The 107,915-nt window shown below is 30.5% G+C and overlaps 8 protein-coding genes, 1 long non-coding RNA gene and 1 pseudogene across 16 annotated transcripts; 3 read left to right on the top strand and 7 right to left on the bottom strand.

Moving 5' to 3' along the window:
* Positions 1 to 2,588: 2,588 nt before the first annotated feature.
* Positions 2,589 to 5,021, bottom strand: LOC114165819 (large ribosomal subunit protein uL18-like). The gene is made up of 9 exons (XM_028050405.2): positions 4,879 to 5,021; positions 4,335 to 4,404; positions 4,155 to 4,246; positions 3,872 to 3,998; positions 3,705 to 3,784; positions 3,514 to 3,630; positions 3,296 to 3,430; positions 3,050 to 3,219; positions 2,589 to 2,862 (listed from the first exon to the last, which is right to left on the bottom strand). The coding sequence occupies exons 1-9, from the start codon at positions 4,879 to 4,881 to the stop codon at positions 2,751 to 2,753; spliced, it is 906 nt and encodes a 301-aa protein (XP_027906206.1). The 5' UTR covers positions 4,882 to 5,021; the 3' UTR covers positions 2,589 to 2,750.
* A 2,725-nt stretch (positions 5,022 to 7,746) lies between these two features.
* Positions 7,747 to 12,292, bottom strand: LOC114167385 (common plant regulatory factor 1-like). Of its 5 annotated transcripts, XM_028052471.2 has the most exons (14): positions 12,075 to 12,288; positions 11,095 to 11,229; positions 10,944 to 11,006; positions 10,575 to 10,667; positions 10,371 to 10,451; positions 10,117 to 10,158; positions 9,853 to 10,013; positions 9,662 to 9,710; positions 9,491 to 9,539; positions 9,106 to 9,231; positions 8,996 to 9,021; positions 8,771 to 8,848; positions 8,432 to 8,557; positions 7,747 to 8,348 (listed from the first exon to the last, which is right to left on the bottom strand). In XM_028052471.2, exons 2-14 carry the CDS (start codon positions 11,218 to 11,220, stop codon positions 8,109 to 8,111), a joined length of 1,260 nt encoding a protein of 419 aa, XP_027908272.1. In that variant the 5' UTR covers positions 11,221 to 11,229; positions 12,075 to 12,288; the 3' UTR covers positions 7,747 to 8,108. The 5 variants fall into 5 exon arrangements, with proteins under 5 accessions (XP_027908272.1, XP_027908270.1, XP_027908271.1 ...); XM_028052469.2 differs by having other exon boundaries at positions 8,996 to 9,231; positions 11,095 to 11,214; positions 12,075 to 12,292; XM_028052470.2 differs by having other exon boundaries at positions 8,996 to 9,231; positions 10,944 to 11,000; positions 11,095 to 11,214; positions 12,075 to 12,292.
* Positions 12,293 to 28,136: 15,844 nt separating this feature from the next.
* Positions 28,137 to 30,899, top strand: LOC114166598 (GDSL esterase/lipase At4g01130-like). Its single transcript, XM_028051345.2, has 5 exons — positions 28,137 to 28,429; positions 29,270 to 29,479; positions 29,571 to 29,740; positions 30,002 to 30,272; positions 30,443 to 30,899. The coding sequence occupies exons 1-5, from the start codon at positions 28,174 to 28,176 to the stop codon at positions 30,685 to 30,687; spliced, it is 1,152 nt and encodes a 383-aa protein (XP_027907146.1). The 5' UTR covers positions 28,137 to 28,173; the 3' UTR covers positions 30,688 to 30,899.
* Positions 30,900 to 31,259: 360 nt separating this feature from the next.
* LOC114166600 (uncharacterized) lies at positions 31,260 to 32,879 on the bottom strand. Its single transcript, XM_028051348.2, has one exon. The coding sequence runs from the start codon at positions 32,195 to 32,197 to the stop codon at positions 31,325 to 31,327; it is 873 nt and encodes a 290-aa protein (XP_027907149.2). The 5' UTR covers positions 32,198 to 32,879; the 3' UTR covers positions 31,260 to 31,324.
* Positions 32,880 to 39,754: 6,875 nt separating this feature from the next.
* On the bottom strand, positions 39,755 to 42,871 carry LOC114166603 (uncharacterized). Of its 3 annotated transcripts, none has more exons than XR_014985385.1 (3): positions 42,147 to 42,871; positions 40,893 to 41,996; positions 39,755 to 40,764 (listed from the first exon to the last, which is right to left on the bottom strand). It is a non-coding gene; the product is annotated as an uncharacterized LOC114166603 (long non-coding RNA). The 3 variants fall into 3 exon arrangements; XR_014985384.1 differs by having other exon boundaries at positions 39,755 to 41,573; positions 41,719 to 41,996; positions 42,147 to 42,862; XR_014985383.1 differs by having other exon boundaries at positions 39,755 to 41,996.
* Positions 42,872 to 43,057: 186 nt separating this feature from the next.
* Positions 43,058 to 45,581, bottom strand: LOC114166601 (CURVATURE THYLAKOID 1A-like protein). Its single transcript, XM_028051349.2, has 5 exons — positions 45,293 to 45,581; positions 44,183 to 44,277; positions 43,900 to 44,007; positions 43,694 to 43,765; positions 43,058 to 43,395 (listed from the first exon to the last, which is right to left on the bottom strand). Exons 1-5 carry the CDS (start codon positions 45,441 to 45,443, stop codon positions 43,330 to 43,332), a joined length of 492 nt encoding a protein of 163 aa, XP_027907150.1. The 5' UTR covers positions 45,444 to 45,581; the 3' UTR covers positions 43,058 to 43,329.
* Positions 45,582 to 46,042: 461 nt separating this feature from the next.
* LOC114166599 (copper ion binding protein) lies at positions 46,043 to 47,026 on the top strand. Its single transcript, XM_028051347.2, has one exon. The coding sequence runs from the start codon at positions 46,147 to 46,149 to the stop codon at positions 46,870 to 46,872; it is 726 nt and encodes a 241-aa protein (XP_027907148.1). The 5' UTR covers positions 46,043 to 46,146; the 3' UTR covers positions 46,873 to 47,026.
* A 4,062-nt stretch (positions 47,027 to 51,088) lies between these two features.
* Positions 51,089 to 51,877, bottom strand: LOC114166602 (eukaryotic translation initiation factor 1A pseudogene; annotated as a pseudogene). Its single transcript, XR_014985091.1, has one exon. The product of XR_014985091.1 is annotated as a eukaryotic translation initiation factor 1A pseudogene (transcript).
* A 2,438-nt stretch (positions 51,878 to 54,315) lies between these two features.
* LOC114166597 (BTB/POZ domain-containing protein POB1-like) lies at positions 54,316 to 58,010 on the bottom strand. The gene is made up of 6 exons (XM_028051344.2): positions 57,551 to 58,010; positions 57,118 to 57,234; positions 56,397 to 56,524; positions 56,240 to 56,303; positions 55,862 to 56,141; positions 54,316 to 55,283 (listed from the first exon to the last, which is right to left on the bottom strand). Exons 1-6 carry the CDS (start codon positions 57,798 to 57,800, stop codon positions 54,470 to 54,472), a joined length of 1,653 nt encoding a protein of 550 aa, XP_027907145.1. The 5' UTR covers positions 57,801 to 58,010; the 3' UTR covers positions 54,316 to 54,469.
* Positions 58,011 to 102,031: 44,021 nt separating this feature from the next.
* On the top strand, positions 102,032 to 105,546 carry LOC146883389 (BTB/POZ domain-containing protein POB1-like). The gene is made up of 6 exons (XM_085667622.1): positions 102,032 to 102,408; positions 102,727 to 102,843; positions 103,310 to 103,437; positions 103,524 to 103,587; positions 103,687 to 103,966; positions 104,609 to 105,546. The coding sequence occupies exons 1-6, from the start codon at positions 102,159 to 102,161 to the stop codon at positions 105,420 to 105,422; spliced, it is 1,653 nt and encodes a 550-aa protein (XP_085523748.1). The 5' UTR covers positions 102,032 to 102,158; the 3' UTR covers positions 105,423 to 105,546.
* The last annotated feature ends 2,369 nt before the right edge of the window (positions 105,547 to 107,915 follow it).

The following is a 107,915-nucleotide window of genomic DNA, read 5'->3' as shown; positions in this document are numbered from 1 at the left end:
AAATTTGTCTACCTTTACGTTTGAAACCCAATATTTATTTTATACGTTATTTTTCTTTTCATTCCATGATTTGCAAGTTTTTTATTTTGAAAGCTTTTCATAGATAATGGTTAAACATTCACTTAAACAATTTTCTAGTGCTTTAACTTTAATATTGTCCTCTTTGTGGTGAGTATATGCTAGGGGTTCCGATGCTAAAATCAATTTAAGTTCGATCGGTCAAAGCACTTCATGATGTAATAAATGTGTAATGAATGTATCAATAATCATACATTTGACCTATATTTATAGTTTTTTTCTATGAACTTTTGATTAAGAACGACCTAACTTCCTTTGAACTTGTTTACCAACTTGTTTAGGCTAGTTGTGTATTTAGCTGATTTTAACAATGACGGTCTATTTTCTCTACAACCATTCAATAAGTTATATCAACTTCATCCGACTTGCTGTGCATATGTGCCAAAATATAAACATAAATTACATGTTCCATTTAGATAAACAAGACCAAAGCATTAATCATACAAAATGTAATGTTCCTTAATTGCACCGGTGATACCCATAATTTTATTTTATATCAGTATAAATTAACATCATGTTGTATAGAAGCAAAAGATAACACAAATGACCTAACTTATGCTTATTATTAAGTGCCATGTCTACAAACATATGAAAATAAAACATGTGAACTTAAAAAAACACTTGCCAAACCATACACATGAAATTCACTTTTGAGACAACAAATTAAGAAAATTTAACATAAATAGTTAAAACTATTTTTGCTCTTCATTATTTGTTTGTTACTTTAATACTTAACATGATCTTGACCAACATGCAAATTTGTTTCTTTGTAAAACTAGACTGAACATATTTTTTTTAATCTTAAATAATTTTATTTTATGTTTAATAACTTTTTTATAGAAATTTCATGACTTACTAGAGTTTTATAAGCTTTCTCAAATTATATTAAAGTTTAACGTTAAAATTAAAAATAATTCGATAAAACCCATGTTTAAAATATATTAAAAAATAATTTTGTAATGATGACCTAATATTAAAATTAACATTTAAAAATAAACTATAAAACATAATGATTTTAAGTAAAAATACATTTCTAAAAATAGACTATTGAATTAAAAAGTACAAATAACATAATATTTTAAGTTATTCATGTTTAATATATTACATAGGTTTTTTTTTATATTCAAGTGGTCGAAGTATATTATAAATATTAATTGTGAAACTTTAAATTTATATATCATTATATCTTTAGAGATCAAGTATCTGTTCATAATGTATTAAAATATTATTTTATAATGGTCCAACATTACTTTAATATACCTAAAATATAGAGACAAAAATCAAATTTTAAACCGTAAATAAAATATACCTATTTTCAATAAAACCCAAATTTTAAAATACGTTATTGAGTGCAATAATACTCACTTAAAGAATTATCTTATTTTTATTAAATAAAGAATAAGTATATCAAATTAAATTATGCATTTAAAGAATAAAATTAACTTAAATTAATTTTTTTATCTACTTAATTACATTAATTAATAATTTTCTGTTTTACAAAAATAAGGAGAAAAAGAACATTTAAGGAAATCTCATTGATTTAAAATTTGCACATATTATTTTCAAATAAACCAAATATATTCCTACTGACTAAATACGCATGTAGTACTAATTTAAAATTACTTGAGCAAATACTTGGTAATTATAAATATATTTCATTTTATTTTTACTTGGTAATTATAAGTATATCAAATTAAATTATGCATTTAAAGAATAAAATTAACTTCAATTAATTTTTTTGTCTACTTAATTACATTAATTAATAATTTTCTGTTTTACAAGAATAAGGAGAAAAAGAACATTTAAGAAAATCTCATTGATTTAAAATTTGCACATATTATTTCAAAAAAACCAAATATATTCCTACCGACTAAATACGCATGTAGTACTAATTTAAAATTACTTGAGCAAATACTTGGTAATTATAAATATATTTCATTTTATTTTGAATATTGATGGCTATATTTAAAGCTTACGTGCCTTAAGATTAATTGTTAAATTATTTTCATACACTGCATCACACTATCTATATAGTACTTTTGCTAACAACTGAATTCAAATTAAAATGAAATAAACGTACAAATTAAGAAAAAAAAACAGCTATGAAATGAATTCAAATTAAAATAAAACAAACGTACAAATCAAATTAAAATAAAATAAACGAACAAATGAAGAATAGAAATTTCATTGGAAAACAATTGAAAGATAGGAACGTAATATTTACACGAAATTTCATCTGACATCCGTAGTGATTAACAGAATAATTAAACCCCTCAAAATATATTTCCTTACTGATTAACAAAATAATTAAACATTTCGAAATCTCGTAAATTTTTTTCTTAAAATCTACCACCGTTACTATGAATATTTATATTATAGAATAATTTTGCTATTCATTATAACAAACTTTGAAAACAATGAATGCACATTATCTTTACGCAATTTCTAAACTCACGTTGAGAAGGCCGAAAAATAGTACAGTCTAGGTTTAGAAAATTGTAAACAGCTGATTATACTGCTAAAGAAAATACCTTGGATAAACCATGAAAATTAAATGTTAACACAAAAATACAGGCTGAAAACGAAATTGGGCATAAATAAGGATAACTCCACTCCAAAAATATCCAAAATTTGTGATCTAGATGCATGTTAAAACACCTATTAATGAAGTTTCACTCATCATCATCGTCGTCTTCATCGTTATCAGCAGCAGAGTTGAGAGCCTGCAAGCGTGCAACCAACTTGGCCTTCCTCTCTTCATAAGTAAGCTTCTTCAGGTTGTACCTACGCAAAGATGGAAATATTTTCAGAAACATTCTCCAGACCAGACATTTCCAATGTCAAAGCAAATAATAAAGCACAAATTAGATTAAAAACGTACGATTACTAAATATACTGCTAATCCTGAAACTTTAGCAAATCCAAAAAATTGATTGAATATACATATTTCATTATTTGTAGAGTATATTACCTCTTGTGCTCCTTTGGTGGCTCTTTCTCAGATTTCTTGAAAGTAGGATCTGCACGAATGGCAGCATGAACCTTCTTATAGAGCTCCTCCAGACCATCAGCCTCTATTCCACGCTTGATATACTCACTGAAGTGTGTCTGGTATTTTTCTGGCTCATCTTCCATCAAGCTCTGCAAAAAAAATAAAAAATAAAATATTGCGCCAAAACATTGCACAAGCACGATGCTAAATAAAATCTGTCTATACCTTCATATAAGAAGCAACATGTCCACCAAAGACATATTTGCGATGAACATCGGCATCAAGCTCCTTCTTATCCTTGTCAAATCCAGCAAACCTTTTGTCACTGTGAGGAATATCCAAACCCCCATCCAAAGCTCCCTGTAAACGATTACAATTATTCAATTTGTCAACTAATAAATCAGAAATCAAACCAAGCAGCATTGCATATAAATATAGGTCACCTTAAGGGCACCAAAAACACGATTTCCTGTTGTAGTCCTGATAAGACCAACATCAAGGAGAGCACGGAATGGTCTCCTGGTATCAGCTGGTTCAACTGAATAATCCTCGCCAGTGGCCTAAAGAGTAAAACAAATCAACTAAATAAGATGTAAAAACAAATATAAACACAAATCATAACAAACTCCTATACCTCAACATTCCCTTCATACTCCTCGTCCATTTCAAGCTTTTTAAGCACTCGACGGGCCAATAAGAGCCCAGTGCAATAAGCTGATCACAAACCCAAAAGAATGAGATATATGCACAAAACACTCGAATGATAAGAGGGTTGGGGAGATAAAGTATTGCAGAAAATACCTGCGGCATAGTTTGTAAGGCCTACTTCAAGACCATAACGTGGCAGCTCATGTGCATATGCTGCAGCAAGGACAATATCGCCAGCAATGCTAGCAGATGTTATTTGGGCTATGACGTCCTTGTTGGTCTAATAAAAAGGTCAAGTTTTATACAAATAACAAAACATATACCAGTAAAATAACTTATTCACATGATATGCCCTAATATGTCTCACTATAAAAACTATAAAAATACGACGATTAATAAATTCTAAACGCGTAAAACCATCTCGAAAGTAGGATACAAATCGAACCACAAAGCGATACTTTGGGGTGTTGTACTTGTTCTTATCCTGGTTAATCAACCGAATCCTGGCACGGTAATCGGTTTTTCCCTCTGCGAAAAATAAGATCACAATTATAAAAAAATGTATGGAAGAAACAATATAGACATTAAAAACAAAGAAGCAAAACAAGCAACACACCTCTTCTTCTCTTAAACTTCACTTGATATCTCTTGAAGTAGGCCCTTGATTTCTGAGCCTTAACAAACGCCTTTGATACACACACAAATGTAGTTAAAAATTAGGTCAGAAAAGAGGCATAGGATAATCCACACACTTTGCAGAGCTTGGTTTGAAACAGATCCGTTATTTTACCAACCGCATAAAACATAAAAACTCAGAAAAAATCAGAAACAATGGAAAACGGTGCAAAACCCCATCATAATTGAAAACTTAAGAAGAGAGGACGTAAACGCATTCATTGAATTGGAACTCAGTTCCACGACCTACTTCTTTGAAGTCTTGTTCTGGGACTAGAGACCTATGGGATTGATGCCGAGACTAAATTCAAAACTAGAGATTGCTCATCTAATTCAGAAAAATGTAATCAGAATTACCCAAAAACCCTATCTATAACAAACAATAAAAGCAAATCACAAACTAAAACATGTATAACTGAAGTTCATATTCTGCACGGAATAACATGGTATCTGAGGAGATGAAAGAAGAAGGATCCAATACGCACCATTGCTCTGAAGCAGGATCTCTTCCCACGACTGTGACTGATGGAAGGGTGAAACCAATCTAAGGTTTGTCAACGTTTTGCTTACAAGACTTGTGGGTAAGGTTTGTTGTGGGCTTAGGGTTTTGTAGGCCCAAATGGGTTTATGGTTTTGGACTTCGTCATCTACTGTAATCTAGTATTTTAGAATGTTATTATACTAAGAAAATTAATTACGGAAAACTCAAAAATACCCCTATTTAGTTATGCCACAACTCTTTTGTGGTTAAATTTACCATGCTGCCCTTTATTCTTATTCACATTCCCCATCTTTTTTGTTGGTTTTGTTGTAGTTTTATTTTTTCTTGTCAGCTAATGCTTTGAACGCTTTTGCTTCTTTTTTTTTTCTGAATTTTTTTATTGATAGTTAGTTGCTATTATTATTGGATTTAACATATTTCTATGTTTTTTGTTGCAAGTTTTATTGCATTATTTTTTTAGTTGATGGGTATTTTTGTAAGGTGAATTGTTTTTGAATCTGGGATCATTTTCAACGTTTTTGTTTCCTTTTATCTAGAGCCGTTAAAATGGATCGGCCGGCCTGTTTGATTCGACTCACCCCGGGTTGGCCACTTAGTGGGTCAACCTAATCCAACTTATTTATAAGTGAGCTAAAAAATTTTGAACCTGGTCTGACCCACCACGGATTGGTGGGTTAAACGGGTTTGCTCACTAGTCCACTTAATTAAATAATATAATTTTTTTCTTAAGTCATAAATTATAATTCAGATTAAAATTTAAATAAACTTCAATACAATCTGAATACAATCCAAAATGATGTTAAACTTCAATACGAACCAAAATTAAAACAAAAAAAAACAAATTACTATCTAAGATCAAAGCATTCTTGTCACTTGTCCAACTATAATATTAGAGTCTTAAATGGATAAATTCACAACATTTCATCTCTTGAAGCATCTTTTTTATTGCTATCTATTTGGAATTGAAGCTAGGTTTCCATTTGTCAACCCACTATTGTGTTTGGTTAAAAAAACAACCCAACATAATGTGTGTGACCATATGGGTTGGTGGGCCAATTCAGCTCACCACGGGTTCAACTCGGATGAGTCGAATTCTTGGTGAATCGGGTCAAAAATTGACCCATATTGACATTTGTAACAAAATTTCAACCCAATTCGGTATAAACCTATGGTGGGCCAGATTGACCCACAAGTTCTAACCCACTTTGATAACTCTATTTTTATCATGTATTTTTTTATCACGCTGCTCGGTATGGTTATGTATTTTTTTGAGTGAAAAAATAATATGGAAATTGTTAGTAGATGAAATTTATGTCCCATCTTTGTTGGTGGACAAATATACGTATATCTATATTCGTTTATCCACTCTTTTCAAATATTAATTAATTTTTTTTATAGAAAATAAAAATTACAGATAAAAGAATGATATTATTAAATATTTAAGGTATAAATATATCTATTTTTTCAATGTTAGACATCATGAAATTCAAATAATATAAATATTAAATAAAAGCATTAAATAACAGATAGATAGAATATTGTATAAAAGAATAAAATTAATCAAATATATTTTGAAAATAACTTGAAACTATAAAAAGAATAAATTATTTAATAAATTTAAATATTTTAGTAATTTAAAATAAATATAAATACATAATATTCATGTAAAGATTTAACGTGAAAATCAAGATAGGTTAAAATATTGACCGTGGATAGAGTTTATTTCCGTGTCATTCTAAAAACATTATTTCATATATTTGTTCTTTTTTAATTTTTAAAAGAAAATAATAACAATCCCAATCATAAGGCGATCCTAGAAGAAAATATCAGAAATGTAGAACGTTCCATGAGGGCTTTCTCCAATCATTCAACGACATTTACAGTAGCCACACGTGACGTGTACTCACTATCATCCAAGTGTGAATACTAGATAAAAGATTATCTTAAATAAATATAACTTAGATTAAATTGGTACACATCTTTTAAACATAGTCTTAAGTTCGATATTTGTAGATAGAAAAACAAAACAGTGCATGAAGAGAAAAAGAAAAAAACACCCAAGTATTCTACGTAATTGTAATAATTAATCAAATCAAATAAAACACGTTTAAATATGTAATTAAAGCAACCTATTTCGTTTGATTTATTTAAAATAACTATTTTCATAATATAATTAAAACCATAAATTTATACCATTCTGTATTTAAGTTAATAACAGAATGAATTGGTTTGTTTGGACAGTAAGTCATATCCTTAATTATAACCAAATTAATTTTAAATAAATTTAGATTTTTTGAACGTAAAGAAATCATGTATTACCTAAGCGAAAAAGTAATACGAAACTGCAAAAAAAAATGTTGAATAATCATGCACCGCATAATTTCGAATTTCATATAGAGTCTAATAAAACAAGTTAATTAGCTAATCTACTACTTTATTTCTTATAGAGAAACATTTCCTCTGTGAAGATTATAATCTTCTATGATTATTCAAATTACATAAACCAAATAAAGTCGGCCTGCAAGGTTAAAATTATTACTATATACACTTATTAATATTTTAATAATACTTTTTTATTTTTAAATTAAGTATTAATATATATTATTATATTACTAAAGCTTTATGATTAAAATGATTTATAAAGTGAAATTTTTAAGGGTGTCAGTATATTTTTGTTATTTATATAATAACATTCAATGGTTTTTTATCATTCAGATTATAATCTCTAAAATTAATTCAATCCAAATAAATGTACACTGGGTAGTTTAGTTTAGTTGCAAAGACATGTCAAAAGGTAATTATTATAGCCACACAACATGAGAAATTGCTTGCAAAAGTATAGAAATCAAAATAAAGAAAAGGTGAGAATACCTCAACTCAGATACCATTGGAAAGTTCACACCAATATAGTTAATACACAACCAATTATACAGAGTGTGACAACCCTATCTTTAAAGTCTAAGCTAGTTCCCTAATACTCATCAATTTACAAACTTCTTTAAAATTGTCATCCATTTCTGTCAATTCTAATAAAATACAGAGTTTATGTCCTAAGAAACTGACAAGCAAAGAATTAGTTCTGGTCTATATAGATGGATTTAGGTTGTAAAACTCAGCTGATCCATCCCTCTGAAAACTGTTGTTAGCACCAAGCTGTAATTTTGGACTTGTAATATGCCAAAATTACAAAATAAGCCAGTGCAATTACTGGTTTCACCCAGCAGCAACAGCATCAGCTCTAGGATTTGTATCCAGTAGTTGATGCAGCTTTGCACCAGAATTTGGTTTGTTCTCACAGAAATCACTCTCAGTGTCTGCACTTCTATCGTTAGAACTGGAATTATTAACTCTTGATAGCAAGTTCTCAGTACTCACAGGTGTAGACCTCTTGCTGTCAATGCTGTCCAAAATTATCTCTTCCCTTTGTCCCAGTTGAGTATTTATCAGTTTTTCCTGAGTCAAAATCAAAGAAGTATTCAATATACAGAATAACTATGAAATGTCACAATAATATGAAGGAAATATTATAGTAATACCCTCAATGCAGAATTTTCCATCCTCATCTGCTCAGAACCTTCAGTCAATTTAGTTATTTCTGACTTCAGTGAAACATTTTCAGCAGTTAACATCTCAACTTTTCGTGCCAATTCTTCAGTCTCGGCCTAAACAGAGAAAATATGAGCATTATTCATCAACTTTTCTCTTGTCAGATCAACCCTTTTCCTATTTAGTTTTTCAATTTCAATTTTTGAGGGCTACATGCAGGGAACTGATTAAGCATGTGATAGGAAAGAAACCAAGCAATTCATGTCTTTTACCAGGCAACAATAAAAAACTATGGAAGATTTGCAAGTCAACAAAAGAATAATTCATACCTGCTTCCTCAGCCTGGACCTTCTAGCAGATTCACGGTTAGATTGTTTCCTCCTCTCCCGTTTCAACTCACGCTCATTCTAAGATATCCAAACATACACACAGGAGATAATTTGCCATCAGTAAAAGATTGAGGGTGAAACATAATTATTCTAGTATGTTTCACAAGCATCTCTATGTACTAAACATCATATGAAACATTAGAATGAACCATTATCTGACCAGACCTGTAACCAAGCTTCAGGAGGCACAGCTGCACAAGGTTGTGGGGCACTCGTGAGATTTTCCTTAGAATGAACAGTCAAAGAGTTCCTAAGCTCCAGTGCTGTGGTCATACCTGAAGAAATTACAGGACCAACAAACTTTCCTGCAATACTAGCTGGGGTAGCAGGCATAATCATTTTCGAAGATGCAGTCTCTTTGGAAATCGGGCCATCTTGTGTCTCAGTTTTCCCTTCTCCATCTGCTTGTACAGTGTGATAAAATATAACCATCAAAACACATATTAAGTAAACAACTTAACTCCTCAAATTAATAGTTTAAGATGTTTAAATATCATGCAAGTGTGCCATTTTCTTCTCAATTTCTTACAAAAGGACCTCAAAAGCTTGACTGTATTTAGACTGAAATCCCGGTAAAAGGCCATCCAAGTATAATTGTGATCCAAGACAACTAAATCATTCATCAAGATGCAACAGTGAATAGGACTGTTAGAGTCATACCAGTGGTTGATGTTTCCTCTCGGCTTCTTTTCATTTTTGTTTGATTAGCCTGAACATACAATTATCAAATAGCATAAAAATTAACTCTTCAATTTGTAGAATCATTCTAAATGAAACACTGTTATTGCACAAGGACAAGAAAAAATATGTTAATAGTGAGAGTTTTCTCACCCCTGCAGTGTTGCCATCACTTCCATCGCTAGAACCCTCAGTATCCACACTGTTCATATAATCATAAAATTATTCAGTTACTCATCAACTAACTAGTATAAGTCCTGGACCAAAATTCTCTTACACGGGAGAAGAGGGAAGTAGAGTTCATTATGGTAATAATCATATAGAAGGAATTTGGATCAACAAACCTCTGTGACAGCCTGTTTTCAGCTCCAAGCTCAGCACTCTCTGCATTGCAATTGCCTATTGACATTGCAAGCCCATCAAATCCTTTCAATTTCTTCATTAATCCCTGATCAGTATTTCCAGATAATTTTGTCGGTGAATCTACACTTGAAGGAGTCCCAGCCTGCATCATTTTTCCATGTAAAAATCATCATAATTCATAGTATTCGGGGAATCATCATAAGATTAGGAACTAAGAAGACAGTTAAGAGACAATCAAAACTTACAGCAGGTGGAGATGGAACTCCCTGGCCGTGTGAATGTGTCCCCTACATTATACCAATATAATTTATGAGTACATAGAAAATTTTCCAATCACGAAGGTTTGTTATTACATTAAGAAGATCAAAGAATCAAAAGGTCAATAACAGCTGAAATGCACCCACATGTAAATAACATGAAAATATCAAGGAAAAAAGGAGTCACGTCTTCACATATTCCTAACCCTTAAAAGTAAAGATTTATAAATAAGTACACTTACAATAGCAACTGCAGGGTGAGTATAGACCCCTCCAGGAGGATAAAATGCTGCATAAGGGGGCCCATAAGGTGGCATCATAGGCTGGAAGAAACAATAAGTTGGCAAATTATTCATCCCTTCCATCTAGGATATATAACAGGAACATCCAAAAAAGCATAGAAATGGTAATGGTAAAACAAAATAAATGTTTCTTGGGGGCACTACCTGTGGCGGACCCCACATGAATGGGTGTGGAGCATGACCAGAAGCCACAGTCGAGTTGAAGTATGGAGGAATGTTGACTCTTGGCCCATAATACTAATATATGGCAAAAATGGTTAGCAATTCGCAAGTGGGAAAAAAATAATAGGTTTCATCAGATCATTGATTTAAGAATAGCTAAAAATAGAAATACATGGACTAAAAGTGTTGATTGATCAAGTGAGTTTACACTGCTACAATCTTCTATTGGGACAAAACTTAAACTACTAAATTTTTGAGATTACATTAAAGCTATTTAGCTAAAACAATGAGTTTGACATGAAGACTTGTGTAATTAAGGCACAAAGGAAATGATGGCAAGAGGTAGGTAACCTGCATGGCAGCCCAATCAGGATAGACATGAATGTTAGGCTGATTTGTCTGATTGGTCTGATCCTGTCAACAAGGTTAGAAATAAGGATTTAGGAAGACGCTTTACAAAATGTGTCCTCACACATAGTACATAAACCAGTTCTCAGCTTACCGTTGTTGCTGGTGAAGAAGGACTTCCAGTTTTAACAGATTTCCCTTCCTCACTGTTTCCCATGAGGCAATCACCAGAAGAAAAGCACCGAGTCAAATATGTCCCAACAAGTTTATTCAGCTGCATTCAAAGAAGCTATGTTGTTGTCAGTAAGAAAATGTTGCAAAAAAGACTCAAATATCATATAACAGGTTCTATCTAGCAACAGTATAATATCAGTGAAAATGTTGGTTTACTCTATTAATGACTTTGTTAGCATTCAGACAACATATACTACAAAATTAACCACTGCAGTTTGACATTATGCCGGTGTAAATATTATACAGATAGCATCAAACAAATACTGCACTTTTCTTGCAAAAAATACCACGGACAAAATGAATACTCAGTCAATAAGAGAATGGTAGAGGGTCAACTATGTCTTTTTGTACCCCACAGTGGATAGAAAGCGATGAACACAAACTACCAACGCATTACATAACAAATAAAACCCAAAAGGACAATCTGAGAACACAATGACAAAAAAGCCCTCCAAATCAAAAATATTTTTCCACTCTCATGGTGAGAGAGGACTATTGAGACTCCAGAATTTGCTACCGGAACCTCCATACTTTACAATTTACAGGCTTAACCCCTGATCCAAAATACCACCACTTCTTCCCTTGTTATTTTTTCCAGCTATTTCATAGAAGAAAACTAAATTCACACAAAAAAAAAAAAAATTCAAAACAAGAATCAAAACACAGAAGGCACCAAATTCAAATAATTTAGCTCATACAACACGAGATCCAGGGCATTCAAAACTCTAATCCTTTTGCTCCATTAAGCAGAACATATATTTGGAAAAAACAAAAATCACGCTATGCTTCCGTTTCTTGTTTCTATAAATTTTCTACCACCTTTTCCCTAATCATAAAACTTCAAACCCAAAAATAAAAATCAAATCTTTCTGAGCTAGAATCACAGCAAATTCCACGTACCTGATACCTGAAGGGATTAAGATATCAAACTCTTAACCAAAACAACGAAAACGTAAATCCCAGAATGAAAAAGCGAAAAACGAACAACAATTGGCTCTGGGGGTTGAAAATATCCTGAAATTAAGGTTTGGAGAAACAATTCCGGTGGTTCTCTATCTACTTTCTCTCTCTTAAAAAACGAGGGAAAGAGCTTGCTTGGGTTTCAGAGAGAGAATGAAGGGGTGGTGAAAAAGAAAGAGAGGAGAGAGAAGGGGCTATGTCCACGTCACCATACACGTGTCGTACACAGAAGCTTGCGTATGCCTACGCCGTATATACGATAGGTTGGGCGAGTGTGGTGGTTGTTGAGGTGGCCATTAATTTATTCCAGTGTCATCGCCATCGTACACGTGGTCATCTCTTGTGGGGCCCACACCAGTTTATCCGTCATGTGAGCTTACGTGTCTTTTGGATTTTAACACTTTCTTTATTAATTAATTAATCAGAAGATATTTAGTATTGCTAAAATTAATAAATATAGTACTTGATTGCAATTATCTTTCTTTCGAAAATGTTATTAAAATCAATGCTGATGTAATTGTACTGTTAATATTTTCTAAATAACAACTAACTGTTTATATTTATCCAGTGCAGGTATAGAAAAAGAAGTTGCAAAAAAAAAGTAGTATCAAGATATATTGAATAACAAACAAATATTTAGAAAATATAATTTTAATCAATTTGCTTGCATTTAAAATCTATATGCTATAGATTCTTTTAACATTTGAAAAGTGTTTCTTAATTCATTCTTTGAAACATGTGTTTTACTGTTTGTTAAAATATACTTTTATATTTCTTTCTTTTTATTTAACAAGTGTTTTTGCGATTTAATAATCTTTAATACATAGTGAGACATATAAGGATGTGAATTAAAAAAATTATTAGAAAATATTTTTTCATTAACAAACCTTCTAAATGTATTGCTTTTATATTGATTGAATATTTTTACCATAATGTTGTTACGTATTATTTGTTCTCAATATTTGGTTAATTTGTATTTTTACAAATTTTAATCAATATAAAAAATATGTTAAAGAGTGAGATTCTAAAACCTGCTAAAAATTGCATAGATTTAAGTGAAAGAATAATAACTAATTAAGTCTTTTGGTAAAATAAATAATTATGAATAATAGTTATATACATTTTTTAATTGACACATAGGACCATGCTAAATAAAACGTGCTGGAGTGGAAAAGAAATCTCTGTAGATACTTAACTTTAATTTTTGGGTGTATTTTAGTTAAGATTTGATTTTAATAATCTACTATAATAAATATGTCATTTAATTTTATATTAATAATCTTTAAATAATATTTTTTATATTTGATTTTATTTTTAATGAAACTGATTGGTGTTTTCTTGAAAGAAAGTCTATGAAGTAGAAATCTGATTAAACAAAATTTAATGAATCTTTCAAATCCACGAACAGCTGTTCACCCTTTACCCTGCTGACGCGGCATGTTTCAAAACCCTAACTTACTTAATATATATATATATATATATATATATATATTATAAAATATGTTTTTAACTAAAAGAAACAACCATATGCTTTTTTTTTTTCCTTAAATTTTATTGTGCAGGACTCGTCCGATTATAATTAGTATAAGATAAAGGGTTATTTAAGTCAATTAAAATAATATTTAAAATGCAAAATTATCAAATAGTTTGTATATAAGTAATTTAGAATTCAGTTTTAGCTAATCATATTTATTCTTCTCTATTTTTTTTATAGCCTAAGCCTAATCTTTGGTTTGCTAAGTGGCCTATGAAATATGTTTCAAAAATTGTTTCATTAATTGGATATGAAAAATAGCGTAGAATGAAATATGAATGAAAAAATGCAATGTGTTGAATAATTTGAGTATATAAGCATACGAGTTTGTTAGCTCCACTTTTTTTTTATCCAGTTATATTTCTAACTAAAATTACAAATATATTTGCCGTCAACAATATGACTCGTTTGTTGAGAGAGATTGTATTTGATGTAATTTTATCTATTTTTTGTATCATCTGGAAATTAAATTATTTTATCGATAAGTGGTCTAAAATATAAACTTTGGAATTGATTTATTCAAATAAAGTAATAAATAAAAGTATTTTAAAATTTTAGCATTTCACAGATTTTAAATTTAGTCTGAATGAATCTGATGTAGACATGAATACTGGGTACTCAATGAAGTACATTGTATAAATATGTTTTTGTCCAATAAATTTTAGAATTAGTTTAATTTTTAATTTTGGATTAATTTAGTCATTCATCTTTCGAACAGTATGAACAATTTAAACATAATCTTGAAATGCGTATCAAACATCAAATAAACCTAACAAAAGTTGATTAAAAAGACTAAATTCACTTATTTTAAAAGATGAAAGATTAAATTAGTCTAAAATTTTGAAATTGACCAAAAACATTATTAACTCTTATCACATTAGTCTTCAAATGAAAATACTACACGCAAAATAATTGTGACATTCTATATTAATATTCAAATAAAAATGAATGTCAATTTTAAAAAATAAATAAACATTAAAATCAATCATTTTAAATAAATAGAAAGATTAACTCTGTGTTTGGATCCAGACCCAGACTGTCGAAGATGGAAAGTTTAGGAAAAAAAGTTAGAAAAATGATAATTAAAATATTAATAAAATATGAAAAATGAAAAGAAAATTGTGTCACACTTACTTTTCAAAGATGAAGAAATTTGCATGAAAAGTAAAAAATAATATATTATAGGTAATAGTTAATAATTTATTTATAATTTTAAATATAAAGAATAAAGTAATATAAATAATAAATTGTAATTTTTAAATAATAATAATAAATTTATAATTTTTTATTTATTTAAATTAATTTATAATATTCTTTTCAAATTTATTATATCAATTAAATCAATCACATTATTCACAAACTTTCATACACTTTTTTTTTATTTTCCTTCATTTCTTATTATCATCTCCTCAGTCCAAAAAATCTCATCTTCACCTTTATTTCTTCTTAAATCTTCTTATTTTCACTCCTTTAAATCTATCATCTAATCCAAACCTGAATATATTTATTTTAATAATACGTTTTATAGGATATTAGCTCACTGAAATGTCAAAATTTACAGTGATATTTATTATGAATTTTATAAAAGAAATAATTAAAAAATAACTGTTATATAAGTATTTATCTGTATTCAAGAACCAAACACAGTAAAAAAGTGCAGTGGCAGGCACATCTTGCTTTCAGATGTGGAGAGCACTGAATGTATGATGCACGCAGCTGCAGCTTTCATTTCGTCTTTTAGGCACCAATTTCACCTTACATTTCTCATGTCACATCCTTCATCATCCCACTTTTTTTTTATTATGGAATTTTATTTATTTATGCAATATATATAATAAATATTTTCATGAAATATGTTTTAGTGTATATTTTTAATATTTGAATTAATATGAATTGGTTTATTAATAAAAAAACATTTTTTCACATAACTTATATTTTTTATTTAAAGCAAAAAAATTTAAATGTTGGTTTTATGGTGTAATTTCTCTAAAAGATTTCTTTGGTCATTTGATTTCTTATTTATTTTTTAAATTATGTAGTATTCATAATTTTTAATACATGTATCTTATTGAGTAATTTACTGGATAGATAATTAATGAGATGAGATGTTTAAATTTCAAACATTGAGTTTGTATATATTTTTGAAATATTTATGAGAGTCGAAGGAAAATTCACTTATAAATGATGTTTTGGAATCCATATTGTATTGTAGGAAGAAAGAAAATAATAATAATTTAATATTAATATAATAATAGGAGTAAAAAGTACAAAGTGAATAAAAGAGAGTGAGAGAGACCGTCTTTCATTGTTATCTTCCATTATTCTCCTCTTGTATACACAAGTCTCTTGTCCTCTTCTCTTTTTTTTCAAATTTTTTCTTTTATTATCTTTCGTTTAAGAAAATGATACATTGTTGAGTAGGTAGAGTTTGGAGGAATAATTTTGCGACAATTGAATTTTTAAATAGAATAAATTTCTATTTATTCTATTTAATTGTTTATTTTTATTTTTATAGTGTTTTAATCATATATTTTAGAAGGGATATTCGATAATAGTGATCTATCAATTCAATTTATCTTATATTAATTTTTTTATCTTATTTAGATACTTTGAAATATGTTTATAGTTGGGAGTAGCTCAATCTTAAGTTTGGAATTTAGTTTGTAACAAGTTGTTTGGAAGACTTTCATATTCAATGTAAATGTTTGTATATTAGTATTCTAATTATAATGTATGTTACTAGTTATGTAATGATGAAATTAATAGTACAATATCTACTAATTAGGGTCGCTACACATATCATTAAAAAAATAACAAAAAAAAAAGCATAATATAATATATAAGAGTGAATACAATTTTTATGAGATTCTATCTTGATGTAGGAGAGATGGTGTTTTTTTTTTAAGTAGAAGTTAAAATTGTATTTAATGTTAATATATAAATTAAGATTTCATTGTTTAATTATTTATTTCTTAACTTCGTTATCTTTCTAAATTATTTTTCTCAAATCCTCTTTTACTTCTCTTTAGTTTTTCTTTAGTTAATTATCGTATATTTGTTGATCCAAGAGTAACAATGAGACCTTAGTCAGATGCCGATCAATTTTGATCAATCAAGAAAAGTAAGAGCAAGTTTTTCTCTTTCCTCAAATCGCAAAGTCCTTTTTTCTTGTTTGTATATATGAATCTATGCTAGACTAAGTTCATAGATTGGGTTCATATTAATATATTTGATATATGAATAATATATCCTAGGTACAAGTTAAGACTTTTCTAGATTTTTTAGTTCTTCGAATAATTTCTTAAACAACACGATAATTAAGATAAGGGACTAATACATTGATTATATTTTAGTTAACATCGGAGTTTATCTGAATTTGTATCTTAAGTTGATGTTGAATGTTTTAAAATGAGTTGAAAGTTCAAATTTATTTAAAATGTGAGGTTTGTAGTGGTCATTTTTAATTAAGAGTTACCTTTGATTCGTCTGCATATGAGATAGTTCTATTTTGATGTTGTAAACATCTCAGAATAAATGTTTCAATTAAATTGATTAAAAATTGAATGAACATGATGAAATATTATATATTAAATTATTTATGGTATTTATTTCATAGAATGTCAAGTTATGATGATATCAAATTTGATGTGATGAAGTAATAACAGTTCTTATGCAATCACAAGATATTTTATAGATTTTGAAACATATTACCGGGTAAAATTAGAAAAATTTAATGATTAGATTCTTTCATTTTATTTATATTTTCTCTTTAAGTCGATGATTTTCACTTTAGTGAAAGTGAGGCTGAGATTAGACTTTTCTTGTTGGTGTATTTTGTTTAAGCAATAGTTAGTCATTCAAAACATGGTGATTTTTATTAAGCAACAACTAGTTTTTTTCTTTATATATATATATATATATATATATATATATATATATATATATATATATATATATATATTATGAATAAAGTTACAAATGTTTTATGATGAAAATGTAAGATATGAGGATCATAATGTTTATATTATTGATCAAAGTATTTTGTGTACATATTTAATTTTTTTTTTAGAACACTAAAGTTAAGAGCTTAAGTTGATTTTAGACAAACCAACCATAAAAAATAATTGAAATTGTGATGATTTTAAGAAAATATTATATTTTGATTTTGATTTTTTGACTTTTATTCTTCAGAGACTTTTAATTTAGTGTGAATTATTGACTTGTTTAAAAAAAATATATACATTAATTAATAATTCATAATTCATAATAAACTACATAAAAAATAAAGAAAAGAATGAAAGTAAAAAAAAAAAATGGAAGTGATATTATTATTATTCTGAATTTTATAATATCTTAGAGCACATTAAGGTATATGCAATTATTGATGTAATTTGTATTATGACATAAGATATAAGATGTAATTACCGAATTGATATTTACACACTTAACGAGAAAAAATATGATAAGAAATATTTGGTTATAAAAACTAAATTATAGTATGAATATCATTAAAAATATGTAACTAGTCATATCTAACTTCAATAATTAAAAATAACATTTATTAATCTTAAAGTAGAATAAAATAACATATTTTAATTGGAGGACCAAAATAAACATTACCCTAATTTAAACTGGGAAAAATATACTTAATTTAAATATAAATTATTCAACTTATTTGTAAAAAGAAAATTATTGAAGGATTATCTTAAAGATTGATATAAAAAATAAGATAGATTTGAAAATGATATGCAAGGTGGTGGGACCTAGTGTGTGGTGTGGCACATTATCTTGCTCTGATGCATCTCATCTCAATATATATAATAGAAAAGGATAATGAGTGAAGGCACACTCACACCTGTCACAAAATCTCTTGTGCGAAAAAGGTAAGGCAGGTGTCAAAAATTATGTTAATTTTTTATGATAATTTAAAGAAAAAAAACGTATTTAATCTTATAATAGTTTTTAATAATTATATATTCAGTACTTGTTCCGACAGCGACAAATTAAAAACAAATCTTTCTATCATGTTAAAAAAAAAATAGAATTCATTTTTTAAATGACATTTTTATTTTTTTAGAGATAAATGAATAAAGATTTATTTTTATAAAAAAATTTACTTTTACCTGTAATATTAATGTTTTAATTTCAAATTAATTAGATTAAGAGATAATATTGTATAATAAAAGTCGACATTCTGAGAGCATATTATTCTTAAAATTGTATTAAGATCATTCACAAGTTACAAAAAGAAAAGTAGAAAAAAAAAATGTTATTGTGCTGAAAGATGAAAAATAGAATACTTATTTAAAATCTGGTGATAAAACTGTTATCTTTAAAAATAAAAATGATATCTTTAATGCCTTGAAAAAAATTCCTTTAAGAAAAATATAATTAAAATCTTTTTTATTCTCGCTTTATCATATAAAATTAAAAATACTATAATTTAAAATTTTACAACCTGTGCTATTAAAATAAAGTAAATAATATAAATTAGATAAAAAACGTTTTTTTTTTATCAGAAAAGAAAACGTAAGGGCTTGCTTTTCGCGTGTGAATAAAATAGTGCATGAAATATAATGTAAGTGATAATTTAATTTGGTTTTATGTTTAAACTTTAAACCCATTAATTATATTTTCCTTCCTCCACCCCAGAGAGATTAAAATCTCTTCCTCCTTCTTCGAATCCTCCCTTCAAGATATATGTGCATATGGATTGAGTTTTTTCGCATGAGTTTATATACGGAGTTTATTGGTAGTTAGATTTTATTACTCAAGCGATTAACGAATTTAAAAAATATTTTATTTCATTCTAAATTTTAAATCAAATTATGATTAGACGAGTGATTTTAGGTTGTAGAAATTAGCTTGCATACTTATGATATTTGGTTACCAATTTATAATTGTTGAACAAACGAAATTAAGAATTTTTGTGGTAATAGTGTGAAGTTATATATAAAATCCTAGAATTTTGGTATTGGTGTAGATTTAGTTGATTTTTTGTGTAATATAAATTATGTTAATTAAATGGTATAATAGATTAATAATGATACTTCTTAATATGGCTATACATTATTCCATGTCAATATATGTGAATATGATTTCGGTATACCATTATATCTTTATATATGACCATATTAAATTGTAAATGGATTTAGAAGAGTGTAATACCTCAAATAAATTGATCAATACATTTTAAAATATGATTATATTTGTATATTATTTTAAGTTGTGGAATTGTAAATTTCTCAAGTTGTGGAATTGCTCGTTGCTTAGGATAAAAACAGTCTACAAGTCAAAAAAATTGAGTTAGGTTAAGCAAAAGGTCAAGATGATTAGGTTTGGACGAAGGTCGAGCTGAGTTGGTTGGACGGTCCGAGAGTAAGGTCAAGTCGGGCCAACATAGGAAGAAGGTCTAGCTAGGCCGACCTAGGAGGAAGGTTGAGCCCAACCAACCTGATATATTAGGGCCAACCAAGGACGAAGCTTGAGTAGGGTTGTCCCGGAATGAATGTCGAGCCAGATCGACCCGTGATGGAAGTTGAGCTTTGTCGGCCCGGGCCGAAGGTCGAGCAAATAAGTTTGATCTGAAGGTCGACCTTAGTTGGGTCGGTCTAATATAAAGGTTGAGTCGGGCCGAGTTGAGATGGTTCAAGCGAAAGGTCTAGTCGAACAGGGCCGGATTGAAGGCCACCTGGGTCGAAGGTCCAACTGGGTCGGCTTAGGTCGAAAGGCGATGTAGGGCTGACTTGGACCGGCTCAAGACAAAAGTCGAGTCGTGTCGGACTAGGCTGAAGGTTGGGTCGGGTCAATCAGGGCTGAAGGTTGAGTTCGGTTGGACCAGGTCGAAAGTCGAGTTTACCTAGTCGAAGGTCCAAAGGTCAAGTTTACTTGGCCGAAGGTTGAGGATTGAGCGGAGGTTGGTCCTGTCCAAAGGTGTGGTTGAGCCTATCTACGTCAAATCGATCGAGGTCAAATATGCTCAGGTCGAACCAACTGAGGTCAAATAGACTCGAGTTGACTTGAACCAAAAGTCGAGACGAATTGTTCCGAATTGAAGTTCAAGTTAAGTTAAATTAGACTCAAAGGTAGAGTTGAGTTCACATTAAATATAAATTAAATTGATTTATCCAAAAAAAAATTAAAATCTAAGATATTAAAAAAATTTCATTGAAACAAATTATTTAATTAATCAAAAGAATTCAAGTAATTCAACTACTAAATATTTCAATTTATTAAAATTTGTTAAAATCCCTCGTCAAAAACAATGTAAACGAAATCAATTTTACACACAAAACATAAAATTCACCAAGCATGATCAATTTAAGAAAAAAAAAATTATAATGTTAAAAAGTTGTATTTCTTGACTTTATATTAAATTATTAATATTTATATAAATACTATTTCGAATATATCTTGCAAATTGTTGTTGAATTTTATTAGCAAAATTGTTGATGTTATTGAATGAAAGGTGGACAGTGAGGAAGGCATAATATAACCTTGTATGAGTATAATGTGTATTGAATTATGAAATGAATGGATAATATATATCCAAACTTTTATTGATGACCAAATCACATTGAAGGTAGTCTTAAGTGGTGAAAAGTGGATGAAGACTCTTATCACTTATCATATAGTGAAAGGGACACTAAAAACTAAATGAGTGTGTAAGGAGCTACCTTCATGGAGACTTTGAAGTGCAACAAAATAGAAAATCAAATTCAATGATTAAGTATACAATAATATATTATTAATATTGGTCTTATATATTCAAATTCAATACAATCTTTCAAAATTCATATATAATAATGTCTTATTTGTTTTATGGTGCTTTTGGTAAATAAGTATGATAACCTTATTAAATGAGTAGTAAAATTTTCCTTAATAATAATAAAACTGTAAGACTTTTATTATTATTATTTTTTTGTGTATGTGTTATCTTTGAATAGTGATCATATTTTTTACATGGGAGAAGATAATAGTTAAGATATTGGACCATGGTCATAATAATTGATGAGGATATATGTTTCAAATTTGTTTTTATTTTAAATAATTTTATATTTAAACTAATTTTATATCTTCTAAATATTAATAAAGAGTTGAAACCATCATTTCTTTTTCAATTTTTACGGTCAATCTTATAACTTCAAAGTAGCAGAGTTAAACACAAATTTAATTACTTCAACAACATGTTAATTTTTTATGTTATTTTTCCAGTTTTAAAATTATAAAACAAAAGAATCCAAGCCAGTTAAAAACGCATTGGAATGAGCCATGAGGATTTGAAATTAAATTTTATTTTAACTAATTTGACGATATTTTAAAATAAAAAGATAAAATTGTTAAATTATTTATATGTAAGTGGGATGTCGGTGAAGGTGGTCCAGTCAAAAAGAGAGTGGTGACGTATGTCTAATGCGTTGTGAATGAATGATTGATACGATGGAAGTTGTTTGTTGCGTACCCAACTCAACACATTTTTTCTTCGTAAACATTCTTTTCACACCAAATCTGTTTTCTACCACCAATATCAATATATCAAAATAAGTTTACTAATTTTCCTCAAATCCTTACATTTTAATTTTAAAAGATAAAACAAGAGAATTAAACGAGCAAAAGATAAGTAAATGATTAAAAATTAAACTTTAAACATAACACAATTTAATAAAATATGTTTATAAAATCAGGTTTGTATTTTATATATATATATATATATATATATATATTTATATATATAAAAGAATGACAAAAAGACTTGTGATCCCGGATATTCGCTGTGGCAAATAGTTAGTATCCGCAGGTAGTGGGTAGCGGATATTTTAATATCCGCTTATAAACGGGTCGGGTGCAGATATCATATTATCCATACCTGCGAATATCGTTATCCGCAAAAAAATTAAAATTAAAATTTAATTTATATTTTCTTAAGTTAAATTTAATTAAAATTAAAATTAACCGTATATTTTATTATGTTAAATTTAATTATAATTAAAATTTAATTATAATTAAAATTTAATTTAATTTTTTATAATTTTTTATTAAAAAATTTTATAAAATATATATTTTTTAAAATATTTGTGGGTATCGGATATCTATATGTACCCACAAATTTTAAAAATATCCGCATGTATTTTTAAGCAGATATCCGACAGATAAATGGACTAGTAGCGGGCGTTTTTTCTTTTGCAAGTCGGATTGCGGGTAGGCACTATCCATATCCAACCCAACTCGTTGCCATCCTTATATATATATATATATATATATATATATATATATATATATATATATATATATATATATATATATATATATCACAAGTTTTAATTGATGTAAGAATTTTAATACATTCTTCTCGTTCTGAAATATATAGATTTTGAAAACTAGACATAATGAGATTTTAAGTTAATTTTATATCAGAAATCTTACATCGATTAGAAATAAAACAATTCTATAATATATAAAGAGTGAAGAGTACAAATCAAAACTTATAAACTTATATTATAAAATTAAGTTAAACTTAAAATTTATTTTTTATCATAAATAATTAATAAAGAAGCTTTCGTATGAAATTATAAACTAAAATCTTATTTTGTCATGGTTTTAAAAGGAAAGTATAGAGTAATTTTGATATTCGTGTGTTTGTCGGAGAAAACGAAAATATAAAATATGGTCATTTTGTTTTTGGTTCAGAATAAATAATGAGAACTTTATTATATTAATTTCTTTAAACACTTGACGATAAAATATATAATTTTCTTAATTTTAAAAGATTTTAATTGTTTGTAATGAAACCAGTAACATCCAGTTTTTTCTTTATTTATTATAGAGAGATGATTTACAAAAAATAAAAGTAAAATTTTTAATTTATATTTAATGTTGAACTAATTTTGTGGACAAAATCTAGTGACAATTTTAAATTTTGTTCTCTTAAACTCTTGAGAGTTTTTTTTTTATTCAGAAGTTCCAATTTACGTGACAACAAAATTTAAAACAATATAATTTAATCAAATTTTTGCTTTTAATAAATTTTCTTTTACCTCATGTTGCATTTTTTTTTCTAGTGATGCTTGCATGTACAATTTTTATTAATTACTGATAAGATTTAGACGGAATATATTTACTTTTGTTAGTCTTCATATTTAGTAATTAGTTTGATTTTTTAATCATATTTTATGGGAATAAATTAGTCTTCATACATAAATGATTTAATTATGCATGTTTATTTAGTTATGTATGTTTATGTTTTGTAAGTGAGTTTTAGGTTACTTTAATTAACAATTGTTTTGAATTCTATGTAGTAGAAACATAAAATTTATATTTGAATTGAATTAGGTAAAAATTGTTTGTTTATTTGATATATAGTGTATGGAGTTTGACTTAAGCACCATAGTATCTATCAAAGAATTGGACTCTCAATTAACATTAAGTGAATGTATTTAAATTTCTTCAAAAATATAAAATTCTTATATGTGTTACGTAAATAACCAATATTTACACATGCACGTGCCTTGCACATGTTAGGTTTCCTTTATAAAATACACACGCTAAGTTTCTGTATGCAAGTATCAGTGTAATATGAATTGAGGTTCGGTTTACAAACTAATGATGAATATATAGGTTTTACGATGGTTAAAAACTTTTAAACTATTTTACGATATTATTAAATGAAAAATTCTCTTATAGGATATGATATTAGAGTGATAAAAAAGAGACTAGAGTTTGAAGAATAGATATTTTAACTTTTTGTTTTTATTAACTACTATATTCCTATTGCAACATTTAAAGTAGTTTTTTTAATTAATTAATTTTATGACATGTTTAAAATTTAAAGAAATCGAGTGTTTGATACAAAAGATATTTATTGAAAATGGAGAATTTAATTTGTCATCTTAACTATATATTTTTTTGAATTGTCTTAAAATAAAAAAATGATATTTATGACAATTAACATTAATTAAAAAAATCTAAATATGACGCTACTTTGTTAAAGCTAAGATCACATAAAATTTTAATAAAATTATGGCTCAACTCATTCTATTGAGTTAAAACAATTATTTCTACAAACGAGATATTTTACTTTGGAATGAGAAATTAAGAATTAAAAGAAGTGAGAAATTGAAATGATATTTTAATTTTAATAATATGAAACCAGAAATGATGCTGCGTTGCATGTGAGTGGGCCTAGTGGGGTGTGACGCGTGCATTAAAGGAAACACGTCGATAGAAACGCTGACCGTTGATTCTGTGTGGAGATGCGATTTTTGCGGTGGATTTGCGCTGTGACGTGTTTTTCTTTTCTCTTCCAATGCCTTCCTTTTTCGCTACCGACAAAATGACGTGTCCCCACATTCACATGCCCTTTTCTTTACTACCTACATACGGTGGGGCCCAATCCATCTTTTATGGACCATTTTACCCTTTTGTTTTTCCATGTCCACATTTTCAAATATGAATGTGGTAGCATAGTAATATTGTCTGTTACTCTACCGTACAAGAGTACATTTTCTGTGCTGAGTTTTTTTTTTTCTAATACTGAATATTAAAATTTATTATTTTAATATTTTAAAAATAATTGTAATATATTTTAAAATTTTAAAATTAATTATCATTAATATATTTTAAAAACACTACAGGAACAACATAAAAAAAATCAATAAAAAATTTAAACTCGTCGAACAGTCATCCAACAAACATGACTCTTATATCGACTCCTTCAAGAAAGTAATTTCACATATTTAATTTGAACAATGATAACGATTTTAAAATAATTTTATTAAAATTAGTGTACCTAAATTTAAGGCTGATTTTAAGATTGACTTTGACAATTCACTAAATTAAATTTGCCTTTTCTAGTCTAACTCATTCATTTTTTTTAATCAGGTTTTGATCAGTTAACTCACGGTATTAGTAAAACAAGAATTAAGGTTAAGCCTAGGTTGCATTTTTTTTTTTAAATAATAAGGTGGATGTTTTTCGCTTGAGTTGTGATAGTTCTTGGAGTTCATTTTTTTATTCAATGGAGATAGTGTGTGAACTATTAGAATTAAAAAGTTATCTGTGTTCACGGAACGTTATTTTTACTGATCAAGCATTATTTTAAGGAAAATAGATCGAAGTAAATGTTTTTGTCATTTTTTTTACCTAAAAATATCATAAGAATGTGTAGATTCTTGTTAGAAAGAGAAGAGCGAAAAAATATAACAAATTTCTATGAAAAAGATTTTACATTAATCAAATACATTATAATAAACTAAATTTATTCTATTGTATTTAATACAAATACTCACTAAAAACTGAAAGTCAAGTTTGTTGATAAAGTTAGATCACACCTTAGATAGGTGCTGGAATTTATTATTAGGATTAGTAGTACCACATTTTCTTTCAATGTTTCAATTTTTTATTTTTAGAAAATATTATTTTTATCATTTATATTAACAATGTTTCATTTGCTTGTAGAGATGTAACTATTGAGATTCATGTTAACAATAACACATGTAATTAAAATAAAAATTTTATTATCAGAAAATCTCTTATTAATGATTAATTTTAATAAAAAAAATAATTTTAAATATTAATTTATAAATTAAAATAATTTCTAAATTGGTCATTAGAATGAATTAATTTATAATTTGATTATTACATGTGAAAGTTTATTTTCTATTTTTTCTATAATATCTTTTTAACACCTTAAATTAAGTAAACTTTTATTTTATTCCTCTAAATTTTAAGAACAATCTTTTAATCTCTCAAATTTTAAAAATAAATTTTTAGTCCCTTCAATATAAAACTGATTTTTTTTTTTTAGTTTTAAATATAAAACTGATATGTACTTTTACTTTTACAGTGAAAAAGGTGAACTAAAAACTCTAATTGATCCTTTACGTCAATATTGACCCATGACATCTATGATGATTTTTTTTCTTTTTAAATTTTATGAATAGATTTAAGTAATGAACGACATGATTCCCAGAAAAACTAAAAGTAACGTATTGAATAATATTTTAAAATAAAATTGGATGCCATTTTAAACCCCGAAATCTAATGAAAAAAATTAAATAAAACGGTTAAAATTTGTTCAACAACGTTAACTTTAAAAACAAAAATAAATTATTTCCAAAATAAAAGACTTAAATTTCTAAAATGTTATTTTATTAAATTAAATTATAGAGAGCCAATTGACCCAATTCTCCACGTAGAATGAAATGGACGAACTGTCTTCTCCTCAAGAAAAGAAAGTCTCACTTATGGAGTTTTTCCATTGGGCTAGCTCGGCCCATCTATTCATGGTAAGTAGATAAAACTACTTTTGTCACTCTACCAAACAAACGTAATCATCACTCCAAATATAAATTAAAAATTACCTCAAAATACTGAATATATATATATATATATATATATATATATATATATATATATATATATATATATATATATATATATAAAATCGAGATGATCTCAGATTAGATAAAACAACATCGCATAAAATAAATTAACATGTCATTAAATAAATTAATGAAAGTAATTATGAATATTCATTACAACTTTCATCACGCACATATCTATCTTGAATGTTGAAGTGTTTTTTCAGACACACCACCCTCAGATTAAGACTACACCTGAATAAATACAAAAGATAAACAATATTGATAATACAAAAAAAATTCTTATTTAATTGATTAATATATATATATATATATATATATATATATAGTGAGAGAGAAAATTTTGATTCATAATAATAATAATAATAATAATAAAAAAAAAAAAGATAAATTTCCAGAATCTTCTTAGAGTTTTTGGATGTAAACTTAATATATGTTACTAATATCACTTTTTTTTTTCAAATTAGTGAATGAACATTTATCATTCTCAGAATTTATATATATGAGATCATAAAATCGTGATGAGAAGTTATTTAGTAAACAAATATGTTAAGTGAAATCCAAATGAAACATAAAAAATAATAATAAAGCTAAAATCGTGTCAATTTATATTTATGTGTTTGGTTGAATTTGTAAAATAACAATAACTTTCCCAATAGAGAAGTAGGTTGAAGTGTTGCTACATGCATGCAATAGCATATGATAGGAAATCAACCTATTTTAAATTCTAAAGCATTTATTGTGTTTGTTAATTAGTTAACATTAGTTTACTTAATTGAATGTTTTAGCATCGAATACATAGAAAAGAAAATGACCCTATGCTCCTATAGTTTTATAAATGTCCTTATCCTTAGCTCCTTTCAGCAGAATTAGATTTTGCGACAACTTTAAAGCTCATAGTAAAAAATGAGTTATTTCTAGAATCATATGAATTTGTATGTCGAAAGCTTTTAGCCTTTTATATGCTTTGTAGGCAAGTTCATCTTCCATAGGTTTGTTAAGTAGTCACTGTTCTAATAACCTATTCAATGTTTTGGCTTTATCTTCAGAAGCATTCAGTTCCTATAATATGGGTCTCCCTTTGCTACCTTTATCAAAGTGAAGAAAAAAAAAAAGAAAAAGAAAAATGGGTACCCTTAAGGTGTCCAAAAGTTCATGCACATTTTCAAAATTCTTAGTAATTTGCATGGTGGCATTTTCTTTGGTTGATTCAAGTTATTGTAAGTGTGATTTTGGGGGCATCTTCAATTTTGGGGATTCAAATTCGGATACGGGTGGGTTTCATTCGGCCTTTCCTGCACAACCTGGTCCCTATGGAATGACTTTTTTCGAAAAACCAGTTGGTCGTGCTTCTGATGGAAGACTCATTCTTGATTTTCTTGGTAATGAATCAATTCTTATATTAATATTTTGCATCGTGTTTTTCTGTTTTTTATCATTGATATGTTATCGGTTATAAATTAATATACCTTTTATTTATATATATATATATATATATATATATATATATATATATATATATATATATATATATCAGAGTGGTTTTATATACAATGATTTCAGCTTAAAAATCTTAAAATCATAAATTTATGATTCCCGGTACAAATCTCTCGTGCTGAAGATATAAGATAAATTTATTATTTTGGGTATAAAAGGATAATTTGATAGTAGTCCGATATCGAATGATATTATAGGTTTTAGATGACTTTAATCGATTTAATTACTCGGATAATATTATCGATTTTAAAAATGTATCCAGTATCAATTTTTGTAAACATATTTCAATTAGGTCTTAGTAAAAAAAAATTATTAATGTTGTTAATTTTATTTATGATTTTTATCATTAAATTTTAATATATATATATATATATATATATATATATATATTTGTAAGTTATTTTAAATATCAATACAGTTAACCGTGTTAATAATTCTTTTTTATTCTGAAAGGGACCTAACTGAGACATCTTTTTAAAAGCTGTGACTCAATTGATATTTTTTTTAGAAAAATACCAAACTGACGCATTCAAATGAAAGGATGAAAGTGGATACCATTCGACTAATTAAATTACTCTAATACTATCTTAACACATCACTGTAAAGATTTACAACTATTTATAAAGTATAAATTTATTTTATCTTTAAACGACGTAAAATCTCCACCGTAACGAATTTCTAAGAAGGCCAATTCTACGGAATAATATTTGATATTGAACATGCAGCTCAAGGTCTAGGACTTCCATTTTTGAGCCCATATCTTGAGTCAATTGGATCAGACTATAGCCATGGAGCTAACTTTGCATCTTCAGCTTCCACTGTGATTCCTCCCATTGCTTCCTTCTCTCATAGTGGGCTCAGTCCCTTTTCCCTTTCCATTCAACTCAACCAAATGAAGCAATTCAAAGCCAGAGTTGATGAATTTCATCAAATAGGTACACACAAAACTGTTACTATAAATTTATATTTATTTTATCTAATAATGATACACTCACCTATGAACCTTGCTTTGCATGCACCACACAGGAACTACATCATCATCTGGTATTCCTTCACCAGATATATTCAAAAAGGCCATTTACATGTTAAATATTGGCCAAAATGATCTCACTTCCAAAATAGCAGGCACTGGTACTATTGATGGAGTCATGGACACCTTTCCTCAAATTGTTTCACAAATTAATGATGCCGTCAAGGTTTGAAGTACATTCTCCATTTTATGCAGTAACTTTTTAGAAGACTTTCGTGTGTAATTTTGATTCATGTTAACAATTTCAAAGCTGAGTCTAAATCCCACATTAATATGAGTTGATTGAGAAAACTTTCAAAATTGAATTTGGAAGAGATTTTCTACATTGATTTTTCTTTCATTTTCTTTCATCTTATCAATACTTTGCTCTGTTTTCTGTAACATTATTTGTATAAATTTTTTGTACTCATAAAGTTTGTGTTTTTAGGAGCTTTATGCACAAGGGGCACGCACAATTATGGTATTCAATCTTGGTCCTGTGGGATGTTATCCGGGATATTTGGTGCAGCTTCCTCATGCTGTTACTGATTTTGATGAGTTTGGATGCATGGCTTCATACCAGAATGTTGTAAATTATTACAACAAATTGTTGAAGGATACATTGAGCCAAACCAGACAAAGTTTACCAGATGTTTCCCTCATTCATGTAGACACTTACTCTGCTTTGTCGGAGCTCTTTCACCATCCCACACTTTATGGTACAAACACATTCCCTTCATTTATTTATCTCTGCAGTTCTTCTAACTGGGGATTTCAAATGGTTGAATAGCATTACCAAGTTTTATATGCTGCAATTATACACCATACATGCTGATTTAACATGTGCAACTTTGGTTTATGGTTCAAGTTTGTCTTTTTCTTTGAACAGGGTTTAAGTATGGTACCAAAACATGTTGTGGACATGGAGGGGGTGACCACAATTATAACCCTAAAATTTTGTGTGGTAATATGCTAGCAAGTGCTTGTGCTGAACCTCGAGAATATGTGAGTTGGGATGGGATCCATTTCACAGAAGCAGCAAACAAGATTGTTGCAAATGCTATTCTAAATGGTTCTCTTTTTGACCCCCCTTTCCCTCTCCATGAACTTTGTGATCTACAACCTATTGCTTGATCCAGTGCTTGCAACCAAAGCTCTTTCTTATGTAGCAGTTTAACTATTTTTCAATACTCAGCTGTCAAATTGTTAAATAATGTTTCGATTTATGGGGTGTTGTTACTTTCATCCTTGTGTGTTGCAGTTCAATAAAAAACATGGTACTTATTGGTAGCATTACTGTTTGGAGAAAAAAAACATGTTATCATATAAAGGTTGGACTTTGGTTATATATGGTATCTGATATGAACTACTCTGCTTCATGTTATGCAGAAAATGATTAACATCCAGAGTTTATATGAGTGTGCTGTAGTGCTTTGATTTGAGTTCCAATAAAAATTTCTTAAGGTTTGAGTTTTAATGATTCTCACTTTTATTGATTTAAGAAAAACTAAAGGGTGTAAGACAGAAATCAAGCTACACAATGTACTTCGTGTTCAAATATAGACAACAGAAGAGAATACATATTCCTAAAAAGAAACTGAAGTGAAAAGAAAACATGAAATAGAAGTGCTATTAACAGCTATGGTGGTAACTACATGAATATAGGATAGTTTCTGTTGTTGTTGACTAAACAATTGTTTTGTTGATAAAGGATAACATTTATGTACTCATCCGTTTGCACAAAGTATCACAAGTGATATTAATGCACATTTTAATTCTCAAGGATTGGTTTGGTTCTGAGCGATGAAGCTAATGGTAATTTAGTTTCTCCAATCCAGAATGTGTCAAAAAGCTCTTCCCCAGCTGAATTTTTCTCCATTTTTCTTATTTTTCTCCTCTTGATCTCCATAACCAAAGCTAACAAGATCAAAGCCAAAACAACCAACCCAATGAAACCTATTACAAACCCCAACACCCACCATGTGGCAAATCTCTTGCCATGAGTGTGAAGTTCATTTGGAAAAGGAATTACAAGAGTGTAATGTCCTTGTCTGTGTACTTCACAAACATATGGCTTAGTCATGTTCTTGAATTTCACCAACCCATTATCAGAAAACTTAGCACAAAGAGGAGTGTGATTTCTCCCACGTTCATCAGCAAGAGGAAACCAAATTTTGATGGGATCACCATGAATGGCAAAGTTAATCTTCTGATCCACCAATGCTGACTCTGAAGAACTGTAAGCCATGACACCAAAAACTGGAGCCACCATTGTGTGGTTAGGCACATCGTAGTAATGAGAAGAACAATTACCTAAGTTTTGATACAAAATGGCTATTCTTTTGTGGCTTGGCCGAGACATGATCCGTGGCGGAAGGTTGAAGAAACTGTAGTTGGTTCCTCTTGACCATAAAGAAAAACTGCGCAATCTAACGACTGAAACTTCCATACCTGTTAAGTTTGAAGGAAGGGAAACATTGTAGAGAACACCTGTTCTAGGATTTTTTATCCCTTCATTTGCTTGCATGCGAAGAAAGGAATCCAGTGATTTACGATCAGAATAAGTGTTCAAGCCTTCAACAAGAGATGATGAAAACAAACACACAATTACCAATGCAACTTGCCACCATCTATGAGGCCCCATGAATGTCACCCCAGAAGCCTTCTTTTGTCTCTAATGTTCAATTCTTGAATGATTTTCAAGGAAATCCATGCATGCACTAAACCCATTGAGGCTCTTACGATGCAGTAGTAATTTCACTGCTCATCAATGGAAAAGGATGAGTTTTCTCACTACCAACTTTCTTTTCCTCTAATTTTGTTAAAGATATAACTAAATGTAACTCACAATCAGAATCCTTCCCTAACCAAGTATTATGCCAAACTTTGGTTGAGAAGCTACATATAATATAACAGACCAGAATCTGTTTACAACAAGACTTGGTTTTCTTCTATTAACACATAAGAAAACATGTACAAGGTTCTTTGATGATGTGATGAAAGACACACTATGGATTTGGTTGAGAAGTTACATCTATACCATGTTATGAAAATGATTAGGTTCCAAAGTGAAACAAGAACACAAGTCTGAATTTTTCAACTCTTGTTATATGTATGTGGAGATCTATTGGAGTTTGTTGTGCCTAGAAATGAGAGGTGTATGTGGAAGAATGCGGGTGTAGGGAAATTAATGAGGCGATGAAATATGAGTGAAAATGTTGTGTTGTGATGACATTGGTCAAAGAGAGAAAAGGGAAAGAATGAGTTGGTGAACACATGTGCCAACCAGGACTTGGGTGTAACAGTCTGATACAATACATGGGGCGGAAGCTATGCAACTCCAATGCCTATTTTAGGTAACAAATTAGTTTGAGTTTTAAATTACTACTATTATTCTCATTGATCTAGTGAGGTTAAACATATTGTTAATTAATTACTGAGATGACATTCTTTAGGTAAAATTTCAGGTTTTAATTTCCTGATAGATAGAAAAGAAAATGGTTAAAAAGAGGTTTTCTCTTAACACATTAAAATTAATCATTACCAAAACAGTGGATGTTTATAAAAAATGTTTTTTTTAACAAATTCTATAACTAAATCTTGTTCAAAATATAAGTATTACTAGTATTTCTATCGAATTTTAAAGTTAAAAATTATAGTATATTTATTAAATTAATTTAAAATTATAAAAGTATAATTAAATTTAATATAAATTTTATTTTATAAAATTCAATAATAATATTTTAATTGATTTTATAATAAAAATGTATTTAAGTTATTTATATGTATTTTTAATAAAATGTATTATATATAACTATTTTAAATAATATATTAAGATTTAGTTAATTAAAATTAAGAAATCAAATTTAATTTTGAATGAAATATTGAGTAAAAAATATAGAAAAATATAATAGTTGTTTCTCTAATAATAAAAATGATGGACGATATAGAAATTGTTGAGTAGACTTAATAAAGATACAAACATTAGTCAGATAGTACTCACTTTCTTCAGATGTGTGTCAGTTTGGTACTCACTTTTCAAAATTTGTCAATCGAATCCCAACTTTTGAAAAAATGTCTCAATTAGGTTCCTTTCACTCTTGTAAGTCATTTTAAAATCGATACCATTAATGACGTTAATACTTTTTTTCTCAAAGGGACCTGATTGAGACATCTTTTCCAAAATTAGGACTCAATTGACATCTTTTTAAAAGTGGGTATGAAACTGACATATCCAAACAAAAGTGAGTATTATCCGACTAATTACACCTAAATCAGTGGCGGATCTTGACCAACATTGTTGAGGGAGCCAAAATAATACATCCAAAATTTATACATTTAATTATTAGCATTAATACCGTAAAAATGAATATATAACTTAGTATAACAATAAGCTATATCATTAGCGGGGAATCAAACCACACCTAAAATCCAAAAGAAAAATCGATGATAACCAAACCACACTTAAAATCCAATTATAAAAAACACATAGTACAATCTATTTTCTTCTATGTTCATAAAATAAAAAATTAATATACAATAGACTCATTAAATAAATTATTAAACTAATATTTCACTATCAAGTGAGACAAAAGATAATTACATTTTTCTTTATTTCTTCAAGAATAGAAGAGAACAACTAAGATACGAGAGCAAAAATAATAGATCTTTTTCTCTTAGAGAAACAAAAGAAAATAGACATATAATGGAACCACAATTAAAATCTGATTATAAAAAACACAAAGTACAATACTTTTTCTTCTATGTTCATAAAATAAAAAAATAATATAAAAGAGGTTCATTAAATAAATTATTAAACTAATATTTCACTATCAAGTGAGACGAAAGAATTACCTTCTTCTTTACTTCCTCAAGAATGGAAGAGAACAAAGGAAAAATAAGAGCAAAAATAAAATATTTTTTTCTTTTCAAATACAAAAAAAAAACGAAAACAGGTAAGAATGAAAGATGAGAACAATTTGTGAGAAACTCAAACTATAATGAAAAAAATAATAAAAATATCTTGATAAATCTTTTTATTCTTTATTATGTATGGTTTTATATTTTATTATTTATTACCATTAATTATTATTTTTATAAAAGAAAAGAATATTTGATTTAATATTTATAATAAAAAAAAATCAAAATACATAATATCTATTACAAAAAATAAATAAAATACCTATCATAAAAAAAAATTCTAATTTTTTGGGGGGGCCATGGCCCTCCCCTGCTACCATTATCCTCCGCCACTGACCTAAATATAAATAGTAGATTCTTGAAAGATATAAATGTTAGACTGCAAACAAAATATAAATAGTAAACAATCAAAACTTACAAAATGTAGACTATGTAGACAAATATAAATAGTACACTATGCAAAAATACAAAGGTTAGACGTTTGATAAACTCTTCTATTGGAGTCCTTTTTTTACAATTTTTTTGGATTTTAAATTTCAAATTTTAACTTTGCTCCCATATTTCATAGCTTTTAAAATTTAGAATTTAAATTCAAACTTTATTACTATATATTTTGAATTTCAAATTTGACAATATATATCCTAATTTAGAAAAAAAATATTGAAATCGAGATTATTAGTGATTTTTATATCTTTAAAAATTTTAAGAATGTATAATTTTAACTTGTAATGATATACCAATGTCTATGTTATAAAAATTATTTTTTAAATTATTGTTTAAGGTTGTGTAAAATGTAAAAATATGTGAAAATTATTTAAAAATATTTAAAAATTCATATTTAAATTTTACAATTATTTATTTATTATTTTACACCATATTTTAATTATTTTTACTATTAATATTATATTAGGACTAATATGTTAATATATTATTATATTATTAAGAACGAGCTTTTGTTCCTAAATATTATATTACTTGTTTATTTTCTATATCATATTTTTAACTTTTATTGTTTTTAATTGTGAATATTAAGGTATTTCCATTAAAAAAATTTAATTTATCATTTTTCAGATTTTGATAATATATAAAATACGAACCTTTCTTATAAGTTAAAAATATTTGAAAGTTGTTTAAAGACATTATAAGAATCTATTGAAAAACCTACACTATTCTACAATTTCCTTTTAATGTTAAAATTTAAATTTTATTGGTATAATTTTTGTTTAATTAGTCAAATAGTATCACTTTCATTCTAAAGTTTCAGTTTGGTAATTGCTTTTAGAGAAAATGTTACTGTATATATTTTGAATTCCAATTTTCACAATATATGAATCTTAATCTTGCAATAATATTGAAATTGAAATAGTTAATTATTTCTGTATCTTTAAAAGTTTAAAAAATTTATAATTTTTATTTTTTACCTTATATTTTAATTATATTAATATTATTATATTTTATATTTACATTATTACATATTATTATATTTTATAATATATTATTATATCATTATGGGTCATCAAATTTTTTAATATTTGAATTTATATATTTTTATCAGAAATATTAAAGTATTTATTACAAAAATTAACTTTTTGTATATATTTTTCATTTTAAATGTTAAATTTAATTTTTTTTATCACATTCTCTTTCTTTTACTGTCTGTTACGATTTCAAATTTGAATCCAAAATTTATTAATATTATTATATGTATTATGATTAATTTTTCACAACATAAAAATGATATTATTTTCAATGAATTAATTTTGAAATTTATTCTAAAAACACATAGAAGGAATATATTTAGGGATGGCAAAAATACCCGTGCCCGCAGATATCCACGGATAAAATCCACGACGGATAGTTACTATCTGCGGATATTTATTACCCGCGGGTAGCGGATAGCGGATATTTTAATACCCGGTTATAAACGGGTCGGGTACGGGTATCATACTATCCGTACCCGCGGGTTCCCGTTACCCGCAAAAAATTAAAATTAAAATTTAATTTATATTTTATTAAGTTAAATTTAATTAAAATTAAAATTAAAAGTAACAGTATATTTTGTTATGTCAATTTTAATTATAATTATAATTATAATTTAATTTATATTTTATTTTTATAATCTTATATTAAAAAATTTATAAAATACATATTTTTTTAAATATTTGCGGGTATCGGGTATCCACGGGTACCCGCGAGTTTTAAAAATATTCGCATGTATTTTTTAAGCGGATACCCGGCGGGTAAACGGGCGGGTAACGGGCGGATTTTTTTTTAGCGGGTCGAGTACGGGTATCATACTATCCGTGCCTGACCCGACCCGTTGTCATCCCTAAATATATTACCTAATATTATCTACTGCTTGATGTTTACAAAAATCAACTATAAGAAAAGTTCAGTTTCGAAGGACATTAAATGAAAAAAAATAGTTTCCAATGTAAATTCAATGTAATGTAATATTATATAAAAATATAAAATGATAATATTACATTAATCCTACATAAATATAAATTTATTCTTAAATTAATATTTAAATTTAATCATAAATTAATATAAAGTTAAGAATACAACCATAATCAGTACTATTAGATCAATCAGTTTTCAAACACAGTGATAGAAGAAGATTTTGGTTTCCAATGCAATATTTTAAAACCATAATTGATATAAAGTTAAGAATACAACCATAATAAGTAATATTAGATCAATCGGATTTCAAGCACATTAATAGAAGAAGATTTTGCATTTTGCATTAATCATTAGCGATAAATAAAGAAGCATATAACATCTCAAAAAACAACATGATGATATTTTATATTTTTTATATACTTAAAATTGATAAATAATACTTTTCGTGAATGTCTTAAACTCTAATTATGTGTTTGATTGATACTTCATGATTCATTGAGTCCCACAAATCATGATTGTTGTTGTTCATAATAAATAGTCATAATTCAAAATACAAAATTCTTGGAAGACGAAAAGTTTTCCATTTATTCTTTATATTTTTCACATTTATATTGAAAGATGTAAGTGTTGATTTATAAAGTTTATTCAATAAGCTACATTGAAATTTAAGAAGATTTTTGAAAACTGTATAAAACTCTCTTAAAAAGGTAGGTAGATTTTTAAAATATTTTCCATTTAAAATTTTAATACAATAAATTCATATATAACATTTCAATGAGAAACACAAAAAGTTGTTGGTTTCTAATATTTAATGTTATTTAATGACAAAGACATTCATCTTTGAGAAGCCGTAAAAATATATCTTGGAAGTGGGTTGGAAGAAACTGAAAAGTTCTTTGAGAATTTGAAAAAATATACCTTGGAAGTAGTGTTGGAAAAAACTGGAAAATTGTTTTAATTCTTCTTAACATCTTTATATTTTTGGAAGATGAAAAAGTAAATTTTGAAAAATATAAATATACTTTTCAGTAAGCTAGGTAAAAAAAAACAAAGTCTTAATTTTTAATTTGGTAATTAAATATATTTAAGGTAAGTAATTTTATTTGCATTTATTAATATTGTTATTAATTATTAAGAAACTATTAAGTTATCAGATTTTAAGAAAAGTGTAATATGTAATGACTATTTTTAAAATAAATTAATAAATACATAATTTTTTTGTAGAAGAGAAGAAAATATTAATACTTATATAAAAAATATTTGTTAGTTATAAATCTTTCTTCTAATTTGAACTTTTTAAAAGCCTATGTTATCATTAATGAGACAAATTCATGGAGTCAGAACTTTATTTTAATTTTGTTTGTTCAAAAATTTAAAAACTTGGATTATGCCTTTATAATTTGTATTTATTATAAAAATAAAATGTAGTTTATGATTTGCATTTACTTCACCATAAAAATTCTGAAATAGTAAATATTATCTTATCAAATAAGATTTAATATTATATTTTAAAGTATTCACTCTCGATTCTACAAAACATTTCAGTCAAGTAATATCCGTAAATTCCATACAAAATCCTAATTAATTTATTATATTACAATTTTTAATTAGATTTATTTTATAAAAATTAGCTACCTTCTCCAAGAAACTTTGTAAAAGTTTCTAAAGTTGTTATTTTATCATATTTACTTCAAAATATTAATTATGAAGACCACCAATTATGTATATTTTGGGACAATGCACATTAGAACTCAAAACAGTATTGTTAGCTTTGCAATTGTATATAATTATATATTAGATTAGATACTATTAGAGATTTTGGTCATTCAAAATGACTTTTACTCTATGGGAATGTGAGAAGATTTTTGGATCCCATATAAAACTTTTTCAAGAAGGTATGTAGATTTTTTAAAATATTTTCCATTTAAAATTATAATACAATAAATTCAAATATAACATTGTATTGAGACACTAAAAAGGTTGTTGGTTTCTTCATAATTAATGCTAATTAATTATAAAGATGTGTTGGAATAGACAAATTTTTATCTGTGTTGAAAGAAACTGAAAAATTATTTTTATTCTCCTCAACATCATTTAATTTTTCGAAGATGAAAAGTATTTTTTGAAAAGTATAAAAAACATATCTAGCAAGCCAAGTAAAAAAAAGTTTTAATTTTTAATTTGGTAAATAAATGTATTTAAAGTAAATAATTTTATTTGCATTTTTTATTAATAAGATATTATTAATTAATCAGATTCAAAAAAAGTGTAATATGTAATATTATTTTTAAAACAAAAATTAAAAAAATAACTAATATTGTCTATAAAAAAGGGAGAAACTATTAATATTTATATAAAAATATTTGGTAGTTATCATTATGTATTCTTTTAATTTTAAATTATAAATCTTTTTTGTACTCTGAAATTTTTAAGACGTGGGACAAAGTACTGGAACGAGGAAGCAAACGAATATATTTCATTCATGGATAACTTATTAAACTTTAATAAATATTTATTGAAGCATGAACTTTATTTCAATTTTGTTTGTTGAAAAATTTAGATTTTACCTCAATTTGTATTTATTTTAAAATAAATTGTAACTTATGATTTCCATTTACTTCACTATTATAATTCTTAAACAATAAATATTATTGTATCAAATAATATGAAAATTATATTTGAAAGTATTCACTCTCAAAATTACAAAACATTTCAGTAAATATCATGTAATATTTTGTAAATTCCACACCAAATCCTAATTAATTTATTGTATTACCATTTTTAGTTTAATTTATTTTAAAAACAATAGTTACTTTCTCTAAAAAACTTTGTAAAGGTTTCTAAAATGTCATGTTATGATACTTACTGCTCCAAAACATTAATTATGAAGACCACTTATTATGTTTTTTTGGGACATGACACTCTCTTACTATAATAAATGAATGTTGTATATACATGTCTTCTCCAACACATCATTTCCAACCTTTGTCACCATAATTGTTTTGCTCAAAGATTAAATTTTCCGCATTGGTTTGTGTGCTTTTATGACATCTGCCAAACATAAATGTTCTACCAATATTAAATTTTCCCACATAGGTCTATGTGCTCTTATGTTCTTAGCAATTGTATAAATGTTTGCATCTTCAACAAACACCTTTGGGCTCCCTCATTCTTCTCAAACACTCACCATATTCATCCATCCAAAAAAATATTGCAAGTGTGGTAAGTGAAGAGACAAAAGAAATAGAAATCATAGAAGATGTACACATAAAGCATAACCCAAAACAAAAAGAAAAACAAATAAATAAAAAAAGTAAAAACCACGAAAAAAACATTGAAGCAAAGAAAACCCCTAATAATAAAAAACAAAACTTTAATGGGTTAAACAAAAAGTAAAAAAAAAAACATATTCGAAGATGAAAAAAAAAACAAAAACTTAACTTAAACAAATCGTAGTTGAAAAAAAAAAGATTGGAGAACATCATAAAAAAATAGTAAGTTGATTTTTAATGCAAAGAAAAAACCTTAATAATGAAAAACTTCAACTTTGACAAATCAATGAAGAAAAACACAAAAACAGTGAGTTGAGTATGATCAAAATGGATTAAACAAAAATGAATAAAAAAACCAAACTGAAAATCAAAAATCAATCTGGAAAGTACAGAAGACATGGATGTGAAAAGAAGAAGAGGTCAACTGAAGACACATCCTGATAAAATCTTACCTGTGAAGAAAAAAAGATGGTAGAAAAAACAATAAGTTTTGAAACTGAGATCTAAAAAATAAAAATGAAGAAAAATAAACCTTTTAAAAACGTTATTCGTGCTTGATAGCTTTGCCTTTGGCTTTGAAAAGATCTTTCGTTTTCTCCTTGAAGATTTCATTCATCTCGAAAACAAAAATAAAGTTAAAGTTAATATGTGAGAAAAAAAACCCACATAAAAAACACAACACATAAATGAAAAAAAAAAACTTAAAAAAAAAGGAGAATGATTTTAGTCCAGTAAAAATCAAACCTTTTACAAATGATCTTCATGAAGGTCATCAAGAATCTCATAGCAAAAAATAAACCAAAAGAAAATAAGATATGAGAATAAAATATCCATCGAACAACAAATCTGAGAAAAAAAAAACACTCGATCAAACCAATATCGTCAACAAAGAAAAGTAGATCTGAAAGCTAAATATTCATCAAAGAAAATAATATAGAACAAAAATAGGTAGATCTAACAGAAAAATAACAATCAAAAACAAAAATGATAGAAGAAAATAGATATGAGAAGATGGTAGAACAACGAAAACAAATGAGAAAAGATGATATGAGAAGATGGTAGAAGAACGTAAAAAAATAAGAATTTGTTACCTTCTTTTATTCGTGAAGGTCATGAAGAAGTCAGAACAAAAAATAACCCAAAAGAAAAGTAGATATGAGTAAAAAATATCCATCCAACAACAGATCTGAGAAAAAAAGCTTGATCCAACCAATGTCGGCAACAAAGAAGAGTAGATCTGTAAGCAAAAGATTCATCAAACAAAATAAGAATTTGTTACCTTCTTTTATTCGTGAAGGTCATGAAGAAGTCAGAACAAAAAATAACCCAAAAGAAAAGTAGATATGAGTAAAAAATATCCATCCAACAACAGATCTGAGAAAAAAAGCTTGATCCAACCAATGTCGGCAACAAAGAAGAGTAGATCTGTAAGCAAAAGATTCATCAAACAAAATATTAGAACAAAAATAAGTAGATCTAAGAGAAAAATAACCATCAAACACAAAAATGATAGAAAAAAAGTAGATATGAGAAGATGGTAGAAGAACGAAAACAAATGGGAACTTGTTACCTGTTTCTTATTCGTGAAGGTGATGAAGAAGCTTTGAGACAAAAAATAGTGATCCAACATCTCGTCAAAAATAGATATGAGAAAATGGTAAAAAAATGAAAATAATGAAAATGAGAAGTTGTTACCTTCGTTGTATTTATAAAGGTGCTGAAAAATCTCACAGCAAAACATCAACCAAACCAAAAGAAAAGAACATATGAAAACAAAATATACATTGAACACTAGATGTGAGAAAAAATCTTCGATCCAACCAATCTCGTCATATAACAAAAGTAGATCTGTAAGCAAAACATTCATCAAACAAAAAAATATAACAAAAATAAGTAGCTCTCAGAAAAAAATATCCACCAAACACAAAAATGATAGAAAAAAAAAAGATCTAAGAAATGGTAGAAGAACGAAAACAAATGGAAATGAAAAGTTGTTACCTTTTTCTTGTTGGTCACGATGGTCATGAATCTGAGAATAAAAAACTGAGAGGAAAAGATCCATGCAATAGAGACGAAGAGAGAAGACGGAAAGTGATGGAGTAAGAGAGAAAATGAAAAGTTGGAGAGAATGAGATGAAGAGAGGAAGAGAGGAAGAGAGAAGACAGAGAGATGAAGAGAGAGAAGAGGAAGGTTGAGAAGAAGCTGAAGAGTCTAGAGTGTGTGTGAGTGAGAAAGACCGAAAAAGAAAAGAGAGAGAGATACAGAAAAAAAAAGGTGAGATAACTTTCGGATTTTGAATTATTTTTTGAAAGCTGAAAATTTTCTTTGATTGATACGTTAGCACTTTTTTCTATTGTAGAATGAAAATTTTGAATTGAATTGGATCAGATATATTATTTAATAGAAAAACTTTTCATTTGTTAGTTTAGAATTGTATATAGTATTAGATTAGAAGATGAAATACTAGTTTGTAGTTAACTTTTTTAACAAAAAAACCATTTGCATGGAAGAGATAATTCTATTCATCACCTCAAACATGTGTCAAATAAAATTAACTTCGACAAAAGAAATTGCCTGTAAACAATGCATACACACACAAAAATTATTTCCATCCACATGTTAAAAAATATCTAAATTAGTATTTCTCATTATTAACTTATGAAAACGATTATAGTATATACTTAAATAAGAATATATTTTTTTATATGGACAGTGGTTAAAAATAACAAAAAAAAAATGCTAAATTTCCAAATTAATTTGTAAATTCCCCATTTACTTTACGCTTGCTATAACATTTATACATCATTGAATTAAAGTTTAATTTTTAGCAAATTATCTGCTTTAAAAACTACAAGTGATTATCTTAAATCTATCATGGTCTAAACACAGAAAAAACTGGTCCCATATATGATATAATTCCTCCTTCTATACTCATATATCACTCAAATTTCTTACACAGGGAAGAAGTGAAGAGATAATGGTTCCATTCAGAGCCATATACATAAAATTTGCTACATTATTTTAACAATGAAATGGGTTCATTACAGGGGCAATAGAGGTTGAGAGGAATTCTATTCTACTTCAAGGGATACATACCACTCTTATACAGCAGATAAGAGCAAACAAAAACAAATGGTGCTCACACATGATAAACTTCACTTGGTATTTGCTAACACCATTCTATTCAGTTCCGGTAATTTTCTTCTTCAGTCCCTCAATGTCTGTAGCTAGCTCCTTCCTGCTAGACTGTATAGAAAATACACATAAATAATCACTTGTAAGATGTACACTGAACAAGACATGTGTTGTTGCAGAGGTATAAAAGTGTAAGCATGTGTCTTGGTAAAAAAGTTATCATTCAATCACTTTTGAATTCATTCAATAGCTCATTTATCCTATGCAGAAACATCATAGCACTCAAAAGGAAAAAATTTGAAAACAAAACGTACAAGTGTATCAAAACCAGCCGAAAACTCAGCAGAGAATCCAAATTCCTAAGCCATGGTAAAATAAAATAGTGAAGTATTCATGATGTGTTACTTACCTTGAACAGAAGGTATCGGTAGACAAACCATCCAGTGTATCCTAGACCTACCAACTCCATAATCTTTGGAAGCTGAAACATAAATAGTACTATTTCAGAACGGTTCACCAAGGTTTTATATAGATGATGTACTCAGAAATATATAACCAGAAGTGATAATACAATAAGGGAAAAGTGAATTATATTCATAAAGAGTGAAGGCTTACCAAGGGAACTGAGTTGATTGCACTCACGAGAATGGAAGATAGCCAAACAGCAACTAAAGCCCCACCACCATAGATAAGCACTGTGGACTTGTTTTCAACAGCATCCCACTGATTATGATAAATGGAGGATATTATTTCCACTTGGTTAAAAAATGAGTTTTTACCAAACATTGTGTAAAATAAGGGTTGGCAAGGAGGAGAAAGCGCATGCTTGTGGATTTGTTAAAAGGAAGTTCAGGACAAAACCAAATTGCTGAAATCAGCCAAGTAGTAAACTTCTTGCCTTTTCCTTCAAATCTGTGAATAACTCATTGGCATCTACTGATGATGATTCCTCTGAAGAAGCTCTGGTCTGAAGCAGAAAAGATTTTCGGGACACTGAAAAAGGAAAAGAGACATACCTTAGAATTATTATAAGATAAATGAACAAAAAAAATATGAAGAAATAACATTAACATTGAATAGGCAAATTACTAGTCCTAAAGGTTAGTAAAATTACAGACACAGAAGGCTTAACCAACTACAGTAATCAAGTGTTAAGACTCTTGGACAAGTATTAATTGGTGGTGGCATGAATTACCCCATTCACATTGCAGAAACTACTTAACTTTCTGGATTAGACTTTGATTTGGCCAAGTGTAAGCACTCAATACTACAAGATGTTTACTACCCTCATCAATTTCAAAATGCAGAAGTGTTTCGTTACATAATGAACATCACCTTGGACAGGGATGATCAAACATGGAATAAGTTCAAACTAGATACTTACATAACACTCCTACGTAATCAGTTAATAAGGATTAAAATACATCAAAGAGGAAGTGAGATAAATTATTTCAGGAGAGGACAAGATAAAAGAATTGGAAAACAGCTTATTAGCGCTGACAGGCGTCAAATTAAAGATATAACAATGTAAAAATACAAACATACTATATATGACAATAGTTCATGAGTTTATGCAAATGAAACCCTGTTTCCTTATCCATTTCCTACTAAAACCAATCTTCGATGGTCGGAAACTAAACATTGGCCATCACCCAGAAGGAATTTGAACGTGGTTCGTCACTTCATTGAAGTCTAACCAACCCCATTAGTAAATCAAATCAATCCAATTAAAAAATTTCTACCCAATTGTTTGGAGCCACCAAAGTTTACATCTTTTTGTACATTAACTTAGGAGGAAACAAGATTTCCAAATTAAGACTAACATGGAGAATGACACACCAAATAGAAAACGAGAGAAAAAGTAAAATGCATATCAAATGTAAAAAGAAAGGCCGTTTTTTTTTTCTTTTTCTTTGTTACAAATTCTAAAAACAAGTAATTAGAAAAACGCAATATTCCTGAAGATTAAAAGTTTTGAGACGAACAAGGAAAAAGAGGAAAAGGGAACCTGAAAAGTGGTTGAGGGAAGGTGAGAACAAGGTGGTGCTGGTGCTGGTTACACGTGGAGGCAGATAAGGCAAAGCAGAACAGCGGGTAACGTTGGTGGTGGTCGGAATCCTAGGTGGGAGTAGCACCGTCACTGCCGCCGCCGCTGCCATTATTGTTATTAATTAATATGAGAAATATGAACAGTGTGATGGGTATCACTCTATCTATCCCCAAACCGAGAAATTGGCACTCTGGTTGGTCTCACTTTCTTCTTTCTATTCAAATTCAATAGATATTTACTTTTATAAAAAAAAAATGAAAACAAAATAGAGAAGAACATGTTGCTTACACTGACTTGTTATCCACTACCTTAATTCAATATTCCAACATCTTGACACGTGGACTAACCTCGCTCTCTCATTGGCTACTTCCCTATCTTCTAAATCCACATCTCGATCAAAATTTCAACTCCTCCCAAAATCAACCCTACACAGTTATACCTACTAAAAACAATTTTTTGGCTATTACTTCAAGAAAACTTATTTTTAAAATTTTCTAAAACACGTGGTGGTTCAGAAATTACTTTTAGTAAGAGTAAAATTATTATTTTGAAATTTTGGAATGTGTGAAGAAATTGAGGGGGTGCAGGAAGTAAAAGACTAATTTCTTCCCCATCAATACTCCAAGAAAGCTGGGTCCTTTATGCTGTGCCAGCCCATTGAAATTTTCTTTCTGGGCCGGCCCATTATCCGCCCCCTCTCTCTCTCTGTTGCTCTTTCTTGCCCTAACTCTGCTACCCACACTTACCTTGCTTCAAACCACCACCTTCCTCGTCCGTATAGAACAAACCACCACCGACCCATCGCCGGAATTATGCTCCGCCTCGCAAAGCCGAACCCTTTTCTCTCCGGGCACCACCTCATCCAGCGCTGCTCCGTGAGCGGCACGGCGAAGGGCAAGGCGAAGATCAAAGCGGGCCAAGCCCTGAAACGCTCCCGCATCACCACCAAGAAATCAGGATCCGCATCCCAAACCGGAGCCCCACCCATGTCGCGCGAACGCCAAGAGCGTGAGAATCTATACGAGCGGTGCCTCCAGGCCCCCACCCCGCTCCGGTACCTTACCCCGCGGCAGCGCGAGCGCGAAGCGGAGCGCGAGAAGATGGGGCTCATCAGCAAGGAACGGAAGCGAGAAATCGAGATGATGAGAAGGAAAGACGACAAATTTAAGGTTTCGGAGAAACCCACAATAATTGGGACACCCGGGTTGGATTATGTCTCTCTGGGGTTAGTGGATGTGGAGAAGTTGCCGAAGTATGAGTTAACGGTTGAAGATGGGAGGAGGTTGGCGAAGGAGTATAGTAGGGTTTTGATGAGGAAGCATAGGGCTAGACAAGCTGCGGAATCGAATCTTTTGAGAATGAAAAAGGAGGCAATTGAGGCTTTGCCTGAAGGGTTGAGAGAAGCTGCTTTGGTTCCTGATTTGAGTCCTTTTCCTGTTAATAGGTTTATGGCTACTCTCACTCCTCCTATTGAGGGTTACATTGAGCAGGTTAGGGAAGCTGCTAGTAAGATCAGTGGAACGGAGAAGATTAGGTGACTTTGTATTGTGAATGGAATTCGTTTTGTTTGTGAATTTTGTCCACTGTTTGGTGGAATGGCATGGAATAGCAAATAATGTTGGTTGGTTTTTTGACTGATGAAATAGGATGTAATGTCATGAGAATGAAATATATTTAGTCTGATGTTTTCTATTGTTGTTGTTGTTGTTGTTTAGAGGTATGCCATGAAATGATGTTAGCAGGCTTAGATGGTTTGAAGTTGGATGAAATGAAACAGGCTGAAATTGAAACTAGCTGATTTACATTGTTTGAAATTGAATGAAATGAAATGTGTTGTAATGATCACTTTGATTTGTTTTCTGTCATTTTGAGGTATTGGATGAAACTTACTTGTTTTCTAATTTATGCTTGGGTTCAGTTGTTTTTCTAAATATTGGAATGGGATGAAATACCTACTAATGGTATCATGGTTTTATTTCAATTCATGAAAATTGTTGTATGATTCTATCTCATTTCACCTTGTTTTTAGATGAACAATTTGAAAGTAGGTTTTGAATTGTATTAGTGAATTGACCTTAGTGTGTTGTATTGTCATTGTTATAGTTGAACTGGTTTCCTTTTTTTGTGAGATAGTACAGTGTGAAAAACAAATGGAAGAAGGGATAGATCAGTGAGCATATTGAATGGCTGGTATTAGCATTGGTATTAAACGTTTGAGACAACAACTTGAAATCAAATTCATTGCATTAAAATTAATTGTTAAAGGAATTCAACATTCAAATGTCAAATTAGTGAATTGTGCAAGTGATTCAGTTGTTGTTGAGTGAAAGAGTGATCCTACTGAGAACATGTCACTAAATTCATCTATAGAGTAGAAGTAATTCTTTGTTTGTCAGTTTCTTGGACATGAATTCTGTATTTTATTAGATTTGACAGAAATGGTTGAAAACATCATATAAGTTTGTAATTGAAGAGTATATGAGAGGGTGGTTAACCTTAGTATAATTGGTTGTGTATTAGATATGTAGGTGTGAACTTTCTAAGGGTATCTGTGTTAAGGTTTATAATCTTTTGGTAGTTTTGGTTTATACTCTTGCAATAATTTTTTCGCAGAGATTGCTTTTTAACGTCTATCTGTACATTTGGATGGAATGAATTTTAGAGATTATCATCTGAATGATATAAAAAAGCATAGATAATACTTCTCACCTAATATTCTAAAGCTCTTATCTCTAAGTCGTCAACTTTAATTTGAATAATAGTTAAATATCATAATCTTCATAAAGGAAATGTTATGTTATTCTATGATAAATAAATTTTTGGACAATACATAAAAAGCTAAGAAATTGTTTCTACAATTAATTTAAATGCTATAAAATTATGAATTCCAAAGTTTTTAATTGTATTAAGAGTTTTTTTAAATAATTTAGTGCAAATAAAATATTTCAAAATTATTTCATTTAAGTTATTAAGATGAATTTATTCTTCTGATTTATTATAACAATAATTTGAAATATCTTAGTTAGGGTCTTTTTTTGGTAAGATATGTTTCGATAAATTTATTTATAAACATTTTTTTATGAGAGAAAATAAGAAAAAAATGAATTTCTTTATAAATTAAATTTAGTTCATATATAAAATAATTTTGTAAAATTTCTTCTATATATCTTCATCTAAAATTTTATTTTTGATTTGTCAATAAATTAATCTTAATTTATAAAAATTTTTATTCTAATTCATAAAAAAATCATTTTGTTTTGTTATTTCTACTCTTAAATTTTGTTCATACTACCTTAATGTTAAGAGTCATTAAGTCTTATTTTTTTTAGTAAATTTCATGTCATGAGTTTTATAAAACATTTCTTATTTATATTTTATCCTTTCAAAACTTAAGCTTTTATTTAATTATTACAATTACTTTACATTTTGAACTTGAAAGTAGAAATATTTTTTAAGATTATAATTGGAGGACTTAAGATCCAAAATTTTAAATTTTATACCATATTAATATTTTTAATAGGAAATAATTTTACAATTCAAATCTTAAATGGTTAATCTAAATATGTCTTATATTTAAATTTTACCCAAGATGATAATGGAGGGAAAATGCGCAAAAATCATGATAGTGGAAGGAGAATGCAAAATCATTTGAAAAAACATTACAAAAGGGAATGGAAACAAATTTCATGGTGTTTTGGAAAGTTACAAAAAGCAATTGTATTATCTTTCAAAAATTTGAATAACGGTATAACAATTTTAAGATCCATGTTTCTAGTGAGTCATATGTTTCCTATTGTTGATGTCGTCGAATGACTAGGAAAAAGCCTTCATGCAAGTTCTAGATTTCAAACATTTTCCTGTTTGATGGATATGCAATTAGTACTTGTTTGGTGGGGTTGTACCGTATTTTGAAACATGTACATATATAATCATATCACGTAACTAATTTATTTTCGAACAGACCCGAAATTCAGGAAATTCAGTAAATTGAATGTAGATAATGCATATTGCACCAACAGGATCATTGCTGAGGGAAGTGAATGAGTAAAATCTTGGGCCTCGCTGGGTCAAATCCTGAAACCATTCTCAGTGTCGAAGCAGCCACAACTTCGTATTTTAAACAAATGAAGCATAATCTTCAGCTTCAGGACGAGGCAAAATCATATTATTTACACGGGATAACATTTGAAAAGTAGATTTAGTACTTGACATTTAAAAGCTGTTCATTCTTTATATCTTCATCACACTGCAGTAGCTGCTAGTAATAAGCTTAACAATATGGTGTTCTTAAAATCCTTGCTTATTATGAAGGGGGTTCCTCCTATATAGCTACTGCAGTCTGATCTGGATTAAGTATCATATAATCTCTATTTATATTTCCATAACAGGAGGAAGCTCTATATTTTGGATGGTATCCCAGTTCCACAACATTAATCACCACAAAAATACATTTCATAATTTACACCCACACCAAAACAGAACCAAGCAGAAAATTAGACAGACAAATAGTCCATAATACGATTATAATGAGTATTAAGTCTAGGGACTAATTTGAAGGGTTTTACAAAATTTAAGCGACTATGTATTAGTACTTTTATGACTGCTTAAATGAATATACCTTGAAGAGGGAGTTATCCTAATAATATCAAATTGGTCGTTTACTTAAAATCAACCACTCCAACAAACAACTGCCTATGAAATAAAATCTCATCACATATCTAACAGGTAGAATAAGAGTAGTCTGCCGCAGGACTACGTTCATAACGGATTGAGCCATGTTTGCTCAAATTGGCATGACATACAGAAGGATCCGTGAAACATTATAATTGAAACAGAACAGTTAAAGTTCCTTGCTAACATTCTATACAGGACAATGTCCTAAATGAACTAGCCTATGAAAAACTAGCTCCAAGGACAGAAAAATACACTAACAACTAACTATGAAAGACTACAAAAACTGAAAACTCCTATCGCTAATTTTGCACAACAACAAAATGATTTCACATATCAAACTATAGCCACCAACACAAACGTAACTCCTTCAAAACCCTAACAAGAATTACAACCAAACCAAACTTCATGTGTGGAGAAACAAAGACAAATGGACCAGGAGAACAGATCCAAACACCCTTTACATCTTCAATAAAAAAAGAAAATAAACGCCTCAAATAAGACAAAGGCATTTTCATCCCATTTCAAAACTAAATCAAAGACATTTTCAAAACTAAACCAAAACCAAGGTTTTGAAAAATAATCCTCAAATTGTAACTACAGCCACATCGGTCACTCATGTTCGCAATCTCCTGTGAAACCATGAAATTAAAAACCTTAACCAAAAGTACTCCCAACAGCTTGTTCGTTTCAAGTGTTAGATGTGAATTTTAGTTTCAAACTTCATTTTCAAAAGTAAATGGTTATAAATCTCCCGTTCCGTACATGACTTTCAAGAATTAATGGTTATAACTTTTATATGCCAAACGTAATGCTTCCATCCTCTAGACAAGTTCACAAATTGAGTACTTTTTGGATAACCCTGTGCTAGAGGTGAATCCAAACATATCAAAACACAAAAAGAAGTACATGCTTAGATAACCCTTCCAAAAGTACGGGCAGAATAAAAGATACAATAAACAACCTTCTCCCAAAAGCACGTTCGAAATCGTCATCCAAGCATGTACTAATCCGTCTCATTCACAATCAGATCAACAAAAAAAGAACAAAGGAATCAATCAAGCAACACAGAACAGAACAATATAAGTATACCACCGTATAACAGGCTATCTTATTTCATTAACACTCACCATCCATATCTGGCAAAGTACACAGACAGACAACACCTTAACACCACCTACATCCAATTCCATCAGCACCACATCATAAAAATTATATAATCTCAATTAAAAAAAAAAAAAAGAAAGCCAAAAACCGTTACCGAAACCCTAATATTTCAAATCTTATCGATATCCTCATCCTCGAACTCGATATAATCATTGCCAGCGCCATCGTCCTCCTCGTCGAGGCCAGCGCCGATACCCTCGTTGAGCCTGGTGCTATCAGGAAGCTCACCGTAGGCCTTGAGGAGACGAGCCTCGTCCGGCATGTACTTCAGGATGACGTCAGCCTTGTCGTCCTGGTAGTCGCGAAGGCCGACGAGGATGATGTCGCCGGCGGCGATCCAGACCTTCTTGTGCATCTTGCCTCGGATGTGGCAGAGCCGCTTGGTTCCGTCGATGCACATGGCCTCGCAGCGGCCGTTTCCGAGCATCCGGAGCACCTGCGCGTACTCCTGGCCGTCCTCCTTGAAGACGAGCTCACGCTTCTCGTCGTCCGCCTCGTTCTTCCCACGCTTCCGGTTCTTTCCTCCCTTTCCCTTGTTCTTCGGCATCCTCGATTCGAAACCCTAACAATTGATCCTCACGCGCCGCCGAGACTGCTTTTCTTTTCCTCTTTCCGTTTCTGGTTCACGAATGAAGAATTTGCGTTGCCTTGCGTTGAGACGCAGGGAAATTGGGGTATGCGTGGGGAATACGAATTGAGGGTGAGTTCGAATTGACACTATTGCCCCGGGTGTAACGTCACTCTTAATAATTGATAATATTATTATATACTTAATTATCAAAGTAAGAAAAGTAGTTAACGCTTGAGAACTTAACGAATAAATTAAAAATTTCAAAACAATTTACTGTATTTTTTTTAAGGACTAATGCTATAACAAATTAATGATTTATGCAATTTTTTTTAAATATTTGTAGGAATAAAATTATGATCGATTTAGTTTATCAAATTGCAATCCATTTTATTGAATCTGGATATCAGACCTACATTTTATATATTTTATGGATTGTAAATCCATACTCTAAATCTAGATTTTCAAAATGGATAATCTAAAATATTCGATCCAAATTTCCAGTTTATATTTTTGGTTAGGTTAGGCTAAAGGTTGAGAAGGACTAGCCCAAATTTAGTCGTATTTGATTGAGTTGGCGTGACCCTATACAAAAGTTGGCTAAATTAGGCCGAATTCTGTCAAGTCAGTCCCGGTTGAAATTTGGCCCAGTTGGTCCTGGACAAAATTTGGAAGTATTCGGTTGAGTTCACCCCGACCCAAATTTGACTGCATTGGGCTGAGTTGACCTAGACAAAATTTGACCGTATTCGGCCGAGACAACCGCGACCAAAATTTGGCTGTATTTAGCCTAGTTGGCTCCAGTCAAAATTCGGTCGAATTCAATCGAGTTGGCCCCGATTGAGATTTGGTTGAGTCGGTCCTGGCCCAAATTTGGTCGTATTCGGCTGAGACGACCTAGGATGAAATTTGACCGTATTCAAATGAGTCGGTCACGATCGAAATTTGGCCGTATTCAACTGAGTCGGTCATGACCGAAATTCGGCCGAATGGCTCCGGTCAAAATTCGGTCGTGTTAGGCTCAACCAAAATTTGACTGAGTTGGTCCTAATATAAATTTGGTCGTATTCGGCAGAGTATATCACAACCGAAATTTGGTCAATTTAGGCGAGTCGGTCCTGACTGAAATTTGGCCAAATTCAGTGGAGTTGATCATGACCAAAATTTGGTCGAGTCGGCACTAGCCCAAATTTAGCTGTATTCGATCGAGTAAGTCCCGAACAAAATCTGACTATATTCAACTTAGTCGGCTGTGATCGAAAATTGGCCATATTCAGTCAAGTCGGTCCCGGCCGACGAAATTTGACTGATCAGGCCCTGGCCCAAATGTGGCCATATTTGGCTAAGTCGGGTCTGGACAAAATTTGGTCGTATTAGGCAAAATCGCCTGGCCGAAATTCAGTCGAATCCAGTTAAGTCGATCTCGACTGAAATTTTGTCAAGTCGACCTATGCCCAAATTTGGTCACGTCGTCTCCGACCGAAATTCGTTCGAAAGTCATTCAAGTTCATCTCATGCTGAAATTTGGCCTCGTTGGTCCCGACAAAAAATCTGGCAAATTCTATGGTGTCAGCCCTATGGAACAAGTTTTAAAAAATTTAATTTGAATTTATTTTATGAAAAATGGATTTTAGATTTTGAACTTGATCCAAATATTTAGATCTGGATTTAAACTTGATCTAAATATTTGGATCTGAATTTTTAAAAAATCCAATCTACTTTATTTGAAAAAAATGGATTTGGATCGAAAATCTAATCCAATTATTTGGATCCAAAATGAATGTGGATTGGATCATTAAAAGTCCAATCCATGATCACCCCTATCAAATTGGAACAAATTTTAAAAAATATAACCCAATTAGAACAACTAGAGGACCCAATTGAGATTTTTTAACAAATCAACGACATTTCGTGAGATTAAACTATAGATAATAAATATGAATTATTTATTTTCATTAAGATAAAAACATAATATTTAAAGGGAAAACTATAATTTACCAAATATAATATAAAATAATTTATTACTAATAATTTAGTTAAAATTAAGCACATATTTAAGTTATACACAAATAAGAATAATATAAATATGTAAACATGAAATGATTTAATACATATCAATATTAAAAAAATATTTGTGTATTTTTTTACTCATTGAAATAAATTTCATTTTGAATAAATAAACATAATTGATGTGTTCCTATAAACAGTTTATGAGTTCAATTATTTTAATCAATGTAACTTTTTTAATAGAAATTATTTTTCCATTAACATCCTTACCATTTTTATAGAAAAAATGTGTAATGATTAATTATTTTATCAATATTGGTGTTATAATTACTCTTTAATCAAAGTCACTAGTATTATTTGACGGTGATTTTCGTTTTTTTTTATATATATTTTGTGATACTTAATTTTTTTTTATCCAAATAAAAAAATGAATAATATAAATTATACCTACTAGTGCAAATTAATTTGTAAAAGGCACCCGTGCAAATAGAAAAAATGGAGTTATAATATGTTAGGGTGTGATTTAAATTCCGACAGTTAGAAAGTGATTTTTTCGAGCGAACAGGAATGAAGGCAAGTTCACTTCTCATATATATCTTCTGAATCTAGTGCACATGCCTGTATATTTAAGCTTTTGAAAGATTACATGATAATTGGAGATCTAAAAAGAGGTCAGTGCTACTACCAATTGGAATAGAAAAGTTCAGAACTAGAAATGGGGGTCAGTGCCTGATGGTGAGCTCAGCTCTAAGATGGAGGACACCATTGATGAAGTAAAGACTATCCTCAGCCATGAAAGAGGTCCATGGAATAGCAAACAAGTTTCTATACCCAACGGCCTTTCCCCCTGTGAACATGTAGTTGCCTTTGTACTTGCTAACGAATTCCTCTGTTGGCCTAGACCTTGCAGCAAACTCATAGTCAACAGCAAAGCTAACTGACCCCTTCTCCTGCATTCCCAAAAACAGCCCAAAGCAATGGAAAGAGCTTTGTTGATCCATGTTGCAATGTGCTGATAGGAAAAAACCTTGACCACCCAAATGGAATGCCTGAGAATATACCCGCCCAGATGGGAATAGATTGGCGCACTCCTCCCTCTTCAGATCCAAGTACACCACACACTGCTGCCGGGGAAGTTCGAATTCAACCACCTTCACCGGCCGGTACTTGTATGCCCTCTCCACAAATCGACGGTTTGAGGAAGCAGAGTCTTCTGCTGCCAGTGCCCGTTGGCGGTGTGGAGCCTCAGCCTTGAAAAATAGGCCCTCCAGTACGAGTTTGGATGCAACATCATGGTCGAAGTCAGAACAGGTTAATACCTTCTTCAGCTTTCGGCAGGTCATGTAAGGGAAGCGAATTAAACGAGCAAGATGGGCACCCAAGACTTCTCGCCTTTCTTCCAGTTTAGGGTACTGCTGTCGAGACCACTTCAACACAAAATCATATACAGCATCTTCTGATGCAACCTGGAGATCATCGCTGGACAGTATTGCCTCTACTCCAGCTAGGGGCAAGGCCATGACCTCTTCCTGGAACCTGGTCACGTGCAAGATTTATTAGCATTCATAAATAAATATGATAATAAGATGAAAACAATGAAAAATGGCAACAAAATAAACAGGTGTTCTACAAAGAAGGGGCATTTATAAATAATTCCATAAAAAGAGAAGCATTTTCCAAAGACGTTTTTGTCATGGGATTCTATAATAGAAAAAGCCTCTAAATTACTATAACCTATTAATAACTTGTTTGGACAAGTTATTCAAAATAAGGAACTAAATACACCATAGTTGATCAACCATAAGTAGAACAGATATATTACCATAAAGGTACCAATTATTAGACACATTAGAGTCACTTCTAAAAACATACATTTTCTTCCCCGACTCTTTTCAGTTTCTAACAAAAAATGGAAAGAAATTTAAAGAAAATACAGTAAACCAGCTACAACTGAAATCAATTTTAATAACAGCAGCTAACAAGAGAGACAAAATGAAGAGGGAGTAGTAAATGCCACTTGATATAAGTAAACACCAGGTCTACACAACAGTTTATTTGTAATCACTGTGTATCAGATAATGACTGAAATTAAAATAAAAAACTGAAACACTTGCTTGGTTATATCCTTGTATCGACCAGCCAGATACTGCTTTGCTGCATCCGTCAATGGTTGGACTGCATCGGCCATCAAGACACTAGAAGGAAGCTCCAGATAAAGCAAAGCAGAGTCAGGTGTCATAGGCATGTTCCGCAATAACCGGCTACAGTATCTCATGCACGAAGCAACTTCAAATTTGTCAGCAGCCATCAACACGTCCAGCAAAGCAGGTGCTGTAGTAGTTGTCAAGGTATTACTGTACATAAAGTTCAGCAGCTCCATGAGAGCAGCTTCCTCTGCAACATAAAAAGTATGGCATTTATAATGTAACCATTAGAGGGAAAAGAGGCAAAACTGTGCAAAGAATCTACAAAGTACATTCCTACATTCCTACCTGAGGCATTAATTCTGAGGGAGACATGTCTCTGCTCAGACTCCCTCATCCCATTTGAGAAAAGCTGCATAAAGTAAATACATTCTAGTAAGCAAATAATTTTTGGTAAAAAATAAAAATCAAATGTACCCTATAAAGAAGACAGATCTTCCTCAACCTTATAAAAGAAAGGACTTTTAGCAGCCAAGATAGGAGAACTTATGTGCAACGTTTTAACTCTAACAACGGCACCTGCAGAGCAGTCCATGCTCCAGTCCGAATCATGACTATTTGTAGCTTCATCACCTGAATTAACCACGCCAGACTCAAGAGTATTCACAGAGCAGAAATGATAACTTTATACTGAAAAGGAAGGAACCAAAAGATATCCATATCCGTTCCTTGTTTAAAAGCAAATGATTGTGTCATATTTTCTGATAACACATAAACTTCTCTAAACAATCACACTCGTGTTTAAATCGTACTATCCATTTACAGTTAAATTAGAGGATATTTTATGCAAAAGATGAAGATTCCTAAAGATAATTGGTAAACAAGGGCATGTTTCATTCCCTTCTCATTTTCAGATTTAAAATAATTTTTCCAAAACAATTTCACACCTAATCAGCAATATATTTCTCATCCAAAAATTTTAAAATGATTTCCGGAATAATTACTTCAAAAAATCAATATACAAAAGCATATTTTGTCATCTTCTTCTGTTTTGATCTTGTTTGAGCTCTACCTCAATTCCACACTCTACTCTCGCCTTACAATACCTTCCACTAACTGTCTGGACAACATTATTTAATTACATTTTGAAAACAAAGAACGGTTATTGAAAATACTAATCGAGCACGCCATATGTATAACACTTTAAAGGTATTCAATTCAAATACCAGAATGAGGTTCTTCAACCATTGCAACAGCCTCCTCATCTTGGTTTTCACGCTCATCCACATCAGGTTGATTCCCGTTCAAAATTTGCTCGTCTGGCACAGCAGCAGGTTCCGTGCCTGAACCCAAAAGAGCACACATATTGGCTACACAATGAGAAAACACTCGCTTCTACGTAATCAATGTCTAACATTCCATTTTAAAGAAAAACAAAATCTATCAAATTTATACAAAATAACACACTTAATCTGTATTTCCAGTTTCAACACTTCAATAATCCTTTTTTTTTTTCCTAATTTTGTAAAAAACACGTTGTACGTGCAAATCACAACCATTTCTACTTCTACCAGTGAACAATTCTAGAAACCCTAGAAATTATCTTTCCAAAAACAACAGAAACAGGTAGAGAGAGAGGAAGTGAGAGAAAGAGAGGACCTGTGTCCTTTCTGATATCCTCACGGCGACGCTTGCGGTGGCGCGCCCAATCGGCAATGGTGGCGCAGCCGTCGGAATCGGGTCCGGCGTCGGCAGGGTCAGCCATGATCTCGATCCGAAGAACCCTGTCAGAGAAATTACTGTCGTTGAAGGCGAAGGCGAAATCGGCGTCGGAAGTGGAACCAGCGCGAGACCAGTCGGATTCCATGGCCACAACCGGGTCAAATAGATCCGAATTCGAATCTTTCATGCGTCTAACGAAGAATCGAACCTATGATAAGGTCGAAATCGAAAAACCGATAAAAGGTTATAGTTTAGAAGGGTTTAGAGAGAGATGAGTGTGTTTGACAGAGAAAGAACTCATGATAATGAGAAGAAGGAGCAAAAGCCATGACCCTCAATATACTGCATACATTTCTGAAGTTCATCACCAGAGTAAAATTGTTTTCTTTTTCTTCTGGCTCTCAGATTTTATTCTAATAATAATTATTATTCAACTAATTTATAGAAACAAAGTGTCTTTCTACTTGTTATTAGGCTGTCAACAAAATTAAATTAACTTTAAAAACTTAGCTTAATTATATTTAAGTGTACTATAGATTTAGGAATTTTTAATTAAATTTGTATTAATTAAACTCAAATTAAGTATTATTATTTTTTAAGGCACATTAATTATTTGCTATCATATAATATATATATATATATATATATATATATATATATATATATATATATATATATATATATTATTAAAAAAAAAATAATAATAGAAAAACATGGGACCAAACTAAATTCATATAAAAAAATACATACCAAACATTCTTAAATAATTAGACAACTCTATTATGAAAATAATTAATAGTAATCCTACGTGTCACTGTAAGCCCCTTTTCAGTGTTATAGAGTTTTGGACCTGGCCTTTTCGGAGGCCCAAGGCCAGTCCTTCAGTAGAACCCTATACCCCCTGTTCAGCTCATTTGATGCCTTGTACCCTTTTCAGAAGTTGGTTCCCCCTCCCTCAAACGCTCTGAAATCCAGAAGAGAAGCCTCCTCCTCCTTGGCTAGCTACTTCCACCCCGTCTCTAGGTAAGTTAAAACTCGAGATCTTTAGTCAGTTTTCCTCCTTCCCACTGTCTTGTACGTTGGTCTTGGTAGGGTTTAACTCTGTGCTCGTGTTTCTGTCCTGGTTTCCATGTTTCTAGCTCACTTCCTTGGTTCTGGAGCTGTTATTTTCGTAGATTGCGGGTCTGTTGTCTTTTGGTACTCAAACAGAGGTAAGGGAAGCTAGATTCATCGGTCTTAAATTATTCTTGGCTGTTTTTGGTCGTTGTATGTTTATATGCGTGCATAGTGTGCTTTTGTTGGATGAAATGGAGTTGCATGTGTGTTTGGGAGTGGATCTGGGCGGTTTCCGCCATTGCATGTGGGTTGACAGTGGTGAACTCTGCTATTCTCGCCCAAGCGAGCTCGTCTCGCCTAGGCGAGAGTATCAGAATGTCCACCCTGGTTCTGCCTCGAGCACTCGCCCAGGCGAGAGGCTGCGTTTTGAGCGACAGGCCAACTCGCTCAGGCGAGACAGCGTCGCCTGAGCGAGAGATCGTGAATCTTTCAATGACCCACTATTGTAGGCTCGCCTAAGCGAGAGCCAGTCGCCTGAGCGAGACAACTTCTCTCGCCTGGGCGACGACTCCTAGCTTGAGCGAGGCTACTACAGCGGGTGGTTCCAATTCTGTTTTCCTCTTTGTTTGATGGGTGAATTGTGTGACTTATTTAATTACCCCTTTCTTTCAAAACCTAAAGCATGTGATATATATATATATATATATATATATATATATATATATATATATATATATGGTTGCTTGAATCTTATTAATAAAAAGTTAGTGTTGGCATGAATAACACATGGATTATGTTTAGTTGGTTGGTTGAGAACTTGCATGAGAATTGGATGTTTCGAGATAAAGGTGGTGGATATGGTATGAAATATGAATTTGGTGTGATAGGCGTAATTCCATGAGTCCCATGGGGAGACTTCATGGTGGCGTGTAGTGTATATATTAAGATAAGGATTCAAGTAAGGACTGCATCCCGAAGCTCTAAAGGGTCAGTGAGTCTCAGGTAGAGCAAACTGACCCAAGTGGTGAGAGTAGCGGGAGGCCCTAGTCTTTGGCAGGATAATGGCCTTAGACGCTTAAAGGCTAACCTTGTGTGTGGTAGGGTGAAACCCATTGGCAATGGCTCTGCAGAGCAGTAGAGGCCGCCACAAGTGCAAGCGTCCGGTGAATCCGATCTTAATATACGTATCCGGATAATAGAGTCATAGTGTCTTGCTTGTTTGCCATAACATGATCTATGTGCCTCTGTGTTGTATGCCTGTGAATGTTTAGGTACTTGTTCTTTTACACTATGATAAGTTTCATATTATACTAGCTTACCCTTGCGTTTTGTGTATGTTCCTGTTGTGTTTTCCCTTTTGCGATGATCACCATTGGTGGGAGCAGATGTGAATGCTTCTGGAGGTAGGCCTGATGGCAGTAGCAGTGCAGCCTAGTGGGCCCGTTGTTATGGCTTTCGCAGAAGTTCTATGGCCCTAGTGCCTTGTAATTCCATGCTCCTAGAGCATTTCTTTTGCATAACTGTTTAACTTTAGAATTGTTTTTGTTTATGGCATGGTTGTATGCCCAAGTTTCCCTCTAAGTACTTCTATGGATGACTGTTAAAGTACATTCTTTGACTCTAGTTTCTTTCGTCAGCGTTGCTCTTAAATATTATGATCTTGTGACGTTTTATTTAGTAGTTTAATCTTTCTAAAATGGGATGTCACACTTTTATGGTATCAGAGCCTTCGTTCCTAAGTGTCTGTGGGTTATGTGTTTGCTTAGCTTTTGTTGTGCCTTCCTTGTCGTGTTTAGATGAGTTTCCAGTCTAACCCAGTTTCTAATGGTGCTTTATGTGTGTCCAGTGTTATGGCACCCCCGCGTATCGCTCCTCCTCCACCCCCTCAGGGCGACTGACAAGATCTGGCTAGGGCGATTGAGGCCATGGCTGCGGCTTTGACCCAGCAAAGCAATGCTATGATGCAACAACATGAGGCGGCGATGCAGCGCCAGGAAGCCTCTCTTGAGCAGCAGAACTTCATGATGCAGCAGATGGAAGCTGCTAGGCAGGCTGCAGAGGACGCTCAGAGGCAGCACGTGGATGCTCTCCGTCAGTTAGGGGAGAATGCTGCTGGTGCTCAGATGTATGGTCCTCATCCCCAACCTCCACCCCTTGAATGGAGTTTGGAAGACTTCTTGAAGCACCAACCTGCCAAGTTTGATGGCAAGAAGAGTCCTGATCAGGCGGACCAATGGATGAAGGACATGGAGCGCATCTATGGTGCCAAGAGGTGCTCGGATGAGAGCAGGCTTGCTTTCACTGTCTACATGCTCACTGGAGAGGCTGAGCATTGGTGGGCCAGCATGAAGCTGGTGATGGAAGAGAAGCACGAGGATATCACATGGAGAGCCTTCAAGAGGAGGTTCTTGTCGGAGTATTTCCCTGATAGCGTGAGGTACGCTAAGGAGGTAGAGTTCCTCCAGCTGACACAGGGGAACAAGTCAGTGGCCGAGTATGCCGAGCAGTTCAAGCATCTGGGGCGTTTCTATACCATGCCACTAGATGAGGAGTGGCGTTGCAGGAAGTTTGAGAACGGTCTCAGAGGAGACATCCGCTTGATGGTAGCTCCACTGTCCATCAAGGACTTTGCGGCCTTGGTGGAAAAGGCCAGGGTCATGGAGCGTATGAAGGTAGAGGTGGAAGCCCAATAGCAGTCACAGCAGAGAGTTAGCGGACCATCTGGGTCCAAGCCACGAGTTGAAGAGAAGAGGAAGCCATATGCTAGACCTCACCCACAGCCACAGGGGTCTAGAGGTTTTTCTTCCCCACCCAGCAGGATCCAGTGCCACCACTGCGGAGGACCGCACGTGAAGAGTTTTGCCCGCAGCTATCGGGTTTCCGCAGGTGCAACCATTGTGGCAGAGAGGGCCACTTTGGTAGGGATTGTCCTACTCTGAGGAGGACGGTGGCACGACCCTCACCGCAGACTCCGAGCCAGACTTCGGGTCAAACTCAGCAGAGAAGGGGAGGCAGCAGGCCTCAGGCTACAGGCAGGGTTTTTGCTATGACCGGGTCAGAGGCAGCAGGTTCAGGTAACCTTGTGATTGGTTGTTGTTTGATATCTGGCAAATCATGTTGCGTGCTTTTTGATTCTGGAGCGACACACTCATTTGTGTCAGAGTCTTGTGTGCAGGAGTTGAGTCTGCCGGTGTGTGAACTACAATTTGATCTCGTGGTATCAACTCCAGCATCTGGGTTGGTTAGGACTTCTTCAGTATGTTCTAGATGTTCAGTTGAGGTAGAGGGGCGCGTATACAAAGTCAATCTTATATGCCTCCCTCTGCAAGGGCTAGATGTGATCTTGGGAATGGATTGGCTCTCTGTCAATCATGTTCTCATCGACTGTCGGGAGAAGAAGTTGTTGTTCTCCAACTCAGCGGAGCCTGAGTTGTTGTCTTCTCATGGGGTTATGAAGGAAATTCAGAGCGGCGCACAGTGCTATATGATCTTTGCCAGGATAGAGGTTGAGAAAGAGGAAAAGATAACAGTAATACCAGTGGTCAGAGAATTTGAGGATGTGTTCCCTGAAGAGGTACCGGGTTTGCCCCCGAGAAGAGAGGTTGAGTTCTCCATAGACTTGGTACCAGGAGCCGGTCCTGTATCGATAGCTCCTTACCGCATGGCGCCAGCAGAGTTGGTAGAGTTAAAGAAGTAGATAGAGGAATTGCTTGAGAAACAGTTTATACGGCCGAGTGCTTCGCCGTGGGGAGCGCCTGTCTTGTTGGTAAAAAAGAAGGATGGCGGCTCAAGGTTGTGTGTGGATTATAGGCAGCTGAACAAGCTGACTATCAAGAATAAGTACCCCTTGCCGAGGATAGATGATTTGATGGATCAGCTACATGGGGCGTCGGTGTTCTCCAAGATTGATCTCCGGTCAGGTTATCATCAGATTCTGGTGAAGGCAGAAGATGTTGAGAAGACTGCTTTCAGATCCAGATACGGGCATTACGAGTATGTTGTCATGCCATTCGGTGTGACTAATGCCCTGGCTTTGTTCATGGATTACATGAACCGGATCTTCCGCCCGTTTCTAGATAAGTTTGTCGTGGTCTTCATAGACGACATTCTCATCTACTCCAGGACGCATGAGGAACATGCCGAGCATCTGAGGATAATGCTTGGTATCTTGAGGGAGAAACAACTGTTTGCCAAGTTGTCAAAGTGCGACTTCTGGATGAGAGAGGTGCAGTTATTGGGGCACATTATATCAGCTCAGGGAATAGCCGTGGATCCAGCTAAGGTAGAGGCCGTGATACAGTGGGAGTGTCCCAAGTCAGTGATTGAGATTCGGAGCTTCGTGGGTTTAGCTGGCTATTACAGAAGGTTTATAGAGGGATTCTCCAAGATAGTGGCACCCTTGACACAGCTAACCAGGAAGGACCAGCCGTTTGCATGGACTGATAGATGTGATGAGAGCTTCAGAGAACTTAAGCAGAGATTGACGAGTGCTCCAGTGTTGGTAATCCCGGATGTGAGTAAACCCTTTGAGGTTTATTGTGATGCCTCTCTTCAGGGCCTTGGGTGTGTCTTGATGCAGGAGAGGAAGGTGGTGGCTTATGCTTCAAGGCAGTTGAAGGTTCATGAGAAGAACTACCCCACTCATGACCTAGAGTTAGCAGCGGTGGTTTTTGCTTTGAAGATATGGAGGCACTACTTGTATGGTGCACAGTTCCGTGTGTTTAGTGACCACAAGAGTTTGAAGTACCTCTTCGATCAGAAAGAGTTAAATATGAGGCAGAGGCGGTGGATAGAGTTTTTGAAGGACTACGACTTCGAGCTTCTCTATCATCCAGGGAAGGCGAATGTGGTGGCAGACACATTAAGTAGGAAGATAGTGCATGTGGCACACTTGATGATGAAAGAGTTAGAGTTGCTTGAGAGTTTCAGAGACATGAAGCTACAGTTTGAGTTGGAACCGAAATTCATCAGGTGTAGCACCTTGGTTATATCTAGTGACTTCTTGGACTTAATCAGGGAGAGGCAAGCAAGGGATGTTAGCCTACAGAAGGTAAAAGAGTTACTGGGATCGGATCAGGCCAAGGAGTTTGCCTTGGGCAGTGATGGTGTGTTGAGGTTCAGAGGCAGGATTTGTGTACCAGAGGATGTTGAGTTGAGGAAGTTGATCCTTGAGGAGGGACACAAGAGTCGTCTTAGTCTGCACCCTGGCATGACTAAGATGTACCAAGACCTCAAGGAGAACTTTTGGTGGCAGGGCATGAAAAAGGAAGTTGCACAGTTTGTATCAGCCTGTTTGACTTGTCAAAAGGCTAAGGTGGAGCATCAGAAACCCGGTGGGATGCTTCAACCCTTAGATATTCCGGTGTGGAAGTGGGATAGCATAGCCATGGATTTTGTTACCCACTTGCCTCGCACCGTGAGAGGACATGATGCTATATGGGTAGTGGTGGATCGTTTGACAATGAGTGCTCACTTTTTGGCAGTGAATCTCAGAATGTCAATGGCCAAGTTGGCCCAGCTCTACATCCGTGAGATAGTGAGACTTCATGGAGTGCCTAGTAGCATAGTGTCTGACAGAGACCCCCGGTTCACTTCCAGATTCTGGCAGGCACTGCAGGAGGCTATGGGTAGCAGGTTGAGGATGAGTTCTGCTTATCATCCTCAGACGGATGGCCAGTCAGAGAGGGTGATTCAGTCCTTGGAGGACTTGTTGAGGACATGTATCTTGGACCACCTTGGCAGTTGGGATGAAGTGTTACCACTGGTGGTGTTTACCTACAACAACAGTTACCAAGCAAGTATAGGGATGGCACCTTATGAAGCTTTGTATGGGAGGAGATGTAGGACTCCTTTATGTTGGTACCAGGACGGTGAGTCAGTTTTGGTTGGACCAGAGTTGTTGCAACAGACCACAGAGAAGGTGCAGTTAGTGAGAGACAGGTTGCAAGCATCTCAGAGTCGGCAGAAAGCTTATGCAGACAGGAGGAGAAGACCCCTAGAGTTTGAGGCTGGGGAGCATGTGTTCTTGAGGGTGACCCGAACCACTGGTGTGGGGAGGGCTATCCGCTCGAGGAAGCTGTCTCCTAAGTTTTTGGGTCCGTATCAGATCTTGAGGAGGATAGGACCAGTGGCTTATGAGATTGCATTGCCACCCCAGTTGGCTAATCTACATCCAGTCTTTCATGTTTCACAGCTACGGAAGTATGTTTTTGACCCATCACATGTGTTGGAGGCGGAGGATGTGGAAGTCAGGGAGAATCTCCAGGTAGTGGTACAGCCTGTGGCCATAGAGGATCGCCAAGTGAAGGAGCGCAAGAGAAGAACCACTAGTCTTGTGAAGGTCATCTGGGACCGGAGGACAGGTGACGCTACTTGGGAGCTAGAGGAGGACATGAGGAGTTCATATCCGCATCTATTCTGGTAAGTCTAATTTTTCGAGGACGAAAAATTTTTGTTGTTGGGGAGATACTGTAAGCCCTTTTTCAGTGCTATAGAGTTTTGGGCCTGGCCTTTTCGGAGGCCCAAGGCCAGTCCTTCAGTAGGACCCTATACCCCCCTGTTCAGCTCATTTGATGCCTTGTCCCCTTTTCAGAAGCTGGTTCCCCCTCCCTCAAACGCTCTGAAATCCAGAAGAGAAGCCTCCTCCTCCTTGGCTAGCTACTTCCACCCCGTCTCTAGGTAAGTTAAAACTCGAGATCTTTAGTCAGTTTTCCTCCTTCCCACTGTCTTGTACGTTGGTCTTGGTAGGGTTTAACTCTGTGCTCGTGTTTCTGTCCTGGTTTCCATGTTTCTAGATCACTTCCTTGGTTTTGGAGCTGCTATTTTCGTAGATTGCGGGTCTGTTGTCTTTTGGTACTCAAACAGAGGTAAGGGAAGCTAGATTCATCGGTCTTAAATTATTCTTGGCTGTTTTTGGTCGTTGTATGTTTATATGCGTGCATAGTGTGCTTTTGTTGGATGAAATGGAGTTGCATGTGTGTTTGGGAGTGGATCTGGGCGGTTTCCGCCATTGCATGTGGGTTGACAGTGGTGAACTCTGCTATTCTCGCCCAAGCGAGCTCGTCTCGCCTAGGCGAGAGTATCAGAATGTCCACCCTGGTTCTGCCTCGAGCACTCACCCAGGCGAGAGGCTGCGTTCTGAGCGACAGGCCAACTCGCTCAGGCGAGACAGCGTCGCCTGAGCGAGAGATCGTGAATCTTTCAATGACCCACTGTTGTAGGCTCGCCTAAGCGAGAGCCAGTCGCCTGAGCGAGACAACTTCTCTCGCCTGGGCGACGACTCCTAGCTTGAGCGAGGCTACTGCAGCGGGTGGTTCCAATTCTGTTTTCCTCTTTGTTTGATGGGTGAATTGTGTGACTTATTTAATTACCCCTTTCTTTCAAAACCTAAAGCATGTGAATATATATATATGGTTGCTTGAATCTTATTAATAAAAAGTTAGTATGTTGGCATGAATAACACATGGATTATGTTTAGTTGGTTGGTTGAGAACTTGCATGAGAATTGGATGTTTCGAGATAAAGGTGGTGGATATGGTATGAAATATGAATTTGGTGTGATAGGCATAATTCCATGAGTCCCATGGGGAGACTTCATGGTGGCGTGTAGTGTATATATTAAGATAAGGATTCAAGTAAGGACTGCATCCCGAAGCTCTAAAGGGTCAGTGAGTCTCAGGTAGAGCAAACTGACCCAAGTGGTGAGAGTAGCGGGAGGCCCTAGTCTTTGGCAGGATAATGGCCTTAGACGCTTAAAGGCTAACCTTGTGTGTGGTAGGGTGAAACCCATTGGCAATGGCTCTGCAGAGCAGTAGAGGCCGCCACAAGTGCAAGCGTCCGGTGAATCTGATCTTAATATACGTATCCGGATAATAGAGTCATAGTGTCTTGCTTGTTTGCCATAACATGATCTATGTGCCTCTGTGTTGTATGCCTGTGAATGTTTAGGTACTTGTTCTTTTACACTATGATAAGTTTCATATTATACTAGCTTACCCTTGCGTTTTGTGTATGTTCCTGTTGTGTTTTCCCTTTTGCGATGATCACCATTGGTGGGAGCAGATGTGAATGCTTCTGGAGGTAGGCCTGATGGCAGTAGCAGTGCAGCCTAGTGGGCCCGTTGTTATGGCTTTCGCAGAAGTTCTATGGCCCTAGTGCCTTGTAATTCCATGCTCCTAGAGCATTTCTTTTGCATAACTGTTTAACTTTAGAATTGTTTTTGTTTATGGCATGGTTGTATGCCCAAGTTTCCCTCTAAGTACTTCTATGGATGACTGTTAAAATACATTCTTTGACTCTGGTTTCTTTCGTCAGCGTTGCTCTTAAATATTATGATCTTGTGACGTTTTATTTAGTAGTTTAATCTTTCTAAAATGGGATGTCACAGTCACAATATCATACATTTCATAATGAATTAGTTTAAATTTTTTTTTTCCAATTTTCATCAAAATATTTTAAATTGATTTTATTTTTTTCTCTTTTAATTTTTAAAAATTTGATGTAATTTAATTGCATCACTTACAAGATATCAAAAATTTTAAATATGTCAAACATTCGTGTTTTTTCATTTTATTTTTTAATTTCTTCACATAATATTATCATATATCAGTGATAGTGTCTTTTGCTAATAATAGTATTCGTATCAGTACCTTATATTTAATTCAATTCTAATTTTATTTAAAATAAAATAATTTTAATTTTTTTTCAAATTCAAACTAAATTTAATTTTTATATAAATATTATACTAATATTTTTATTTAAATTCATATTTTATTAAATATCCACAGAATTATTTTTAAGCCAACCTATTTATAATGTTTGTTAAAAATATTTGTATTAATGTGTGTAAATACTTTTATTAGCTTCTTTTTATAACTTCATAAATATTTGATATAAATATCAATTTTAATAATAATATAGTATATTATTTAAAAAAAATTAAACGTAGTTTGGGAAGAAAACAATTTGATCTGTTTTTTATTTAAATTAAAACTGAATTAAATTAAAATAACAAATACATTATAAAATAATAACATGTAATATATAATACTAACACTAACACACAACATTGTTAATGTTATTACCACACAGAGAGTGTCACCTAGAAAGACATTGAACACAATATTCATTCAGTAATTTATTTTTCAAATATTTAAAATAGTTGTTTAATATATTTTCTATGAATTATATGCATTTGATTAAACATGGTCCAATCTTTTTTATATTCATTCATGAATTTAATTCTCAAATTTTTAGAAGTATTTTCTATGAATTTATTAGTTTTATGAATTCAATTATACAAAGTGAAATATTTATTAATTTATTTTTTAAATTAGAAAAATAATATTATACTTTATGTTTATGAGAAATTATTTCAGTATAGAAGATAGAATTTTGTGTTGGTCTCTCTTATTAAAATTTTGAATTATCTCTTAATATATAATGGAATTATAATTCACTATTTAGGTGTTGTTTGAGTGGTAGTCCACCACTAAAAAAGCTATATAGGTTCACATAGCAGTATTTGTTTTTTTTCAAAATCACATATAACATTTATTAAAACTTTATAATACAATTTTTTTTTCTTACAACTAACGATTATCTTATTAGCATGACGTAGTTATCTCCAAAATATAATTGGACTTTCCAACAACAAAAACATACTTGTGGATTTTCATATTTCCAATAAATATAATTATACATTAAAATTAGAGTTCTCATATCTAGTTTAATCCCTAAAATTAACACTCATGACTTAGTGAAAAGTGTGCTTGGTATAATAATTTCTCAAATAGCCTTTTCGTCGTTCAAAGTACCAATCCCTGCATTAATAACATCTTCATTCAAATTATGTTAATGTTGTAAGAAAATTATACAATTGAAGTTTAAAAATATAAACTTTCAATAAAAAAAAAAAAAACTATAACACCCCAAGAAAACAAGAATAATAGACTTCATAAATTTTTTTTCCAACAATTAACAAATTAAATTAAGTATATTATACATAGGGGTCGTCGACAAACTAAACAATATATATTTTTTATATATGGTTCTTATACTCCTATAGTCTCTAAAGTTCCAAAATCTACACATGTATCTTCTCATATATTTAATATAAGAATGGCAATATGGGCTTGGCCCGTCGGGCCAGACCTGCAAAAAAAATGCAGGGTGGGCCAGGGTAGTGAGCTTGCAGACCCGCAGTGGCTCGGTCCGTATAAGTTCGTAGCCTGTTGTCTGTGCGGACCGGTCCGCAAGCCTGCATAAAATTAAAAAAAAAAAGCTTTCACTTGTCTATATTAATTACTTTTTTATGAACTATTGCATTAACGTTACAAATTCTTATATGACTGGAAAAGACAAATATTATGTATTATGTGCTAAAATTGAAAGAATACATTGTGTATGTCATAATATGAATATGAATATGATGAAAACGTTGAATTATCAATTTATCATCCAACTCCCTAAAGTCTTTAGTTAATTTTGTGAGCTTCTTAAAGTTTCCCAATTTTTAAAGATTGAAAGTTTTATCATAAGAATTAAAAAAAAAGCAGGTCAACTCACGGGCCTGCAGGCCAAGTGCGGGGCGAGGAAGGCTAGTGATTGCAGCCCGCATAAATTGTGCGGGCGGAACGGACCAACCCACGATGTGCGGGACTTATGCGGGTCGGGCTAAACAGGTTGGTCCGACCCACGTTGTCATCCCTAATTTAATATATTCATAAGAGGTCATCATATAGACAACCTTATGAGGGTACGCTACTAAAAGAAAGAAATTACAACACCATGATCTATGATAATGCATTTAAATATAACAAATCATGGAATAATCACTATAATTATTCATCATGTCATCAAATGCATACACATATATAACATATTCCTATTTCTCATCATAATATTTTTCATTTTACATACCATACTCTTATCTCTCATCATAATATTTTTCATTTTGAAAATGGAAATGATTATACATAAATCCAAGATCTAATATGAATCGAAGTATCTAGTTTAGATCAGTAAAGAGAGACTCTAATTTCACATGTAAAAATGAAAATCACACAAACTCAACATGATTAAGCGAACATTTTATACATATACAATTGATACTATTCAGTTTTCACATGCAATTAGATAACATTAGATGCAAATGCAACAGATGTTCTTCGGTTTTTACATGCAGTCTAGAAATTGGATACAAATGCTACATTTGTTTTCCAATTTCTACATGCAACCAGAAAACATCAAATACAAATATAATGAATGTTCTTCAATTTTTATATATGTAGTTAGATAACTTCCTAAGCAAATGTAATAAATGTTCTTCAATTTCAACAAGAAGACTTTACTCATTTAACTCAAAAACTTCAAACTTAATATTCAAAAAAAGGATCGTAATCTATTTTAAACTCACAAACTATGATTATCTAATTTAGTTTTTCCTTCATGAAACTTTTCTTCTATGTTGATAAGATTTCAACTTATGTAAGAAATCATACACCACTTCAAAACTTTGATAGAGAAATTGATTCGTTGAAAATTGAATGAACGTGGGATGGAAGAGGACAAAGAAAAAACTTTAGAGAAAGAAAAAGAAAAATATTTGCATGTGAGTGAGAGAATGAAAGTGAAAAAAAAGAAAATTCTTAAATAAACACCTAACCTATTTAAAAACATTCACATATTAGTCCATTTAAAAAGAAATTTATATTAAAGCCTCATACTTGTCTTACTATCTCATTTGTGAATTATGTCTATATTTAATAGTTATTTTTGTTGAGATAAGTAAAAATATGTAAGATATTAATAATAAGTTATTAAATAAATGCTTTTTAATTCATATTCATATTTAATATATCTTTTATATCAAAGATATGTTATGGGAAGGGTAAATTTATTCATGGTATTATAATCAATCTTTACGTTTTTTATTTAATTAATTATTAATTAATGAATATGCGTGTCGTGTGTAGAAGGGAAGAATGTGTCAATGGAGGAGGCCAGTAATCTTTAGACTATTATTCAATTCAGAAAAGATACACAAAATTCTAATAGCAATTTCATTACTTTTATTAAAAATCAAGATGATAAAGATTAAGGACTTTGATAGCTATCTAAGTTCTTAATCTTTTTATATAAAGTGTTTTTTAATAAAGTAGTTTTAAAAAATATTAAAATAATATACAAAAAAACTAGTAACCTAGTAATGCAACAATAGAAAACACAATAATAATCACAAAAGAAAATATTGATATTTTTAACGTGCAAAAACCATTTCAATATCAAAAGTAAAAATCCACATACACAAGTTAGTAAATCAATCTCTACTGAGATCAAATATGGGTACAAGAGAGTCAAATAAAAAACACAAGCAAGTGTCTATAACCAGTAAATCCATCAAAACAATAATGTACTCGAATATAAAGAATAAAGAAAGAGAAATCCAAAATCAAGCAACAGGCGAAACTGATTTCTCTAACCTCAAACCTCTAATTAATGATCCTAATAATAAAAATAAAGAACCCTATGCTGCAATCCTTCTGTCAAAGTTTCAGCTCGATCCAACGGTGAGTGAAACATGAATCACAATTTTACTGAGATGACTCCGTGAATATGCCAACAAATTATCTCTCTTTTCCAAGGGCTATGAAAATAAACCTCTCTTGACCTAAAAGACCTCTTTCCAATTAGATTAAATAGTGAGACAAAATGATTTTGACTAGATTGGACTTTTTAGACACAGAGTTGGGAGTCCAACCCAACACATCTCCCCCTTCACAATTATGTGAAGGTAACCATCAATCCAACAATCTCACAAGTTTCAAACTTATTCCTTGCCAGTTCCTTAGTCATCATATCAACACCATTGTCATCTATATGAACTTTATCCAACTCCTACAACTTAGTATCCAAAGCATCATGTATCCAATGATACCTCACATCAATTTATGTTTGGACCTAGAATGAAAAGTTTGATTCTTACCAAGATGAATAACACTTTGATTATCCACCAATAATGGATAGTTGTTCTGCACAAAACCAAGCTCCTGCAAGAATTTCTTCAACAATAAAAACTCATTGCATGCTTTTGTAATAGCAGTGAACTTTGCCTCTGTAGTAGACAATGCTACACACATTTGCAAGCTTTATTGCCAAGCCAAAGCCCCCCTAAAAACTTAATCAAATAGCCCAAAGTGGACTGGAATCAATGCCTTCATCCATATCTAAGTCGAAGTAAACCATTAAAGTAGGTTTATCACCTCCAAAACAAAGCTTCAAATCACTAGTATCACAAAGATACCCCAAAATCCATTTCACAACATTCCAATGTTCTTTACATAGATTTGACAAAAATCAACTAATTATACCAACATGTGCAATATTTGGTCTTGTACATACCATTGCATACATCAAACTACCCACATTACTAAAAATTCTCATATTACATGAGAATTTTCTTGCAAATTTGTTAAAAAGTCTTGCAAAAAAAGACTTTTTCCTGCTATTTTTTCTAAGACTTTTAATTGGTAGGTAATTCCTTCGTGGGTAATTATTGCCTACAAAATTATAAAATTTGCAAGTATTTCCTTCAAAATTTGTTGCGAAAAGTGTTTTATACAAAATATTTTTAAAAAAATTGGCAACAATTTCCTGCAAAAAATTTTCATAACAAAATTTATAAGTATTTCCTACAAAAAAAAAAATCAAAACAAAACTGACAAGAAATATGAGTTTTTTTAGTAGTGCCACCATAGATGTATAATTATTTATGCTCATATATGTCTTCTCAACTTCATTTGAAGGACTTTGTTTAACGCTGAATTTAAAATGAGTAGCAAGAGGAGTGCTCACAGATTTAGCATTTTCCATTTGGAATCTCTACAACACCTTCTTGATGTAGTGCTCTTGTGACAACCAAATCTTCTTTCTATTCTATAATATGAGATGCATGCTTATGCCAAGAATCTTTTTATAAGCTCTCAAGTCTTTTATGGAAAAAGACTCGCCAAATGTCTTATTTAACTTGTCAATTCTTGAAATATTTTTGTCAACAATAAGTATGTCATTAACATACACGAATAGGATAATAAAATGATTATTAGAGAACTTTATAATAAAGTTACAAAGATTAGAAGTAGTCTTTTTGTAATCTTGTTCACTCAAAAATGACTCAAACTTCTTGTATGTCTTGGAGCCTGCTTCAAACCGTATAAAGTCTTCCTTAACATACACATATAATATTACTTGTCTTCAATAAGAAAGCCATCATGTTGTTTCATGTAAATATCTTTCTCCAAATTACCATGAAGGAAAGTTGACTTCACATCCATCTACTCAACCTTTGAAAGAGTAGCAGCTAAACTTGACACAATTTTGATGGATGGCATTTTGACCATGGGTGAGAAAACCTCATTTAAATCAATACTCTTTCTCTATTTAAAGCATTTCACCACTAATTTGGCCTTGTACCTTGGAGATGTAGATTAACATCTTGCTCCACCCTAAAAATTTATCTATTCTTTAAAGCCTTTTTCCCTTAGGCGTTTTCACTAAATGTGATTATCATGCAAATATTTCATTTCATCTTGCATTGCATATCCAACTACTGTTGTTTTTCTTCATTGTCTAAAGCTTGTGCAAAACATTAAGGTTCCCCACCACCATTAGTCAAGGTTACATAATCATTAGAAGGATACTTGGAAAATGAATTTATCAGCTTGTTGGACCTCTTGATAGGGACTTGTGGTAATTCAGGTGTATCACCAAGATTAACATAATGTTCCTCTTGAGAATCACCAATGGGAACCTCTACTCCATTTCCAACCCATTGATCATCAACATCACCATGTTGCTTATCATCTTGAGTAATAGTCTCAACATTTTCTAGATTCTAAATTTTGAATAGGAAACCACATCATATTACCATTAATGAGATTATTATATTTCTCGTGTGTAGTCTTTTCTACCTTGTTAATGTCCTCAATGGTTTAATCTTCCATGAAATGCACATCGCGACTTCTGACTAGCTTCTTCTCTACAGATCATACAACCTATAGCCAAATTCATCATGACCATAACCAATAAAGATGCATTGTCTTGTCTTTGTGTCTAACTTGGATATTTCATCCTTTGGAACATAAACAAATGCCCTATACCAAAAACATGAAAATAATCATGGCTAACATTCTTACAAAACCATATTTTTCCTGGCACCTCAATACTCAGAGCAATTGTAGGACTAAGATTAATAACATGCACAGGTGCAAGCAATGCTTCTCTCCAAAAGTGCTTAGGCAACTTTGCTTCAAAAAGTATACATCTAACTCTCTCAGCCAAAGTCTTGTTCATCCTCTTTGGTAAATCATTCAACTGAGAAGTTTTAGGAGAAGTTCTCTCATGTTTGATACCATGTTACTTGCAATAAAAATCAAAGGGTCCACGATACTTACCATCATTATTAGTATTAATGCATTTCAAACTCTTGTTTGATTGCCTCTCAACCAAATCATGAAATCATTGAACTTTTCAAGTACTTGATCATTTTGATGAGGTGCATAAACTAAGAACTTCCTAGGACATGCTTTTGGGATTGAAGAGAGTAGAGTTAGAGAAATGTTCTCATTGCATGACTAGTAAACAAACCATTCCCTTGAGAAGGATCCTCTCTAATGGAAACCATAGTGGCTTGAATTGGTGCATTTTGATGTTTGTGGCCCACTACGTCTTCCACCTCCTTGTCGTTCTTCGCGCGAGGCTAAATGACACCAACACATGGACCCGCGATTGGGCGCCTTGTCAGCGTCCAAGGTTGTTGTTAGCGTCATTGCTCACCGCTAGAAGCTTCACCGGAGCTGGCATAACCTTCGTACATCCCATCTCTAGTTTGCTAGCTAGTAATATTTTTCATAAACAAAAAATTTACAATGCTTCCGTTTTACAACTTTTGTTCTTACAACTTCCTATCATTGTGTTGGATAATTTAATTGCTTTGTATGAGTTGGGTGGAGATATGACATTCTCTTAGTTTTGGGGTTTCACTTGTTTGGGATTAAAGTTATTTCTTGATTTTGATTTTCTTCCTTTTGAAATTGCATCATTTATCATGATAAGGATGACAAAATGCTTACTATTCCCAAAACTTGTAGAACAACCAGAGTTTCAATCAAGTTAAAAGAGTGAAATGTTTTGGTCTTAAGTTTAGTATGCATAATGTAGTTCACTGGTTTCAAGTTGTTGCTCCACAACGTGAAACCCATCTAGTTGTTGGTTCTCAAGTGAGTATTCACCAAAGTTCCACTCCACATTGAGTAATATGAAGAAGAGAGCAATAGAAAAGTAATATAAAAATAAAGAGTTGCTTTTGGAATTGTCACCACAACTCAATAGGTCTCTTGAGTGTATGGGGGGCTTGGGTAATTGTGTGTCATTGGAAGGTTTGCAATTTTTGCCAACAAAATTGTATTATGAAAGGTTTGCAGTTTTGGTCCACGAAAATTGCACTATGAAGAGTTTGTAATTTTGATCCATAAAAAATTGTACTTGAGTGATAATACTTCATGTTGAGTATTTGTGGATGTAGTGTCGAACCACATTAAATTTCTTGTGTGTTTTTATTTATATTTTACTACTTTTATTTGTGAGTGTGCTTTCGCTTGAAGATATCATTTTCTTAGTGTGTGATTCCCAACACTAATCTAGCGTGGTCTTTGATCTCAGGGTGATATGAGTGAAATGAGTGAAACACAAGTTTCTATTTGTGTTGTTGTTATTTTTATTCTGTTTTGTATTTGTATTAAAATTAGAAATGAGTTTCTTTTGCCCAGTTTTATTTTTTTGTACTTTTTAATTTATGGGTTTCGAGAGTTTTTTTTTTTTGTTTGCACATATCTTAATGAGGAATTGAATTTTTTTACAAAACTTTTAATTAGATTATGGTTTAATCTTTTTATGGATAATAAATTAATTTGAGAATAATTCAAAGTTGAGTTTTCTATAGAAATATAATTAAGTTTAGGGAAAAAAAGACTTAATATCTAGTTGAGAAGAACAATAATATTTTTTTATTAATGATTAATCTTAAAATAAATAACTTTGCATGTTTGTGAAAAAGTTGAGACTTGAAAACGAAAAAGAGACTCGAGACTTCAAAATATTGTGGAGTTTATTTTCTTGACAACCAACACAAGGTTTTATTGTTTTAATTCATTCATATTATATATTTATCTTTATTAGTGTTTTACATATTATAATTTTTTATTTCATATAAAAATATATAGATATGTCAAATACAAAATTTAAATCAGGCTATTCAAATATTCAAAAGAAAAGAAGAATTGAGACTTTAATTGCATCACAAAAAGGAGCTATAATAAAATTTGAACAATTTAAAATATATGAAGATATTTTTGTTTTTTATTTAGTGTTAAAAAATTAAAGTCACTAGATTATACATTTTTGAAAGAAAAATGCTTAAACCTTGAAAAATCTTTAAAACATGACAATTTGTAGGGTATTGATGGATTTGATTTATTTTTAGAATTGAATATCTTAAGGGAAATTATAGGTTTGAAAAATGATAAACCAATTGATATTCTTAATTATATAAAAAGAATAAATTCTTTTCCAAATGCATATATAACATATAGAATAATGTTAACAATTATGGTGTCAGTTGCTTCACCCGAAAGGAGTTTCTCAAACCTAAAGATAATAAAAACTTATTTAAAATCAACAATGTCTCAAGAAAGATTAAACAGATTAGTCATATTATCTACTGAGAAAGAAATGTTAAATGAAATTAATTATGACAATTTAATAAATTTGCATAAAAAAAACTCAAAAAATAATTTTTAAATAAAAAGTCTCATTTTTTAAGTTTGCTTTAAGCCTTCCAAATCGTTGAGCCACGCAGGATATAATTGGTTACTATGATGACTAACTATTTTTTGTCTTTAAAATTTGTTGTTAAATAATGATTTTCTTGTAGTGAAACTTCCTCTTTTAAATATGTATATCTCATAATTTTTTAAAATTTAATTTACTAATTAAATATAACATGATTTTGAAAAGTTGTAGTCTTTGAAATCATGTTCAATTTGGATTTCAATAATCAAGCAAATAAAATAACTAAATTAAATCTTCCAATTTCAATCCTAATTTATAGGGGTGAAAAAGTGAGTCAACTAAGCTCATACGGGTTGGCTCACCACGAGTTGAGCTAAAAATTGGCCAGTTCAATCCAGCCCGACCTACCATATGTTGGTGGGTTGGCTCACTTATAAATGGTTTTTTTTTTTTTTTTGCAATTTATTTTGTATATTTAGTGCATTACAATAAGAGTGAATTAACTAAATTTATTTTTTATAATAGTAGAATCATAGTGTTCACTTAATTCTTGAATATTATTATAAAGATAATGATTAAAGATTAAAATATAAACGTATATAACTTGACAAACAAATTAATTAAACATTCAAATTATTCAAATATTATTGAACAACATTCTAACATTTAAAAATATAAAATTGTGCACTTATGTAATTGAATTTTTTCTCAATTCAACCGACTGGTGATGAATCAAATTGACTCACGAATTTAAACCCATTCTATCGGATAAGAACTAACTTGATTTTTAGAAGGACCTACAACATTTTTCTCTTACTTTACTACGTTAATTTAATCGGTATTAATATTGAAATAGAAAAACATTTATTACAAGATTTGTATATACTTGGTTTAATTAATACAGTCTTAGTTGTCTTCCATATACGAAATTTCTCACGAGCTTCATTCAATACTTTTGAAAGAAAATAATCAAATGTCAAAAAATATTAAATGGAAAGAAATATTAATTACAATTGTCTTTATTATTTCTTCTCTTTATGAGCAATTAAGATGCATGGTTGTTTTGAAACTTGATTTACGGAAAAATTAACTTTATCCACCTAAATATTAAATGTTCATTGAAGTCTCTTGAAGAAAGAATCTCTTAAAAGTCGAAAAGAGTTTTAAATATTACATTATAAAATTTAATTTAAATCAATTACGAGATGCAAGAAACTCAATTTTCTTTTTTTTTAGGCCTATATAATCCAAGGCATACTAGTGCTAAAATCATTCATATTCCAAGTAAAACACTTTCATTCATCTCAAACTAGAATTAGAAGATGTGTTAGTGTTCAATGGATGAAAATGGAACTCACTTTGCCATGAAAATTGAAAGGAGGTGATTGTAGACCATGATTGAAAGCTCATATATACCCCATGTGAGTGACCACAAATATCATTATGCACTCACTAGGGTGTTCATGATCTTTGAAACATGGCTATTTTGATCTTTTCTATTTTGTGGTGAAGTGAGTTCCATTCAAATTTGAGACTAATTTAGCATCTTTTTCATTCATTTTTCTAACAGTACATATTTGAATTTAATGGTCCTCTCTTCAATCAATTTTAATTTTGTTATCATAGTTTTCACTTCATTTTATATGTTTATCATGTCAAACATTGACAATCTAGCTTTATATCTATGGATCTAATTAGGTTTAATGTTAAATCTTGATTAACTATTTTACTTTAAACCATTTTGGTTTTCTCCTTTGTTTAGGGCATGATCTGGATCTGAAATTGGGATTGAGGAGATCTTAGAGTTTGTGGAAAACTACACAAAGCGTGGACAAATTCAACATGGTTCGTGGATAAATCTGGGCTTGCATTTGTTTGTATTTAAAATACACGTATGAGATAAGTAGTTTTAAGAAAAAAATAGGAAAAATATCAAAATCATTTTAAATTAAAACTTAACAATATTTATTTATAGTAACTAAATTAGATAAACATCTAAAAAGTAGAGAAAAAAGATTCAAGAACTAAATGAAGTTCTGCCAGCTTCACTTTTCTCCTTGCTTCACAGTTACGCAACACTTGCGTCACAGTTACGCAACAAAACTTCACCGGCGGTGGAAACAAAACTTCACCGGCGGCCTTCACCGGTGGTAACAACTTATATAAAAAATATAATAAAAGATACAGAATACATATTTAGAGGGGTTTGTATTGTTTTAGGTTTTAAAAAAAACGTAAAAAATCTCGATAAATGAAATTATGATACAAATTATTTTATTACACCTGCAGTAACCAGAAAAAATTCTATCGCTGAAAAAGATGAATATGTAATAATATACAGCTATCAAAAGAAACATTTTTGTAATAAAGAAACAAGAAACAGATTACGCGATAGCATCTATGAAGAAGATTGAACGAAAGAACGCAAACCTTGTTTGAATGAGATGACAGAAGATTAGGGTTTGAGGAGACGATGGTGCTCCCTTCACTCCAATACCAAAAGATCAGAGTAAACTCATCTCCCAGGTCATGCAAACCCTTGATGTCATGGAAACACTGTGTTGTTACGAAACCATAGGTATCCATGAACTAGCAGAAGAGGTTTACCATCATATCCTTTCAGATTTGGAGTGCAGAGAACACCAACTTCCTTCCGATACCCTATCGGAAACCTAATTCAGACAGTTTCTGTGTGAAGGAAAGAGAGAAGGCTTTGTCTCTGTGGTTCTGTGGTTGCGGGGTTCTGCTCCGTCCGAGAGAGACCATCGTTTATATACACGGTCTGAATTTTCAATTTTCAAATGCCGCCTGAAATTCAAAATTTATTGCCATATATTATTTGATATTATTTCAGTTTATACAATAACTAGTATATCGAATTTTAAAATTAAAAATTATAGTATATTTATTAAATTAATTTGAAATTATTAAAGTATAATTAAATTTAATATAAATTTTATTTTATAAAATTCAATAATAATATTTTAATCAATTTTATGATAAAAATATATTTAAGTTATTTATATATATTTTTAATAAAATGTATTATATATAACAATTTTAAATAATATATTAAGATTTAGTTAATTAAAATTAAGAAATCAAATTTTATTTTAAGTGAAATATTGAGTAAAAAAATGTAAAAAAATATAATAGTTGATTCTCTCATAATAAAAATGATGAACGATATAGAAATTGTTGAGTAGACTTAACAAAGATATAAACGTTAGACGATACAAAAATTGTGTAAAGAGTAAACGATATAAAGCTACAAATGATAGATCTTGCATATAAATGTAATGTTTGATTAGTCAGATAGTACTCACTCTCTTCATATGTGTCAGTTTGGTACCCGCTTTTAAAAATGTGTCAATCGAGTCCCAACTTTTGAAAAAATGTTTGAATTAGGTTCCTTCTACTCTTGGAAGTCATTTTAAATATTGATACCGTTAATGACGTTAATATACTTTTTTTCTCAAAGGGATCTGATTGAGACATTTTTTCCAAAGTTAGAACCCAATTGACACCTTTTTAAAAGCGGGTATCAAACTGACATATCCGAACAAAAGTGAGTATTATCCGACTAATTACACACCTAAATATAAATAGTAGATTCTTTAAAGATACAAATGTTAGACTACAAACAAAATATAAATAGTAAACAATCAAAACTTACAAAATGTAGACTATGTAGACAAATATAAATAGTACACTATGCAAAAATACAAAGGTTAGACGTCTGGTAGACTCCTCTATTGGAGTTCTACAATTCTTTTGGATTTTGAATTTCAAATTTTAACTTTGCTCCCATATTTTATAGCTTTTAAAATTTAGAATTTAAATTCAAACTTTATTACTATATATTTTGAATTTCAAATTTAACAATATATATCCTAATTTAAAAAAAAAATTGAAATCGAGATCATTAATGATTTTTATATCTTTAACAATTTTAAGAATGTATAATTTTAACTTGTAATGATATTCCAATGTCTATGTCATAAAAATTATTTTTTAAATTATTGTTTAAGTTTGTGTAAAATGCCAAAAATATGTCAAAATTATTTAAAAATATTTAAAAATTCATATTTAAATTTTACAATTATTTATTTATTATTTTACACCATATTATAATTATTTTTACGATTATTATTATATTAGGACTAATATATTAATATATTATTATATTATTAAGAATCACGGGGCTTTTGTTCCTAAATATTATATTACTTGTTTATTTTCTATATCATATTTTTAATTTTTATTATTTTTAATTGTGAATATTGATGTATCTATAACTATATATAAGGGGAATCCCTCTTTTGTGTCCACATTTCATAATTCCAACTTTACCCTTTACAATTTAATTATTTATTAAATTTTTAAAAATTAACGGTTACTTTTACAAGTTTTTATAAAACTATTTACTTATCTCTTTCTTCTTTTTTCTCCTACTATTCATCAACAATTATTTTTCTCATATTTTCTCCATACATTTCACTTTAATTTTTATAAATATACTTTTATTTTTTTCATTAACTTAATAACATTATAATATCATCAATTATTAATATAATTCAAAAATTGCGTACACACAGGCGCGATAGCGTCTGTGTTTATGCTAGTTTCTGTTAAAAATTTTCGATTTATCATTTTTAAGGTTTTGATAATATATTAAATACAAACCTTTCTTATAAGTTAAAAATATTTAAAACTTGTTTAGAGACATTATAAGAATCTATTAAAAACCCTACACTATTTTCAAATTTTTTTTAATTTCAAAATTTAATTTTTATTGGTATGTTTTTTGTTTAATTAATCAAATAGTACCTACTTTCATTCGAAATTTTCAGTTTGGTAATCACTTTTAGAGAAGATGTTACTGTATATATTTTGAATTCCAATTTTCACAATATATGAATCTTAATCTTGCAATAATATTGAAATTGAAATAGTTAATTATTTCCATATCTTTAAAAGTTTAAAAAAATTATAATTTTTATTTTTTACCTTATATTTTAATTATATTAATATTATTATATTTTATATTTACATTATTACATATTATTATATTTTATAATATATTATTATATCGGTCATCAAATTTTTTGAATATTTGAATTTATATATTTTTATCAGAAAGCAAATGTAATAAATGTTCTTCAATTTCAACTTGAAGACTTTACTCAATTAACTCAAAAACTTCAAACTTGATATGAAAAAAAAAAAAGAGAGAGATCGTAATCTATCTAATTTAGTTTTCCCTTCATGAAACTTTTCTACTATGTTGATGAGATTTCAAGTTATGTAAGAAATCATTCACCACTTCCAAACTTTGATAGAGAAATTGATTCGTTGAAAATTGAATGAACGTGGAATGGAAGAGGACAAAGAAAAAACTTTAGAGAAAGAAAAAGAAAAATACTTGCATGTGAGTGAGAGAACGAAAGTGAAAAAAGAAATTCTTAAATAAACACATAACCTATTTAAAAACATTCACATATTAGTTCATTTAAAAAAAATTATATTAAAGCCTCATACTTGTCTTACTATCTGATTTGTGAATTATGTCTATATTTAATAGTTATTTTTGTTGAGATAAGTAAAAATATGTAACATTAATAATAAGTTATTAAATAAATGCTTTTTAATTCATATTCATATTTAATATATCTTTTATATCAAAGATATGTTATGAGAATGGTAAAATTATTCATGGTTTTATAATCAATCTTTATGTTTTTTTATTTAATTAATTATTAATTAATGAACATATGTGTCGCGTAGAAGGAAAGAATGTGCCAATGAAGGAGGCCAATCATCTTTAGACTATTATTCAATTCAGAAAAGATACACAAAATTCTAATAACAATTTCATTACTTTTATTAAAAATCAAGATGATAAAGATTAAGGACTTTGATAGATATCTAAGTTCCTAATCTATTTATATAATGGCATAAGAGTTTCACTTTTTTAGACCATAAAGTGTTTTTTTAATAAAGTAGTTTAAAAAAATATTAAAATAATATTCAAAAACTAGTAACCCAGTAATGCAACAATAGAAAAACACAATATTAATCACAAAAGAAAATATTAATATTTTTAACGTGGGAAACCATTTCAATATCAAAAGTAAAAATCCACATACACAAGTTAGTAAATCAATCTCTATTGAGAGTCAAATAAAAAACACAAGCAAGTGTCTATAACTATCCAATCCATCAAAACAATAATGTACTCGAATATAAAGAATAAAGAAAGGAAAATCCAAAATAAAGCAACAGGCGAAACTGATTTTTCTAACCTCAAACCTCCAATGTATGATCCCAATAATCAAAATAAAAACCCTATGCTACAATCCTTTTGTCAAAGTTTCAGGTCGATCCAACGGTGAGCGAAACATGAATCACAATTTTACTGAGACGACTTTGTGAATATGTTAATAAATTATCTCTCTTTTCCAAGGGCTACGAAAATAAACCTCTCTTGACCTAAAAGACCTCTTTTTTCCAATTACATTAAATAGTGAGACAAAATGAATTTGACTAGATTGGAATTTTTAGACACAGAGTTGGGAGTCCAACCCAACACATCTCCCCCTTCACAATTATGTGAAGGTAACCATCAATCCAACAATCTCACAAGATTCAAACTTATTCCTTCGCAGTGCCTTAGTCATCATATTAGCACCATTGTCATCTATATGAACTTTATCCAACTCCCACAACTTAGTATCCAAAGCATCACGTATCCAATGATACCTCACATCAATTTATGTTTGGACCTAGAATGAAAAGTTTGATTCTTACCAAGATGAATAACACTTTGACTATCCACCAATAATGAATAATTGTTATGCACAAAACCAAGCTCCTGCAAGAATTTCTTCAACAATGAAAATTCATTGCATGCTTTTGTAATACCAATGAACTTTGCGTTTTGTAGTAGACAATGCTACACACATTTGCAAGCTTTATTGCCAAGCCAAAGCCCCCCTAAAAACTTAATCAAATGGACCAAAGTGGGCTGGAATCAATGTCTTCATCAATATCTAAGTCGGAGTAAACCATTAAAGTAGGTTTATCACCTCCAAAACAAAGCTTCAAATCACTAGTATCACGAAGATACCCTAGAATCCATTTCACAACATTCCAATGTTCTTTACCTAGATTTGACAAAAATCAACTAATTGTACCAACATGTGCAATATCGGGTCTTGTACATACTATTGCATACATCAAACTACCCACCATAGATGTATAATTAATTATGCTCATATATGTCTTCTAAACTTCATTTGAAGGACTTTGTTTAACGCTTAATTTAAAATGAGTAGTAAGAGGAGTGCTCACAACTTTAGTATTTCCCATTTGGAATCTCTACAACACCTTTTTGATGTAGTGCTCTTGTGATAACCACATATAGGGGTGGGCATGGATCGGATTTTTAATGATCCAATCCACATCCATTTTAGATCCAAATAATTGGATTAGATTTTTAACCCAAATCTATTTTTTTAGCAAAAGTAGTTTGGATTTTTTTAAAATTCAGATCCAAATATTTGGATCAAGATTTAAATCTAATCCAAATATTTGGATCAAGTTCAAAATCCATAATCCATTTTTTATAAAAGAAATTTAAGTTGAATTTTTTAAAACTTGTGTCATTAAGGCCCGGATGACCCGGATGGGCCCGACGACCCGGACGGGCCCGACGACATGGACGACCCAAACGTGCTTGACGACCCGGACGAGTCGAACAACCCGGACGGGCCCGACAACACGAACAGGCTTGATGACGCGAACGAGCCGAACGACCCAAATGGGCCCGACGACCTGGACAAGCCAAACGAGCCAGACGGGCCAGACAACCCGAACGGACCCGTCCAAACAGTCGGGCCCAATCGGGTAGTCGGGCACGTTTGAGTCGTGGGGCCCATCCGGGTACGTCAAGTTCGTTAGGCCCGTTTGGATCATCGGACCCATCTGGGTCGTCGAGCATGTTCGGGTCGTGGGGCCCGTCCGGGTCGTAGGGCCCATCCAGGACGTCGAGCTCGTTTGGGTCGTAGAGCATGTCCAGGTCGTAATCCCCGTCCGGGTCGACGCGCCCGTTCGTGTCATCGTGCCCATCTGGGTCATAAGGCCCGTGTAGGTCGTCAGACCCGTCCGGGTCGCCGGGCCCGTCCAGGTCGTCCACCCCATTCGGGTCCGTTTAGGTCGTCGGGCCCGTCCGTGTCTTTGGGCCTGCCTGACCCATTCGGTTCTTCAAGCCCGCTTGACCCATTCGGGTCATCGGGCCCGCTTGGCTCGTTCGGGTTTTCGAGCCCACTTGGCCCGTTCGGATCTTCAAACCCGCCTGGCTCATTCGGGTCTTCGGGCCCACCTGGCTCATCAGGTCATTGGGCCCGCCTGCCCTGTTCGGGTCATCAGGCTCACTCGAATTTTCCGGATCGTTGGGCTCGATCGACTCGTTCGCTTTGTCGAGCCCGCCTAGCCCGTTCATATCTTTAGGCCCGCCCAATCTCATATGGTCGTCGGGCCTGCCCGATCCGTATAGGTTGTCGAGCAAGGCCCGTCCAAGTCTGAATTTAGCATAGTCCATCTTAATCTTTAGTCTAACCCAACTAAAAATTTAAATTGAAAATTTGGATTGGATTTTTTGGATTATCCACATTTAAAAATCTTGATTTATAAAATGGATATCCAATCCATAAAATATATAAAATATAGATTAGATTGAAATCCATATCCATTAAATGGATTTTAAATGGATTGATTTTTTTAAAAAATGGATTATAAATGGATTGAATTGGAACAAAAGTGGATTGGATCAAGAAAATTAGATTTTTTGCCCACCCCTAACCACATCTTCTTTTCTATTATATAATATGAGATACTTATGCCAATAATCTTTTTAAAAGCTCTCAAGTTTTTTATGGCAAAAGACTCGCCAAATGTCTTATTTAACTTGTCAATTATGGAAATATTTTTGTCAATAATAAATATGTCATCAACATACATCAATATGATAATAAAATCATCATTAGAGAACTTTATAATAAAGTTACAAAGATTAGAAGTAGTCTTTTTGTAATCTTGTTCACTCATAAATGATTCAAACTTCTTATATGTCTTGGAGTCTGCTTCAAACCGTATAAAGTTTTCCTCAACATACACATATAATATTCCTTGCCTTCAATAAGAAAACCATCATGTTGTTTCATGTAAATTCTCTTTCTCCAAATTACCATGAAGGAAAGTTGGCTTCACATCCATCTGCTCAACCTTTGAAAGAGTAGCAACTAAACTTAAGACAATTTTGATGGATGAAATTTTGACCATGGGTGAGAAAACCTCATTGAAGCCTTTCACCACTGATGTGGCCTTGTACCTCGGAGATGTAGATTAACATCTTGCTCCACCCTAAAAATTTATCTATTCTTTAAAGCCTTTTTTCCCTTAGGCGTTTTCACTAAGTCATAAATGTGATTATCATGCAAAGATTTCATTTCATCTTGCATTGCATATCCAACTACTGTTGTTTTTTTCATTGTCTAAAGCCTGTGCAAAACATTAAGGTTCCCCACCACCATTAGTCAATGTTACATAATCATTAGAAGGATACCCGAAAAATGAATTTATCAGCCTGTTGGACCTCTTGATAGGGACTTGTGGTAATTCAGGTGTATCACCAAGATCATCATAATGTTACTATTGAGAATCATCAATGGGAACCTCAACTCAATCTCTAACCCATTGATCATCAACATCACCATGTTGCTCATCATCTTGAGCAATAGTCTCAACATTTTCTAGATTCTAAATTCTGAATAGGAAACCACATCAGATTACCATTAATGATATTTTTTATCTTTCTCGTGTGTAGTCTTTTCTACATTGTTAATGTCCTCAATGGTTTAAGCTTCCATGAAATGCACATCACGATTTCTGACTAGCTTCTTCTCTAAAAGATCATACAACCTATAGCCAAATTCATCATGACCATAACCAATAAAGATACATTGTCTTGTCTTTGTGTCTAACTTGGATATTTCATCATTTGGAACATAAACAACTGCCCTATAACCAAAAACACGTGAATGATCATGGCTAACATTCTTGCCAAACCATATTTTTCCCGGCACCTCAATACTCAGAGCAATTGTAGGACTAAGATTAATAACATGCACATGTGCAAGCAATGCCTCTCCCCAAAAGTGGTTAGGCAACTTTGCTTCAGAAATTATACATCTAACTCTCTCAGCCAAAGTTTTGTTCATCCTCTTTGGTAAATCATTCAACTGAGAAGTTTTTGGAGAAGTTCTGTCATGTTTGATACCATGTTACTTGCAATAAAAATCAAAGGGTCCACGATACTTACCATCATCATTAATACTAATGCATTTCAAACTCTTATTTGATTGCCTCTCAACCAAAGCATGAAATTCATGAACTTTTCAAGTACTTGATCATTTTGATGAGGTGCATAGACTGAGATCTTCCTATCAATAAAAGTAACAAAGTAAAGTGCACCACTAAATAATTTACTTTCAGTGGGCCACAAACATCAAAATGCACCAATTCAAGCCACTCTGGTTTCCATTAAAGAGGATCCTTCTTAAGGGAATGGTTTGTTTACTAGTCATGCAATGAGAACATTTCTCTAATTCTACTCTCTTTTATCCCAAAATCATGTCCTATTTTGCTAAGCAATTGAACCCTTTCTCACTTATATGACAAAGCCTTTAGTGTTACAAAGATACTTCAATATTTTGTTTAATTGGCATTTTAACTTGAATAAGGTGTTCTAAATAATATCTTATATATGACACTATTATAAAAAGTGACAGTTTAAATTATACGTAGATAGAGGTATAGCGCTGAGAATTTAAATGAGTGATATTTAAACCATATTCAATAGTCTCTTACATTGAAGCTTATATAGCTTGACTAGGTACATAATTTAAATTTATATGCACGATAATTAAATAAGTGACTTTGATTCTATATATGTAATCATATATGAGTAATATAATTGCACTATTTATATCATTCAAATTTTTATCTAATATTTGTTCTCACTTTACTCTTTCATGTTTTTTTGTCTCTTCTTCTTAAGAAAATGATAGAAAAATGTTAAATATGTATGCATGATACCTCTGTATGTTAAACATTTTGTTGCTATAGTAAATGCTAGATTTGTAGTACTACAATGGAACATAAAACAATCTTCAAAGGACAAGAGTCATCCTTGATAACATTACTAGATGGAACCACAAATACCTTTATCTCTAAACCAATTACTATTAATTTCTCTATCTTGACCATTACTACCTATGTTGATATTATACACCATATTAGAGTATTAAATTCTTTGAAATGATATAATTAAACTAAATTTTGTAAAATACCTATATAGATGTGTATAATTATAAATATGCATTTTGTGAACGAGATTATCAATAAAGTGAAATGTGAATTATCAATTAGTCATAAGTAAAGGAAAATGATATAATGACTACTCATTTTTGACAGCTTCTCTTACTACATGACATGGCATGACTTAGGATATTCTTTATTATTTTTTTCCACACTAGCATTAAGGAAATAAAACTAAGAATGGACGTTTTGGTTGAAATTAAGAGTGCGCTAGGTTTTATTCTTTCTCTTCCCCCAAATCAAGATAGAGAAGACATGTTTTACTATTCTTCTCCTTTGCAATCAACTTCTCCCTTCTTTACATTCAACCAAACAGAACACATAAAGCTCAAGGTTGTCATTAGCATCATTACTCACCGCTAGAAGCTTTGTCGGGGCTAGCATAACCTTCGTACATCCCATCTCTAATTCTCTAGCTAGTAATATTTTTCATAAACAAAAAATTTACAATACTTTCGTTTTAAAACTTTTGTTCTTACAACTTCTTGTCATTGTGTTGGATAATTTAATTGCTTTGTATGAGTTGGGTGGTGATATGACATTTTCTTAGTTTTGGGGTTTCATTTGTTTGGGATTAAAGTTTATTTCTTGATTTTGATTTTCTTCCCTTTGAAACTCGATCATTTATCATGATAAGGATGACAAAATGCTTACTATTCCCAAAACTTGTAGAACAACCAGGGTTTCAATCAAGCTAAAAGAGTGAAATGTTTTGGTTTTAAGTTTAGTATGCATAATGTAGTTCACAAGTTTCAAGTTGTTGCTTCACCACATGAAACTCATCTAGTTGTTGGTTCTCAAGTGAGTATTCACCAAAGTTCCACTCCACATCGAGTAATATGAAGAAGAGAGCAGTAGAAAAGTATTATAAAAATAAAGAGTTGCTTTTGGAATTGTCACCATAACTCAATAGGTCTCTTGAATGTATGGGGGGCTTGGATAGTTGTGTGTCATTGGAAGGTTTGCAATTTTTGCCAAAAAAAAATTGTATTAGTATTAGGTCCACGAAAATTGCACTATGAAGAGTTTGCAGTTTTGATCCATAAAAAATGTACTTGAGTGATAATACTTCTTGTTGAGTATTTATGGATGTAGGGCCTTGAGGTGTCGAACACATTAAATTTCCTATGTGTTTTTATTTATATTTTACTGCTCTTATTTGTGAGTGTGCTTTCGCTTGAAGATAATATTTTCTTAGTGTGTGATTTCCCAACACTAATCTAGTGCGGTCTTTGATCTCAGAGTATTATGAGTGAAACACAAGTTTCTATTTGTGTTGTTGTTATTTTTATTCTATTTTTGATTTGTATTAGAATTAGAAATGTGTTTCTTTTGCTCAGTTTTGTTTTTCGGTACTTTTTAATTTACGGGTTTCCAAAGTTTTTTTTTTGGTTTGCATATATCTTGAAGAAGAATTGAATTTTTTTACAAAACTATTAATTAGATTATGATTTAATCTTTTTATGGATAATAAATTAATTGGAGTATAATTCAAAGTTGAGTTTTTCGTAGAAAGATAATTAAGTTTAGGGAAAAAAAGACTTAATATTTAGTTGAGAAGAACAATAATTTTTTTTATTAATGATTAATCTTAAAATAAACAACTCTGCATGTTTGTGAAAAAGTTGAGACTTGAAAACGAAAAAGAGACCCGAGACTTCAAGATACTTTCGAGTTTATTTTCTTAACCACATCACAAGGTTTTATTGTTTTAATCCATTCTTTTTATATATTTATCTTTATTAGTGTTTTATATATTATAATTTTTTTTCATATAAAAAATATATAGATATGTCAACTAGAAAATTTGAATCAGACTATTCAAATATCCAAAAGAAAAGAAGAATTGAGGCTTTAATTGCATCACAAAAAGTGGCTGTAAATAAATTTGAACAATTTAAAATATATGAAGATATTTTTGGTTTTTTATTTAGTGTTAAAAAATTAAAGTCACTACATTATACATTTTTGAAGGAAAAATGCTTAAACCTTGAAAAATCTTTAAAACATGATAATTTGTAGGGTATTGATGGATTTGATTTTTTTTAGATATAAATATCTTAAGAGAAATTATAGGTTTGAAAAATGATAAACCAATTGACATTCTTAATTATATAAAAAGAATAGATTATTTTCCAAATGCATATATAGCTTATAAGATAATGTTAACAATTATGGTGTCAGTTGCTTCACCTGAAAGAAGTTTCTCAAATCTAAAGATAATAAAAACTTATTTAAGATCAACCACGTCTCAAGAAGATTAAACGGATTAGCCTTATTATCTATTGAGAAAGAAATGTTAAATAAAATTAATTATGACAGTTTAATAAATAAGTTTGCATAAAAAAAAGTCAAAAAATAAATTTTAAATAAAAGGTCTCATTTTTTAAGTTTGTTTTAGGCATTCCAAACCCTTGAGTCGCCCCAGAATATAATTAGTTACTATGATGACTAATTATTTTTTGTCTTTCAAATTTGTTGTTAAATAATGATTTTCTTGTAATGAAACTTGCTCTTTTAAATATGTATATCTCATAATTTTTAAAAATTTAATTTACTGATTAAATATAACATGATTTTGAAAAGTTGTAGTCTTTGAAATCATGTTCAATTTGGATTTCAATAATCATGCAAATAAAATAACTAAAATTAAATCTTCCAATTTTAATTACTCAATTTCAATTCTAATTTATAGGGGTGTCAAAGTGAGTCAACTTAGTTCACACGAGTTGGCTCACCACGAGTTGAGCTAAAAAATGGTCAGTTCAATCTGGCACAACCTACCATATGTTGGTGGGTTGACTCACTTACAAATGTATTTTTTTTTTGCAATTTATTTTGTATATTTAGTGCATTACAATGAAAGTGAATTGACTTAATTTATTTTTATAATAGTGGAATCAAAGTGTTCACTTAATTCTTGAATATTATAATAAAGATAATGGTTAAAGATTAAAGTATAAACGTATATAACTTTACAAACAAATTAATTAAACATTCAAATTATTCAAATATTATTGAGCAACATTCTAACATTTAAAAATATAAAATTGTGAATCTATGTAACTGAATTTTTCTCAATCCAACCCGACTCAAACCTATGATCAGTCAACGAGTTTAAACTCATTTTGACATCTCTACTCATTTATCTTTTGACTATCGGATAAGAACTAACTTGATTTCTAGAAGGACCTACAACATTTTTCTCTTACTTTACTACGATAATGTAATCGGTATTAATATTTAAATAGAAAAACATTTATTACAAGACTTATATATACTTGTTTTAATTAATACAGTCTTAGTTGTCTTCCATATACGAAATTTCTCACGAGCTTCATTCAATACTTTTGAAAGAAAATAATCAATTGTCAAAAAATATTAAATGGAAAGAAATATTAATTACAATTGTCTTTATTATTTCTTCTCTTTATGAGCAATTAAGATGCATGGTTGTTTTGAAACTTGATTTACGGAAAAATTAACTTTATCCACCTAAATATTAAATGTTCATTGAAGTCTCTTGAAGAAAGAATCTCTTAAAAGTCGAAAAGAGTTTTAAATATTACATTATAAAATTTAATTTAAATCAATTACGAGATGCAAGAAACTCAATTTTCTTTTTTTTTAGGCCTATATAATCCAAGGCATACTAGTGCTAAAATCATTCATATTCCAAGTAAAACACTTTCATTCATCTCAAACTAGAATTAGAAGATGTGTTAGTGTTCAATGGATGAAAATGGAACTCACTTTGCCATGAAAATTGAAAGGAGGTGATTGTAGACCATGATTGAAAGCTCATATATACCCCATGTGAGTGACCACAAATATCATTATGCACTCACTAGGGTGTTCATGATCTTTGAAACATGGCTATTTTGATCTTTTCTATTTTGTGGTGAAGTGAGTTCCATTCAAATTTGAGACTAATTTAGCATCTTTTTCATTCATTTTTCTAACAGTACATATTTGAATTTAATGGTCTTCTCTTGAAGCAATTTTAATTTTGTTATCATAGTTTTCACTTCATTTTATATGTTTATCAGGTCAAACATTGACACTCTAGCTTTATATCTGTGGATCTAATTAGGTTTAATGTTAAATCTTGATTAACTATTTTACTTTAAACCATTTTGGTTTTCTCCTTTGTTTAGGGCATGATCTGGATCTGAAATTGGGATTGAGGAGATCTTAGAGTTTGTGGAAAACTACACAAAGCGTGGACAAATTCAACATGGTTCGTGGATAAATCTGGGCTTGCATTTGGAAATACTGTGCTAGGAGTCATGTTTTCAACATATCTTGAACCGCAGAATTCAACTTGTGAACCATAAACTTGTAAAGTTGTTTTTTCTAAACGTTGGTCCTTATCGGAAAGTTGTATATGAATGAATTATGTAATTGAGAGCATAAACATGAGTTATATTGTTCCGATCCGAAGTTTGATAACAAAATTGTTATCAATTAGAGTATATATTTGAAGTATTGTCTATTTTAAAATTTTATAAGATTATTTTTTTAAAACGTTTCGAAAGACAAGAAAAGGAAAAAAGATATTTATATCGTCTTAAGCTTCGATTTCTTATGTGAAACTAATAGAAACCGTACAAGAGTAGCAAATTTGAAAAATAATGTTGCAGCATATTGTAGTATTTTGAACTGAAGTTTAATCTTTCTCAGATGTTAAAGAATTGTAAATTTAGTTCTTTACCAAACTGTTGTGAATTTTTATCACACTATTGTACAACATTCTGTAATCAACAGAAAAAATAGTGTTGCTGCTGCATGCTTTGTATCTGTCAAACACTTATTACATTTATCAGATGATGGTGGACTTTGTTTGGGGTTTTCCTTACTCTGGTACATTTATCGTATTTTACTGTTATTTAAAAGATTAAAAACGTTTCAACGCGGCTTTATCTTCTATATTTATTTATGTACTCGGTTTTCAATAATTGGAGAAACTTGGTGCTAGTATCCCACTAATTTAAACAATATATGATGATGCATGAAGTATAATTGAAAATATATCCAATTAATAATTTCACATTGCAAAATCCAAACACAACTCAAACCATGAGATGATGATATTCTTCCCCATCCATGGAGTTGCATCATGAGTTGGCAACTGACCTAGAAACGATGCAGAGAGATAAATCAGAATTTTTAATGTGTAACTTGTAATGTAAAATTAAAATTTGTTTTTATCATTACTTTTGATAAAATTTAATTCTTAAACTAAAAATTTAAATAATTATAATTCTATTAAGTTAATTACCTTAAATTTTATCGGCATGTGAAATGATATTTTAAGTTATATTTGAATTATTTATACATTTTTGATATATTTTAATTTAAATGTCATCTAAAACATTATTTAATATATAAAAGAATAATATTATTTAATTAAAATGACTATTTATATTTATTATTTTAAGATTTAAGAAAAAAAAATATCAAAAGTTTAAAAATAAAAATATATTAAAATTTGAGATAAAAATAACTTTTAATTTTGAGTGAAAATTTAATTAAAGTTTTAAGAAAATCCTAATAGTCTAAACTGAATACCAAAACACAATTAATGCTCAAATTATTTTTATTGAAAACTAAAATATATTTGACCGTTTTTTACAAAAATAAATCTCTAAATATTCAAAAAATAAAATCAAGATAGACATAAGAAAATAAAAATTATAACTTCTTCCTTCAAATTAATTAGTGATTATTAATACCCAAAAGTAGAGTTTAAGTTGAGCTTTTGGGTATTAATAACCATTAATTGATTTGAAAAAAGAAATTATAACTTTTGTTTTCTTATGCCAACCTTAATTTTATTTTATGATTTTCTAAACATTTATTTGGTGTTGTTAATTGGAATTTCAAAACATCCTGAAATTATTTTTATAAAAAATAGTCATTATTTAGTTTTCAATAAAAAATAATTTAAGCATTAATTGTGTTTTGGTATTTAGTTTAGACTAATAGAATTTTCTTAGAGGATAAGAAAATTTGGTGATATTCAAAATAAGATTTTAAAAGACTAGAAAAGGAATTTAGTATTCAGAATTATATAAATTTTAATAATTATGTTGTTATCTAGGTTCTTATAGATTTTGTATCCTTTTATTTGTACGTAGAAATATAATTTCTACAAAATAATCTTACTTAGATATATGATACTTTTCCAATCTCAAAGAGTAGTATACTTCTCTCTTTCAATTTCAACTATTTTTTAACATTCTATTTTTTAACAATTTGTTTCTTTATATTGTTTTGGGTTATTGATTTGCATAATCAATTTTGGGATTATTATATTATTATTATTATTATTATTATTATTATTATTATTATTAATTTGAATTGAGTTGAAGGTAAATTGATTAACGTAACCTTTCATTATTTTTTATAATATTTTATAGGTTTAAGTACTTATTTTTTTCATAAGTGTATCAGAAACAATAATTTGGAAAAATTTTATCTTATGCAATTGACCAATTTGATATCTTTCTTTTAGTGTTTTTAATTCAAAATGATTTTAGAGAATTCAAAAATAATACCAATCACTTTAAGCATAGATTCAAACTTTTCCCCAAATCAAGATCAAACAACTCAAATATCAAACATTTCAACATACAACTCATCAATCCAACACGACACAACACAACACATCACATCACAATTAACTACCAAGATCATCATATCACATCAAAATTCAACGGTTTTAATCATCAACAACAACATGATCACAAATTCAAACATAATAGCATATCATATATTTTTTCACTACTCACATACGTTATTCAGATTACAATAAAGAACACAAAATTTCAAGAACTCATACTAGTTCCCTTTACCTTAACAAAACTATCCCAAAGCTCTAAGAGAACAACCACACCAAAGTTATAAGAAAACAACCACACCTTCAAATTATAAGATGTTCTATCTACACATAGATCACAAGAATGATTAGGACACATAGTTATGATCATTGATTAGCAGAAACTCCTATAAAAGATGAAAACCTCATATGCAGGTAGAAAAAACCTCACATGCAACATAAACAAAAGAAGACCAAGAAAAAACATTGAAACTTAACTTATGCGAATAAAGAAATTGATCGGTTCAAATTGAAGAGTTCACCGCGATTATCACTCCTACGATCTTAGATCTTCAAGGCAAACAAAGGAGGTGAACTTAGAGAGAAGTTAGATAACTATATAAAAATAATATCTAGAAAGATAATATGTTTTAAAATAATGAAATTTATTTACATAATTATATTTATACTATAACTTTTTAATATTAAAATAATCAAGTTTAACCCACTATTATTCTTAGGCTTAAATACCTTTTTGGTCCTCATTTTCGTAGTATTTATTGCGGATGGTCCTTATTTTGACATAATGTTTAAAATGGTCCTCATTTTCGCAATTCTTGTTTTATTTGGTCCTTTACTGTAACGCTGCTTAGATCATTAACGGAGCATTGTACAAGTGGCACGGTTTGTATGTACAGTACACATAACACACCCTAATACAAACCAAATCGTGCCACATGTACAATGCTTCATTAATGATTTAAACGGCATTATAAAAAAAAACCAAATAAAACACGAATTGGAAAAATGAGGACCATTTTAAACATTCGGTAAAAATGAAGACCATTTAAAACATTCTGTCAAAATAAGAACCATCCGCAACAAACACTACGAAAATGAGGACCAAAAATGTATTTAAGCCTTCTTCTTAAGATGTCAGTTTCACATATAAAACTCCATTAAAATTAAATATTTTTGTAATGTCTCTCTTTATTTATCATATTAACACAAAGCTAAATAATATTATTTATTATAACATTAAAAAATAACTTGGTATTATTCAAATGTTTTTAAAGAAAAATAATGAAGTCATAAAAATAATTTCATAAAACTTATAAATATTTTTAATTTAAAAAGTAACTATATATAAAACTACATAATTTATAACTTCCATAATCTGTAAAAATATAAATTAAAAATTATTTTTTGCACATTATATATAATTCCAGTAAAAATATCATATTTAAACTTGATTTATAATATATTGTTTTATTATTTAATTAGTTAATATCGTTATAACTGATCGTACTTTATTTTATTCTATTTAAATAATCTTCAATACTTATTATGAGGAAAATAATAAACATTTCCATTTAATTGTCTCAATTACCTTATAATAGGTTGTAGGAAATAAAGCAATAAACAACACCATGGTGTCCACACTAATTAATTTTAGATCTTTATGGTTGACTTTTAAGTACAAAAATATTGAATCTATTTACCTTTTCCTGTTGAATACTTTTATAAAATTTGAAGAGGATTATTGAAATATTAAGAGACAAAAATGTATAAGATTAACATAAAATTAGAAGCACACTGGTCAAGAATGAATTTCTGGTATAACAATTTCCAAATTTTGAATTGACTTATAGTTCAAAGATATAACTGGCCTCCTCCATTGACCTCTTCATAACAATTTTTTCTTCAGAACCCATTCTTCTCTCTCTACCCGTGTAGAATACTTATTACCTAATTAACTTGTAAGAAAATTGTGTATACTAAAATCAATAATAAAAAATGTATTTTTAGTGGTATAAATTATTTAAAAGGACCAATTTAAAAATATGAGGACTAATTATAAAATTTATGGAACAATTAAATGTTTTTCTTTTTATTCACATTTTCTTAATCTTCAACTTTTTTGCGCATATTTGCAGAATATATGAAGAATCATAAGCATGTCTATAGTTTTATTGTCTTGACAAAAAAAAGTTAATAATCGATGTCTATACCTATACCTATATTGTTTTCTCTGTAAATATTTTCTTTCAAATTGTATTCTTTAAATAAATGTTACTTTAAATTAAAAATAATTACATTTGTTTTCCTAAATGACCGTTAATTTAAATTTTATTATTTCTATAAACTAAATTAATTATGTATAATTTATATTTCTATATTTTTATGTAATATTATATAAAGAGAATTTTCTTGTTCTTTTTTACATTTATTTTTTAAATAACTTTTTTTTTATCATACAAAAATTGAACACACGTATATGCATGTAGTACTACTTGTAATTTAATAATAATAATTTGTCATTCTTTAATGTGAAATATTTTGTCACGTTTTCAAGATATACACGTCTTCGTTGGCATATGATGAAAGAAAAAAAACTGCGGTCAAACTTGATTTCTGCATATCTTTTCATTCTATGACTTTAATAAATTTTTTATCTCCGTGTTTTGTCTTAATTATTCGATGTGATTTTTTAATTTGTTTTAACATGGCTTATATTTATTAAAGAAAGTTTTTTTTTTTAAATTGGTATTAATATTGTTTTGAATGTGACGTGTAGTTTTAAGGTGGTTGGATTTAACTAACATAACACTAAGGTAAAGTTATAACAATATTATGTATCATCAACACTGTCAGGTTGTTATCCTTTAAATTGGTGATCAACACTAATCTATTAGAAATAACATTTAGTTTATATATTTTATATTGAAAAGCTTATCACTTCAACCTATGGTTGTTTTGAAGAATATTAAATAAAGCTGTCAAAAATAAGTAACTTGGCTCGATCCATTATGGGTTAATAATCTAGCGAGCCAACAAAATTTGAATCTAGTCCGATCCATTACGGGTTGACGGGTTAAACGGGTTGGCTCACGAGTTCACTTAATTAAAAAATATTTAATTTTTTTATTTTTTCAGTCAAAACTAAATTATAATTATAATTAAAATATAAATAAACTTTAATGCAATCCGAATACAAACCAAAATAAAAAAAATACAAATTATTTATGTGTTGGCTAAAAAAACAACCTAACATGACCCAAATATAAAATTCAATTTAATAAAAAACACTTTGTGACCTTTTTATCTACAGGTTGGTGAGCCAACCCAGCTCACCACGGGTTCAACCCGGATGAGCTGGGTTCTAGATGAGTCGGGTCAAAAATCAACCCGTATTGAAATTTGTAAAAAACTTTCAATCCAATCCGGTCAAAACACATGGTGAGCCAGATTGGCTTGCGGGTTCAACTCATTTTGATAATTCTAATATTAAAAATGCATGATTAGGGATTATAGTTCTATATCCAAGATATGTCTAATTAGTAAGCTAACCATTAGTTAGAAATAAGTAATTAAATTTCTTATAATCAAATTGTTGATTGTGTTTAGGTTGATATATATATATATATATATATATATATATATATATATATATATATATATATATATATATATATATATATATATATATATATATAAATTCACTTTAACTCTAAAGAATATTCCGTTATAAAGTTAATAAAGTTTAACAAAAATATATATATTTTCAAGTACTACAAGTTTTTAGTCTTAAGATTTTTTTTAGTACTCCATAATTTTAGATTAAAAGTTTTTGAATTATTTTTCCTATAAATTCAAATACATGACAATTCCAATTTAAAAAGGACACTCAAAATGCTCATTTATCATTTAAACCATAACATTAATAAATAATAAATAAATGTAAAAGGATATTTTAGAAAATATAAGTAAATTTCAAGATATACGTAAATGGCAAGTTTGAAGACCTTTGTATCGAAGAAATACTTGTAACAAGAAGTCTATAATCGATGGAGCTGTATTAAATTAATCTAGATAGATAATACAAAATTACGTTAATTTTAAATAATTAAATTGATCAATTTACTAATAACCTTGAAGCAACAATAAATATAATAAACATATATAATAAAGAAAGAAATACTCAAGTCTTATTTCCACTACCACCACACAACAAGATTTATTATCAATTCTTACTGTTTGTCGACATCGTATCAATAATATTATTACTATTTATTCAATATTTTATATAACATTGCATATTTTTAATGTGTCAAGGAATATAGTACAATAGGATCCAAATTAAATTTTGAACTCTATACAATAATTTTTATAATGAAAATGACTATGAGGTATCATATTAAATAATATAAAAATCATTAAATAATTTTATTTTAACAAATTAATTTTATATTTAGTAATATAAAAATTTCTCTCATCATAGGTTATCATCATTCAACATTTTTTCTACTCTTTTTAATTTATTTTACTATTGGAGGTAATTATGATTATGTGACATGTTATCATAATTTTATTATTTTATTATTTTTTTATGTATCGTAGAAATTATAAATAACATCTTTATAACATTTATGAACATTTATGTAAATAAAATAAAATTGCATTAATATTCATTTAATGTCACAATGAATTATCAATTTTTGTAAAATTAAATGCTTATTAATTATTCTTAATTTGTACCTTTAGGATATTAGTTAGCAAGATTTATATGTAAAGAATGCCGACACATAGGTGCGACGAGACTTATGTTTCTATGTTTTCACTAATGTGATATATTATATTTAGTTGAACGTAGTATTAAGGAAGTATAATATTACTAAAATCATAGAATATCTATGATAAATTAATTAAAATAGTAGAGAATAAAATAAATAAATTTAATTATCATTTTTGAAGAGAAATATGTGTCGTATGAAAATGACAATATTAAATTTTTATTTGTAAACTCAACGAATTATGGACCATGTGTTTTGTAAATAATCAAGGAAACTCCTTAAAAGGTAAATTATGATTTTTATTATTATATTTACTTACAATCATTTGCTACATATTATTTTTGTTATTTGCATATATATTACCAAAAACATTTACTTTTTTATAAATAGTTGTTGGGTTAAGTATGTTTTTAGTTCCTTAACTTTGATCCAGAATTAGAATTCATCCGTGGTCAAAACTTTGATAAATTTTGGTCCTTGAACTTTTAAAATGAATGAATATAGTCTTTTTAACTCAATTTTGTAAACTTTTTTTTTTTAGGTTTCGAACACATCTCTCAATAAATATTGAGCCAAAAATGTATCAAACGGCGTAAACAACTTCAATATTAACATGAAACACATCTCACATGTTGAAGGAAGTGAACGTAATTGGGTTAAAAAGACTATATTCATTCATTTTTTAAGTTTAGAGACTAAAATTTATTAAAGTTTTGACCAGGAACGAATTCCAATTATTGGCCAAAATTCAGGAACTAAAAATATACTTAACTCATCTTTGTTTGATCTCCCAATTTAAGTAAATTTTGATGATGTAAATACATGATACTTTTAATTGATACGTTTTTGTTTTAACAACACACAAAAAAACTTTGATGATGTAAATACATGATACTTTCAATTAATACATTTTTTGTAACAACACACAAGCACAAACCGACATTAACGATCTACCAATATTGATAACTTTTGTTATAATGCAAATATTAAAAAAATAATAATAAACATACAGGTGATAACATCTACCTTCCGTTAATGTACTATAATATATTTAATTGAATATAATATAATAAAATTATAATTATGATGAATAATATTGAAATCATAAAATATCTAAGATAAATTAATTAAAATAAAAAATAATTATTTATCATTTCTAAGAGATATGTAATTAATTAATATATATATATATATATATATATATATATATATATATATATATATATATATATAACAATAAATATATAAAGATACATCATATTTTATATCTATATTTTGTTATTTCAAATTTATTCTTAATTATTTTATAAATAATTTACTTTTAACCATTATTCTAAAAGTTTTTTTATCTTAAATTGTTATTTTAAAATACATTTTTTTTAATTTTACATTTAACAATTATTTTAAAAGTTAATTACATATTTATTATTAATCTTAACTTAAATTTTTATAAAAATTAAAAAAATCGAACACACATTTGCGAATATATTCACTATATATATATATATATATATATATATATATAATAAAATATAAATTAATAAAAAATTATAAATATATATATATATATATATATATATATATATATATATTATTTGTGTTCTCAATAATCTAAAAAAGTAAAAATAAAAAATCACATAATAAATCATATCAATGTATCAAATATAACAAAATTGATAATATAAATATAATATTCATTTAATAAATTATTTTAGTATACATATTTATATTTTTGCTTGGATTATCGCTCCAACAAAAATAATATAAGATATATTAAATACTTTAATTTTTACAAGTGAAATATACTAAATCATTAAAAAAAGTTAATAATATTTAATGTTAAAAAGTAATTTAAAAATTATATTTTAGTTTACCATTGTTTTCGGTTATTAATTGTAATTGAGTTTTATTGAAAAAAAAAAAAATCAAAGTAACAGCTACATTTAAAAAGTCAATTAACAATAATTATGTATGAATTAAACTAAGAATATGAATTGTGTAAAAAGAAATTTCATCTTTACAGTTATAACACGATTCGAATTTGTATGTCCAAAATTTTTAGTTTTTAATTATTTATAATATTATATTATAAATTATTAATATTTGTAACTTGACTAAATTAATATGAAAAATTAATTGACATTTATTAACAAATTTAAACATATCTATATATATATATATATATATATATATATATTAAGAAAAACATTAATAAAATATCATAAATCTACAACATTAAATTATTTTTTAATTGGGGAACAAAAAATAACTATTGATCTTCAGCGTTTTAGTTTTTCTGTCATTTATAAAAGGTAAATTTTTTGTCAATATACAGCCAGAGATTTGAGATATAACAATAATTAAGGAAATTTATAATAAATAAGCAATTGAAAATTTATAGTGAATATAAAGATAATTAAGCCAATTGAATGTTTCTAATATAAATAAATTTACTTTCTCAATAAATATAAATTACTTAGCATAATCTGATAACCAGAAACAACGAGAATGTAAGAATTTTGACTTACTTTTGAACAAAACCCAATAACTAAAAAGAATTATAAATAAATAAATAAATAAAAGTTTAGAAAGTTAAAAAGAAAAAACCGAGACTAGTTTATTATGGCGATGAAGTTCAGAAATATAAATATTGGGATCATGGCTTTGATCTGTTATTATTCTGCGTTTTTTGTCTGTCACATACTCTCTCACCGCTTTACTTTTTGGTAATAAACCCTTCAAAAGAAAAACCGTTTTCTCCGTTTATCGTCTTTCAACCTTATCTTTGGTTCGATTCTGCGTTAGACGCATGAAGGATTCGAATTCGGATCTGTTTGACCCGGTTGTGGCCATGGAGTCCGAGTGGTCGCGCGGCGGTTCAACTTCCGACGCCGATTTCGCCTTCGCCTTCAACGACAGTAACTTCTCTGACAGGGTTCTCCGGATCGAGATCATGCCTGACCCAGTCGACGCCCGACCCGATTCTGACGGCTGCACCACCATTGCCGACTGGGCGCGCCACCGCAAGCGCCGCCGGGAGGATATAAAAAAGGATAACGGTCCTCTCTCTGTTACTCCCTCTATCTATCTGTTTCTGTTGTTTGTTTGGACAAAATAATTTCTAGGGTTTCAATAATTGTTCACTGGTAGAAGTAGAAATGGTTCTGATTTTGCTCGTACTACGTGTTTTTTTACAAAATTAGGAAAAAGGACAACTGAAGGGTTAAAATTGGAAATACAATTTGGGTGTGTGTTTTTGTGTGAATTTGAAAGTTTTTTTTGCCTAAAAAGAGTATGTTAGATGGATATTGTTACGTAGAAGTCTGTGTTTTCAAATTGTATGCTTAATATATATGTCTATGCTTTTTTTGATGCAGGTGCGGATATTGCTTCGGTGCCAGACGAGCAAATTTTGAACGGGAATCAGCCTGATTTGGATGAGTGTGAAAACCAAGATGAGGATGCTGTTGCAATGGTTGAAGAACCCAATTCTGGTATTTGAATTGAATGCCTTAAAAATATTACGCTTGGGGAGAGCTTGAACAAGATGAAAACAGAAGAAAAATATCTCGTAGTTGTTTTTGGTTTTTGAAGTACTTGATCTGGAAATAATTTTTAAACTTAAACGATTCTGGTGAGAAATTGATTGTTGAGTGGTCTAAAAAGGTTTTAGAAAACAGTTTTTAAAATCCAAAAATGAGAAGGGAATCAAACATGCCCCAGTTATAGAGGTTTTTGAGAACTCTTCATTTTACCCAATGAAGTGGTCTAATTTAATTGAATAATATGGTTGAAACATGAGTGCGACTTACTTAATAAATAGAAATTTTGCAGAAAGTATGACATTATCCCTTTGTATGTAAAAAGGAAACGGATATGGATATCTATTGGTTCCTTTTCTTAACTATGAAGTTATCAGTTCTGCTCTATGGGTGTTTGAGTTTTGTGTGGTTAATGCAGGCGATGAAGCTACTAACAGTATTGATTCAGACTGGAGCATGGATTGCTCTGCAGGAGCAGTTGTAAGAGTTAAAACGCTGCATATTAGTTCGCCTATCCTGGCTGCAAAAAGTCCTTTCTTCTATAAGGTATGGATATCGTTGTCTTTATAGGGTGCATTTTGAATATTTTTTCCAAAGTTATGTTTGCTTAGCGGTTTATTTACTTTATTCAGCTTTTCTCCAATGGGATGAGGGAGTCTGAGCAGAGACATGTCACCCTCAGAATTAATGCCTCTGGTAAAAACATAGGAATACGATTTTTAGATTCTTTGTACAATTGTTTTTCTTTTCCCTCAAATGTTTGCTTACAACCACCATACTTCTTCTATGCTGCAGAAGAAGCTGCTCTCATGGAGCTACTGAATTTTATGTACAGTAACACCTTGACTACTACTACAGCACCTTCTTTACTCGATGTCTTGATGGCTGCTGATAAATTTGAAGTTGCTTCATGCATGAGATGCTGTAGCCGGTTGTTGCGGAATATGCCTATGACACCTGACTCTGCATTGCTTTATTTGGATCTTCCTTCTAGTGTCTTAATGGCCGATGCTGTCCAACCATTGACTGATGCTGCAAAGCAGTACCTGGCTGGTCGGTACAAGGATATAACCAAGTAAGTATTTGCCTTTGAATTTTAATTTCAGTTATATTATGTGACACTCAAGCATTACAAACTAATACATATATTGGGTGAAGTTTCTTTGCCTGGATCTGTTTTTTTTTTTTTTTTCTTTTTTTTCTTTTTCTTGTATTGAATGGCCTTTAATACTCCTCATCATCCTGCTCTCCTGTTTGTGCTGATATTAAATTTTTTATGTCAGTTGTAGCTACCTTTTGTATTTTGTTTGAATTTTTAAAATTGATCTTATTGTTGGAGATTGGGAAGAGTTGGAACCAAAATTCATATTCATAGGAGAGACTCCTATGTGTGTTCATTGAATCTAATAATTGGTACCCTTGTATATAAGAATCTGGTGGGTGGCTACTACTTTTAGTTAATCACTTCTAGTGTGTTTGATCCTGCTTTTGAATGACCTGTTATGCGTGTCTCTATCAGAGCTATCAGTATTCTGCATTTTTACAATGGCATTCTGAACATATAGTAATAGGTTATAAATATTTTAGAGAGGCTTTCTCTATTTCTCTATTTCCATGACAGAGTCCATTCTCTAGAAAACACCTGTTTCTATGCTTACCACTTTTCACCGTTTTGGTCTTAGTATCACATTTCTTTCTGAGTCTTGTATACGTCCAGGTTCCAGGAAGAAGTTTTGGCATTGCCCCTTGCTGGGGTGGAGGCAATACTGTCCAGCGATGATCTCCAGGTTGCCTCAGAGGATGCTGTATATGATTTTGTGTTGAAGTGGTCACGACAGCAGTACCCTAAACTGGAAGAAAGGCGAGAAGTCCTGGGCTCCCGTCTTGCTCGTTTAATTCGCTTCCCTTACATGACCTGCCGAAAGCTTAAGAAGGTCTTAACCTGTACTGACTTCGACCACGATGTTGCTTCTAAGCTTGTACTGGAGGGCCTATTTTTCAAGGCTGAGGCTCCACACCGCCAACGGGCACTGGCCGCAGAAGACTCTGCTTCTTCAAACCGTCGATTTGTGGAGAGGGCATACAAGTATCGACCGGTGAAGGTGGTTGAATTCGAACTTCCCCGGCAGCAGTGTGTGGTGTACTTGGATCTGAAGCGCGAGGAGTGTGCCAATCTATTCCCATCTGGGCGGGTTTATTCTCAGGCATTCCATTTAGGTGGTCAAGGTTTTTTCCTATCAGCACATTGCAACATGGATCAACAAAGCTCTTTCCATTGCTTTGGGCTGTTTCTGGGAATGCAGGAGAAGGGATCAGTGAGCTTTGCTGTTGACTATGAGTTTGCTGCAAGGTCTAGGCCAACAGAGGAATTTGTTAGCAAGTACAAAGGCAACTATGTGTTCACAGGGGGAAAGGCCGTTGGTTATAGAAACTTGTTTGCTATTCCATGGACCTCTTTCATGGCTGAGGATAGTCTTTACTTCATCAACGGTGTCCTCCACCTTAGAGCTGAGCTCACCATCAGACACTGACCATCATTTGTAGTTGTGAACTTGTATTCCAGTTGGTAGCCCTGACCTTTGTTTAGATCTCCAATTCTCATTTTCTGTTAACATGTAATCTTTTCAAAGCTAAATATACAGGAATGTCCTTTAAGTGCCCAGTGTTGCATCTGATTGAGGTTAAGTGATTCGCTCAAAATATGCTTCTAAGTGTCGAATTTTATATCACACCCAATATTTTAGCATAGGATATGTGGTCTTTGCTGTGGGCACTCGAGGGTTTTATCATCCCTGGTTCCAAGAAATTTGTCAATAGTCTATTCTGTTTGATTTCGTTTTTCGTTTTTCGTTTTTCGGTTTTGGAGATTGCTTTATAAAAAACATAAATAGAGTGCTGGGTTTGATCTTTTTCTGCTTTGTTCTTATTCCACTTTCCCAATAGCGTCCGAACGCAGCCTAAATTTTCAATTTTATTTGAGTAATTTAATTCCAAAATGTCTTCAAATTTTCATGGACGAATTCCGATGCATATTCCTAGAATTGATTTGTTTCTAGTTTGGCCTTGTCTGTAATTGCTAACTAAAATCTCCGTGAAACTAACTCTAGAAATCATCTTATTTACTTCAAGAAAAAACTAGTAAGAAGACGGGTTTTTATTTAATCAAAATGTATTTAAAATTTTCGACAATGCCATAATTCTTTTTTAAAATTCTTTTAATACTATGTTGTAAGTCGTGTTCCTAAATAGGACTTTTTTTAAAAGTTGTGATCCAAATTACGACTTTTTATATTGTAAATTTTATAGAAAAATAAAAATCGTGTTTCATGCATGATTCCTTTAAAATGTTTTTTCAAGAAATAAAAAGGATATGTAAAATGGGAATTATATTTATTGGTGATTTTAAACAAAGTTAGGTAAAAGGTTGTAAAAAATAATTGTATCTCATCATTTCCTAACCTTTTATGAAAATAGGGAGTACACACTTGAGATGTCAATGTACACTTTGAAATAGTATTACTATTTTTTATTCTAACATGTCTAACTTCTTAACAAATTTAAATTAATATTTTACAATAAACCGATGCCTTAAAAGAGTACTTATCCATTCTCAAACCCCAAAATCATATCTATACTATTTTCGTGTATACATTTGTTTTTCACTTTTATCTTTTTGTAATTATTTTTTAAAATTAAAATATTTATTTGGACAATTTTATTATTTTTAAAAAATCATCTTTTAATTACTTTTTTATTTGACATTTTTTAAAATTTAACTAATTTTTAAATTAAAGTAGTAATTTATAAGTATAGTAATAACAATTTTATTATCATAAAAAAATAAATATACATGCACATAGCACATGTATTTTTACTAATTTATATATATATATATATATATATATATATATATATATATATATATTTTACTCACTTTGACATGTAAATATTTTTTCTTCAAAAATCATATTGCGAAAAACAGTTTCAGTTTATTTTAGTAAAGTAAAATTGGCCTTTCATGCATGAGTCCTCTAAAATATTTTTCAGGAAATTAAAAAATATGAAATGAAAATAATATTTTAATTAGTAATTTTAAACAAAATCATCAATGAAAATATTTGATGTAGAATTCATGACTTTAACCCTTTTGTGTAATAATGTAAGACGTAAACCTTTTGTCTTTTGTTTTAAGCGACAATGATATTTTTTATGAGAGATATACTTTATTTTCAATCTTGCTTTTTGTTTAAAAGTTTGTTGTCATTTAAATATCTTAAGTTTATCTTTTACAAAAAAAAAATTGTTTAAATTAGTATATATCTATTATTATACTTTTATTTTAGTTTTGTAATACAAAATTAGTCGTTGTTTATTCATCTATTCAAAATAATATTACAGACATTTTTTGAAGTTATTACAAGATATAGAGAGAAAAAAATCCAATAAGTAGACCGTCAAGACTATTTTAAAGAAATAGATATTCAGGACAAGGATAAAGAAGGAACATCATTGTCATTTGTCAAAAAGGAAAAAAGAAAGGAGTTATAAAGAGGAAAAAAAATCATGAATGAAAACATTTAAAGAAAAAGGGTTTGTGATTATAGACATTTGTAAATGCATGATGATATTTTACCTCTTAATTTGGTAAGAAACTCTTTATTTATCTAAATGCTATAATTTGTTGCTGAATACGAGAAAGGTTTAAAGTCTCCTATTTATCACGATGTTAGAGTATATTATTAAAAAGGTGAGATCACAATATTTAAGATAGTTTGGAGAAATATAAAATTCAATAAAATTGTATTTATAAACTATAATCTTCAACTTGAAAGGATAAAGAGGAGAAAAAAAAATATTTTGTATCTTATATATTTATATGATATTAAACCAAATGATGAGTGGAAAAATAAGATCTTTACCTACTAAAAGATGTTTTATTAATGAATATACAAGAATATTTGCTGAGATTTTAAAACTTGTACAATTAAATTGATCATAAATATTACGATACTTTTATTTTTTTT

The sequence above is a fragment of the Vigna unguiculata genome, chromosome 10 (assembly GCF_037176805.1).
Source record: "Vigna unguiculata cultivar grain cowpea cultivar isolate G323 ecotype 2 chromosome 10, ASM3717680v1, whole genome shotgun sequence".
Classification (NCBI taxonomy): domain Eukaryota; kingdom Viridiplantae; phylum Streptophyta; class Magnoliopsida; order Fabales; family Fabaceae; genus Vigna; species Vigna unguiculata.
Note: the sequence above shows the minus strand (reverse complement) of the source record. Positions and strands in the feature narration are given on the sequence as shown.

What these genes read in the sequence shown, in the direction of transcription:
- LOC114165819 (XM_028050405.2), bottom strand. An exon ending in ATCGCTTTGTGGTTCGATTT is followed by an intron (nt 3,999 to 4,154) that starts GTATCCTACTTT and finishes CCTTTTTATTAG; the next exon opens with ACCAACAAGGACGTCATAGC. An exon ending in AGTATGAAGGGAATGTTGAG is followed by an intron (nt 3,631 to 3,704) that starts GTATAGGAGTTT and finishes TTTACTCTTTAG; the next exon opens with GCCACTGGCGAGGATTATTC.
- LOC114167385 (XM_028052467.2), bottom strand. Translation starts at nt 11,220, where the DNA reads ATGCAGCTGAATAAACTTGTTGGGACATATTTGACTCGGTGCTTTTCT. An exon ending in TCATGTGGGGTCCGCCACAG is followed by an intron (nt 10,452 to 10,574) that starts GTAGTGCCCCCA and finishes TGTTTCTTCCAG; the next exon opens with CCTATGATGCCACCTTATGG. An exon ending in CTCACCCTGCAGTTGCTATT is followed by an intron (nt 10,159 to 10,370) that starts GTAAGTGTACTT and finishes GGTATAATGTAG; the next exon opens with GGGACACATTCACACGGCCA.
- LOC114166598 (XM_028051345.2), top strand. Translation starts at nt 28,174, where the DNA reads ATGGGTACCCTTAAGGTGTCCAAAAGTTCATGCACATTTTCAAAATTC. An exon ending in ACTCATTCTTGATTTTCTTG is followed by an intron (nt 28,430 to 29,269) that starts GTAATGAATCAA and finishes TTGAACATGCAG; the next exon opens with CTCAAGGTCTAGGACTTCCA. An exon ending in TCACCATCCCACACTTTATG is followed by an intron (nt 30,273 to 30,442) that starts GTACAAACACAT and finishes TTCTTTGAACAG; the next exon opens with GGTTTAAGTATGGTACCAAA.
- LOC114166600 (XM_028051348.2), bottom strand. Translation starts at nt 32,197, where the DNA reads ATGGGGCCTCATAGATGGTGGCAAGTTGCATTGGTAATTGTGTGTTTG.
- LOC114166601 (XM_028051349.2), bottom strand. Translation starts at nt 45,443, where the DNA reads ATGGCAGCGGCGGCGGCAGTGACGGTGCTACTCCCACCTAGGATTCCG. An exon ending in TCACAGATTTGAAGGAAAAG is followed by an intron (nt 44,008 to 44,182) that starts GCAAGAAGTTTA and finishes TATCATAATCAG; the next exon opens with TGGGATGCTGTTGAAAACAA. An exon ending in ACCGATACCTTCTGTTCAAG is followed by an intron (nt 43,396 to 43,693) that starts GTAAGTAACACA and finishes TTTTCTATACAG; the next exon opens with TCTAGCAGGAAGGAGCTAGC.
- LOC114166599 (XM_028051347.2), top strand. Translation starts at nt 46,147, where the DNA reads ATGCTCCGCCTCGCAAAGCCGAACCCTTTTCTCTCCGGGCACCACCTC.
- LOC114166597 (XM_028051344.2), bottom strand. Translation starts at nt 57,800, where the DNA reads ATGAAAGATTCGAATTCGGATCTATTTGACCCGGTTGTGGCCATGGAA. An exon ending in GGATATCAGAAAGGACACAG is followed by an intron (nt 57,235 to 57,550) that starts GTCCTCTCTTTC and finishes TTTTGGGTTCAG; the next exon opens with GCACGGAACCTGCTGCTGTG. An exon ending in CCTCAGAATTAATGCCTCAG is followed by an intron (nt 56,142 to 56,239) that starts GTAGGAATGTAG and finishes TTTATGTTGCAG; the next exon opens with AGGAAGCTGCTCTCATGGAG.
- LOC146883389 (XM_085667622.1), top strand. Translation starts at nt 102,159, where the DNA reads ATGAAGGATTCGAATTCGGATCTGTTTGACCCGGTTGTGGCCATGGAG. An exon ending in AAAGTCCTTTCTTCTATAAG is followed by an intron (nt 103,438 to 103,523) that starts GTATGGATATCG and finishes TACTTTATTCAG; the next exon opens with CTTTTCTCCAATGGGATGAG. An exon ending in CGGTACAAGGATATAACCAA is followed by an intron (nt 103,967 to 104,608) that starts GTAAGTATTTGC and finishes GTATACGTCCAG; the next exon opens with GTTCCAGGAAGAAGTTTTGG.